Genomic DNA, 126,267 nt, shown 5'->3' on the forward strand with positions numbered 1-126,267 from the left:
TTTTTTTTTAAAAAAAGCAAAGTTTAAAAATAAATTTAATATAAAAATTAGAAAAATATTGTTTCTTGTAAAAATTTCATTTTGATTCATACAATTTTTTTTTTCAAATTTAATAAAATTTTCTCAATATTAATATTTTTTATAAAAAAAAATCATGAGTTTGACTTTAATTTTTAACTCTAATTGAATAAAGTATTGTAACAAAGCCTCTCCATTTTGGCATTGATAATTCCGGAAAGATTTTGACCTTTTTTTTTTCACATGCTCAAAGGATACAATATATCCATAATTCAATTTTATAAGAATTTCAAAAAAATATTTAAAATATTAGAGGGTAATTTGAAAAAAAATATATCAATAAAATGAAAATTCATGGAAAACTCATAAAAATGTTAAAAAAAAAAACTTCAAATAAAAAAAGAGAGAGAGAGAAAACAAGTGATAACACACAAATTAAAGTTATTTAATTTATTATAAAAAAAATATATGTATCTTATAATTGGTGACATTTAACCACAACTCCCAAATTTATGAATTTTTGAGATCCTTTCCATGAATTGTGGATTGAATGAGATGAAAATGAGGAATTCATAGAAAACATTTGACCCAAAATGGCAGTTGGAAGGTCAAAGAATGCTGTATAATATTTTCAACCGTTGGATTGCATCTAAATTCAAATCGAGCCATTGAATGATTAATTGAACATTGAAAAACATTTCTAACCCTTGGATTTGCATCAAGAGGATTTATTGTCATTGGATGAAGGGAGAGACCTATTGGAGAAGCGGCCAATTTTTCACGATGTACTTGTTTTCTCTGCAACCAAACAGAGGACGGTTTCAGATTTCTCTACAACCAAAATAGCCGAAGTTGACATGTTGCAGTTAGCCAAGGCGTGCCTTGTATTATTGACTTGATAGTAATGCTATTTTGTATTTATTTCTTGCTGTGTTTATGAGACAAATTCCAAATTTTCAACACAAATCTGTTCCTTCAAAGTTACAAAAAAGGTAGGCAAAACAATGATCAACCATATGCGGAAAAAAGAGAAATGTGAAGAAAGAAGATCATGACACTACACAACCTGATCAGGAGAAGGAAACCCAAGAGTTTTAAAGCATGTGAATCCTCCATCCACCACCAGGTTATGTCCTGTTACATATTTTGCTTCATCAGATGCCAAGTACAAGGCTGCATGAGCTATGTCACTTTCTTCACACTTCGTCCCCTTCAGCTCCCCCAATCCATTCACTATTTTCGCTATCTGTTCTTGCGTCGCACCCGGGTAGAACATCGATAATTGGCTCACCACCTGCGGTGTGGGAATAGGAGATGGTGATATACAATTGATCCTAACCCCATACTGGCATAACTCATATGATATGGCCTTCACAATTCCGGGAATAGCAAATTTGGATATGGAGTACGGATGCGGGCCAAGCCCACCCATTAGCCCACTAATGCTAGCTGTGCATAGAATGGAACCTGAGCCCACTGGGATCATAACCCGGGCGGCATGCTTAATCCCCGCAATGGCACCCCGAACGTTGACACCCATGACCCGATCAAACTCCGCTAGGTCTAGATCAGCAATGCCCGGTGGGATCGCCTTGCCTGCTATTCCAGCGTTATTGAACATTATGTCCAGTTTTCCATGGCTAGCCATGGCAGTGTCTACTGCTTCTGCTACTTGGGCCTCAACCGAAACATCGCAGCAGACAAACTGGGCCTGTGGGCCCAAAAACTTGGCGACTTGTGGGCCTTGTTGTGAATCAACGTCAGCAATAATGACTTGGGCTCCATGTTGGATGAACTCAGAGGCTGCAGCCCTTCCAAGCCCACTTGCTCCTCCTGTTATCATAGCTACTTTGCCTTGTAGCCTGGGTTGAGAGCAAACAGAGTTTCAATCAATCCCCTTCCATCCGAAAATATGGGATAAAAGACAAAACTGGTCGTCTTCTCTAGACAAAAGCTAGCTAAGGAACATGAAGAAGAAACGAATTTTCATGATTCATGATGAGAATAAGGATAATAATACTATCTGTCGACCCATCAAAACCATCAATCGGATGAATTATTTTTGGTGGATAATTGTGTGGACCATACCGAACTTTCTCCGGATCCACCCAAGACAATGTGACTGATAACCAAATGTCAAAGACAGAAGGGCAGGCATAATCAATAGTGACCGACGTTGATGACCTGTTTCATGCTAAGAAAGTTGGACACAGCCCTGAAATCTGGCGCATTTCAAGCAGCAGTGGAAAAGTAATCACGTCTCAAACTATATATTATAAATTAATTATTCATTATTTATAGAAGAAAAATGAAAATCTGGGGTCCAAAACCTGGAAGTGGATGGTGTATGTGGTTGACTTTTAATTTACAAGTTCTTGCACATTTGATTAATTACTTGTAAAAATGTTAACCGTTTGATTAATTACTTGTCACGTTTGATGATAGAAAAGGGACCACTCACAACGAATTAAGGGAACTTTCCTAGATATAGGCTATGACCATGTTACACATTCTGATTACTTGTCACACTTGGAGGTAGGAAAAGGACTACCCAATTAAGGGAACTTCAGAACATTTGTCTTTTCTTTTTTCTTTTTTTATTAAAAAAAATAAAATAAATAAACCTTCCTCTAAAAATTTGCTGAGGGGGGTGGTAACCAGCCTCACCAGACTGAGAAACGAGAAACATTTATATTACTATAACACCCCTACCTTTGCTGCTGCATCCAAGCGGTTGGTTTGTTTCAGAGCAAGAAACACCATTACGGGGTTAACAGCAGGTAAAATAATATGAATAAAAAGTCGATCATGAGCTCTCACCTTCCACCGCTGCTGGTCGTCGAAGCAAATCTCACGCTATTTCGGAGCAAATCACCGCAAATCCACTTGACTTCTCTGAAGAATCAGACAAATAATCGACTTCAAAACCTAGAGGGAGTGAAGGAAAGCGGACAAGTAGAAAGAGAGAAACTGTTGTGTGCAGACCTGGATAACGATCTGAGCACCATGTCGGCGGGCAGTGAGCGAGAGAGACACTCCGGCGGATCTCAGGCCGTTGGAAGAGCTTAACCCTTAAACAGAGAAACAAAAGGGAGGGAACTTAAAGACGGAGATGAATAACGTCTTCGCAGCTGTACTGGACACACATTTCCATGCAGAGAGAGCCGACTTGAAGAAGACTCGCACCACCAAGGACCTGTCCTATTTAATGATCACAACTCAACCCCTTTTTTCCCCCCTTTTTTTTCCTTTTCTTTTCCACGGAATTTGGTATATATCATCGCAGGATCTACTATCTAAGGTGACAATTTGTCTTTGACAGATTCATAGCCCATTATTATAATTGGGTCCCGTCCTCCCGATCTATAAAACTTTGATCTTAATCAACGAATCGTAACTTGTCTTTATTTTGCCTATCTTTAAAATATTTAAGAAAAACCGTCAACCGGCGGCGACCGGGGACACCATAGTGGGAGTGGATTTTACGCAAATAATATTGTGATATATGCAAGTCAAAAGAAGTACACATATCATCAGCGAGATTTGATTCTTTCCTCCCAATTAAATTCATTGGACCGACTATTTATTATTTTAACTTTATTCATGAATATATATTATGGTGAATCGGTGATGGATAAAATAAAGGTCAAAGTAAACCTACAAAACCTACAAAAGGGTAGCCTACAGGCTACAGGCCATTCCGTGTTGGGATCTCTTTTCTTCAATGGTGCACTACTTCTATTGATTGCTGTTGACAAGGGCTCTCAGCAAAAGGTAAAATTCGCCACACTTTCACAGTAACTGCCATCAGTATGGGTACCCGGCAGGCCGGCACCTACCACCCAGCAATTCCGAAGCTCTGAATCTCAAGGGTGGTTCGGTGATGAGATGATGGAGGGATGTGGGCCGTTCGATGGGCTCTGGATATGAGTTTAGAGATCAGGGATGTTGGATTCACTGCCCCCCATCTGCTGTACACATTCATAATCCATTTATGTTCTGTCAGATAATTTTCTGGTGACAGGTGGGTAACAACTAACTACTCCCGAAGAGTGTGAGGCCTTTTTCACTTTTTGTTATGAAAGGAGATTTGAGAGGGAACTCTTTTATTGCTTTTCGTAACGAAAAGCGCAGAGGATAGGATTATGAATAAAGGGCGAAGATTGTTGCGTGCAGCAAATCCCATCATTAAAGAGGAGTACATGGATTATATAGAACATTTTTTAAATGGATATATTATTATAATATTATATTAATATTTTAAATTAAAAAAAAAAAAATTATGAGATGAAAATGAACTTGTATAGAGTATATGTATAATTTGGATGATGATATGAAAGAAAATATAAGATGTGTTTTAAAACTTAATAATTATATATAATTTTATCATATTTCATTTATGAATGTAGGTAAGGTCAGTCGAACTATATTAAAACTTTTATTCGATTATTTTATTCTTGTATTCTTAAATTAATATTTTTAACATTAAAATTTTCACTTACATGACAAATTATTATCAAAACTTCTATTGGCACACCGATAAAAATAGCTCTCATGGTATATTATAAGATGAGGAGATAATTCATAATAGGGTGGTCGGTTGGAGAAAATAGCAAAACATATAAAATAAATAGAATCATGTAATTAAGAAAAATAGAAGGTTGTCCTTTTATTGAGGTTTTGGAGACAAGCCTTAGACACCCAAAATGATTCCACAAAGTGAGGGGTTGGTTGGGGATTAGATTAAGCACTCTCTATCATTAAAATTAAGTTCGAGCACTTTGGTGATTGTGCGTCCTTTGGATCATACATGTGGGGTTACGTATCATCATGGTGCTGGAATGGGCCTCATTTTTTTTCCGATTTAACGGAAGGGGTTGGGATTCCGTGTGTGTGAGCCCTTGCTATTTCATGGCTTTTCACGTGGATCCACGTGGTCCTGCATGGAACCTGCTTCGACATATCCAATCAGTAAGTCGTTGTCAACTTGACACGTGGTCACTAATTAATGGATCCCCTGACCAGGGGAGTAAACCATCCTGGGCTCTACGGCCCACAAATATCATCCAGAAACAAAGCCCAGCCCACTTGGCAAGATTCTGGAGATACAAAATATTGACTTCAATATTCCGTAATCAAACGTGGTTGATCGTTGCCTAATAAAATTTAAATGTAATAAATAATTGACAGTTGGGAAATTCTATAAAAAAATTATTTTATTTTTGGACAGGTCAGATCCAGCTCTCTTGTTCCAGACACGGTGTCATCTCCAGTTTAGGTACACCTAACAAGACATGAACGTCTGCTCACAACTACATAAATCATGGGATAATTAAATACTATGATAATAAAAAAAAAATGGATATTCTTTTTCCTCTCACTGATCATGTTCTTAGAGGGCAACTGGTGATTGGACGAAAATATTAATTTTTTTACCACATTAATAATAAGACAAAGATAGGAGAGAGAAGGGGTTGTTGTAAAGTCAGGTTGTTCCATGGCGAATTTAAGAAAAAGGAAAGGTGAGAAGGACCTCATAGGTAAGGTAAGGGGGTATAAGGAGGAATACCAACAGAAGGTTGTTAACGATGGGTGGCAGAGCTGGCATGTGACACGTTGTAGCCGGTGCATGTGGATCCCGTTGAAATTTACCACGAAGAAGGGAAAAGTTAATAAGAAGGTGCTTAATTAATTACATAAAAAGCTAGGAGATTGATTGCTTTTTACCCTCCTGCACTTCCCAATCCGTCCTTAATAATTGTTTCATGAGAGGAAACAAAGGAAACTATGTTTGAGATGGATGTCAAACCATTAAAATTAGGAAGAATAATGGGATGGGTGGGTCTAGATAGGTTATTCTTATCCCGATTCTATCTCATTTATATAAACGTATTCTTATTCATGTTGTGATGGAAAATTTAAATGGGATGAGTACGAGAATTTCTTGTTTAACTCTTTGTCTTTTCACGGATGACAGTAAGATTGGGTTGAAAGCCAAATGAAAAGATCATTAATCTATGATCAATTTAAAGAATGCCCTACTAGATTAGAAGTCAAACAATGAAATCACTCTCCGCTTGTTTTGAAGAACCGCTATTAGATACAATTCTTCTCCAATTAAAGCAATCTTTGCTTGTTTTTATCATGGTGGGAACAATGGTCACTTTGAAACTCTTAGAATTCTAAAACTATGTTTGGTTTGGGAAAATACGAGGGAAAATGAGAGGAAAAAAAAAAGAAGAAAGGAAAATAACAAAACAAGATTAAAATCAATAAATTATTTTATGTGTTATTTCAAACTCATATAACTTATTTTTCATTTTTTTACTTAAAGATTAAATAATTTAAAAATATATAAATTTTTAATAATTTTAATTGTATTTGATTTTCTTTTATATTTTTTATATTGAAACCAAATATAAAAAAACCATTTTTATTAACGTTTTATTTTTATTTCCTTAATACTTTCCAAAATCAAATATAACCTACAAGAATGAGTGTTTTAGTGCTAGATCTAAAAGCTCTCAAAACATTCGATTTCTTCATTAATTTTTATTTCACTAAAAAAGGTCTCAAGAGTAATACTGTTATCATTTTTAAATTAATTTTTTTCTGAAGTGAAAATTCTTTTAATAAAATCATTTAAACACTTATAAAGTTGATATCGTGTTCAAGTCAAACACATAAGAAAAAAGTTGATATTGAATTAAAAAAATAATTTTTACCTTTCTAAAAGTAGATCAAAATAATAATCATACAAAGTTACAAAGAGATGTTAAATATATTTACTAGTATATTTGATTTTTAAAAATTACAAAAAAAATATATATATAAAAAAATATAAAAAATAAAAATTAGATTTAAAATTAATAAATTATTTTTATATATTATTTCAAACTTTTTATATTTATTTTTCCTCTCCTAATATGAACATTAAATAATTTAAAATGTATAAATTTTTAATTAATCATATTTGATTTTCTTTTGATTTTTACATGATGAAGCCAAATGCTAGAAAAATCATTTTTCTTAATCAATATTTTTGGGAAGGTAAATATCTCTTTACATCTATCTTTTTTTTAATAAATAAATAAAAATTAAGTGCTAAATGACAAGAACCTCATCCCCACATCCCCACCCAAAACATGATACTTATTTATTTATTTATTTATTTTTAAATTTATAATTTTAAAAGTAAAAAACAAAAGTTAACAAATATACCCAACATTTTTCTTCCCCAATTACTGTGCATTTGTGTATGCAGGCGTGGAAATATGTAACTACAAATAAGTTGTTTGAAAAAGATCATAAAGTCCCAACTATGGAGCTAGGCCATTGAAGAGGAGCATTGTTAGTTTCTTGTAAGTTAACTTGGCCCAGATCATCCTGAGAGAGAATACAGACAGAGACAGTCATTATAGCCTGGCTTGAAGGCCAACATCCAAAAGTTTCAAATCTCTCAAGCTGTTATGAATATAAAAAGGCATTGGTTCTTCTGCAATTCACAGTTGCTAGCAAACAAGGATATTCTCTTGTCATAGACAGAACTTGTAAGGTACCCAAGCAACACAACTCATTTGAGTCCAGTAAAGAAGCAATTGTGATAAATGTAATGGAAGCCAAGGGGACAGCACGTACTTGTAGAAGAAAACTAGGAGACTGATCACTGTTTACCTTGTTTAGCTACACACTCTTCGGAATCCCAAGCAATTAATGGTGTTGGAAACTGGTGGTTCCTCTAATGCAGCATTGGATTTGATGACATTCGGTAGTACTTTTATGCTATAAAACAGAAGAAAGTAGCAACATTCTTTATACCCATACTTCTCTCAGAAAAAAATATTCAACACACAGAACAATGGAGAAGCTTGAGCAGAAGACTTTTAAGACCGATATGCTTAACAAATATGGCACAGACTTGACCAAACTGGCTGAACAGGTAATCTTCCCCAATACCCCCATAGGCATTCCCTACGCAATCTCTCTCCCAAATTTCAGTATGACTTAATGCAGTACTATACTTCCTAACATCTTTTGTTGTTTCTGTGGGTGTATGAACTATTTTGAAGAATAAATTAGACCCAGTAATGGGACGCCAAATGCAGATAGAGCGAGTTATGCAGATACTGTGCAAGAGAAGAAAAAATAACCCATGTCTCATTGGTGATCCTGGTGTTGGGAAAACAGTGATTGCAGAAGGGTTTGCACAGGACATTGCAAAGTCCAGAGCCCCATTCAAACTCTTGCAGAAGAAGGTTAATTACCATACTCCAGAGCTATATAAAGTAGATTATTAGATAATATTTGTAGCGTAGATTAATTCCCTAATAACTAGCTCTGTTTTACAGGTATTCTCTTTGGACATAAGCCGTCTCATTGCAGGATCATCAAATAGAGGAGAATTTGAAGCAAGATTGATGAATGTGGTTGATGAAGTGAAACTGTGAAAGGAAGTGAAGGAGAAATAATACTCTTCATAGATGAGGCACACACACTGGTTGGCGCAGGATCTGGAGGCCAGGCGTTAGATGCTGCTAACATATTGAAACCAGCACTTGCCAAGGGAGAGCTAAAGGTATTAGTTTCATATGGTTCCTCTCCAGTATCCATAAGCAATAGTAGAAACTAGAAACTAGCTCAACTCAATCTCTTTGTTTCAGTGCATTGCAGCTACAACCGTAGATGAATACGTGAAGTATATCGAAAAAGACCCGGCTTTGAAGAGGCGTTTTCAGCCAGTAGATGTCCCCGAGCCATCAGTTGAAGATGCCATTGAGATTCTGAAAGGTCTAAGCAAAAAGTATGAAGCTCACCACCATGTCCAGTATTCAGACAATGCATTAATCGCTGCTGCACGTTTGTCAAGCCAATACATCAGGTTGTTCTATTCAAATTATGATACTCAAATCTGTTCCATGACTATTTTCCTAATAAACCATATTTTATTTTCTATATTTTTCAGTGAATACTACCTTCCTGACAAAGCTATAGACTTGATTGACGAGGCTGGGGCTCGTGTCCAACTTCATCAACCACGAATGTCTACCAAGATTCCCACCATCACAGAGATGGACATACAGCATATCATCTCTTCCCGGACTGGAATCCCCCTAGAGAAACTTTCTGCTAAAGAATTGATGAAGCTCGTTGACATGGAAGAAACACCCAGAGAAAGTATTATCGGCCAGGATGATGCTGTCAAAGCAATATGTCGGGCCCTTCGCAGAGATGGTGCCGGCATAAGGGACCCCACACGCCCAATAGCAAGCTTCTTATTCACAGGCCCTACCGGTGTTGGGAAAACAGAACTTGCTAAATTAATTGCTCTAGAATACTTTGGGTCCAAAGAAGCAATGGTGAGGATAGATATGAGCGAATACATGGAAAAGCACACGGTGTCGAGACTATGTGGCTCGCCACCAGGCTACGTCGGCCACGATGAAGGAGGCCAGCTGACAGAGGCCGTCCGGCGTCGGCCCTACAATTTAGTTCTGTTTGATGAGATTGAAAAAGCTCATCGAGATGTGATGAATGTAATGCTTCAGATTCTGGACGATGGACGGCTAACAGACGGCAAAGGCCGAACAGTTGATTTCAAGAACACCCTTATCATAATGACATCAAATATTGGAGGCAGCCTGATTACCCAGACCAAAATTCAACTAGGATTTGAGCAGGTCAAAAACCTAGTAGCTGAAGAATTGAAGAAAAATTTCCTGCCGGAGTTCTTGAACAGGTTAGACGAAGTGATTGTGTTCAAGCAGTTGTCAAAGCCTCAGCTGAGGGAGATCGTAGATATAAGACTGGAAGAAGTGTATACAAGGTTTGAAGAGGCCAAGAATATAAATGTGGAAGTAACTGAGGAGCTGAAGGAGAAGCTGGTTGAAGAAGGATTCAGCCCGGGGTATGGAGCAAGGCCATTGAGAAGGGCCATTGTTAGTCTCTTGGAAGACAAGGTGGCTGATATGATCCTCGAAGGAACCATTGTCGAGGGAGATACAGTGTCAATAGGCATATAATAAACTCATAGAGCAAGGGGACGAAGTTGCGAATAAAAAGGATCTAACCGCTCTTGGTTATTGATATATTATGGAGATAAACATATTTATGATTTCTAGCATTTTATTTTTCTTATAATAAATTAATATAAATTTACAAAATAGTCCATCAAATAATATATTTTTTAGATTTAATTACAAAAAAAAAAAATTGACATTTGACAACAATTAGAAAGACAAGAAAAAGGGATAATGAAAAGTAAAATATTGGTGATAAGAGGAAAGTGAAATATTGTTTAAGTAGGGATGGCAATGGAGCGGGTTTTTTTTCGGGTACTCGCCGTGCCCCGCTCCTAATGGGACGAGATTCAATTTTAATAAACGGGTTTGAGACGGGTTTAAAATTTTTTTAAAAACCCGGAGCGGGTTCGGGTGTTGCTCCGTCCCGCCCCGATTATATATAAAATTAAATTAAATTTAAATTTTATTTTACTATTTTTAATATATAGATAGATAATAATAATATATTTTTAATAAAATAAGTTATAAATATATAATAATTTAATTATTTATAAAATATATTTATTTTAATGTGATTAAAATTTTTAAAAGTAATTTTTTTTTAAAAAAAATTAAAATTAAAAAAAAAGAAGTTAAATGGGACGGGACGGGGCGGGTATGAGAATTTATTATACCCCGTCCCGTTTAATTTTTTAAATGGGACGGGGGATTGGAATTGTTTTGAATAAATGGGGCGGGGTTGGGATGGGAGCGACCCGTCCCGAATCCGCTCCGTTGCCATTCCTATGTTCAAGCAAGTAGTCTATGTGTTCAATTTTTTGCCAGATGGACAAATAGGGGAAGTAGTGTGATAAAGAACTTTAGACTACTTTGTGCACCTGCATTTTTTTATGTGTGTTTCACTGGATGGTGAGACTTATTTTTTATTGTGAAAAATTGATTTTTTTTTTTAAATTTGGAGTTTACCATTTTTTTTTGTTTTTTTTTAAATAACAAATAAAACCTATGTAACTCCTTGAGAAGTAAACAAATCTCTACTAAACAAATGAAAAAAATTATGACAATTGACTAATTAATCACAAATACTGAGAAAAAAATACGACATATCTATTACAAGAATATAAAACATAAATAATGAAAGAATTGCACAAAATGACTTATTAGATTAATTAGAAAATTTTATTGTTCAAATATCATAATTCAATTTCAAGAAATTTCCAAAGAATTTATTTACATTAACAACAATTTCATATTAGTAATTTCAATTTATTTATGTACAAACTTTCAATTTACTTACAAAAGATTTGATTTTTATTCAAATTGGAATTTATTTCCAAAATGATTTTTCTAGTTTTTATTAAGGGGGATTATTGAATTTAATTTCACTAAAAAAAATGTTCAAGTTGATTTTTAATTTTTTATTTACAAGAAATGATTTTTATTTTCCTTTTCTAGAAAAAGAATGAATTTTTACCATTTTATTTTTAAGAAATTCTTCCAATTAAAATTTTATTTGAAAAAAAAAGAAGAAATTTTACAAATTATATAAAAAAAGTTGTTACGAATTTATTTATAAAAGAATTTTCTAATTTATTTATAAAGGAAATATTATCTTCTTATTATTTTGTTGAAAACAAGATTTGTATGATTTTTAAAAAGGTATCAATTGAATTAGGAAAAGTGATTTTATAAAGAAAAGGGTTTTCACTAGTTCATTAAAAAAAAAATCCAATTCAAATTTTTATTTAATTGAATATCACTTTTACAAATTGTTTTAAAAAAGGTTTTTACAAAACGAACAAAAATTCCATTCCAAATTATGCTTTTAGCCTTTTATTTATAAAGTCATTTTCAATCCAAATTTTATTTGAGAAAAATGATTTTATTTACAACTTCTATTTATAAAAATTATTTTTAAATCCAATTTTTATTTTAGAAAAGTGATTTTATTAGGAAAGACATATTACAAAAAACGACTTTAACTTTATTTAAAGAAAGTTCATCAATTTTATAAAATAAAATAAAAAAAAACTCTCCAACTTATCTCTTAAAAGTTATTTCAAGTTTATAAAAAAAGGTTATAAATTTATTATTTTTAAGAAAAAAGAGTTTCAAAATTATTTAAAGAAAATAATAAAATAAAAAGGTTTTATCCTTACTTTGTTAAAAAGAGTTTTCCAATTTCATTTTTTTTAAAAAAGACTTCTTAGTTTTATTAAAAAATATATATATTTTCAATTTTATTTTCTAAAGAAGATTTTATATTTTTATTTAAAAAATGATTTGATAGTTTTAAAAGAAGTGTCAAATTTTAAAAACAAATTATACAGTTTTATTTTTTAAAAAATTTGCAGTTTTATTTTAAAAAACACATTTTTTTTTTTGTTAAATTTCACTTAAGGAATTATCACGACTACAAATTTCATGATAACATGTGATCATCTAATGAGACATGTTGTTTTAATCTCATAAGATATCATGGTGCCTCTAATGAGAATACTTGTTACCATTAGCCTTCATCAATAGTGACTCAATTTGTACGTATATATGACCACATTAGGGTTGTACCCATAAGTTAAAATCTCATGTTGATTTCAGCATAGACTCAATATTATCTTAAGGTTGAAAGTTTATGCAATATAGTAGTTTGGTAAATCATGACACAATTCAATAATTTTACGTTATGATTCATCATAGGTCATATCCAATGTGTAATCACACACATTAGTGCACTTACCATAGTGTAGACCCCCCATTTGGGTGCTATTTCATGCAGCTCATTCTGGCCACGTGTCACTCCCGGATTAGTCAATATAGGATCAAAATAGTGGAGTTGATGGACCAATTAGGGGAAGACACCTGTAAAGGTGAAGAAGATTCTAGAAGGAGAATCTGCAGGCCGTTGTCTTGAGGAGCGGATGAGAGAGAGTGAGGCCGGCGGCAGAGTAGTGGTGCAGGGGGTGGTGTCGTCTGGCAGCTGCAGGTTTTTACTTTTGGAGAGGCGGTTAGAGATCTTTTTAGGAAGAGCTTTTGTTTGGGTTTTTTTGGAGGAAAGAGGAGGGAGAAGAACCAGAGAGTTAGAGTTTTCCGGAGAGAACAGAGAGAGAGGGAGAGTTACGGAGAGAAGGTGAGAAAAACAGAGAGAGATTGAGCTTGAGGGAAGAGCAAGCTAGAGAGCTTTGGGGAAAAACCAGAGGAAAGTGAAAGCCATTTTTGGGTTAACCGAGGTGTTTTTCAGGGAATGTATATCAAGAAAAGGAGGAGACATTAGAGCTTTAAGGGAGGAGAGTTTAGCTTGAGAGAAGAAGAAACTCAGGCATTTGGAAGACGAGTCTAGGGTAACAAGGAAGAAAAGGAAATCTGAGAGGGCAGTTCCAGGTACGTTTGATGTAGTTTTTTTTATCATTTCCACTCAGGACTCTGTTTTCTTTGATCTTCTATCTTTTTTTTTTCTATGGTTATCTCTGATTTTCTGAGCATTGGGTGATTGTTTGAGCATGTGATGACGTATTACTTTTCTCTTACATTGTTTATCTGAATATGGCTCACTCCTATGATGGAATTTTGTTGATGCTTTCATCTTGATATTTGTTATGACTTGTCTTGTTGCACCACTGGTTGGGGAACCCTTGATTTCAACATGAAAGGGGATCCCACTATGGCTCTGCTCACCTTATCTATTGGGTTTTAAGTAAGTTGTGTTTTGTCTTGCTCTCTCACCTCTATTTCCGGTGCCTCAACCCATATCTCTGCTCTCTGGTTCACATTTTTGGATCTGCTCTGGATGATCGTTTGTCTGTTCTGACCTGTGCTTGAGAATGAGAGGGTTGCGCGTTAGCTTACTACCTCAAATCTGTGACCTTAGTGGACAAGACGTATGCCTGGTTTACATCAGTTGCTACTCTAGCTGTTGGGTTTGCCATTGATACAGAAAGCTATATTCTCCTTTGGTGGCAGCGAGAGTAAAACGGGGTGGGGCTCCATTGGGACATGCCATGTGTGGATGTTCTCACATGTCTATATTATGCTCCTCACAATTTCCAGGTGTGGCTTGAAGCCTGTTTTATTCCTTGTCATAATAGCAAGTGAAAGAGATCATAATGAAGGAGATTTGACCATGGAATAATCCAGAGAACCAGAATTCAAGAGTTAGGGATGCCATGAGAGGTATTAATGGTTTACGGAACTCAAAAGCTCTTCGGTAACCTCTCATCCTCTCACTCAGAGTCTCTGTTCCTCGGGTCTAAGCCATGACCAGCGAGAGAGAGATACGCAGACAATAGAAGTGTGGCAATTCTTCTCTACTGCATCGACTAATGAAGGGTCCTCAGGCACTAGTGAGGCAGAGATTAAAGCCGCCATGGGACTATCTGGGCATGGTTTCAACTCTGTTTGTATTATAAGGATTTTCCTAACTCGATCACACATAGTTAAAGCTCAGGATGGTATGAAGGCTACATTGGGATGCATGACTGAAGATGACTGTGGATAGCGACACCTAGATGTCGACTGAACAGCTTGTATCCTCATCCTTCTTGTTTGCTCTAGACCTTGCAGGACCATTATAGCCTCTTCATGAACCCGAGGCAATAATAGTGAGAATACACTGAGGTGTCGTGAAAGGTGTGCTCATGGCATAAACTTATCATCTCTCTCAATGCAATCTGCTGGAAATCGGTCAGCCGATGTATCTACTTCAGGTTCTTCATTTGATGCTCGGCAAATCTGGAGAGTTATTGAGGAGAACAAAGACCTTGACAGTCCTACCCACAAGGCAAGGACGACTACTGTTCACCACGAAGCAATTGTTAGTGAAAAATGTTTGCATATTTTGCCTCAAATGAAGATTGGTGTCAAATTAGTGAAGATTGTGAGAACTGGTGCCATCCTTTGCTTTGGAAAGAAACTTTCTATGAAGGAAAGCTTGTGAAATAGGACCGGTTAAACCTCGTGTCATTCATGGGCCTTACCGTTGTGGAGTTTCTGATGTTTAGCCTTGATGTGGGCCCAATAACAAATCAAGTTGCAGGGTTTCATCATAATGCCATCAGTCTTGATTGCTGCATTTCAGTTATCATTTGAGGACCATTACAAGATAATATTGCAGCCATGGTTCGTCAGTATGACTGAAATATGACTTCCTCAATGTATGAGTTCATCATACCCATCACCCCCATGCATTACATCACCACCCATCAAGCCTGCCACCACCTAATCCATCAACTTGTTCCCATTATTCTCACATGCATGAATCTCTATGCCTAGCCCCTTCATCTCTCTTTCCCCCCATACTCATCAAACTCATATTCAACACCCATCAAACCCATTCCACATTACCACCTTTTCTCTCTCTTCAAACTCTTTCATACCCATTTCACCACTCCTTATTCATCATCCACCAGCCCACGCCACATGCATTCATGGCTATCAACCCATCCTTCATCCACCACACACACCTCCACTCACCAAGCCCTCATAAGCCAGTCATACATGCCCGCACCCTAATCCTCATGCATGCATGGGTCTGATACTCACTGCTAGAAAGAAAAATGAGAGGGTATTCATACAAGACCAGAAGGGAACAACTCGAACCTAGAAGTCACATGCAAGTATCAAGGAGCCGCTCACGACATTTGAAACTGCAAGTCAATTGTCATGGACTTTATCCTACTTCGCTCCAACTCAAGGCAGTGGTAATGAAAAGGCATTCACTAAATTGCAAGCTATGGAAAGTAGATTCTGCAGAGTGGAAAGAAACTGTCTTCGGGAAAGAAACTTTAGGCTCATAGCAACAGCAAATAAACTGCATGCCCTCAGGTACTTGCTCATCTAGTTGCTGCTGCAAGTACTCCTTCGACCTGAGGAATTCTCTGAAGCTGCCTCTGAACTTATTCTATGTTGTAAGAAAGCCTTCTCTTCCTTGGATCTCCTTGAATCCTCTGGTGAAGATGAGTTATATGGCGATGAAACACTTAAATTAATGGATGTCTTTGCTGTGACATCACTCTCATTGTTGCCAGAGTCATCAGCTCCAATGCGGTCTGCCATTGAGCAGGTTCTTTTTTTCTATATTTCTGTGATGAAGTCACGGATGATGGACTGCTTCGGATGTTGCGTGTCATTGAGAAAGACCTAAAGATTGTCGAACATCAGGATGCAGAAAGTGAAGATGATAGCGATGATGATGATGATTTTCTCGATATTGAAGAAGCTGAGTGAAGGGAACACTATTCTACCTCTACATGGCTGAATCCCATTAATTTATCTTCAGGAAGATATGACGTGTGGGATATCTGCCAAATGCCAATACAATTTCTGCTTCAGGTCCACGCCCCAAATTTCTGAAAATGGAGTCACATCTCGCCGTCTCTATTTGTGTTCAAATGTACCTCGATGGAATGTATTCTCTAATACTAATTGAGTAATCAAGAGAAGATTATTCCAGCTTGGTTTGATTGAAAACATTTTGTTAGTGGACTCGGCTCGCGACTAGCACGTGGAGAATGTAAGGGTTTGAATAAGAAGAGTGGTATCTAGAATGCAAAGCCATGCACTTGTCATGTCACTCAATTACACCGGCGTTGAAATCAAGGCAGCAAATTTCCGGGAATTTTAGAATGGAGATATTCTAGTGATGATTTCAGGTGCTGCCCAAATTAAGGATTTCAGCAGCATCCAGTAGCTTCACTAGCTCAGAGCAGCTTTGATTCCAGGTTCCATTTTAACTCACAAGACAGAGGAGGATGAGGTGGCATGTGTAGAGGTGATAGCAGGCAAAGAAGGTCATGTGGTCTATGATATGGACTCTGGGGTTATCTATACGCATCCTGAGGTAGTTTTTGTTAGGAAGCAAAGGAGCGGAGTCTCTCAATTTTAGACACCTGTCATATCTTCGGGATGCAGTAACTGCAGTGGGATGTCTGCATCCAGTCAAACCTCTGAGGTAGGTGTTTGCATGGTCACCTTTGATCTAAGTGCCATTTCCCATTTTTGTCATCTTTGACTTTTTAAAAATAATTTTTCCAAGTCCTTTTCTTCAAATAAATTTCTGGGTTTTAGTCTTTAAATAATTCCAACTCCATGTTTAACTTCATTCTCAGAGTTTCTAGGTCCCAAAATCCCATTCTCCATAAAACAGATTGCCATTTTCTCTTCGGCAATTCTTTTCCACATCTTTCTTATTTTCTTTTAATGTTTTAAAAATAAGCAAGAATCAAATTTCGTAATTCCAAATTATGGAATTTATGGATTTAATTCATGCAAAAATAAACGGGCTTTGGTGGGGGCCCGACATATGTGACTTCATGATTGATTGACTGATTGATTGATTTGATTGCCATGCATGATTGATTTATTCTGATCTGTGACATGCATGAGATTATTTCTTAACTGTGCTCTAACCCTATTTCTTGATAGCGCATGACGGCTCTTCACTTAGGTACGTGTCCACTCCCATTCTTGTAATTCTCTATGCATGTATTGATTCTCATATGTGCGATCATGCTGAGTACTCATTGATTTCCTCATCATTGTCACGTCAGCTTCATTTTATAAGTAGAGACCCAACTTTAGGGACTTAGAGGGGTGCTACGGTCCTTACCGTACCTTCCCAATAAGTAACCTGACCCCCGAACCCGATCCGGTTTTTCATAGACCGCCTTTTCCAAAATAAGGAGTCACACTTAGGGTTTTTCTTTCTTATTTTGTTTACCCTTTAAAAATAAAACAAAAATAAGTGGCGACTCCAAGTCATTTTCTAATAAATAAAATAAAAATCAATTTTTCAAATAAAAATCGAGCTCGCCATCGAGTGGGAAACGTATTGAGCCGAAATGCGGGGTCCACACATAGGAAATTCATCTCAACGCTCAATACAAGTTATTCCTCCAATAAAGAGGTAGTGCACTACAATCTATAAATTGAATTGTTCAAATTCATGAAACGATTGTGAACTACTTATGATTTTACAAGAAACTTATGTCTTGTATTTTTTATGTAACTCCTAATGCACCTAAATCATATACAATGTAAATAATATGAGTCTGAATGCTCAAATCAATCTCAATGCAAACGATTGATAGAAATGTGAAAACTCATGTTTACATCATATCTTGCTTTTAATGGTCTTATCCTAACATAATATTCAACAGAACATCATATTGTCATATACATTTTTTTTAATATGCATAAAATCAAGAATATGTCTCATACTCAATTTTGACCAACATCCCAATTCAAAAAATACACTTCTCTTAGTCCTATTTAATTCACAAAGTATTCAGTTCCTTTTATTATCTCTTTTGTTCAAGTTCTAACCTAAAATACACTTCATCAAAAAATACCAGATTCTTACCATCATGTAATCCATTCTCAATGATTGAGATGATGTATCAACATTGCAAAAAGAGTAAATCATATCAAATTTGGCACTTTAATCAGACAATGTGTCAAATGCGAGGAAATAATTTACTGTCCATAAAATTATTACATGCATTTGAAAATACTGACCAATAAAGACATTATAGGTCTTTATGTCATCATACCATAATTCTTTGGGTTTATCGATTAATGGGTACCTCGAGATTGTGGACTTGGAATCAAAAGGGACATCATTAAGAATTACTTTTTCACAAATTTTTAAGGAGACAAAATTATGACACCATTATAATATGCCATATAATGTATGAGTAACTCATGTTACCAATGGATTGAAACCTCTTCATGAAATACGTCCTAACCTCACATTTCATGATTCACCACTAAAAGAAGGATACATTCTATCAAATGACTTTTATGCTTCAACATTAACCATATGTCTAAGGACACCGTTATCTACTCTCTTGTCTTTATGTCACCTCATATTATTTGTTGTATGTCTTAACGTAAATAGTTTTTGTAATTTTGGTTTAAGATGAAAGAGTTGCAAAGTTTTATGCAGGATCTTCTTACCCTTACCAATATTAATCTTATATCAATCATCATTAGTCATTACATACAAGCATGGATGAAAATTTCAGAAAATTTCGTAGAAATTGTGTATCGGATTGATGACATGAAACAAGCAGACGAAAATGAAGCTATTTTTCAAAAAAATTTGGCTTGTTTTTTTACCGATTTTTTGGTCCAATCAACACACAGTCAAAGCCTCAAAATTGTGCAAGCGTTGGAACTCGAAGCCGCCCAAACCCAAAAACAAGTATGGACTTACCTTGGACAACCATTGAACTAACTACCTATTTGATAAATAATATGCACCAAAGATAGATATATAGTAAAACTATAAAAAATATTTTCATAAACAAATTAATTTTAATTATTTTATTTTAAAATTTCATTGAATTTATCACTAAAAATATAAAACCTATCATTATATTTTTTTATATCATTTATATATTAATTAAATATAAATATATAAATATTTAAAAAATTTACATATATCATTAGTTATTTTATATCATTCAATACAATTGAAATTAAATAAATTATAATTTTAAAGTGAGATATATTATAATCAAATATCATAATATTATTGTTAAATAATATTTGATGTAATTTAATAAATTTATAAAATTCATATTTTTTTTATGGACACATAATTACATCATATACATTTTTTTTTTTATAAAACAATTTTAAAATGTCTATTATTGTTTATTATATCATTTTTAGAGTTTTTCTTATTATTTTCATAAGTTTTGATCAACTTTAAACTACCTAAATCTTTTTTTTCAAAATATCCGTCGATATATCTCTGATATATCCATAAAATTGAAATATCAATATATCCATTATTACCAATATTTTCATTAATGCATACAAGATTTTTATATGCAAATTCATTTTCTCTCTATAATAAAGCATAATCATACTTGTGCCACATGAATTTTGTTTTGATACCCTAAACCCTAGTCTCGTGACATCTTCTTAGCATCATATATACATGATGGAAGATTTGTGCCTTCAAGAAATACCGCACTTAACAATTCAAATTATACATCAACTGAGTTATTACTTTGATAGTTAAAAACCTTTAGATGCATCAACTTAATAATGCAAGTCAAAGATGACCATTTAAATCATGTAAACAATTTTTTCTGCCTTCACCCAATACCTCGTTAAAATGTTTTATCTCTATATTAGTTGACTCACTTGTAGCATCTCTATTTAGTTTGAGGTCACAAGCATCACTTAAGAGTTCAATCATTTTACCATTCTTATCAACAACATCATTAACGATAAAAGTTTCATGACGATCTAGCTTATTAGTATCACTATTATCCATTGTTTCATTATAATCCATTAAAATATTTTTTTTCATGGAAAATCCACCATCGATGTGTTGTGGTTATTTTGTACTTATACAAGTGAGTCTCAATATCATTTATAAATTTTTTAAATGCATTCAGATCATGTTTACATGAACAACAACCCTTTCTATTTTGATCCACACTATTTTTTGCAACTCGAAGAAATATCTTAACATTGGTTACATATTCTTCTCACAATCATGGGGATTCATCTCACTTATATCCAACCATAAGAGAAGAAAATTTACGTGTGACAGATTCATACTTAATATTCCGAATTCGGGTGGAGGTGATCAATCTATATCAAACAATTTATATATTTCTGGTAGTCGCTACTCTCCATAAGACTTATATTTTTAGTACTTAACACTTTTTCTCACATATGTAATACATTAGTTCGGTGCTTGTTAGGATATTCCTTCATACTTTGAGGGGATGGATCCTTGTAACGAAAAAGATAAATCTTCCTAAAGTGAAGGATGATGACATAAAGTTTAAATGCATGTGTAAAGACACATTACTAGACATATATAAAAAGGGTAAACCCTAATGGACTCGGACTCTATTTAGAAAATATAGATTTTCAAATATGGATTAGGAAAATTGATCCAAATTCGAAGTCCACTAAAATTGGCGAATTTAGGCAAAACATGGTCTTGAGCGCCATTCAAGGGGTGTTCCATTAAAAATCTCTTTTTTAAATTCTTTTTTTTTTTTTTTTGCACCCAATTTTCTTTATATCCACGTATTATTCTGAATTAATTTTCACTCTCAAGCTTAGATATGAGCAATATGATTTTCAATTTCGCAAATTGAATCGAGAAAAGGAGGATTGAAATTTGATATCTTCTATGTTGCAGAAAATTAAGGCATCATCAAAATGAAGCAAATTTTCGAAAGAAGGAAAAAGAATTAATCAAATCAATAAAGTTGATGAATCGAGTTTGGACTACAAAATAAGGCAACCAACATCGTTTCACGTCTATTTTTCAGTCCAGCGATCAATTCCCAGTGAGATGAGATGATGGATGGAGACAAAAAGGGTTTGAGAATTTTATTTTCCAGTGAAGGCAAGTGACGTCGTTTTGAAGGAGGGGTGGGGGGTAATGGTTCTAAGGCTATTCTCCGCCCGTCAATTACGGGTGTCGACAACTGAGTAGTCGTGGAAAATCCGTGGCTTTTGACTGAGGGGTAACGTTAATATTTGTTCCAAACTCACCAGTCACCACCGCCCATACTCATGCGATGCAAGCAACTTGTACCGTTTTCTGAATCTCCTTTTCGGTTCTCTTGGAATGCAACGGGAATGCTTCGCAACCGAACCCAATAATCCCCCCAGATCTGCTTCCTCGTACTCCCTTTGATTTCTCATTTGTTTTCCCCCAATTAAGAAAGCCCTAATTGCTGCTATTGGCTATTGCAGTTGTGAATGATTTGCATTTCTATGTGAATCTCCTCCTTCTCTTTCTACAATTCAGCTGACGAAATGGTTTTCGCTGAAATCTTTGTTTCGTGTCTTATGCAATGAGGATTGTATTTTGAGGAGATCCGTGAGATCCCTGCGGTTGTTGCTCTGAATCTGGGCAGAAGATGGGTGTTTCTCAGTCCAGACAAGAGGTTGAAGAAGACAATGAACAAGAAGATGATGATGAGGAGGAAGATGATAATGATGCTTCCGGTATAAGAGAATTGGATAATCATTCGGTGAAGAAGGTTCTGGAACAAGAGCCGGAGATGTTACCCTGCTACGCATCAGCATCGCCGCTCTCCCCTCAGCTTTCTTCCTTTGGCACACCGCGGCTTGGGCCGTCAATCAAGGTCTGGGATCCGTACAATGTTCTGGCTCCTCCTCCGCCGCCGCCACCGGCAGCTGTATTCTCCCGGAGTTTCTCATCCAGCGGGCTGGAGGAAGATAGAATGGTTATTGAGGTTTTTTTTATCAGCCACGGGGAGTCCGATATGAATTTGAGGCCAGATTTGGTGGCTGGGCGGTGCCCGGGGGCGGGGCTGACGCCCAATGGGAAGCGGCAGGCGAGAGCTTTGGCAGTGTTCTTGAATTCGCAGGGCATTCGATTTAATGCTGTGTATTCATCGCCATTGGATCGGGCGCGGGCCACAGCTGCTTCTGTTTGTCAGGTAGGTTTTTTTTTTTTTTTCCTTTCTTGTTTGATTTGCATTGGACCATTTACTTTCTTGATGATTGAATTGGGGTTGATGGCATACGAAAAAAGAATTATGCTTTTCAATGGTTTATTACTCATGGACTTGAATTTAGTCAGGGACAGTTGATTAGATTGAGCAAATTTGAGGAAAACTGAAAATGTGAGGTTAAAAGGTGTCATGCATAAGAATGGATTCTGCTTCTATAATTCGTAGCAACTTTAACCTGAGTAATCTATTTTTCCATTTCTGGACCATTTCTGGGTACATTTTGAAGTGCCTTTCTTGCTTCTGTAAGAGAGAACCAGAGAAATTTTTTGTTTTGAAAAGAAGTGAAAGTACTTCTAAATCATAACCTGTAAGTTCCTAAATTTTCCTGGAAAATGTTTTGAGGTTGGTATGCTCAGAATTCTCTGCAAGGGGTAAGATAAGTCTCACCTGGCTCTTGAGTCTCTTTATTTTTGCGGCCTTCTCAGTCTGGCTAGTTTTAGATTATCTGTTTGTGCAATACATTTCTACCAATGTTAGTGAGAGCTTTGGACTTTAGAGATCCACCAAGTGGTTTTCCCCATTAGTCCCTTAGAATACGTTTGGCCTTTTAACCATTCTGTCAAAATCCAATCTTCCATTGCTTTATTGTTAGTATCAAGCTTATTGTTGTGTGTACTCCTGTATAAGGACTCTTAAGGATTGTAAATCAAGGTACTTGTTACTGGTGTAGATATAATTTAGGACTAGCGATAGATTCAGAAAAATTGTTACAGTGATTGTAATAACTTATTTCATGTTACACGCTAACAGCTCCTTGCAGCACATTTGTGTAGTCAAGGTCTTATTCCTCTCTTCCCTTTGTAATCCACAACATGTTTCAACCAGTATGATGTCTGTAAATTGTTTACAAAAAGCTAACTGAAATCTTTACATGGTTTTTAGGTTTTGGGCTTGTGGAATGGGCTAAATAATTAGCTTTTACATGCACAAAAGATGAGAATCATAGATGCCAATATTGATTCGTAATGAAAGTGACTTGTGATTGACACCCTTGATTCTGCTGCTAGTTTTATAACTCCTGTTCGACTATGATGTGTGAAAAAATAAAGTGCAATATTCTTCCCACAGATGTATCTGTTTCAACCTTCGATGGAAAGAAAAGAGTTTTACTGTATTAAACCCCTCGAACGATTTTGTTGAACCCACTTTATGGTGATTGATGCCCTAGAAATGTTGGCTCAATGCAGATGTGGAGTTCTTACTTGTTACAGCTGGACTAATCTTTATTAATGCTTCTAGGGTGGTCAGCTCATTAGTAAATAATGTAGATTATTGAGGCCAAAGGCTAATTCTTTTCCTTTCACAGCTACAGTCATTTTGATTTTTCCATATATGATGACCATCATCTAACCTTTCAGGGGAAAATTATTGAAAGAATATCTCTCTCCCTTATAATCCCAGCTCTTCCATTTGCACAATGGTCCTTGTTCCAAGCAGCTATCATTTTCTCATTTCCCTATGACTTTTGATAGACCAGAGCAAGCATCTGCTGGTTTTCAAATTGGCTGCTGCAATTTAGATGGTGCTTCTAGAGACTTCCCTTTGGATTGTTGAATGTCCTAGCTAAGTATACTCCCTATGAATATTTTTGCTCTATTGTTTGTGACTTCCATGTTGGCCATTGGTTGTTCCAGCTGAGTTTCCTCCTCATGAATATTTTGTTCTCCTACTTTGAATAATTGGCTGTCACAAATTGAAATATATAGTAGCAGTCAACTAGGCCCATACTATTGACTCAAGGCAAACATTTCATCTTAACTTTGATGGTTGATGTAAGATTTCATTCTATGACTAATTTCATTCAAAGAAATTGAAAATCCAAACAAGTGCAATGGTAAATGCTTGGGAAATTTATTACAGAAGAGTATTTGATGATGATTGTAAAGCACTCATTTTTTAACAGAAGTTCTAATTATATTACATCCATGAAATCTTACCAATAACTTCAGCCTCTTTAATCAATAACATCACTGCACATTTCTTATTTTTTATTTCACATCCTAAGATTAGCACAAAGCTTGTGGAAGCCATTATCCGTCAGGGATCTGTCTGACCACAACACTTGCAGTGACAGTCAAGTCCACCTCTATAATTTGCCCCTGTTCGTAGTTTAGCTTAACAAAATTGGTATTTCATTTTCATGATCTTTTATTTCTGGTCTGACTGTGCAAGATGAGGTTGTCAGTGCTGTACATGCTGTTACTGAATATCAATTGGAGGCTTACAATATGAACGATAAATGTTAATTCTATTAATTCAGTTATGAATTGCATCTGTTGGTTATTACTTCCTATAAAAGCAGCTTAATAATGATATATATAGTAACTTATCTGCTATTTGTGTGGCATATCCCAGATTTCTAGTATCTATAATAGTATTGATCTGCATCTTATCTTCAATTGAACAAATTATATATCCATCAAATAATGCAGGAGCTGAATTTTGCGGAGGAACAGATACAGCCATCAGATGCGCTTGTGGAGATGAGTCAAGGGCATTGGGAGGGCTGTCCGAGGTCAGAAATATACACACCTGAAATGTTGAGCTTAATGGAAAGATTCCAGCCTGATTTCTCAGCTCCTTCAGGAGAATCCCTTAGGCAGGTGGAATTCAGGATGGTTCAGTTCCTAAATGCAACAGTCCTGGGACTGCCTGAAAAGTTGAGATCAGATTTCTCCTCGCCCCGCCAGAATGAGAGCCAAGGATTTTCACTCAACTCACACACTTTTGCCAACTCAGTTCATGACCGAGATGGTCCTTCCCTTCCGCCACCTCATTGGGATTTGCTTAGCAGGCACCGGCAAGGGCTTACTAGGAAGAAGTCTGGTAAGAGCAGGTTACAGTTTGTGACTACAACTGGAGATCATGATGCCGAGGATGAAATCTCCCCTGGGGAAGCCAACCAAAGCTCCCTGCACGAAATTAACGTCAGGAGCTCCTCCTCTTGCATCTCCTCCTCTGTTGGAGTTTTCACTCATTCAGGGCCGATTAAGTGTCTCTTGACCGGCATTCTTGGTTGTAGTCCAGAAATGTCTCATAAGTTTTGCATTGAAGATTCTTCAGTGACCGTGTTACAGCATTCATGGAAAACAGGTTGGCAGATAAAGAGGTTGAATGATACTGCACATCTTAGGCTTCTCTAGTAAAAATACTGGAAGCCTTTCATGAAAATGAAATTTGTTGATGAAATTTGAGGTGGTAATTATTGGCTGGAAGTCAGCATTGCTATAACTTGTGGATTAAAATTGTATGTTGTAACTCAGGATTTGGCATGAATTGGCCATGGCTCTGCACCTTCTTGTAACCTTTGTTATAATTATTTCCTGAGTTACCAACTCCCAAACAAAAGAATTCATGCGGGAGTTGGAACTTTGTCTTGGGTGATTCTTTTGAATTGTAGCATTAACAAAAGCTGTTATCATAGAGTGAGATATCATGTATTTCTTGATTTGAAAAAAAAAAAAAAAAAAATTCATTTTGGAAACCAGTGACTTGAAAGAGAGTTTCCTGCAGAAGGGTTCTACCAAATGTTCAGTCAGAATGATTAGCAGCTACTTCAAATCTCAAACAGAGGAAATCCCAATGCTTTCCTCATTCTATTTGTTTATTTTATATCTGTACTTTTTTGCAGGGATCACACAACGATCTCTGTTGTCAGCAGGAGATAGAAAGATCTGTCAGCAGGGATCTACCAAATGTTCAGTCAGAAAAAGGGGCTTTGTTTTGGGATAAACTTCAGCAAAATTGATCAGTTTAGATAGAAAGAACTCTCTATATTCAGGATGTGATGTGCATGAAGTTAGTATTGATACAGGAAAAGTTCTTATTTAATTATTCTCTTCTTTGTATGATTGAATAGAGATTTATGAAAGTTAGATGACTAAAGTCCTACTTTTTCTCCCTTTAAGAGGGTGGCGGTGGGTCAAGGAATGGGCAATTATTGGCGCTGTACACATCCTCAAGCCTAGGCTATACCATTTGAAGAGCTCTATTTACCAAGAATGGGTAAACGTAAATCTTTAGTCCCCCCCGCCCCTCCCCAAAAAAACTCACCTACTTGTAATGAGGAATTTTTGATTGAGCGCCGACAGGGCATAGCAATCACATGGGGGAAAGCGAGGCCATGAAAGATGCGGACCCCTCAATCTAAAGCTTCAGACCTTTAGCATGTGACGATGCCACGCATAAATCAGAATTCCCTGGCGCACATAAACAACCCCTCTCAAATACATAGAATAGAATCTTTGTATAGTAATTACAACACAGGACAAATCAAGAGAAACAAAGGGGTTCCATAAATAAGGATAAACTCACTGACGCAAGTAAAAACTTTCCCTACCCATCCCGTGATTTGCAACCAACAGTCTCGCCCTCTTTATCTTTCACCCATCCCCTCCCTCCCCCCTCCCTCATCACTGTATTTATCCATCACTTGAGCTTCCCACTGCCTCCCCTCCATGGCTCCCATCACCAAGCTTTCTGCAGTTGCATCAATTTTGATCTTCTTTCTTAACTTGAATTCTCTTAATTCAACCGACATCCCCACAATCTCAGCTTCTCCAGCTGTTCTGCCATATGTAGGATCACCGCCCAACATTTCCTCATTTTTCCCGAGCACACGGCCTTCCAGTTCAGCGGCTTCTCCAAACGCAGGAGCATTTGCGCCGGTGCCGTACTCCGGTGAGTTTGTGGGGAAGAGCTGTTCCAGTTCAGTAGAGTTTAACACTGGGGTTGCTGTGTTTGGCTTGGGATTCTGTTTCTTGTTTGTAATGAGATTAGTCTATCCTGCTTGAGCCTTGAGCACACGAGCTATGTAGGCAATTTGTGTTGAAGCTCTTGTAATTGCGTCCAGTTGGGTGGTTTTCAGGCTGCTGCAATTTTTGTACTTCTTCTTTGAGTCTTTTGATGGAAGAAGTGATTATGCTTTAAATAATTGACTTTTAAGTTTGAAATTGATAGATCCCTGCATGTATGGTCAGGATTGAGGAAGCAAAATTTTCCAGCTCAAGTGATGATTAAATCAGCTTGGTAGTAGATGAATTTCGTTCATTTATTATTATTATTTTGCTAATAATTTGTCGTCCTTGCAGTATTCTAGTAAAATTAAATGTTAAAAAATAAAAATTAATATCATTTTTTAATTAGTAACTTTATAAGCCTAAATGAACACGCCGAATTTGTAGCTTTGTGCACCCCAATGGTGTTTAATTAAAGAATGATTCATTTAAAATGCAAAAAGTTAAAGGAAAGGACGGCAGGTTTGCTTTAAAAAGCAATTCTAAAAAAACAAGGGTTTAACTTGTTTTTAAATTAAAGAATAAAAACTAATTTTTAAAAAACAAGTTTAAAAAAATATGATCAAATGAGTACATATCTTCCTTCTATTTTAAAAAATCGATGAAAATATTCTTATTTACTTTTTAAAAATTATTTTTTATTTCACTTTATTTTTAAAACTCGTTTCCAAGAAAATAATGGATAAATAGTGTTATAAATTTTTAAAAACGGTTTTCTATTTTTAAAAATGGAAAATTGTTTTTAAATTACATGTCTATGACTTTTTGAAATCGTTTTATGATGTTTTTTAAAAGAGATTTAAATTTAAAATGTTATTAACATGTTTCTCTTTTGAAATAATTTTTATTTTTATCATTTAATATTAAATAATTTTCATACTCATATAATCATTAAAAAATAAATAAATAAATCAACATAATTAAACATATTCTTATACAATATTCTATTTTAGATTATGTTAGACCACAAAATTATTTTCTGATAACTAATTTCATTAAAAAAATTAAAAATAAATATAATTAAAATTAATAAAAAATTTATACACCTATTAAATCAAACTCTGATGTCACATTGAATTATAAAAATTTACGAGATTTAGGTTTAATACATACATCACGCTACTTAATAAAAATAAGTTTAAAATAGGGTATAAAAATAATTTATTTTATTTTATTTCCCTTTTGTTGTATTAAGCTTTACAAATGGTTATGTATATATATATAAAGACGTATTTTTTAAAGCGTCGAAAAGAGTTCTAATACCTCCCTTCGGCCTTCAACCTTAACCTTGCCACTGGCGTGGGCGATGCAGAAGAAACGAAAGAGCGGGAGGAAACTGAAACTCCAAGAGGAATAAAGAAAGCAGAAACGAATGGAATGAAGATTTCAAATTCAACTTCGGTAGTAATCACATTTTCTTGGAAAATCTACAGACGCCGCTACTCAAACAATCCAAACCTCACAACCCTTTTCAACAAGTACGTGGATAAAACCAATGTCTTCTCCTGGAACTCGGTCATTGCCGAGTTAGCTCGCAGCGGCGACTCGGTTGAAGCTCTTCGGGCCTTCTCCTCCATGCGCAAGCTCTCTCTCAAACCAAACCGCTCGACTTTTCCCTGCGCCATCAAATCGTGTTCGGCGTTGCTCGATCTCCACTCCGGCAGACAGGCCCACCAGCAAGCCTTGATTTTCGGGTTCGAACCTGATCTTTTTGTGTCCTCCGCTCTCGTGGATATGTATTCCAAGTGTGGTGAATTGAGGGATGCAAGAACACTGTTTGATGAAATTTCTCATAGAAATATAGTGTCGTGGACGTCGATGATCACGGGCTACGTGCAAAACGATGATGCCCACAGGGCGTTGTTGCTTTTTAAGGAGTTTTTGGTTGAGGAGAGTGGGAGTGAAGGAGATGGGGAAGTTTGTGTCGATCCAATTGCTATGGTTTCAGTCCTATCAGCTTGTTCTCGTGTTTCGGAGAAGAGTATTACAGAAGGGGTTCACGGGTTTTTGATAAAAAGAGGGTTTGAGGGGGATTTGGGTGTTGAGAATACTTTGATGGATGCATATGCAAAATGCGGCGAGCTGGGTGTATCAAGGAGGGTGTTTGATGGGATGGCTGAGAGGGATGTGATCTCTTGGAATTCAATCATTGCAGTTTATGCACAAAATGGAATGTCAACTGAGTCTATGGAGATCTTTCATAGGATGGTGAAGGATGGAGAAATCAACTACAATGCTGTCACTTTGTCAGCTGTGTTGTTGGCCTGTGCGCATTCAGGGTCTCAGCGACTAGGAAAGTGTATCCATGATCAGGTACTCAAGTTTCAACTCCCTCAAGATTATTTCATCCTTTTGTAGTTATAGTTATCATTGCAAGCTCTAACCAACACTGCCTTCAAAATTATTCTATAGTGGCCCTAAACAGTCTACACCTAGGATTAAATTTATAAAAGCATCTCTGGTTGTTTTCATACGTTAAATTTTTTTTTATTTTTTTTATTTACCAATCATTTTCAATAGGTTATAAAGATGGGTTTAGAATCGAATGTATTTGTGGGCACATCAATAATTGACATGTACTGCAAATGTGGGAAAGTAGAGATGGCAAGGAAAGCATTTGATCGCATGAGGGAGAAGAATGTCAAGTCATGGAGTGCAATGGTTGCAGGGTATGGAATGCATGGCCATGCTAAGGAAGCTTTGGAAGTTTTCTATGAGATGAACATGGCTGGGGTGAAACCAAATTACATTACATTTGTATCAGTTCTAGCAGCATGCAGTCATGCTGGTCTGTTGGAAGAAGGATGGCATTGGTTTAAAGCCATGAGCCATGAATTTGATGTAGAACCAGGGGTTGAGCACTATGGTTGCATGGTCGATCTTCTTGGACGTGCTGGATATCTCAAAGAAGCTTTTGATTTGATCAAGGGTATGAAGTTGAGACCTGATTTTGTGGTCTGGGGTGCTCTTCTAGGTGCCTGTAGGATGCACAAAAATGTGGACCTTGGGGAGATTTCTGCAAGGAAATTGTTTGAGTTGGACCCAAAAAATTGTGGGTACTATGTATTGCTCTCAAACATATACGCTGATGCTGGAAGGTGGGAAGATGTGGAGAGGATGAGAATCTTAATGAAGAATAGTGGACTGGTTAAACCACCTGGATTCAGTTTGGTTGACATAAAAGGTAGAGTTCATGTATTTTTGGTTGGAGATAGAGAGCATCCTCAACATGAGAAGATATATGAATATCTGGAGAAACTATCTATGAAGCTGCAAGAAGTCGGCTATGTACCTGATATGACATCAGTTCTTCATGATGTTGGTCATGAAGAAAAGGAAATGGTTCTTCGAGTTCACAGTGAGAAGTTGGCTGTTGCCTTTGGAATCATGAACACAGTTCCTGGAACAACAATCCATATCATTAAGAATCTTAGGGTTTGTGGTGATTGTCATACTGCAATTAAGTTTATTTCCAAGATTGTTGACCGGGAAATCGTGGTCAGAGATTCTAAGCGGTTTCATCATTTTAGAGATGGATTGTGTTCATGTGGGGATTATTGGTAATATTTGAACAAGCAAAAAATTTAATAGCATGTTAACTGCAAGCTAGTGCTTGTTTCGTACTTGATCAACAATGTGCCATTGGCAGGGTAGCTATACCAAAAGATGGCTCCATGGCCATTTTTGGGTACTGAAGTCTATTTATATCAGAAAAGCATTCAAACAGGAAACAATTCAGATGCTCAATTAAATAGGTGCAGTAGGAAGAGAACAACTCTGCTAGAAGCTTGATTTTGAAGGGAATTGGTTATACTATTTTGCTTGCAAGTTTGGGTTGAGGATGAAAATGCAATAATAAGGAAATTCATACTGAATGGGAAAGAGAAGAAATACTTCTAGGTAAAGATAGGACTTGGACCACAAGGCTAGACAATCTTAAAGCTATCTGAAATACAAAGTAGAGTGGCTTTACCAGTGGTCTTACAAACATATATGCTAAAAAAGGATATGAAGAAAAGAAACATTCCTGGTGCCAATGATGGAGAGTCAAATAATGAAAAACCCCCTTTGAAGATCTTGCAGAAAGAAGTCCTTTCAGTTTTGATATCTGAGATTGGATTTATTTCCCACCAATCAGTATGCTAGAAAGGAGGAATTTGCTACTTTTCCAATCCATGTTAAATCATGACGAACTTTCTCTGAAGAACTTACTGAGCACTAGTCCTTTCAGTTTTGATAGGCGAGATCGGTTGTGCTTCACATCAACTTTTGAGCATCTGAGACAACTCTGGAGGGCCCTGTTCTCACTCTTCAACCGTTCCAGCTCGAACCGAAGCTCTTTAATGGTTTCTCTATTTTCATCATTTCTTCTTATCAACTCTGCTTGCTGCTGCAGATTTTCTTCTATAAGCTTCATAACTTGAAACCTCAGTTCCAACCATGTATTCTCTTGCTCAGGACCACATGCTGGGAACTCTCCAACTGCAATCTTGCTTAATTCATAGCCATCCTTCTTCCTAGGAATATCTCCTTTATCAGATAAATCAGTGGCTGTACCATTCATTTTATCTGTGTTTCCAGACTTTTTATCAGAATCCAAGGGTTCAAAATCAAGGTTAAGGTTGTCACATTCAACAACAGATTCAGGATGCAAATGGAAGGCCTCCCATTTAGAATAATCAAAGCTTACAACATTTTTGTTACCATGGTGGACTTCTGTTGAGTTTGAAGAAGAAGATGAAAACTCTGAGGTCTGGACATGAGTTGATTCGGACCACAACTGGTCATATTTCTCAGCTAAATAGTGGTAAGCTCTGTTGAATTCTTCAACCATTTGTTTAAGTTTCGGTTTCCTCCTGTAATACATCTTCGCATTCTTGGCTAAAGAATCACCATCATCTTCTATCAGTGTCAGCATTGCCTTTGTTTTCTTGTCTAATTCTGCAAATAATCAATAACAAAATTCAGCAACATATAAAGTCTGCCCTCTGCACATAGATTCAAAGGCAATGACATTGTTTTTGAGTTTAATGTTTGTAATGTGTAAATTCTATGATCACCATACTAACCAGATAGATTGATCCGAAGCCATTGAGACTGTTGGAGACTTTGAGGGCTACTCCAACCCCATGAAGTAGAAGACCTTTTCTCCATTGAATGAGTGCTTTTCTGAGAAGCAGGAGCCTCTAGGCTTTGAAACAGAGCATACCAAACTTGGGAAAGCTCTAATTTTTTAGGGCAAGTTGGCCCTCATCTTATTAAGAGACTCTCTATTCAAATTCAAATGCACCCTTCCAATGAGGCTAAATCAGTGCTGATTTTCCCGTTGGGTAGCTTGATTTTCTCCTTTCCTTTTCCAGGTTCTGAGGGAGAAACTTTTCTTTCTATTTACTACACATTTAATGCAGGTGCTTTGATATCTGTAATGAGTCGTATCTTCTCAAATAGTTTGACTCTGTGTTCATTGCTGAACGCACCCTTTGGTTTTATTTTTCCTTTTTGGTTTTATTCTTGTATTTGGTTGAGAAAATTTAAGAGAAAGAAAAGAAAATAGGGTAAAAGTAGAATGAGAATAAATAAATAAAAGTAAAGAAAAATAAAAGATAAGTTTAAAGTCAATAAATTATTTTTATACGTTACTTTAAATTTATTTTACTTATTTTTAAAATTGTATAAATTTTTAATTAATTTTTGTTATATTTGATTTTGTTTAAATTAAATATGAGAAAATTTTACTTTTTCAAAATCCAAGTTATTTTCTGTCTCACTTTTTTTTTTCTAATTTCTGTCCATTAGTATTGATCACAAAAAAAAAAAAATCAAAAAGTCTGATGTTTTTAGTTATTAAAAAATATTTTAAAATTTTTATTTAAAAGAAAAAAAAAACTTTCTTGAAAGTTGATGGAAGTGGCAAGAGAATATAAGTTGGGATAACAATTTTTTATAATTATTATCTAATATTTTGTAAAACAAAAATTTCGCTAATTACTTTAAATGTTTTTAACCTATTTTTAAATATATTTTAAAAATAATTTAATATTTAATATTTTATTTCTAAAAATTAAAAAATCCCAAGGATATTTTCTAAAACATTCTATTTTTTTGTTCTATTCTTCTATTTTTAAGAATGAAAGAGTCAAACTTTTGTCCCGGAGTTTAAGTCCAAAATAATCCATTTGTTGAAAAAAATGGTAAGAATAGTACCTATCTTAAAATATTTGTTAAACTAATCTTTTGTATTCACATAAGTATCCACATAGATTTCCTTGAAACCATAGTCACATACCGTGGTTTTATAAGGAAAATTTCTTACAATTTTCCATTGTTAGTTTAAAATTATTTTATTTTTTTATACAAATTATCCTTAATAAATTTTTTCGATTGTTTTAAAATTATATATTTATCTTTATTTTTTCATATTTTTCTTGTAATTTTGAGAAAATAATTTGGCCTACATGCATTCTCATAAAAAATTATATATTTATGTTAAATAAAATATTTATTTAAGAAAATTTGGTACATTTTTAAAGAAATTTTGGTATTATACTAAAATTAAAAATAAAAAAACAAAGTTCTAAAATCTCATATTTTTTTAGTTATGGTTACACGAGTCCTCCACTAATTGTGGTTTTAAAGAACTTTAAAACCACAGTCTATGATAAAAAAAAATTTATAAATAATATTAAAATCACAATACTATTAAAATCGACGTATATTAAAAATAATTTTAAAACCATAGATATTAATTATGATTTTAAGAAAAATTATAAAACCACAGTTATAAATTGTGGTTTTAAGGATATTTCTAAAACTTTTAAAACTACAGTTATCAATAATGACTTTTTACACTTAAAAAAAAATTCTATGTGGATACAAAAGATTAATTTCACAAATATTTTAAGATGAGTAGTATTCTTACCATTTTTTCACCAAATGTATTATTTTGGACTCAAACTCCTCGTCCTGCTTCCTTACTTACGTGGCTGATCATCCTATTTTATTTTATTTATTTTTAATATACTGTAGAAGGGAAGGCTACAAAAACAAATTTTGAAAGCCGCCCATATGCAGAGTAGAAAGCGAAGTCGTGGAAAAATCAAACATGTCCTGCTCAACTCTCATGCTTCCTTTGTCTCTCGAGTAACTTTATCCTCACGCCACTCCATTCTGCTTCCAGAATATCAGGAAGAGTCTGTTTTGTTTGTGATTGAGCAGGATAGTCAAGCCTCGTAATTTGACGGACGCCTAAATATCTTTGACGGCTCGCCTATAATACGATCCATACTTTCTTAGCCCTAGCAGGAGCATCGTTTGTCGTGGGAAATTGAAAACCTCTGCTTTTGCATTTTCTCTCATTTTCTACCTATTTCTTCCATTTTCTCCCAATCTCTCAGATCCTGATGGCAATTTTTGAAAACGCTAGACATTGTATACCTAACTACCTTTACTCTGTATCCCCGAAGAAGAGCCTAATTCTGGAGGAAATGGCGTCTCCGCCCTCTGCAAATGGAGCAGAATCGAAGAGATTCGTTGTTCCAGCTCCGAGTGAACCCGCAAAGATAGAGATGTTCTCGCCAGCATTCTACGCTGCGTCTGCTTTCAGTGGAGGCCTAAGTACTGGCCTAACTCATACGGCCGTCACTCCATTTGATCTCGTCAAATGCAACATGCAGGTCTGATTTCCTTACATCCCTTTCTGTTTTCTTGCTATGCTGTCTTCTATTCGCCACTGTCACCAGAGCTATCGAAAGTTCCGCTGTTTTTTATCGGTAAAACGAGTGCTTTTCCACTTTGTCTTCGTAGAGTCGGTTTCAGTCCAATCGAAACTTGTGTTGAAGTAAGTACACCGGTGACGTATTAGAAGATCAATGGTCTTCTTCCTTCTTTCCTTAGCCTCCTTGTCCTCGTTTTTAGACTTTTAGTCCATGTCAAGCTCTCTATTTTCATTTTTCATATCTTCCCCAACAAATTGGATACATATAGGGCACGATTAGAATAATTAGCACTTAGGTTTTCCTTTGATTTGGTGTGTCATGTTGGGAATAGAGGCAATAATAGAATGCCTGGAGTTTTCTAACCATGATCCCGTCCAAACCTGTTAATCTTGCCAAACCTTTTAAAGGACAATTAGGAGTTATTTTCACCATGGTTGACATCAAAAAGAAAATACGGAGAAATAAAAATAAAAATCAACACAATAAGAAAATTATCTCAAATAGATGTATTTTTATGATTTTCTTTTAATTTTTTTAATTTTTTAATTTTCAATATAATTTAAAATTGAAAAATCAATCAAATTAGGAAAATTAGGAACTCATAAAATCTATATTTTTGTTTATATAATAAGTTTTTTCATATTTAATAAAATCTTCATCTTTTAACAAGTTCAAAAAATTAACAACAAATTAAATTTGAAACTGTTGTTTTTATTAATTTTAATTCTTTCATAATAATAATTTTTTATTTTTTGGAATGAAAAAATATTTAGATATTGCATGTACACCTGTAATATTTTTACATCTTAATATTAACATGTAAAATATAAACTCCAATTTCTTAAAAAATAAAATTAAGTTTAATAAAGTAGAAAATTAAGTTGAATAACTTATAATTTCTTAAAACAAAAAATAAAATTAAGTTAAGAAAGTAGAAAGTATTGAATAATGAGCTCCTATTGGAGTGATATTTGAATAAAGCTAAAATTGTAAAATAAGACTAATTTAATTAAGAAAAACACCAAGGGTTGGTGGTTGAATTTGGTGATTAAAATCTTTCGAAAAATAGTTTAAGTGAAATCACAAAATATTTAATTATAAGTGCAATAAAGTAAAGAGTGGAAGAAGAAAAATACTAACTTTTTTTATAGTGATTCAACGATCTATTCATTCTTTTTAATCTCCTAACTAGGTGAGGATTTATTAACCAAGGCTTCAACCTAAGCCTTTAACTATCATACTTAGATTCACCGACTCCAATGAGCATTATAGGTTAGATTTAGATGCACACGATTTTAATACAAATATAACTCAAAACACAGAAAAACTAAGATAGATTTTAAGGGTGAACTAAAGGATTTGTAAATTTAGATTCAATGTACTTAAATGAAAAGTTTTCAAGTAGAGAAACTAAGTGAAAACTATTCAATGCAAATGTTCATTTCTCAATATATGCAAGAAAGTTCTTCAATTTTTATTTTTATTTTAAAACTAGTTTTTACACTTGAATCAACATAAAAAGGCCTCAATTGAGTTTTGATTAATCGATCCACTAGTTGTTGATGCAATTAATGCTATGCTAGTGATCGTTGATGTAATTAATATTCTGCCAGTTCCCTAATCGATTTTAGGCACACTTTATAGATTAATCAAATTTTGTTAAAAAAAAAGCTTTCGTTATAGTTTTAATTTTTCAATAACAAGAGCATTTCATTTAAAAATCTTTTTAAGTTGTTTTTTAAAGAATTTAACCTAAGGTTTTAAGATAAAACACATATTTATCTATTTTAGTGAGAAAAGGTCACTTATAAGCTTAAGTAAGAATGATGAAAAAACATTTGGAAATGTATGAAAATATTTTATCTTAGATCTATCAATGAAACTCATCTTATAGAGATTATTAAGTCTTCAATAATCTAACTCTTCATGACTTTTGAATATCTTACAAAGATGCTTAAACTTTCTTTAAAATTTATCAATAAAACCCAAAAACTTCACTTGATTTAAACATGCCATTGTACTTAACTTTATTTTGTAATTATTAATTAGGAAAATCCTTGAGCTAATTTTTAATGGAAGTAGAAAAGCATTTTAAATAAAAGGGTTTTAACCAAAATTACTCTCAATTAGGTTTTAAATCTTGAAAATGACTCATAAAAATAAGATGAAGATAATAATCTCATGAAAAAAAAAATGTAGATACTATGAAGGAAGAAAATAAGTATAAATGAGCCAAACATGTTAAGTGAAGACTAAACCATTTTACATTTTAATTTTAATTGTGTTTTTAAATTCTAATTTTTTATTTAATTATTAATGATAGCTAACGGAGTTTATATTTGATTTTAATACCAACATATATGGAAATTAAGGGCATGTTTGGTAATTGTTTTTTAAATCAGTTTTGAAAGATAGTTTTTGAAAATAACTTTTAAAAACTATTATATGATGTCTTAAATAACAAAAGTCTATTTGAAAACTTAAAATGTTTTTAACATATTTTTAATATTTTTAATTGTGTTTAAAATTTTTTTTTATAATGTTTTATTTTTAATTATTTTAAATGTTAGTATAATTATTTTTTAAAACAGTCATTAAAAAAAAAAGTGAAAACAACGTAAAATAATTAAAATATATTTTTTGAAAACACTTACTTTCTAGTTTTAAGAATATACAGCAAAAAATAGTTTTTAATTGCTAAACAGGTTTTGCGGATTTTTTTTTGTTTTGAAGAACAAAAAACTGTTTTGAAAAACAGTTGTGAAACAAGTCCTCAAATTCTTAGCTATGAACATTGGATTGGATTGCTCTGATACCAGTTATATGATTGAACAATTGAGAATGATGAGAGTCCTTTTCACTTAAAAAGGGGAATTGCTACCTCTTATGATGATCAGCAAATGGACATTTTGAAACTCAGCTACTGTCATACAAAATAGTCCAAGACAAAAGGACAATAAAAGTAACTTTGGGGATCAAATTTCATATGAATTTTTTTATTAAAAGTAAGCCAATAAAGAAAAAATGAGTCTTTCTTCGGATGAGATTTCTATATCTTTTTTACCATGATTTAATTATTTAATAATTTAAGTGACTTTTTATAAGTCCATAAGATATAAAGTTGAATTTTTATATTTATATTATATTTTAAAAAATAATTTAATATTTATAAAAATAATTTAAGATTTATAATAATTAAAAAAATATTTCTAAATTTATGATAATATGTGAAATAATACTTGAAATTTTATTTCTTTAGAAATAATTTCAAAATTGTATTTTAAATTTATTTATTTTTAAAAAAACTTTAAATTTTAATATCTAAATTAAAATTATTTCTTTAAAATCTAATTTTTTATTTACTTTTGTGCTGTTTTTTAAAAGAATATTATTTATTTACTTTTGTTTTTTTTATTTTTTATTTTTAAATTATGGAAGATTTAGAAATAATTTTTATCAAAATCCCGACAACAGGTAGATAAAGGGGTTGAAATAGAATATTCCACTACCACGCCGGCCTCTTGTGCAAGTGAAATTACCCTTGCACTAAAATTACCAATCGTACCCGCACGAGAGATTCTGTCTGTGTCAGACGACGCCGTTTAGAGCGTTGGAGAGGAAAGTCCAGGGACAGAGCATCGTAATTTCAGTTGAAGTTTAGGGTTTTTATTTGTACGTCGTATAAGTAACGCGAACGAGGGCTAGCCGGTGGCCAATAAGTGGAACGACACTCCCCTCATTTCTTACAGGAGCATCGCTGTTGTTGAGTGCGAGATATTGGGAGAACATCTGCTTCCCTTTTTTTTTCCATTCATTTCTTCCGTTTTCTCTCAATCTCTTTCAGCTCTCATGGCGACTTCTGAAAACTCTCGACATTCTCTGATCCCTTGCTTCCTATACTCCTCCTCCTCGAAGAAGAGCCTTATTCTTGAGAAAATGGCGGCTTCTCCATCACCTGCAAATGGAGGAGTACCCAAGAGCTTCTTCGTTCCTGCTCCAAGCGAGCCGGGAAAGATCGAGATGTACTCTCCGGCGTTCTATGCTGCTTGTACCGCCGGTGGAATCCTAAGTTGCGGCCTGACTCACATGGCCGTCACTCCTCTTGACCTCGTCAAATGTAATATGCAGGTCTGATTTGTTTAGATCCATCTCTTTTTGTTGCTATGATTGTTTTCCTTTTTTGTTAGGATTTTCTTTGACAGTTCTATTTTCAGATCTGTGATAATCTTTGGCCGTTCTTCTTCTTCTTCTCCTTCTTCATTCCATATCTTTTTGTTTTGTTCCATTAGTTTTTCTAGAAGCGAAGTTAGGTTTTTCTTTGATTTTGTGGTCTCACGTTACAATCATCACTGGATGTGACTTGTAGTTATTTTTCCCGTTCTCGTCCTTGCTTTTCTATGTGGATTTAACCTTCTGTTCATATTAGACTCCATTTGGTTGCAGAGAATCATAGACAATAATATTAAGCTTGGAGTCTTACAACATTCCGAATATGTTAAAGAATTCCGAATTTTCATTTCTTTTGCTAAGCCTTCTTTGGCAAACAAACAGTCCTTTGGTGTTATTTTTTTTAATAGCTCAGTTTGCATGTTATTTTCTGTTTCTGATCCCACATTTTGCTGGATTGTTATTGGTTCCAATTTTTTCTATAGTGTTCTACTGAATCAGAGCTTTATCTATTTAATGTCTTCTTGTTGCAAAATTTATGAGAGGTACAGAATTTTTTTTTTTTTTTTGATAAGTATGAGAGGTACAGAATTTGAAATGCAATGGTGCTCCCTGAGGGCTTGGAAATTTTAGTTAGTCCTATATTTGATTTGATAGCTTAAATGTTAGACTTCCCACTGGATCAGATATTTGATTAGCTTTTTTTCTTGCTTGAGATCGTTATACATCCCTGTAATCCTATTTATACATAAACCTATGATACTGATTAAGTATACATGTTTAGTAAATAGGAGTTGGTTCTTTTAGGATTTAATTGTAGCTTGTGCCTTTTTAATATTGTATTGTGATTGATCATGTCAAATTCATTTTTATTGATCTGCTGATAACTCGTTGAATCCTTTTGATCCTTCACCCTCCTCATGTTTGAAGCTTATGTTTTATATGGTCTAGGTCTTAGAAAACAAAATACCTAGACAATTCAAGCCAATTGAGGGTTTGGTTCCTCTCCCATGCTTTTGACAAGTGATCTCCCATCATCAACTATAAAATTAATGTTATTCACATAACAACATACTGTGTCAATCCATCCTCCTCAATAGAACATAGGGTATTTGTTATCTGTAGATGAATGCCTCCTCTAATCCCCTCTATCACATTTTGTGTATGCTCCAACATTTCTTCTCTTTGCTTAGTTTTTTGCCTGAATTTTGATGATAATTTCCCTTGTATTTTTTTACAGTTTGATGCTAAAGCGTTTTTTGTTTGGACTGAGGCTCTTTGCTCAAATTCTTCCACTACTAAATCCTCCATTGAATTAATGAAAATTTTGATTTTGTTTGCATTTTTCTAGTTTTAGTCAAAAAATTATTTTAAACTTGGAATTTTAAATCTTCTCCTTAATGAAGAAGGGTTCGTCAGTCCTATACTTGATACTTGTTGCTATATCCTCTAGTAAACAGTTGAGGTGATAAGCTAATGTCCTGATAATCATAGATTTTGTAGTTAATGACTTGATAAAAGCATAAGAGATTACATATTCATCTATGGATGGGAGAGGAGTCAAACCTGCTAATTGATTGTAGTAGGCTTGGTTGGGTGAAGCCATTTGTTTTGTTGAGCACATGACAAGAAAGTTTTCAGATTTAAAAACTTTAGTTACTTTTCTTTTCATACATTTTCTCACTGAGAAAGCAACCAAATGGACTTTAAATGTTTCTATGCTTTTTTTTAAACATTGATTCTATACTTGCAATTTGAAATGTTCATATTTGATGTTAGCTTTTTTATTTTATTTTATTTTTTAATCTGAGGACTGTTTAATATTTTTTATCAGTGCATACCTATAAAAAAAATGTTTTGATCAGTGCACGGCTTTGAGGTTCTTTCCATAGCAGGGGTAATTCTTGTTAAGACCTTTTTTGGGTTCTTCCCATAGCAGGGGTCTCTCTTGTTAAGATCTTTTTGATCAGTTAAGATATTTGTTTTGTAGTGCACATGACAATGAAAATTTTCAGATTTAAAAACTTTAGTTACTTTTATTTTCATATATTTTCTCACTAACAAAGCAACCGAATGGAGTTTAAAGTTTCCATGCCCCTTTTTTTTTTGAATTATTTCTGTCTGTACATGCAATTTGATAGGTTTATCTTTGATTTTAGTTTTTTTTTTTTTTTCATCTTTTTTTATCTAGGGATTGTTTAATGTTCTTGTTAAGTTCATGACTTTTCCTTTTTGAGTTCTTTCCATGGCAGGGGTAGTTCTTGTTAAGATTTAAAGCGGCAGATTGCTAATCCATTGTATGAGTTATTCGTACCGAGGGTTTCAATCCCTCTCTTTACTATATATATATGTTTGTTTTTTTTATATGTTTATATTTGTTATTTGGTACATGTATGTGATTTTTATATTTTAAGACATTTATAGTTTGCATCTCAATGGATCGTTTATAGGAAACAAGAAAAGAAATGAAAAGTTGGAATACTATAACAGGTTGGCTTGGATCAGAGCGGTGGTTTTTCGATTTTAAGTTTTTTTATCCTTTTCCAACACCTTCTCAACAATCTAAAGAAGAGATTTTATTTGTGTGTTAAAAAATGTTAGGAAGGAGTGATCTAAAATTGAGATTATTTTTTGTTTAGATTGACCCTGCAAAGTACAAGAGCATTTCGTCTGGATTTGGAGTTTTGCTGAAGGAGCAGGGAGTTAGGGGATTTTTCAGGGGTTGGGTGCCTACCCTGCTTGGTTATAGTGCACAGGGTGCTTGCAAGTTTGGATTCTATGAATTCTTCAAGAAGTATTACTCTGACATTGCTGGGCCAGAGTATGCTGCCAAGTACAAGACCTTGATCTACCTTGCTGGTTCTGCATCTGCTGAGGTAATTGCAGATGTTGCTCTTTGCCCCATGGAGGCAGTGAAGGTCCGGGTTCAAACTCAGCCTGGTTTTGCTAGAGGTCTGTCAGATGGATTTCCCAAGTTTGTTAAATCCGAAGGTGCCTTGGGGTATGCCTATCAAACTTTGACTTCTTTCCTCCCCAATTCGCCACTTTATAGTACTAAGCTATAACTACTGATTATGTGAAAACTTTGCAGATTGTACAAGGGCATTGTTCCTCTCTGGGGACGTCAGATTCCATGTAAGTTGAGGCATCTTGTTAAGTTATTTATCTTTTATTTTTTTGGTCTATTGCATAAGAATATTCATTAACCAATGTAGTGTGCTTGCTCATGATGACTGAAACTTCTATGAGTTGTACTCCATCTGATAAATTGATGTTGGGGTAACTTTAAATGAATTGGTGTATTCTAGCTGTTTTGTTTACTGATCTAATGCTGTGACCAATTTTTAGTATCTTGGTGTCTCCATCTTCTGAAGTTGATCTAGTATATCTTTTGGAGTGTACTAATTTTTAGATGAGCATTAATGCTTTTGCAAACCATAATCTTGCAAATGGATGCATAAATGTGAATTTTTGTTGAATTTAGTTTGCTTTGTTTTTTATCTGTTACATGCTGCAACTCCGAGCCTCATTGGAAGAACAATTTCTGTGAAGCAACTAATCTTGATTTTCTGGATCAAAAGGATTGCGGCATGTTAATCATTTCCAAAATGTTAACCTTATTTTAAAGTATTTTTATGCTTTCTTAATCCAATTTCTGCTGTTTGAGCTTTGATATGGTTTCTCCTTGTCATGCTGATATAATTGGCTTTTTTGGGCTTTGCGTAAATGTTAATGTTCATTAGAAATCTTATAAAATCATAATGGTTTTTTGTGCAGATACAATGATGAAATTTGCTTCTTTTGAGACTATTGTTGAGATGCTTTACAAGTATGCCATTCCTACTCCGAAGGACCAGTGCAGTAAAACTCTGCAGCTTGGTGTGAGCTTTGCTGGTGGATATGTGGCTGGTGTTTTCTGTGCTATTGTTTCTCATCCAGCTGACAATCTTGTCTCCTTCCTCAACAATGCTAAGGGCGCAACAGTTGGTGATGTGAGTGCTCTACTTTAAGATGTTTCCTTGGCCTTCTGTATTCCTTCATGCCCACATGTTTATGTTGTTTTGAACTTTTGTTCTCTAGGCTGTGAAGAACCTTGGATTGTGGGGTCTCTTCACCCGGGGGCTTCCCCTGCGTATTGTCATGATTGGAACTCTCACCGGAGCACAGTGGGGGCTATATGATGCTTTCAAAGTTTTCGTAGGACTGTAAGTTCTTCCTATGCAAATGCTGATCTTCATTTGGTGTTTTAGTTTTTTTTCTTTAGTTGCTAATTCGGTATGATCTTATCTTCAGGCCAACCACTGGTGGTATTGCTCCTGCTCCTCCTGCTCCAACGACTTCTGAGCTTGCAAAGGCCTAGAATGTTGAATTATCGGTATACAGAGTTTAGATGAATGATAAAACTGGGAAAACGTCTTAATAGGGATCAATAAGGGTAGGATTCCTGAAGCTGCGAGTGGGAAATATTCTTTTGCATTTGAAACTTGCGTCAATTTTCCTTGTTCACTTTTTTTTGGGGTTGGGGGTTGTTTGATGGTGGGGGTTAAGATTGGTATCGGTCTTGTCCATCCAATTCTTGAAAACTTTAGTGTGTTAGACGAAAAATCTCACTTTGATATTAGGATTATGGATGTCATCCATCACAAATGGACAGCAAGGAATAATGAGCATCTGCTTACATCGAACAGTAGGCATGTGCAGAGATGGCAATGCAAAGGCGTGGAAAATTATGTCTCTTTTCATGGTTCATAATCACTATCATGTCAGATGCCTTCGCAAACCATTTTTTTTTTTCTGCTGGGTATGTTAATGCATTTTTTACCTATTTGAAAAGGGCTTGGCATGAATTTTATATGTTGTAATCTGTTTTACCTGAGTCCGGTTGTGCCCTAGCCCAGTAACGTATGTCACCAAATAATTTACTCTACCGTTCATTTCAAATTTCATACTTTATAGCATTTATAGATTTTAAATAAAAAGATTTTAGGTAAATATGTTTACTCTAAAAATAAATTTTCTTCTCCAAAAAGTAAGTTTTACACGAAATAAATCTGTAAAAATGTAGATGAAAATTAAAACCAAAGATTAAAATATATGAATGAAATTAAGTACAAAATATTAAAAGGAGATTATTTTTATTAACAAATTATAATTTTTTTATAAAGTAGGCATAAGCTTTTGTAAAATAAGGTCATATTTGATCCTCAATCAAATATCCATTTAAATCAATCAGATCAAAGTGCTGCCATTAAGGCAAAAGCCTCCGAAGATGCACTTCACGCTTCATACTCCCACCAACGTGGTAGGTGGACTTCGTCTTCTCACCTCTCCTCTCACCTTAATGCAGTCTATGTAGGATAAAGGGTCTTCCTTGCAGTTACCACTCACCACTCTGATGAGTGGAGGCAGAGGCAGAACCAAGAATATTTGGCGGGAATTCCAAACACTGGACCATGAGAGGCACCTAACTTTTGTGAAATCTTTATCTATGTTGTATAATGGAGTAAAAAGAGTCACATACCACATACATCAGATATTTATCTCCAATTGAACAAAATCTTGTTCCTTCAGGAAGGATAACCATGACTATATGAATCAATAATTAATTATCATTGTTGGTCAACCCAATTTAATCCTGGCCCAATCCAATCTATTAAAGCAAGTACCCTGGGGGCATCCTGAACAAAGGCATGCACTGGCCTGATCTCAGACCAGACCTCCCAAGCTTGAAGCTCTAGATGGAAAAGAGGCACGAACCACCAACAGTCAGAGACTTACATCTCCAGGTTTTCAAACTCATGAAACAACTCATAGAATCTTTAACCGTAAATTTATCTTCTCTCGGCTCGTAAATTACATAAACCCTAAATAAACATAACCACCTCCAGCCCCCAAGCTTCTGCCCTGCAAATACAAATAAACCACCAAAGAATGGGGTAGTTGATGGTAATATACAGCATTTTTAGTGCATGCCCATTGCAATAGTAATGGTGAGAGAATCCTACCCCATAGGATTTGAAATGAACAGGGAGCTGGAACCCAGTCTTGATCAAACAAGATTAATTGTGAAGCAGACATATGGGTGGGCATCAGCGTCACCTCCTAGACCAGCCATCCCTCCTGCGTCATCCTCAGATTTCCAAAATGCGCTGCATTAAAAACATTGAGGAAGGATCAAACTGGAGCTCTCAAAAAGTACTTTACATATAAATAAAAAAAATCAATATATGGCAAGTATAGAAATATTCTGTATGCAAATAATTTTAAAGGCAGAAGTTCAGGAGAAAACTTGAGAAAAAAATGGAATGAAATTTATAACAAAAAATTTAGCAAGAACTGAAACATGAGAAAAGAAGCATATTTAGTTAGGGAATGTGTTGAATATCTTAAGAAAGCAACGGATGCAGCCTGCATACGCTTCACCTCTGCTTGTTTGCCAAGAAGATGGATAAAAAGATTAAGTAAGAATACTATAACCACCACTGGTGGAGCTGCTAGGGCCTAGGGGGGCAGGTGCCCCCCTTGAAAATGTTAAAACAAAAAAACTCTTACTTCGTGCAATAGGAGAACTTGAACCCAGGACTCTTATTGCCCCCTTTAACAATGACAAGTTTGAACCATTGGGGGCTAAGGCCCATATAAGTGTTAAAAGTTGCCCCTCGTGTACTAAACTGCTGGCTCCGCTACTGATAACCACCCTTCAGACCCAAAGTAGTTCTAAGGCATCAAAATTCCATTTATTTTTTCTCTCCTATCCAAAAAGATTACCATTTTATTTTGGTGAAAAGTTTTCATTGAGCAATTACTCGAACAATAAATTTAATCCTATTTTGGACCTTTGGGTGTTTTATGACCATTCTGTATGACAATTGATCCCACCAACTCAAATAGATCTCATTAGAATCATGCCATTAACCAGCCCATTTTATAGATGCACCTGGTAGTTAAAAATCATATTATTTCGTCTCAAAATTTCTATCCATTTATGGTTGTTTAGCTTCATCCATCATATGTGCCATAAAGTGACCAAGATCATTGACTTGCCTGTTTGTGCTGTCACATAGCCCTTCAAGAATTGATCGCACTTTCTTCTCACTTTTAACGGATGGAGCTAACACACATGCCTGAAATCATCTCAACAACCAATCCTCAATCAATAAAAGAAAATTCGTGAGGGAGGGATTCCAAGAAGGAATGTTGGAGTTGAATGGTTTATTTACCAAGAAGGATGGTGGCAAGCCATATCTAAGGATACTCTCTGCAAAGACACGTACAGCACAAAAATGCATCCAGGAGCTGAAAACCTGAAGGAGAAACTCATGATATAAAAATAAAATTACCAAAATTTAACATTGGAAGGAAACAACAATAGCCACACTCTATCAACAACACAAGTCATTCACATCCTAAAGACAGACAACCACACAAGGTCAACCAAGTCCCAATCACAACTATACATGTAGGCACCAACTTGTAGCACCATCAGACCATTTACTTAACACCAAAATAATGATTAATGATCAGTACTACAACTTCACCATAATTTTTTTCAATTGTTCATTTTCCATCTGTAACTAATTTTACTTTAAAAACATGAAACATGGTCATGGGTAAGGCTAGAAGGAGACTATATCATCTTTTAAGATAGAAAAGACAAGGGTTGGAAACGGTCCTTTCGATAAAAGATGGCGGGAAGTTATAAAACACAAAATACTTATATAATTAATTAAACCAGTTAGATGACGGTAAAGTGCAATTCTAACAATTGTATAGGTCAAGGACTCAATAAAAAATCCATTATCAGAAGCTTTTATCATGCAAAATAATATACCAGTCCCCTTGAACCTGTATCATGTCATGGCCTTTATTGTCAATTACCATGATAGACAAATTATAAATGCAAAATCCAAGGGGGAAAATTATCTCCTGACTTGACCTTACATCAAACTATCAAACTATCAAACTTGCTATTTCCATTTTGCTTAGTTTCTATTTTCATGTAACAAATACATATCAAAGCCTCTTGAAACTTTCATGATATTTCAATTATTTCACAGGAAAAAAAAAAATTGGGAAAATTACCTCCCCATAACTGGTATAGCACCATTGCAAAAGAGTGCTCCTAAATGTTTCCTGGTCTCGCATCAATTTTTCCAACTCTTCCTTCCTACTTTCCTGTGCTTCTGAACTATATTCAAAATCACGAATCTGTATCACATTAAGAATCAAACATACACCCATTAAGTACAGATTTCCACTAAATCAAACATTAAACTAAAAGGCAATGCTATTTGGTCATGGAATTCATGAATTTGGCAATTTGCACTATGTCCACTAACAAAAAAAATCAAAATAGTATAAATTTGAGGTAAAGTTATTTCTGTAGCATAATCCTTGAGTGTGTTAAAGAACAAACTCACTTGAAATCCTCTTTCACGTGCATTTGTTCTAAAATTGTCAGCAACACGGTGAAACAGGGTTACAGTGTATAGAGCATACTCATTGTCTTCATGCAGCTTCTTGGATGACCTGGGGACCTGAAAGAGGTTAGCTCAATTAATCAGGAAGATTACAATGAACAAAAAGTCAAACAATGTATTCAAATACTCCAGAAATTTAAAAGGTATGACATCACACGAGCCAGTTACCAACCTACTGCAGATGATATCTTCAGGACCATAATTCGCTTAAGTTAGAATATATAGCCAGAAAAAATAGTTCTTACCACATAGCTAGTCAATGTTTCATAAGTTGACAACCAGTCCTTCTGAGAATACTTGGGAACAATTGCAAGAAGTGTCACTAAATGTTCTGAGGCAATAATGTCCTCTGGCTTTACTAGGTTGGAAAGATCACGAACAGCTAGGCTGAAGCAAGCAAAGAGGTCGATCAGAAAAGAAATCACAGTAAATAAAATCTTGTTTGTCCTACAAACAGATTTCAACCAAGGTATACCTTCCACTTTGCTTTCGATTAATAGCATTGAGCTGACTGCGCACATTATTATACTCAGCAATGCGAACCTAGCATAAGAAATAATGATTCAATACCCAAACATCCAAATACAGTCTACAAACTGTAAACCAAATAAGTAAAAATATGTATACAATTTTTTTTATCTCATTGTAAATTGGTTTAATTATTGAATCAAGAGTTGCAATATAATCAGACAACCTAAGTAAAAGAAAGGCTTTACCTACTGAAGGCAGTGTGGAACAACACAATGCCAAGGTCAGTATCCAGTAACTGATTCCATAAATAGATGAATATTTGCATATAAAAAGAGAACATTATATTACTAAAAAAAAAAAAAGGGATTACGGAACATTTTTATGATCACATGATCATGAAATTCCTAACTAAGAGGGTTTATTTAACTAGGTTGGACGTCCATTTTCCCTGAAATTCAAACTCTATTCACGTTTCATATGTTCTGTTTGAGCCCATCTATTATATCTTAGATTCCCTGTTTAATCTTGTCTTTCATTACTCGCTCAAAGATCTCAGTTTCTTTTTGCTCAGGCTAAATTCAACTCGGACTATTGTTTTGGAGAGCTACTTCTATTGTGGTATGTAATTTTAGTATCATAACATGAAGTGGTTCAGGAGAACAAAGTTACCACTGAATGATAAACTATAATGTGTTTAATCGTTTAAAATTTGAATAACGGATCTGCATATGGGACTTTTGTTCAATACCTTAAGATCATCCTCGATCTTTGATACTTGATGATGAATACTATCCACGATCTCCCTCAGAGGTGACATCGTGGGAAACTTGGCTTCGTCCCAAACAAATCTTCCATTAGAAAACGAAATTCAGTTCATCCATAAGATAAAAACCACCTAATTTCAAATCCAGACAATTTCCATAATCACCTGGTGAGGTAGGAATCAACTGGTACTCCATCCACCGTAAGTGCACTTGTCTCCACGCCCGATGCCTTCTCTAAATCCTCGATCTGGCGCCTGATCTTGTGCGTCACTCCTTCGACGAAGCTGTTTGACTGTAAATTTCACCAATCAAAATCTCTAAAGTTTCAATTCAATAAAAAAGATAGAAATATGAAATTTGGAGTTCAATTGGAGAAATTTTACCTTCTGAAGGTCATCGCTGAGGGATAATAGGGAATCTAGGGTTCCTACACGGAGATTAGGGATATTGAACTGCAAAAGACAAACAAAAAAAAGAGAGAGAAGCTAGTAACAAGAAAATGAAATATTTGAATTATGGAGAGAGATGAGAAAAATACGGGGATGGCGTACCCTGTAGAGAGGAGTGTCGAAGGAATGCTTAGAAATGGCGTCCTGTAAACGATTCCATAGTGAAGAAGCGGAGGTTCGAACTGGAAGAGACACCGACCAGTATCTGGTAGCCATTGGAAAATTGGGTTTGGAGCTCTGAATCGCAAGTGAAATAGCCGGAGGAGAGAGAGTTAGCAAGGATGTTTGGCAATGGCAGAGATCGGACTGCGTGGGAAAAAGGCAATGATGTCTGTCGTTTTATAATACGGTGAAACAGAATGTAATTTTCTGAGCCTGGGTCCACTCCTGGTGAGGGAAGCCAACGACGTCGTATTATTCAAAAAAGATGCCCACCATGGTACGACGTCGTATTGAAAAAAACTCAAATCGCCCACCGTGGGGCTCGAACCCACGACCACAAGGTTAAGAGCCTTGCGCTCTACCGACTGAGCTAGACGGGCTTTGTCGACAAGAGAACTTGACTTTATATTATATCTATATTTAAATTAATTCAAATCTACTCTAATTATCCCCCAAATTCCAAAAAATAAAGAAAGGACACCTAAAAAAAAGCTAAAAAGGTTATTTTAGTAATTGACATTGGATGGGAGTTTACGAACATATCTACAAATAGATAAAGTCTTTTGTAGACTAGTAGGCAACAAAGCTAAAGCTTCCTCCAAGGTATAGTTTATGTACTTATATCCCTTCTATTCCTCTACTCTTTAAATATTTTCTTCTTTCCCTAGCCTGACTTACCAATACTAAGGACGACCATTGAAGTTTCTAATATTTGCATGGGTACAATCTAAGTGCCACACGAGTGCTTAGAAGGCACCTAAGGTTGTGATAAGTGATAACATTCTAACTACACTAGATATTGCATTAACACCCAAAATTTCATTAGCAAATTATCATCTGAAATCGCTAGTTCTAGCATTTTTATCAGCTGTCAGTCTAGGAGAGAAGGAAAGACATATATGCAAAAGACATTTCAAAAGTTTTTTAGTTGTTATTTATTATTACATATCACCCATTGTTGTTGGTAGCTGCAGGCAGCAAGCTATTGTTTAGTACAACAATGATACACCACTGGGCACGCAGAAGCTCAACAGAAATCATCGAGTGACAAGCTCTCTACAGATCCAAAGCCTTCCAGTGCTCCAAATCTTGAATAGTTGCTCACTGATCCACCAGGATAGTTGGTCATCGAGCCACCCAAAAAGTCAAGCGGAGAATCATTCGAGAAGGTGGTCTCATACACAAACGATGTGCCTGTGTCCATTGCCAGAAAATAATTTGATCGATTGGCCTCCAGATCTTGAAGAAAGAGGTCACTGACAGCGATATTCTTACTTAGATCAGCGTGCAGATTTTTTTCAGAAGCCTTCCTAGCCTCAATGACCTAAGAAAATTTCAACATAATACATATTAACCATTTGCAATTAAACTGCTGAAACAGTCAAAGAGCAGCAGCACGCTTACTAAGCTCTGAGTTTGACCATCATGGTAAAGCATAATGTAGTCTCCAAGCTGTAGTCCATGAACATTAACAAATTCCCCTGAGAAAACTCGTTATGAGCATGACAACAAACCTATGGTTTGGTGGAAATTTAAAAGAGAAAAAATGTTAATGATCCACTCGCACTCACCGGTGTTCTCAAGCACATACATTCGGCTATTATTATTGGGCCAAAACCTGCATATAAATTGATCTTACCATTAAAAAAATGATTTGGTTGTACAATTGAGAATCAAATTAATTGATCATAGTAGAGAAGTAGGTATAAATTATTAATGACTCGAACCTGTACTTGAAGTTCCAAACATGCTGGCCATCCAAATCATACATGGTGATGAGAATCCCTTCCTTTGCCTCAAGGAGAGGGAGGTGAGTCTCAGCCGATTTCTGAAGCCAAATGTCCCGCATTTTAGTAAGGTTTCGTAAGCAAATAAAGTCCAACAATGGCAGTTGTTATGCGACCATAGCTCTTCACGGGAGTTCAAACAATATGAGTCAAACTACAAACCTTCGGGAGTACCATTCTCCTAAGGGAGCCTACATCGCTGTTCTTGAGTTCTTTCTCGAAAAGAAATCTTAGCCACTTTCGATCAATTGCCTAAACCATAACATCAATGTGTAAGGCATTACATGAAACACTTGGCCATCCAACAAAGGATGTAAAATAGGGCTACATTTACTCAACCTCTCACTAGCCAACAAATTAAGTTCCAACACCCCAAAAAGTAGAATCTAGTGAATTTTGATATTATAATAGTAGTTTTTTTTTTTTCTCTACATTTCTGGTTTGGGATGGAAATCTCACTAAGGATATACCAAATAACTATACATAGAGTTTTTTTTTTTTAATTAAAAATAAAAGAAAAATCCCAGAAGATAATGTGTACAGAAACACAGATCCAGTAAACTCACCGTACTCCGATCACCTGGAGAACTCAGATATGGAGTCAGAAAACGTGAAATCCCAAATAAGGATAATCATTACAATAAAAAAATGGAAAATCAAGTGGTTTTCTTTTTAAAGATAGGACTAAGAACTTAGAAGGAAGAGAGGAGAGAAAAAGAAAGCTCACACGTGCGGGGGGAGGGGGAGGCACGTGCGGGGAGGTGGAAGGAGCAAAAGTGAGAAGGTTGATGGCGGATGATCGCCTCTGTCTGGGCATCCTTTTCCTCCCTTGGACACCGAAACTGGAAGCGGCAACGAGGTCACGAGTGGGTGGACTCCGATCCGACCCCTCATGAGTCTTGTCCCCTCTCACTGTGACAAAGCTAAGCTCACCCCCAACACCTGCCATTAAAGCATACGCCTCGTTTTGCTCCATCATTAGGATTTAGGGTTAGGGGAGAAGGTGGATGGTCGAGCCCTTGTCACCCACTAGTTTTCTGTGAGACTGTCGTCTGCCCTCTCTCCACCGGTGATGGAAGCTTTGCAATCACGATATGGAGCTGATAAAGAGAAAGCTTCGGTACATAGTGGGCTTCTTTTTTCTATTTTTAGCAAGGGTTTGGCGCGTGCAGTCTCTGGTTCGGGTGACACTTGTGGAACCTGCATTCATACTTTGCTTTTTTGATATTTGTTTGTTTATATCTAATGGGGGGCTTTGGATTCTAAACAACAGATCACGAACCGGGGGTTAGGGTTAGGGTTCGGGTTCAGATTCCATTTCTTCTGTCTTTTTTTTTTGGGAGGTGAAAAGCTAGAGCGTTGCGTGGGTTAGAGTGCGTGAGAGGATAGGGTCTCTGGGTGGAGAGGAGTGGTTAGGGTTTGGCCAAGCGGTGGTTGACGGATGGGTGGTGGAGGTTGCTATGTTGCTCTTGTTTTGAGCTCCAGGTGTTGAAAAAGCTCTGAATTCTGAAACAGAAATCAATGGCGTTTGGGCATATTGGAAGTTCCGTCTTTCATGTTCATACTTCCACTCTCTCTCCCCCCCTCCTCTCTTTCTCTCTCTACCTATAGCAATAGAGAAGCGACGTGGTTTTGAATTTGAAACGGGCAATAGAAACGGCTCTTTTTTTTGTTGCGTTCTCCTGCGCGCTACTCCCAGGAACCTTCCCGTGGTTGCACTATACGGAAAGCATGATACCTGGACACGTGCATTCCTTACCCTACGATCTGTAGAATTTTCATCGGTTTCTGTGGGTTTAAATTATTCCGTTGGTGTCTCACATGTAGCGGAGCGGAACCCAGAGATATTAAATCGATTTGAGGCTGTTCCACTTAATTAGACCCACTGATTTATGTAATTGATAAGCCACGTGGCGATCATGCAGAGGTGGGTAAGAGATCAGAGAAACCAGCTACCATTTCCCGCTAGAAAATTTTCCGGAGGTGATACCCTAGTTTTCTCGCTCCCAGTCCCGGCCCGGATTCACAGGGCATGCCAAACGCCAATAAAAACTTGGGAGCAGACGCTAAATTCACGATGCCATTAATACAGGCATCCTGTATTTATTTATTTATTTATTTTTAATAAAGAAAATATCATCCAAATTGAAGTCTTCAAAATTTTCAGTACTATTTTTAGTGATATTTTCAATACATAGCTGCTTCTTTTATTAGGTTTAGTAAAATTCTTCTTAGGATGGATTAGAAGATAAATCTAATAGAGCATTTTGATTTTGAGAAATTAAATTTTTTATTTTTGGTATCACGTGCTTTCAGGATTTTCTCAATTACTTTTGTTGTGGCCTGATATATGACTCAGATGAAAAGTTTATTTTTAACACAAACCTTTGCTTCGAGCAAGCATGACAAAAGTCCTGCCTTAAATAAGAGGGGCATAATCTCCTACATAGAAATATGATGGCTATAAGCGCTTGTAGCCACCACATGCTATCCCTTTAGTGATTGTTTGGTACGTCGTGGAGTACATTCCCTCATAATTGTTGCATGACAAGTGCAAATGTGTGGAACATGCCACAATTGATGCACTATCATACAACACCTTTCTTATCTGTCGTTCCCATAAAAAAGTACTTATACACTAAGCTTTGCTTACTTAGCTTGTTGGCATTACGACCAATTGCTCTTCTATGCATGCCTTTATTTTATCGACTTAGGATTGGAACATTTATCATCCATCAACGCTTCAAACCGTAACTTGAGCTATCCAAATTCTTATTTATTGATCACCTCCTTAAGAAAGTAACATTATAATGTTGGATTAAGAGTTGTTGTTAGCACCTTAGTCATTAAAATGTAAGATGTGGGCATGTTTGGTGGCACCTTGTGCCCACACAGCCCAAAGCATGTTAGCGGTGCTATGCTTAAACTCAAACAAGGAGTTGTGACTTAGAAAACACACTTATGGTAGAGGTTGTTGCTTCCAAAGGCACAAATACGTAGGAACTTGACTGAGGCAACCCTGAAGGATTAGAGTAAGTTGAATGACATTGCACAACAAGGTTGTGTGTGATGGGTAGCATGCAATGCAATAAGTGCACACAACATAGCCAACACATGTTGAATGACTCAAGGGCAAGATGTGCGATAATGACAATGTGTGGTGTCATTCAAGTGTTGGATGTTGGTACTTTGATGGGTTCCCTAGGTTTCTAGAAGCCTAAGAATAATTTTTCAAGTGATTAGGTATTTTTCCTTACTTTCTATAATTTGAGAAAATCCATTATGCTTGTGGAAGCATCCTTGGTATTTCCTCTTAGCATATTTGAAACAACTCAAAATGATTTTTAGGGAAGGGGTGGTAGCCTCACTTGGGACAACCTAAGGGTATGAGCTATGATAGGACATAGGCAGACCCAAGGCACGCCAAGCCTCTAAATAGATAAGTGCAAGGCACCGTTAGGCCTTGAACACACTTAAGTGCACGATGGCTTAGGCAAGACATAGGAGCATGGACACAAAGCCTTGAATAGAGCATGATACATGTTGAATGTGGGCTATGTGGCCGAGATGACATGAGATGCAGGCAATTTGGTGCATGAGTTGCATGTGAGCAATGCTATGTGCATGTGCCTTGGGCATGACTAAGGTCATGAGACCTAACATGCGATGAAAGGCTTTGATACTAAGCAAGGGTTATCTTGGTGAGGCACACTTGTGCATGTGAGTGCATTACATGCAAGACATGTGGGGTTTGTTAGTTGAAACATGTAGACACAAGGGTTGGTTGGTTGAAAAGATTCTATTGGTACATTAGGGTATATAATTTAAGTTGGCAATTTTGTTCCATTTATTCTAGCATAAAAGTTTTCTACATAATGTGTTTTACTTTCCTTTGAAGATTCAAAGCTATGCATCATCAACTAGATAAACAAAAGTAAATATAGAAAGATTTGAGAAAGACTAATAGGATTTATATAAGGCTCATAGTATATTAAAGTTTGTTTAAAAAAAGAAATTGAAAAAAAAGGTTTTTTAAATGTTTTTTTTTTTAAATTACCAAATATAAATACCTTAGATTAATTTTCCATAATTAGATTAATTTAACCATTGTAATTGGATTTATTTTGAAAACTCTAATTTGAGTCCACTAGGTATTTGTATCCTATAAATATCTTGCCTAAAAAAAGTTTTTGGGTTGATGGCAACCTTGGAGAAAACCCAATTAGCTTTTGTGTTCCCTAAGTCATTTTTGTAGATTTACAAATTGGGAGTTATTTATCCATTTTAATCAAATAACCCAAAAAAGTATCTCACAAAAAACCAAATATTCAACTACACAAAAGTCTTTAAATTGAAAGGTCAACAAAAAATGAATTTTTTTTTTTTTTTTTAAAAAAAGGAGGTATCCAAACACCTAAATAACTCTATAGTGCCTTAATAATGCAAAATTACCTCATAATGCTTAGCAAGTTTCATGATACTAGAGGGGAAAAATATACCAATTTATTTTACACAGTCACAAGAATTGAACTTAAAAATTTCTAGTTTCTCATCAATAAGGGAAACACATTAAAAGTCTATCTGTAATATTAGCACATGACAATGGAGTAACTTACAGCTATACTGAACAAATGGTCAAGAGAAAAAGGCAAAAATAATATATATTTGAAAAAAGAAAGAATAAAAAGATATGCTAGCTCCAGACAGGACATGAGAACCAGTTGACCAGTGTTTGTAACTTTGTATGAACAGAGGCACTCTTACTTACATCCAGTCTTGCATGGCAGTCAGACAACATTTTACCAGAAGATTAGATCAAATGACAGAAATAAACCTTATCAAGGCAACAAAAAGAATTTGTTTCCCATTGAAAGTCACAATCCACTGTTGCAGCTGCTTACAGTTACCAACTTATCAAAGTGAAACTTGAGTTGTCCATCACTTTCAGTCCAGTTTTGATGTTTTTTCCTCTTGTTGCTGCTCCTTGGGCTGCGCAGGGAAGTATTTTATACCAACAAGATCGCCAACTCGGCTGATAACCTGACAAAAGAAACTGTTTAAGTGTGTAACCATGGATGGAGCACACCCATTAAAAGACTCATAACCATGGATCCGAAACAAGAGCAACACAATTTCTGAAAGATTGGATCAATCTTCATTGTTTTTGCATCCATAGTAGAACATACTGACCAAGGTAATTAGTCAATCATGTTTATCTCTGCATAGGAATGGATTATGCAAAAAGAACCAATATGCAACCATGGTGCTATCCATCCTTTTTCTGTGTGTGATGAAACTTCCTCAAAAGGAAATGACATACAGGGAATAAATGACAAGCAATGGTAAGAATATACTTTGAGGAGAACATAAGGGATGGCCCGAAAAAAGAATACATTTAAATCAAATTACCTCCAAGCCTTTAATCAGGTCTTCTTTGGTATGAGATGCAGATATGCAGATACGTGCCCTTGCTAACAGTAGTGGGGTGGCTGGAAAAGCAGACATTACAACGGCCACCTGTAACAGCACCATTGACTTTGATAAAAAGCCATGAAATGAGAATAAACTGTGCCATTTGAAGGACAGGTCATATAGACATGAGCTAAAAGTCCAGAATGGAATAATCATAGTTATAGGACACGTGCATGTCTTGATGGACTCACATTTTGCTTGAGGCACTCTCGCGAGAAGGCAGGAATTTTGCCAGGATTATAAAGCATTATTGGCATCACTGGAGAGTCATTATCCCCAAGAACCTCAAAACCCATGCTCTGCAGTTCTGACCTGAAAAAGTTGCTATTCTCACGTATTTGTGCAAGTTTTTGGGCTCCTACATGGACACAAGAGCACTAAAATCAAAAACAATTAAAGCAATGGAGAGTCTGAAACCTAAAGATTCAAGAATAGAAGTTAAAACCAAGCATGACAGAAGATTTATTTATCCTACCTCTACAAGAACCATCCTCTCCAAGAATAACCTTTATAGCAGAGATAATTTGTTGCACAGCTGGTGGTGACATTGAAGTTGCATAAAGATGAGCAGGGGAAGTGTGTTTCAAGTATTGAATGAGCTCCTGAAGATTCCAACAGAAGTTTCAACTATAATAAATGCAAATCAAAGTACATAATAAAGTTTACCTACTTGAATCCTGACATTTTCAGGAAAGGACAACTCATTAAAAAAATGGATGCAGCATTAGTGATAAAGTTCAGCGCTGTGATGCAGCCAATGCATGCATAACAAGATTCAGTACCAAGTGAAAAAATACATTCCATAAATATAGTAAAACGAGGTCTAGAAATGTTTAGCCAAATAATGTTCAGTTTCATTAGTTGCATACAAACATAGACTTGATGACTCATAACTGCATAATGAGGGAAAAATCAAACTATAAAGGTGTTTCAAGTCAACTTGGTATTTAGACAACACCCATAACCAACCAAATGGATCAATGTCCTTGTAGGCCAAATACACAGTAAGGGAAACACAGATCCTTCTCTTTAACATCAAAATACTTGATGTCCTGTGACTTAATGTGGCTTTTCCATAAAGTTGTCAACTAACTTTGTTCTTTCAGTTCAATTTATTTGAAAGGGAAAAAAATTAATAGCAGAATTAAAAGGTGTATATCAAGCCCATAGAATGTTCTCCTGATTTACATTCCATGTCATTGACACCCAATCCCTGGAGATGGAACCAAGTGAGCCATTCAGAATCCATATCTTATCTCCTTGTTGAAGGGCATTCTCAAGTGGTCATAAGCTATGTCCTAGGGAAGAATGAAGCCTCTTTCTATTTGTGGAAATTAATCCTGGAAATCAAAGGTCTTCAAAGGAATATATTAGTGTCATTTATGCAGGGAAGCAAATTAAGGGGCTGATAAATTAGCAGGGACAAACTATTCAATTAACAGGTTAAAATTTAGGATAAGTGTATTATTTCCAACAACCTTTTGTGGGAAGACTTGTGTGGAGCATCCTTATAAAGATGTATTCATTAGCATTCCTTAGAATATTGCCTTTTTCCACACACACCCACACACACATATATATATATATATATATATATATATCACAGTCAACTGAGGGCAGTTGCAAAAACAAACCTTTGATCCTGCAATATAGCCACCACATGATCCAAATGATTTAGTAAATGTTCCCATCAGGATATCCACATCAGCAGGATCCACTCCTAAGAGCTCACAAACACCTCTTCCTGTTTTCCCAACTGCACCTATGCTGTGGGCCTCATCCAAATAGGAATATGCCTACAACAGGGTTGAATGTAGTGAATGCTCAAAAGAGAGGGGGGGGGGGCGGAAAGGAAAGAGACAAAGAGAACTATTCACATAGAAAAAGCAACGAAAATATTTCTTTCTTACATATGCATGCATACATACATACATTATATATATAAACATGAAGCAAAAGAAAAAAGGGAAAAAGAGAGAAAAAGGAATGAATTTTTTTTTTTTTTTTTGTGTTATGCTCATTTCTATATATTCAGTGGCCAAAAGTTATATTTTATTTTCTCATTTGTCATTTTCAGAAAATAATCAACTTCAAGGAAAGGTCACTTCTAATAATGTTCATTATATTTTTAACAGTGTGAACTTCACAGAACAACATGATAGCATACTGAGTTACAGAGGCTACATCTCGGCACAACCTTATATTTTTTACATATTGCTATTATCTCAGGAAGTTTGCAAAGATCCCCTTCCATGCTGTATATTCCCTCCACAACAACTATGATCTTCTTCCAAGGTCTATGCGTCCTGGGCTGTCCTTCAGCAATTTGTTCTCTCAAAACTTCCTCCAAATGAGAGGGTGCTGGAAGCAAAATGGCAATAAAGAAACAAAGCATGGAAAATATTTCAATTAAATTCCAAAGAGTATGTGCATTCAGGAAAACCAAGCAGAAAATTAATGCAGTTTCCAAGTGGTCAGTCCATTATGTATCATTGCCATTATGCATCATTTTTGCCATTATGTATCATTTTTACTCGAGTTACTAACATGGTTCTGAAGGAAAACTTATTGCCATTATGTATCATTTTTGCTTGATTTGCATTTTTCCATTATATGGATAAGATATAAACATTGCTTGCAACTCCTATTACATACAAGTGGTTTGATCAACACGAAGTGTGAGACATTTCTGTAGCTCGTCACTTCAAGCTAAGCTTAGGCAAGCTAATACTTAGCTTGGTGGTAGGGATCATATATTCCTCAGAAATTTTAAAGTTTCCAATTATATAGAGTAGTATCACTAGAGCTTATGATATTTCTAGATATTAGATCTTCACCTACAAAATAAAAAGCATCAATGTACTCTTGTGTAGTGCAATACAGACTGGTAAATCTTTCCCTTTACAATGTCACCACTCTTTCAAACAAAATGCAAAACGGCATATCCACCAAAACTATGCAACTATTTTCATTAGCCCCAAACCATTCTTTTTCCCCCAATCAAAGCCAACATAACTGCTTGTCCTTGCTCCCCTTGCTTGTTTGACATTTGCAAGTTGAACAAACAGATGAAGCTGCTCAATAAGAGGTCAAGCAATTACCGAATCAAGCTTTAACTCAAGCCAGATTTAACTGCCCTCTAGCTAAGACACCTTATAGGCATCATATTTTTAAAAAGTAAAAACCATATATGCCACATCAAGACTTACTATTATGTTGGAAAACACGAATAGTAGCTCCAGATCCTCGAGCACCATTCACAATGGAGCTATGATTCAAGGAATCACTAATAATTAAGCCTCCCTGTAAACAGAAATAACAAGCCAAAACATTCACATTCAAGGATTAGTGACACAAAGCTTCTAAGCCACGTGAACCCTTGTTATGAAGTGCTCTTATTAGTTAACTGTACAAACCTTACTAATCAGAACTGGAAGGATGGCAGAGTTTGTCACGTAGCCCATTCCAAACACTATAGCAGCTGGTTTTCCAACAAAATTTGCGACATACTTTTCCAATTCATTATGCATCATTATTGTGCCTGATAGATGAAATGTGTCAGTAGAAATTTAAATAGACGAATAACTAAGCATATGTATTTTAAAAATAATACACATACCACCATCAGCCCGGCTACTACAGGTGCTTGGTGAAAATTTCTTCAATGATTCAATTACACGTGGCGTGCAGTATTCATCCGATGCAGCAAAGCCAAGGTAGTTGTATGATCCCAAGTTAAGGCATCGACTGATATTGCTAGTTCGTCTGCATGAAATCGATTAGTTGATAGATACTAAAAATTTATGAGTTTTAGCTTACACTGGAGAATGTAAATCAGGGCAACCATAAATCATTGTGCACCATATTCAGACCCTTAAAGTTTGCTAGTTTTTCCATCCTATGATAATGTTATGGCTGCAAATCCTAAAAATTTTATTGTGTGGCAAAAAATGAAGTCAAGCAAATAAATAAACAGATAAGAAACTAACTTCAACCAAAAATAAGAGAAAACTAAATACTCCTTATAAGACAAGGCTAAGTATCTGATGCAAAAAGGGAACCTTACTTCAATGTCTTGTTATTGTCATTGGAGTTACGTTCGATCACATCTAACCAAGCATCAGGAGCACTTGATATTGGTCTTCCAAAGCAGTCCTGTCAATGGAAAGATCAATATGAAAAATCACATTTATGTGGATAATTCAATGGGAACAAATGCACATAAACATGAAATTTTATAAATATCCAAGCAATAGAGAAATGTAAGGCATGTGCTTCTAGGAGGATGCAGCTCAATAGGATTGCAATTGCTTAACTAGATGGGTGGCAGGCATTAATTGATGATGATAAATGGCAAAAATAACTTCTATATGATCATTTCATATCAAAATTGCAGAAGGAGGGGTAACTTTTTTCTGAAATATCCTAAAAACTAGCATGTAACCATTGCACAAAAATTAACAAATTTAAAGAATTACTATGTTGCCAAGAATAAGCCATTGCACAAAATCCTTCTCTTTATGATGCAATAACTTTTGCTCTAGCTTTTCCCACTTAAAAATGATGATGCATCATGAAAACATTGCCCAAGTCATGTCCCAACCGGGCACATGAATCAGCAAAGTTTGACCTAGATGCCTTTACTAGATTGGTTATATATACAGGAAGTTGAAAGAAAATAAATTTCCAAAACTTTTTCCTTGCTCTAAACAATGAATGATAAGTAGGGAGGTTTTGAATGGGGGACATACAACAAAACAATCTTTCATAATCCCTATGAGGTTACAACACCAAAAAATTGGAAGATTTTTAAATCAATACCACCCCATGGGGATAATTTTTGCATTATTCATGCATTCATATCCCATTTTCACTTCAAAAAAATAACATTACTTATGCATCAATCCTCAACAACTGTGGGGGTAAAAAATAAGTTCCTCAGTGGATGGATTGATGCAGGATAGTGAAGGATACTTGAGTACGACAATCTTTATGGTAATTTCCCATTCATTTAGAATGAAAGGTAACTAGTGCAATCTTTATGGTAACATTTCTCCATGATATCTAAGAATCCTCCTTTGACCCCATCATCCTACACACCCAAACCAAAGCTTGACCCTCATTTTTTCTCTTGCTTTTAATTGCAGCTTATAGGGCTCTCAACTTCATCACAACCATCATTTGGAAAACTTTGCAACAATTGTCATATTCTTTTCCTAGGTTTTTGTGTTCCAGTGGATTAAATTTTGAAATTCTTCCGGTGAAAGATCATAAGAATTGCCAATTGGTAAAATACACGTGGCTTGATACTAATATTTCCTAAATTTGAAAAAGATAAAATATGACAATTTATCTCATTAAGAGGGGAAAAAGAACAGTGAAAATGAAAAGAATACAGATCAATTAGAATTATAGTAGATTTTCTGTAACCCTATCTCCCCCCTTCACTCGAATTCAACCCTCCGTGAAATCTTGAATGTCAAAAGCTCTACCATATAGTGGTTTAAAAGGGTGTGACTATAATTGTGAGCTGCAGGCTACTGACAAAGGTATTATGAAGTATCAGTTTTCATGGTTCTATATAGAATAATGAAAATGATGAACAGAACCATTGGTGGGGGTAAATTCCCATCCATTTCTAGCAATAATCGAACTGAACTGTTCCATTGAGTAACCCTTTATTGCACTAGCAATGATGAACACGTTGAAATTCTTATATTGCTTAAAGTTTCAGGTCATCCCATATTAGAAACCGTTTTTCAGGATCAAATGTCAGAATCAACTCTAATCGAAAATCATCAACCTCAAAAATTCCATTGCAATTACCATAACGAGAATGATTAAACAGTGACAACAACAATAAGTACCTGAATACGAAGATATAGGCGTCGCTTATAGAAATCTTCAAATCCCAAGCAAATTGGTGCGTACCCCTGCTTTAGCATGGAAAAAGCAACAATTAAGTGTGAAGAATTAACTACGCACGCAGACGCAGACACAAGAAAAGCCATAACAAAATACAAGTAGAAGAAACAAGAGACCTGAAGATTGTTGGAGCGAAACCAGTCCAAAATTTTGCGGAAGAGGTCCCTGATTTGGCCGAAGACGAAGAGTAAGCCATAGCTGAAGTAGGTGGTTAAAGCAGTTACATATGGAACTGCGATCATTTGGATTTTTGTGCTGTGCTTGATGTTAGAGTCGACGGTTTTGCAGTAGAGAAGGTGGAATTAGAGAAGACTTGAGGCGGCTGCCTGGTGGATACATGGAAGAGGTTAGTTATCCAAACGCGTCATTGTCGAAGTTTGTCATTTGGCTGAAGACTTGGGAGTAACGGTGAGACCCGGAATCCAATTCGAATCTTCTGTTTTCCACTAAATTGCCGGATTCGCTGGAGGGAAACTTCCCACCGGCTGCTGGGCCCAACAAACTTCACGTTGGGCCTCTTGGGAGGCCTTTTTCCGTTGACGCATGGACGACACAAAATTATACCACCTCTTCCTTTTTTCTCTCTCTCACGAGGAATGGAATAAAATAAAAATAATAATAAAAAGGGTGTGTTTGATAATTGTTTTGGATAATAATTTTCTATTCTTAAAAATTAAAAAAAAATATAAACATGTTTAATAATAAAAAATAAACCGTCTTCAAATAATATTTTTTAGTTATTTTTTTTGTTTTCCTATAATTATTTTAAAAAATAATTATATAAACATGTAAAATAATTAAAAATAAAATCATAGGTATAAAAATTATTTTTAAAACACATTTTAAAATATTAAAAATAGATTAAAGACATTTTAAGCTTCCAAACAAACTTTTATTCAACAAAACATCAAAAAATAATTTTCAAAAACCGTTTTTCATAAACAAGCCCTTAACTATTAAATTCATATCCATCACATTTGAAAGTAATGACCAAAATAAATGTTTGAAACGTGGCTAAGTTGCTAAATATCACCAACTTACTTTCTAATGTGATCAAATTATAATAACTAAATCAAGTTACATTTCAAATGTGATAAATAACTTTTTGAGCATGAATTTCTTATTTTTCATGTGACCATAAGGAAATTGATAAACTTTTCAAATTATTTTTCCAAAATATAGGCTAAAGGGCCTTGATATTACATAACACTAAAATTAGTTCTTTCAAATTGTAGGATAAAGAGCTTTAATTTAGCATGAAATTAAAAAATTATATTGAAGCTATGTTGCATGGAAGGAGTATTAAAAATCATAGTCAATATAGTCTAAGGTGATGTTTGTTTTTTTTACTTAATTTTAAATAGAACTTTAATGCTTAATAGTGTTAAGTATTAGACAATTTGTTTTTGTAATGTTTTATTTTTATTAAGCATTAAAAGGTAAAGAAAAATCAGTATGTCATTTTTTCTATTTATAAAAAAGTAAAATATTTTGACTTTTTCTATTCAGTAAAAAATTCATAATAAGTTATGAAAAAATAGAAAAATAAATGACATAAAGTCTAAAAATAAATTACTTTCAGCAAAAAGCTAAAAAAAATAAATACATTTTAATAGTGAAATCAATTCTCGCAATGAAATGAAAAAAAAAAAAATTGTATACATGTCCTTGAGTTATTATTATGAATTTTTAGGTCAAATAAAATGGTTTGTATTCTACACTACACATAGGAAGTGATTAGGGTTATAACTAATATGGTCTTCTCCCATTGTGTCAATCTCAAATTTATGATATTGAAGGGTCTAGAGCTTATTCCTATTACAAAATTGAGAATATTTGAACATATTTTCTTTTAAATATTATTTAAAAAAATAGTTGTTTAAGATGAAAATTCAAAATTATAATACTTTTTAGTTTTTACCACTTGTTTTTATTTTTGTATAGAATTTTTATTCTTAAAAAAATAATTTATTTTTAATATTAAAATTTTTTATATTGAATTCCCCTGAAAAAACGAGTTCATTTTTGCACTAAGTACATATTTTCAAAAGCTAAATTACAGTGGATGTTTGGTAGACTAACTTAATAATTTAAAGTGACTTAATAATTTAATTTAAATTATTAAATAATTTAAATATGTTTGGCAAAATAACTTAATAGTGTGATTTAAAAGTAAAAAACAAATTTAAGTAATAAATAAAAACAATTAATTTATTTTTAAATCCACATATTACCTTTACCTTTATTTGTAATAATTATTTTCGCCATCTTTTTTACTATTTTATAACTTCTATTATTATTTGATTTTCTTTGTTTTAATTATAATTTATGAATAATATATTAATTTGTTGATTTAAAATAAATTTTATTAAATAATTTTAATATTTTTTTAAAATTAAATAATAAGTTTTAAGGTAATAATTTAAATGTAATTTAACTTAAAATTAATTTAAGTTATTAAGTTTTATTAATTATAATCTAAAAGTACGTAGATCGTGGAATTATTTTTAATGGTATAGTTTTTTAAAATTTAAATTGGGGCAAAAAAAGCCCCTTTGGGCCTTGACATCTCTTGACAAAGAAGAAGGGTCAAGAAAGAAATACCGCAAAATAGGAGGGTATCGCGACAAAAAGCAATAAGCAAATGGAGAGAGGCTGACACGAAGACAAAGCCCTAACTCTCAACTGGTTCGGTAGTGCCTCTTCTGTCTTTCGTACCAAGTGGTATCGGAGGACGCTCAACAACTTTCATCTTGAAGCGAAGCTTTGGAGAACAATCGATGGTGGAGGTGAAGGACCACGAAGAACCTGCATTGCATGCGAAGCGGAAACCTGATCTCAGTTGTGTAGAAGACAAGGAGGACGATTCTAAGAAGCAAAAACTTGAAATTTCTGACAATAATTCCTCGGTTGTTGAAGACGAATTTGATGCAGACGAAGGGGAGTCAGATTCGGACGAAGAAGAGGAGGAAGAGGACTCTGGAAGCGAGGAAGGCGATGATTCTGAGCAGTCCAATGACAAGGCCAAGGCCAAGGCCAAGGTTATTGATCGTAAGGGAAAGGGGATCTTGGTGGAAGACAAGGGAAAAGGGAAATTGATAGAAGAAGAAGAAGAAGAAGATGATTCGAGTGATGGTGCGGCTCAATCTGATGACGATAGCGATCTTTCGGAAGATCCTCTTGCAGAGGTTGATTTGGATAATATTCTTCCGACCAGGACCCGTAGGCGAGTGGTTCAGCCTGGAGTTTATTTGGCTAATGATCTTCCGGAAGGGGAAGATAGTGATGATAGTGATGCATAAGTTGAGGAAGGTTAGCAAAGTCTGTAATTCTGATTCAGTTTATACTTTGTTGAAATTCTGCTAATTTATTGTTCCGGTAAACACTGGTAATGTTGAGAACATTTTGTGACTCAGTTCAGATATTAGTGGTTTTCTCATTTTTGGTTCATCTGGGATTGTATTTTATTGTCAATATTTTGGTTCCATCATTTTCTGCTCTCATAATGTGTAGTTAGATAATACTAGTTAAAAATATGAACAAAATGCAATTGTGAACGATTTAGCTGCTAATTGCATTGTTGCTTGAAATCCATGGAAAGCTTGAAAAAATCCAAATGAATGTGAGCAAACAAATGAAACAACAGGCAAGATTTGATTTGGTCGGGTTGCTTGGTTTATATTGCTTGGTTTATATGGGAAATAACTTCCATTGCATTTATTAATACTTTCATCGTATTGTCAATTACTCACGCAGACCTAAAAATCGAGTTTACAAAATAATTAATTTACATACAGAAGTTATCTTTTGCTTAGGATTTTTAGAAGGGATGGCCCACTTTGAGGCTCATATTTTGCCCCCTTTGAGGCTCATATTTTGCCCCCATATATTGGATTAATTGATGTTGACATAAACATATCATTACTATAAATGCCAAACATGATTGGTAATTTCTCTTAATAATTTTGAATTACTTTTAGGGAAACACATAAATAGAGTCATATCAGATAAAGATGTAGAAAATGATAACATATGAATAGTTTGGGTCAGTTGTTTTTTTGTTTTTTTTTTTTTTTTTTTGATAGGTAAGTTTAGGTCAGTTGTAGTTTGGGAAATCCTTAACCTAGACTTCACTCAATCTTAGTGTTAGAGATAAAAAAAAAATGCTCTTTTCTTCTCCCCATTCCTCTTTATATAGATTTTAATACAACCTGTTGCTAGAATGTGGGAAACTCTTTCCTAAACAATCTCTAAAAAGGGCACGTGTTATCCTTACCAGTAACTCTACATTTAGCATGTCCTATTTACACTTGATGTGCAGGTCCCGCTTGTCAAAATTCTCGTGTGGACATTAGCTCCCTTCTTGTGACAAGTTGAAGAATGGCATAGGTCACACATTGGGAAAATTCTTGGTCTAGACATTAGCTCCTTTGTTATGCCAAGTTGAAGGATGTTTCACTAGTAAACCATGAGACATAGCTGATGGATTTATTTCACAATTGTTAGGTTCATCCTTTATGCCTATGAGGGGTTACCACACTGCTCCCCTCTCACTAGCATGACATCTGTCACACATCTAGCGGTGACTCAAGTCACATTCATACTCTCAAGGCATGTAAGAGGCTTGCCTCAAAGCGCAGCTACCCGATATTACACAGTTGTCACTATTGAGAAAGTGCACCCTTCTCAAAAAAATTTCATGACATACCATAACATTGTCACCACCACCACCCCTCCCCTTACTCTCCCCCTGGAGCCAATGTGCCATCATTGGGGGCCCTATAATCAACCCATTGGCACCCAATTGTCACTTGAAGGTCATAAAAGGAAGCTCCGATGGTGGGTTGGGCCTTTTCTTCTTCCTCTACCTCATTTCTATTGCAAACACCGTTAGCGCCCTTAGTTGAACTAGTGCCACCTTTTTCTTGGTATATATATATATATTTAATAGGCAAATGGGAAAAAAATGTATTAGTAGCGCCTAAAGGGAGGCATAGCAAAGTACACACAAAGTATACAAAATGCCCATTGGCAACAAAGGAAAGAAACAAAAAGACCCCTCCCCTTACTCTAGGCTCAATCAATCTACAAAATCTAAAATAGACATTGTATGATCCTCTATATGCTACCTAGCCCAATTCCCAAAGGTATACAAAAAGGCAGATTTGATTGCTTGGTCAGACTGCTCAACATCATTAAAAGTCCTTCCATTCCTCTCCTTCCAAAGAGTCCAAAACAAACATAAGGGAGCCATCATCCACGTTTTTTTTCCATTTTTTCCTCATGAAAGAGCCATGCCAACTCAACAAGTTCCCTCTCATTGAAGAATGCATAACCCACTGTACTCCAAAAATAGAAAGAATCAAGTACCATACCATTTTGCTTGGTAGTGTTCATTCTTGTTTGCACACAAAAGTCTCTTTCATCTTTTGATTTGCTCACATCCTTTGATTTTCCTCACTGTTTTTCCCTTTCATCCTTTAATTTTATTTGGCCTTTAGATTCCCTTCATTTTTGTGATAATATCTTTTTATTTCTTAGCTATTCTTTTGTCTATCCATCTACTTTTTCCTTCTTCTTTATCATGGCGACTCCTCGCAACTTAGATACCCTATAGGCTATGTTCCATTTCCATTTTAATGTTGATAAGAGGGTACATGTCCAACTACTTCTCCTCTCTGAAGATCCAGCCTTTGACACAAACAACCACAGTAAGATAACCCTCCAACATTCCAATTTCCTGGTAGGATTGAGGTTACCTTTTCCATCCTCAATTATACCCCTTTAAATCTGCGCTAATGTCATCGGGTTACTCACTGAATGCCTAGTACTCAACTATCAACACAACCTAGATGTTGGCTTAGAAGAGATCTTATTTCTGTATATCTTGAAGAAGATAGAGAAGGAAAACACCTACTTCCTCTGTCCTCAGAAAAGGTCTCATTCTGTGTTCTTAATCTTCCCGACTGCAATAAAGGTCAGGAGAATGGATTTGTTGAAGTAACAGGGGATTGGGAGTTTGACTCTAGAGATGAGGAGAAGTTGTGGGAGGAGCCAAGAACTTTTGGCTGGCTAGGTAGGTCTTACCTATCTATCAAGTGCCTAATCTTCTCACTTTATTATTTTCATGATGGTATGCTTACATAGCTGATGGATATGTAGAGGAATGCGAATGTTTTTTCAGCCAAATTGAGAATGGGTATGTCAAAGTACTGATTGCAGCTCTTGAAAAGCCTGGAAGAGAGGAGGGTTTACCCTTGCAAAGGACCTTGATTAACAAAGCTTTGGGACATTGTCCGCCCACCAACTCTGCAAACTTTGAGTCCCAATAGATCCCATGTCATCAAAAGCAACTTCAGGAAACCTCTGTTGTCAACTACTAGAAGATTAAAGTAGAGTCCTAGTAGTTAGCATACTAGTTGTAACTGATATGATTATTTCAATTGGCACAAATAAAATCGAAAAGAGGATCATACTTTTGTGAATTGAGTTAGGGTGTATTTAGAGGATCATACTTTGTCTATGATTGCTTTTATAGAGTGACTGTTTGTCTAGTTAGGGAAAAGGTTTTTTGTCTTCTTTTTGCCTAGTTTTGGGAGTGATTTGTTTGTATACTTTATGTGTACTGTTTTCATCATTTCTAGGTGTTTCTAATACAAGGTCTTATTTACCTATCTAAAAAATAAAATAAAATGGAAAAGTGAAGAATAGGGGAAGAGAACCTCATTTTATCCACTTCTTTTTTGAAAAGAGTTTTTTGTATATTGTAACTCTAGTTATAAAGGATGCTTTTCCACTTCCACCATTTTTCTTTTATCTTATTATTAGGAGAATTTTTTGTCTCCTACCATTTGGCATCATCTATGGGAATGATATAAAAGGTCATCACCATCAAAGCATCAGATCAAGGATGCATCAACTGTTGAGCTTTTCTTCCATGATGGAATCTATTTCGCATGGGTATACATTCCTCAATTGTAACAAACACAATCTCACTACATCTTATCGGATAAGGACTTCAAAGTTTGACAAGAAAGCATCTTCCATTTTATTTTTAATTTCTTTGGATACATGATTTTCATTGAAAAGATAGATTTATAAAGATTAGTTTGAAATTTGACTAATAAAACTTTTGGTAAGAGCTCAATGTAAAACCTGACTAATCCTTTAATCAATTTTTTGATTGGTTGGGCTATAGATGAGGGTGGGTGGTGGGTTTTGTTACCCTTTTTTTTGTAGATTCTTCTGTTTGGTGATTGCTGTATACCTTCTGTATGCTTTGGATCACCCTTTGGGTGCACTTTCCTTGTTATTCAATATAATCTTTTTTACCTATCAAAAAAAGAAAAAATGTAAAACTAACTGAGAGATAGCTTAAATATACTTGCAAAAAATATATAAAAAGTATACTAAATATATTTTAACATAGAATCATAAAAAGAAATTATGGGCTGATGTGAAGGTATAATACAAATGGATTCAAAGTTCATTCAACTTAAATATACCAAGAGCAAAGGTGATCTAAGAAGATGGTCAACCATAGGGAGTGTATGAGAAGTTGTGAACCAGAAGTAATCCTTGTCACTTGTCTTATACTTGAGTTGTCTACTCAACTCAAGCAAAGCTCAACCAGTGTGATGGCACCGTGCAACTCGTGTTCTTTGCAGCTCCAGCAAAATGCCCAGCAGTCCACCCTAACAACCTTGGGAAGTTTGGAATTTTCAAGATAGGTGGAAACACTAGAGAGCAAAAAGATGGTGAAGTTGAGGCGGGAGTGAAAATGACTCAACAAAAGTGAAACATTTGAAGCGAGTAGCTTGTCTTAAGACAGTTTTACTTATAAAATTATCCCATTTTGTGACTGCTCATTTCCTGCTGAAAAGTGTGATCTTGGTTGTAACTGGTGGTGGGTTGACTATGTTTTGTGCCCTTTAGAGACAGTTACAGTCTTTATTAATTGGTAGTTCAAGTTGGATTTCTATTTGTAAGGGCTTTATAGGTTTCCAAGGAAAGGAAGGCAATACAAAGTGCACAAGTAGTCTTTCATTTTTCCAAGTTCACAAGCAGTTATTAATCCCTTTAGACAGGCAAGTGGTGGCTGACTGTCTGTTAGAAAAGCAGGCATTAGGCAATTTTCTTGGAGATAAATATTACAGAGAAGGCATACTGTAGCCTCAAGTTTAGTCAGGAATGCCACTGGTTCTCACAATTGGATTAAGTTTGCAGCATCTGTATTACTTTGGCCAATACAGAACATTGTTTATCCCACTCTGGAGTCAAACATCTACCAGCCTAAAAAAAACCTTTGGTGGTCTTGAGTAAGATTTGCGTCCTTTGGATGGTGCAGAGTGATGATTCTTCTGGCTAACTTTGAGGCTCAAACATTTAACTGTCTTCTACAACTGTTGCTATTGCTAGTGGTATTTTCTAGCATTTCAATGAATATCCCCATGTGCACATGCATAAGCAACACCCCTTAACCACCAGTTTGGCTAGATATAATCTAGCTTTCTTTGGTGGCAAGAGGCCAGGATGGGGAAACAGGTGTTTCCAAGTTCAATTCCACATAAAAGGAGAAACAAAGAAGGCAAAAAAGAAGTAAATATTACATATCAACCCCACCCCAAAAAAAATCTAGTTTTGAGTCTCCCATGATTGTTTGATCACCTCTGCTGCGCGAGTTTTTTCCCTTTCTGGTTCATGTCTCTGGAATGCACCCTGAGTTTGTCACTTGAACAAGCTATTCTTCTGTGTTGTGGTCAGGTACATGAGTCCTAGAACATGTGAACATGGTTGAATTGTGAAAAGAATCCAATTTTCTTTGTTGCCACCAAGTAAAGTTAACCTTGTATGTAGCGTCTTTCTAAATGATATTTGACTCATCTTGGAATATCGATGACATGCCAACAAATCCGAGAAAATGTTCCTGGGAACTTCTGGTGAACTTGGAATTATATTTCTCTTCAATTGTTAAATAGGTCTGATGCATGTTTTTGACCACTAGGTTGCCCAATGCATCCCATACTCTGGGATTGTTGTACCATATGCTGGAATATGTTGTTTATCTTGGCCGGTTAGTCATGATGGGAATTTCAATTCAGTTCATTTCTCTATGCAGATACTTCTTTAGATTGGGAAGAGATGATCAATTGTTTCAATATGGTTCAAGCACCTGTATCAGGTTGATCAGCAATCTTAGTGCTTTAACTTCTAACAAAGATGAGATAACCTGAATTGTATTAGATACCAGGCTTGAGATGAAGAGTTTGTTGTTTCTGGGATTGTGTAGGGTTTTCTGAGAACCTAGTTGTGAAGGATGGTGTACTGATTTCAGCATATTGTTTGTGGATTTTGTTGGACTTGGAAGAATAGTTCACTATTTTTTTTTGTCTCCACATGGTCTCATCAGAAAACCAGCTTTTGAATTTCAGTTTGCACATCTGTTGATCAGTGGGCTCGATGAGTATCCATCCTCAATTTTACTTGTGATTACTTCTTCCCTCAAAGCTTCCATGATTAGGATACCAAAAATCTTCAATATTTTGTTTGATGGTCAATCCTTCATACTACACTAACAGAGACCATTATGAATCTTTGATTATCAGCATGCGTCTCCAGGCAGAGAATATCAAATGTCTTGAATTTGAAGTCGTGGTTTCAGGCAATGGTCCCTCACTAGGGCTGATTCAATTGAATAATGGAATGCAACCCCTAGGCCTGCTTCTACTTATTGATGAATGTGTAATATTCCCATTTCATGTTCCTCTTCTCTTCATTCTGCTCATGAGTAGCCCCCCCAAGACTGTCCATAGGTAAAACATTCTAAGTTCTGTAACCCCAGCACCCACTAGGGAGGTAATGCCTAAAAACCAAGTGAGCCACATTTTGTCAGTTAAGCCCACTTCACTCATTCTCCTAGAGAAGAAGAAAACATCAATTCTCAAACCAGGGCCAGCAGCCACGACTCATGGGCATACTCCATTTATCTGCAAAAAAAAAGACCCCATTTCTCTAACCAGGACCAGCTGACGTCAACCCACCATCTGTGTGGTCCTTCAGTCATCATCACCATCCTCGTCTCTAACCAACACCTCAATACTCTTCCAGTCTTTCCGTCATTCCATCGCGGTTACCATGTCAGTCTGCGCATTTCAGACAGACCGACAAGTTCTGGGAATGAAAAAAAAGGTCTTCCAGCGACCCCAAAATCCCAATTCGGCAATTTCATACCTTGGTATTACTCAGTGGTCCAAATCAGTCTGAGAATTTACACACACAGTGCAGAGACCGTTTCAACTTGAAGATTGGTAAAGTTAAGAGATGGACCACATGAAGCAACAAAGGGACATTTTTACATTACAGTTCGGTGGGGGGTGAAGATGAATCCAATTTCCATGGTCGGATGAGTAGAACCATAGAGAAGGCAGGACCACGGTTCGAGGCCATGCGCTATGATAGACCGCATGCGGTACCAAAATTTCAAAAATTTCACGGGACAACGTGTAACATTAGCCATGAAATAATGCCCCCAATTCTTTAATAATTAAGGCAATAATTCTCCACAAACTCGTATCATAGAAATAGGGAGATGCGTGTAGTTTAATGAGTATTGGGAGTAGCTTGGAGCTCCAAAATGAAAGTATCAATAATGCTGGGGTGGGTTGGATAATCTTTAGTGTAGTTTGAAATACCTAATGTACTTCACATGGTTGCAATTTTAGCAAATGATGGAAGAGACATATGAAGATGGAAATGATGATGACCCCTTTTTAAAGAATATTTTTTTTGTGCCTTTCACTATCAATTATGTTCTTTATCCTTGTAATTATATGCAAGTGGAGGTATAATTAAATATGATTAACCACCCTTTTGGTCTAACCACTCCCCTTTTCATATGCAAATTACATTTCTCTCATTGGATGACTTCTTGTGTGCTTCAATTAAACGTCATTCCCCCATATTACGTGTGTGTTTAAACTGTTGATTTCTGCTGATTTTAGTCTAATGCCAGACAAATTTTGCCAGCCTACAAACCCTACCACTCCTTTTATTTTAATCCATAGATTTCTCATCCCACATGCCCTCTCTCTCATTCTTTAAACTTGTGTCAAGCTTCTTCACGCAAAACTCCAGGGATTCTAGAACCCTGCCCAGCTTCCTCTAACACCCCATCTCCTCTTTGAAGATCTATTTGGGGTCAATTTATTGTCTTGTGGGCAAAATTTTTAAGAGTTTCCCATTTCATATGTGTAAAAAATAAAATAATAATAATAATAATAATTTAAAAAAATTTAGAATATCTTCATTTAGCCTGACCTAAAAGGCTATGCCAAATGGGATCTTGAATTTCCACTTAAGTATAAAGTCTTAAGTAATTTTAGTGTTTTAAAAAATAGTTTCAGTATTTAATTGAAGGCTCCCTTTTAAAAGAGCCATATAAGGAGAAAAAATGAAGTAAAATTGAATACCGAAAAGAAGTTATATTGGCACAGGGCTCATGGTCAGGCTCATTACAGTAGCCATGAGTTGTGACTTATGACCCACGTTAGGAGTTAGGACCTTGAATGATCTCTGTGTTCTGTGCCAGCAATGTACGAAAAACAAAGAGTCACAAGAGGCAGCCCCACCATCACATGGCGGCCGATTCTCCTTTGACAATGGCCTCCCATGTTAAGCCAAGGGAAAATTCAACTCTAGTAGATAAAATCTGGGCTATTTCGTGATGGGGATTGATGATCTGATCTCAACATTGAAATTGCAGTAATGTTTGACTGAAGCCACCCTGCATTTTCAGCTCAAATCTGCGGGCATCATCTCTTCCACCTACCTTTTCATGAGTCGTGCCTTAACAAAACAAGATTTCAGTCTTCGCTACTGGACTTTTGTAGCACCCAATAGGCACCTCTACGAATCTCTGCGGCTGGCTGGCAGGCTGGCCCCCGACTCTATATTCATATCCATGAACATTTTCATGAATTCTCACAAATGACAAATTTCTTTTTATTGAGATTCCTCAGTGCCTGACCCCCACACGCCAAAGAAATCAAAAAGGAGAGACGGAGAGGGCTCAAAAAATGTAAAGAGTTCGGTATGGACCCAATTAAACATTGAGCATTAGAAACAAAATTTACAGCAAAAAGCATGCTGTTATGGATTCTTTCCTTTCTCTCTCTCTCTCTCTCTCTCAAGAAAGTTTCAATAATTTTGCGAAAAAAAAAAAAAAGTTAAAAGACATTTTTCAAGCATGCCAGCATGCCAAACATATGTTCAATGGGGGATTCATTGATGGGTCAACAACTTAATTTCGGTCACATCTATTTTTTCAAATTCACTATTAACTTCAACCAGAACTTAAGCTTTTTAGCTAAAAATCAAGTTTAGAGATAATGCTCAAATCAAACCAACAAAAATTTTGAGAAATACTCATCAAATGGGTGGCTAAAATCTAATGAATTTGATAAAGAAAGAGAAGGAAAAGTGATTAAACAGTGGGGAGGGATGGGATTTGAGTGACAAAATTGACCAGTGATTAAACACACTGCTGCACTTTAATGGAGCAAGTATCAGGAAATAATACGAGAGGGGGAATGGAGGAGGGCGATATAAAATGATTGATGTATAATGGCAAGAGATATGACAAAACTCATTTATTAACACTTTGTCAGCAAAGCAAGAGAATCCCAGAAAACCCGCTGGAGAAAGATGTTTGGTGATGATAAATGATAATATTTCTTTATATGTATGTATATATATATATATATTGGCAGATGAGAGCGTGGCTCTCACGACCACTGCTCAGAATCTGTCCTCTTAGGCTATAAGCGGAAGTGTCCAAGCCACTACCCTCTCTCGTCTCTTCTCCTACTGTCTACACCCTGTGACTTTTACCGTCAAACCTTGCCCTCTGCTTTGTTCTTCTCCTTGTTCTTTCTCTTGGGTCTTAATTCCACCCCTGATTTTGTGCTTGATGCTCTTCCATGACTGCGACCTATCCATACCTTGACAATGGTTTAGAATGATGCTCACATTGAAATTGTTTTGGTGCAAAAGAAAGGAAATAAAATTTTATCAATTTGGAAATTCTTAAAATATTATGAAATGTTTGTTTTTCTAGTTGAATATAAAAAGTCAAAAATTAATATTAAGTGGTATTTATTTTTTAATTGATATTTGATTTTTTTTTATTGAATTAAAAAATAAATATCACGTAAGTTTTTTTTTTTAAATGCTTATGTTAGGTTTGGTTTTAGAAAAATAATAAAAAAAAATATTTTTCTCAGGATTTAATTATGAAAATATAAAATAAAATTAAAATAAGTCAAAACTAACTTATTTTAAAATTTTTCGAAATGGGTTGAAGTTGGATATAAAAAATAATTTATTTATTCATATTTTTCTTTAAAATTTTGGAAAAATCCATATGGTTAAATTCACCCACACATGAAATGGAGCAACGGAAATCAAAAGTGCTTTTAAATGGAATAAGTAGAAAAGCCGATAACCCTTAACTTGAAGGAACCATATCTCCATGAATGATGGGAGGGTTGGAGGAGATGATAGAATGATGATAAAGGTATTTCCGGTAGGAGTTTTTGGGATTCTTTTTTATCCTTTTCATTATTATATGTAGAAAGGGGTGACGTACAAGATAAAAATAATTTAAACTTTTCACTTAGTAGTTGGTTGAGTATTAATTTGAAACGTCTAAGTTAGGTGCATAGTTGAAAGCACTTTTTTTGTTGCTTTCCCAAGTCAAAATATCAATGTGTTTTTTAAACATAAATTTCAAAAGCACAAAAAAGAAGTGTCCAGAAGCATAATTGCTAGTGGCATAACTGTAAGGTTGTTTTAAGAAATAACTTTGTCAGACTATACGCCACTTCTTGAAGGATCATGTAGTGTAGCTTAAAACCGTTCCACACATGACTTAGAAATCACATTGAAAAGGGTAAATAATTATGATTAGCTGTAACAAAATTGATTACAAAAAGAGGGAAAATCAATCATTTATTATTATTATTATTATTATTTAAATATTTTTATCATTTTTATATTAAAAATAATTTTCCAACTTGGAAAAAAAAAATTCAAAATGACCATAGGTTATAATCCACGAGACCATATTATTAGCGTGTACCACGATACACCGGATCAAAAATTAATTGAGCAACGCATTTACATTACCACTACGCATTTAAAGCGGTCTTAGATTTTGTCAAAATCATTTTCTTTCTTACAGAATTTCCTAATCATTAAAAGGCCATGATTCAGTCATCCGGAAAGTAGAGGAAAAAAAATAAAATTTGCTGACACGAAAAGGAACATACTCTCTAGAGTACAGAAAATGTGTACTCGCTTCTCGTGATGCTGAAATCTCGGACTACGCTATTAAGATGCCCCACATGAGAGAGTGTCGTCACGGCAGGCCGCGAGTAGATTTGACTACATCGAGTAGGGAATAATGATCTTATCTATAAAATGGCAGTTCGGTAATTAGAAGTAAAACAAGTGTCATTTGTGGGTCTGTTGATGACTGATCTCTTTAGTAAGACTTTGGCAGGGTCTCTTGGAAAGCAGAGATAAGGACACATGCATGTTACCACCACAGGTCAGCACTCAACGGTCAAGATTCCCTTAAACCTTCCATCTACGCGACAGTGACCGTGAGATCTAAGGATGCAACTAACCCTGGTTATGCTTTAGGGGTTGAAATATTAACCATGGTTGTTGGCTCAGTGTTGGGCAGGGGCTTCTCTCTGAGCTTTAACAGGAGTGAGAGAGGGAGAGTGGTGAGGAGAGAGACAGCTCCCTCTGATTGCCAAGAGCTCCTTCTCTTTCGCAGTATCATTATACGATTTCGATTTAGTTCAGTTTTTTTTTTTTTATCATTTATGGAAATTTTAGATTCTCAGATCTATAAATTTGATATTTTCTTGATGTTTTTCATTGCGGTAATCATCACTTTTTGATCAGGAGATGATCACTGAGAAAATATTTTCCTGTAGTTTCTCGTCCTAGAAGTTTTTTTTTTTTCCTCGAGAAAGTTTGTGGTTTTTTCTTCTTCTTCTCTTCTTCTCTTGTTTCAGATCTAAGCTGAGAGGGAAGAGATGTAAGATATTCGTTTCTAGGGTTACCATTTTCTTTGAGTCCGAGGTAGTTATGGATCTGTAGATCTGAATGAGTGGTTTCAAAGGATCTTTTCGGAGATCGAGTGAGATATCCAGAATTTTGCCCGAGATCTTGGTTTTATAAGGAAAAAAAGCTTTGTTTAATCGAGTGTGAGAATTCAAAACCAGATCTTGGCTGTTTGTCTGGAAGGTTGTGGACTTTTGGATTGGCTTAGAGCTAGATTTACTGTATCTGTAGTTTTATTGCGTGCTTTTGAAGAATGAATTATTTTCCTGATGAGGTTTTGGAGCACGTGTTCGACTTCCTGACGTCCCACCGAGACCGCAATACGGTGTCTCTGGTGTGCAAGTCATGGTTTAAGGTGGAGAAATGGAGCAGGCGTAGGGTCTTCGTAGGGAATTGTTATGCGATTAGTCCTGAAAGATTAATCGCTAGGTTTCCTAGGGTTAGAGCTCTTACTTTGAAAGGAAAGCCTCACTTTGCTGATTTTAATTTGGTTCCTCCTGATTGGGGAGGTTTTGTTTATCCCTGGATTGAAGCCATGGCCAAGAGTAATATTGGGTTAGAGGAGCTCAGGTTGAAGAGAATGGTGGTTTCGAATGAAGGCCTGGAGCTGCTTGCTCGATCGTTCGTGAATTTCAAGTCTCTGGTTTTAGTCAGCTGTGAAGGGTTTACCACCGATGGACTTGCAGCCGTTGCTGCAAATTGCAGGTAGGAGCTGGCTGTTCATTTTTTAGTTTACTTTAGCTAGTATTTTTGCATATTTTTATAAGTTGTTGCCTCTTCTGTCCCTTTCATTTATTTGTTTTTATGGATTTAAGTAGTTGATGAACAACTCTCCGAGAGTCTCATGTGTCTTTCGCTTAGATTTCTGTATATGCGCCTTTTCAACCAAGTTATACTGCTATAATGATACTGATAGCTGAATAAAATTTATTTCGATATCAAAGTTTGTTTGGTTACTAGTAATTGTCCTCGGACGGGAAATTGATCGAGCTGAACCATCAGGATTATTGGTATGATTTAGGTTTTATTTCTCTCATTTATTTAGTTCAATCTTTGGGATGTTCTCAAGTGAAGCTAAAATATCCAGTAATTTGTTGTACAATCTATCAAAATGTTGAAACTCTTTATTATTGTATTCACGATTTCTTGTTGTAATTTGTCCATCAATATTTCCTGCCTTGTCTTGGTGTTTGTGCGGCTCTTTGGTTAGTTTCCTTATTCTTTCCAATCGGGAAATTGAGCGAGCTGAACCATCAGGATTATTGGTATGATTTAGGTTTTATTTCTCTCATTTATTTAGTTCAATCTTTGGGATGTTCTCAAGTGAAGCTAAAATATCCAGCAATTTGTTGTACAATCTATCAAAATGTTGAAACTCTTTATTATTGTGTTCACAATTTCTTGTTGTAATTTGTCCATCAATATTTCCTGCCTTGTCTTGGTGTTTGTGCGGCTCTGTGGTTAGTTTCCTTATTCTTTCCAATCGATGGCTTACTAATTATAGCTGCATATATCCTTTTAAGTCTCCTATTTATATGGACAACTGTCTACTGCCCTCGGTTTCGTAATTATTACTGTATTCGTGCTTGTGAAATTCTCGTTTTAAACTTTTTTCACAGAAACATGATCTAGGATTCTGATGACTAAGAGAAAGTTAATGAATGATTAACAAGAAATCACCACAGACAAAACAAAGAACAGATATGAGCATAGGGATGATGGCTCTGATAGTCTCAGACTCTAAACCTGGTCCAGGCAACAGATTTTCTTTCTTGTTCCCAGACCTGAAAGATCCTTATGGATCTGGAGAACAAAGAGTAAAAGACTTTTGTCTAACTCTCCATATGGTGGTAGGTGCAAACATAGTTCAAATGGACTGAATTCAAGACAATATCACACCATAAACTGTGTTTACAAAACACCCACTAATTGATCTTCAATCCGCTTGGATTGACATCCGACCCTAGTTTTTGTTTTTTCAATTTAAATTTTTAAAGCCTTTTTTTTTTTTGTCTCCTGGGTTATGAAATTTAATCAAGCTCACCAGAAAAGGGGTCTTTCCCCAATCAGGATATGTTTTTGTTCTGGATGTTACAACTTTATTCCGAAAAGATCAATACCCTTTGTTGTGGAATTTCTATGAAATAACTATTTTTGTTACTCATCTGCTGACAAAAAAATGACATGTCCTTGGAACTTCTATGGAATAACTGTTTTTGTTATTCATATGTTGGCTAAAAAGACATTTCCTTCTACTGAAAAGAGGGGTGCTTGGACAGTGGGAATATTATGGGCTAGAAATGTTGGGCTTTGGCATAGATATTAATGTATGCTTCATTTTGTTTCTCTAATCTAGGTTTCTTAGAGAGCTTGACTTGCAAGAAAATGAAGTTGAGGATCGCAAAGGCCAATGGCTTAGCTGCTTCCCTGACAGCTGCACATCACTAGTCTCCTTGAATTTTGCATGCCTCAAGGGAGAAGTTAATTTGACTGCCCTTGAAAGACTGGTGGCAAGATGTCCTAATCTCAAGAGTTTGAGGTTGAACCGTGCGGTGCCCCTTGATGCACTCCAAAGAATTCTTATGCATGCACCTCAACTTGTGGACTTAGGCACTGGTTCTTATGTTCATGATCCAGATGCTGAGACCGTCAACAAACTTATAAGTACCTTCCAGAAGTGTAAATCAATTAGGAGCATGTCAGGGTTTCTGGAAGTTGCTCCTCTATGCCTGCCAGCTATTTACCCCATTTGCTCAAATCTGACCTCCTTGAACCTGAGTTATGCTCCAGGGATTCATGGAGATGAGCTGATAAAGCTAATCCGCTACTGCAGGAAACTTCAGCGACTGTGGGTATGAACTTTTAACCCAACTCTAGCCTCTGAAAGCAATACTCTTTTTATTGAAATGTATGACAAGTTCCCATGATTTATGCAGATATTGGATTGCATTGGAGACAAGGGACTAGGAGTTGTCGCTTGTACTTGTAAAGAATTGCAGGAATTGAGGGTTTTTCCTTCTGATCCGTTTGGGGTTGGGAATGCTGCTGTAACCGAAGAAGGTCTTGTTGCTATATCCTTTGGCTGCCCCAAGCTTCATTCATTGCTATACTTCTGCCAGCAGATGACCAATGCAGCACTCATAACTATAGCCAAGAATTGCCCCAATTTTACACGCTTCAGGTTGTGCATTCTGGACGCTACAAAAGCTGACCCTGTGACCATGCAGCCACTAGATGAAGGTTTTGGGGCAATTGTTCAGTCATGCAAGGGTCTCAGACGGTTGTCCCTCTCTGGCCTTCTAACTGACCAGGTTTTCCTTTATATTGGAATGTATGCTGAGCAGCTTGAAATGCTTTCAATTGCATTTGCCGGTGATAGTGACAAGGGAATGCTATATGTACTGAATGGCTGCAAGAAGCTTCGCAAGCTAGAGATTAGGGATTGCCCCTTTGGGAACGTGGCACTTCTGACGGACGTGGGAAAGTATGAGACAATGCGATCCCTTTGGATGTCGTCCTGTGAAGTTACCCTTGGAGGCTGCAAGGTACTTGCGGAGAAGATGCCAAGGATTAATGTGGAAATTATAAACGAATACGATCAGATGGAGTTTGGCTTTGATGATAGGCAAAAAGTAGATAAGATGTTCCTTTATCGGACATTGGTTGGGCCAAGGAAAGATGCACCACATTTTGTGTGGACTTTGTAGATGCAGCCTGGCTCTTCCAGATATTTTTTATTATCTAGTAGTTGTACTTTGTTTAGGTGAACTGATTACTGGATTTTTAGTTAATGCAGAATTAGGGGTATGTTCTTGTTTAATTTACTAGAGATCTCTTGTTTGTAATTCTCATTATCATATATAGATCTTTGTTAGTATTTTTGGCAAGTACCTCAGGAGGGGCAATATCGGTTATCAGTGGAATGAATCTTCTTGTGTAGCCTGTAGCATCATTTTTGGTTTTGAATTAGCTGCTCTGGTTGGAAGGATGAATTAGATATATGAGCTTGATTGCTAATTGTTGAGTTCGTGTAGGTCTCGGGTAGGGTGTATTTGATTTTCTGGGAGGACATAGATTTTGGGTACAAAGGGCTGAGGTCTGCCGCCATTTATGGTGAAAGAAACAGCTTCAGGGCTAAGATCTTCAAACGGAAGAACCACCATACCAGCAGCTAAAAGGCCAAGATTTGGATTTATCCTGCTGGGAGAACAACCCTTAACCAGTTCCTACAACTAACTCGCGGCAGAAAATTGATGTCCTTTTCTCAGCACCGTGATGAAAATACTACAACATTTTTATGTTAGGCTCTCGGTCAATCCCATCCCATGTCTACTACCTGCAACAACAGTGATCCTTTGCCAAATATAACTGTTGCACATAATTTCCCATTGTTTATAGTGGCTAAGCTTCCATCCAAAAAAATGGGGTTTATACCATGATATTCCCATCCCCTTATTCTACTTTTAGTAGTTGGTCTATTCCTGAGGAAATAAAGTTGTCCAATTGAAAGTTTTAGGTTATGCCGGTTCAGAAATGTGTTTAGGAAAGAAAAAAAAAATTATTAAGAAATATAATTTTTTCCGCTAAAATATAAAAATATGAAAGAAAATTATCCATATTACAAAAAAACTAAATATCATTAAAATTCATTATAAATTTATATGTTTTCAAATTATTTAATTTTTATATCAAAAAGTTAAAACAAATAAAAATAATTTATTAACTTCAATTTTTTTTCTTCACTTTTTTTTTCCTCAAAATTTATAGCCCTGGTAAAATTTTAGCACAGGGTTCAAAAAAATTCTATAAATTCAAAATATGAGTCAGTGATTAATTATAGCCAATGTTAGACAGCCCAGAAAACTTAAACTGAATCAGTTCATTGTCAAATAAAGGATCTAACATAAATCACAGATCATTTTTCTTTGTTAGTAGATGGTGCAATGAATTCTTTTATTTGACAGTTCTTGCAATTACAAAGAATCACAACGAAGTTGCATAAACTCACTGAAGAGAGGGAGGAGGGGAATTAAAGGAATAAGGAGGGTGGGTGGTGAGGTGGGGTGCTACAACAAACGTACCGTGCTTGAGAAATGTAACTTCAAAAATAACACCACTCATAGAGAAATGGCCTTCTTTAGGAATCATTTCAATGGCAGAATTGCTTTCAATTCCACATGAGCGTATCCTTTGGAAATTCATATTGTAAGAAAAACATTCAATCGGTTAAATTTCAAAATCATATTGAGGGCAAAAACATCCTTGGAAACAAAGCTTAAATGGAGTTAAAAGGGAAAAGCTCACACAAAGAAATGAGAAACTGAAACCACATTAAGGACATTGAAGTACTGCTAATTTCAAACCACCAAAGTGCACAGTAGATATAATCCATACCATGTCATAGAACCCCTTTACAACCAGACAAAAGGCATACACAGCACGAACTAGCAAACCCTCGAGCTTTATTTTTGGATTTTGCAATTTTTAAAAGTTAACCCCCATATTTCGTGCAAGACAACCCATTGAAGCTGCTTTTTCATAAGAAGCAGCATTCCTCCAACAAGCAGCAGCAACAAAGGGCAGCCAAACTGCACATGCAAAAGAAAATACTCATTCCTTGCAGCATCAACATAGAAAAGATATAGGTTGTAAAATAGAGAGAACTTATTTCTAAAATATTAATACATACTTTTAAGGACAACAAGCAAAATTAAAATTATTTGTGATGGAACCCGTTGTATCAACAGAAACTTTTAAAGAGGGATCTCAGAAGGAACAAGCCGACCAACAAATCTGAAGATATTAGAGGCACAGCTATATGAATGACATTATGGGTTCGAGTCTTTCAAGATATGTTTGTCATACAACCCAACATTCAGTTGAAAAAACCAAAATCCAACAAAGATCTAATGTCCAAGGAAATTATGCGAGCCCTATCACAAACCTAATATCACTACTGGGAAGATTCCACAATCCACAATGCCGAAAGGCATAGTTACACAAAGCGTCCATGACCTGTTTTGATTCTTGCTTCTTTTGGGTTACAGTAGAATAAATATCTGATATTCATTATGTCAATACAAGGAAGCATGCACACACAAGTCCATCTATGACAAATAGGAAACGTTATGGTTAAGTATGAAAATAAGAGGAACAAATCCTTCACACAATTGCTATATATGAAGTCATAGAAAACCCAAGAATAAGAACCAAAAAAAAGGCATATGAAACCCAAAAATAAAAAATGAAATCTTTCAAGAAAGAAAACCTTAACAACAAAAGCCTTAGCATAATTTACTTCAGCAGGAGTGGGGGGAAAGCTCTGAAAGAGACTTCCTGTTATGCGATTTTGAAATTCAGCAAAAAAGTACAAGAGCTACCTATGCAGGGAGACTTCAGGTAAGCACTTCTCACATCAATGATTTAACTCCTTTTAGATATATGGTTCAATCACAAAAAGTTTCTTTAGTTCAATGCTTCTTTTCTAGTGGGGGAAAGATCTCAGTGTCATAATGTATATGAGCCCTTCTTGAATACTCTCCTAAGTCCTAATTACGGAATTGTTTCTTCCTACTTATAATTGCTAGGTTTTGAATACTCTCCTAATTATGGAATTGTTTCTTCGTAGTTATAATAGCTCAGTTTCAAAACACTCACCTTAAGGCACTTCCCAGCAAGCAATCTTAAAATCATCATCTACATACTTCAAAGACTTTACAATTTGCTTGCATAATTGGAACAAAGAAAGTGAGGAGAAATGGAGTTGAATCAAATGGACAGGTATGAATATCACAAAATTATAAGAGAAACTGTTCATGATTATGAAAGTCAAACAAAATAATCATCAAGCCAAAGGAAGCCTCCCATAAACAATGGCATATAGGATTTTAAACTCAAACAAATCCCTAGATTATTATCTTGGACTTTAGTGATTGATGGTAATAGATAAACAAACAAACATCCCAATGGACAATGGAGTTCAGTACCACGAAACTGCACAAGTCCTTATCTAAGAACTTTGATAGTACTAAGATAGTTCACTGGCATCCAACTCATGCCATATACTAACAATCTCCGAGTACGAGCAAAGAAAACTTGAAACTTTGATTTCTAGAAAAAAGTAAAAAGAGAGAGAAACGATTCATGATCTGTGTCTAATTCAAATTAGACCTCATTGAGACGGGACTATATCGCCCGCAAAAATGATCCATAGCCACACATGATCCCCAAATGAAACAAACATTACAGAAACCCGAGATAGAGATAGAGAACACATACCATCCTGGTAGAAAGGAGGAAGGACCAGATTGATCTTGGTACTGGTATTGCTGGTATTGCTGGTATTGCTGTGGTGGTGGGGGTGGTGGAGGGTACCCTTCATTGAAATACCCCTGGTACCCTTGATACGGTGGCCCTGGTGGTGGTGGTGGAGGAGGGTATCCTGGATATCCCGGTGGTGGAGGGCACCCTGGTGGTGGCGGCGGCGGTGCTGAGGGGTATCCTGATGGCGGAGGATAAGGGACTGAGTACCCTGTCAGATTCAAATTCAGCGCACACAGATTTAAACTAAAATGAAACCCAATTTAAAAAAAAAAATGGAAATGAAATCATTGATCATAGTCCTGATCAGATAGTCAATGGAGGGGTTTTACCTGGTGGGGGATAGGGTTCTTGGGGAACTTTCTGGTAACTCATTTGCCTGCTCCGGGTGGCTCCAAAACTGGCGTGTGTGAAGAGAATCAGAGATAGACCACACAATATATACGGCAAGAAATTAGGTAGAGCCGATGTCTATCGACTATATATTAAGTTATTAACGGCGGAGAAAAAAAGGGGCTTTCTGGTAATTTAATTCTACAAGATCTCCGTTACAGTAACGTGGCGTTATATGAGAGGACAGGCTGTTCAAACAATATAGATATAGATTGGAAAATGGCACGAAGCCTTCCGGCAGTTGGACTTACAGGTCTTAGCGAGAAAGTTTGGCAAGAATCAAAACGGTGCCGTTTCATTAATATTAATACGAGGTATCCTATTTAATATTTATAGTTTTGGGAGTTTTTTTTTTTTGGTTTAAAATTTAAATTGATTGATTTTTTTTTTTTTAAAGTTGAATCTCATTAAGACCATGTTTGGAACCACCCAAGTATCAATTTAAAAAAAAAGTAATTATATAATTAATTATTATAAAAAATTTAATATTAAAAAATATCTTAAATTAATTTTTTAAAATTATTAATTTTCGAATATCTTGTATTAAATTTTAATATTTTAGCATATTTCAAACATGCTTTTTTTTTATAAATAGTTTTTTATTTTTTTCAAATACCTTATCTTAAAATAAAAATGAGGAAATTTTGATATTTATGTTAAATTATTATTTTTTTAATTATTAGTTTTTAAATGTCTTTTTTTTAATTATGGAAAATAAAAAAATATATTGTAAGTAATTATATTACTAATTTTGAGATGTTTTCAACGTGCAAAAACAAATTGTAACAATACTATATATCAATAAAACCAAAATATTGAATATTTAACATTATTCAAATGTCAATAAAAAATGATTAAATACCTAATAGTTTTATCGTGCCCAAAATGATATTTTTGAGCTTGATTCACAGGTTGGGAAATTATTTTTAAAAATTTTCACTCTCATATTCTTTTGGTTAGGGGAAAAAAGACACATGGAAAACTAATTTGAGCACGATAGGCATGATGATGCCCAATCCTCTTACACAATGGGCTGAATTGGCATGGCATTCGGCTGGATTGGGCCAGTTGAAATGGGCTGGGCTGAAATTTTTAGGCTAAAGAATTTTGGAGTTAGATATTGCAAAAGGCATGTTACCGGCTTAACAAACTTTTGTGACAACTTGCTTCTTTCTGTCTAGATATTAATCACTTTGGATCCAATAAGCTCTCGTGTCTTTAAAATTCATTTATACAATTGAAAGGAAGATTTGATGTTAATTATGACAATTACCCTTTATACGTCCAGCAGTCATGGTTTTATCTTATGAGATTGCAAAACCAAATAAACAATCGTTACTATGGGACTAGACAAACAAAGTCTCATGTTGAGTTGAAGATCAATTCTAACACCATTTGTAACTATTTGCTCTCTCTCTCTCTCTCTTATTTACTCTATGTCCAATGGAGTTTCACAACTTTAAAACTCGTTTATATGTTTTAAGAAGAATTGATTACATCATGACAAATTCTGCAATGTATTGGAATATATAACACAAGCTTGGGTGGAAAATGCACCCACTACGTATATAACATCAAAATCCTTTTTCCCTATTTGATATGAGATATCACAATAGATGCATTTTAAAGTCTAAAGTCTATTAGGTCAAAACAAACAATATTTATATAGAAATGAACATGTCACTACAAATGTTATTAGGACCAATATTTGGGCCAAGTGTAGGACTCTATTTGTTATGTCCCAAGAAATGTTTGTTTATCTGGTCTAGTAATCTTGTAGGACATGACAAAGACATCGTGTCAACATGGGAGGATGATTGTGATATCTTACTTTAATTGATGACATGGTATATAATGGAATTTTCTTAGGCTATGTTTGATTCTCGGAATAAGAAAAAAAAATAGAAAGGAAAAATGAAAAAAAAAGTGAAGAAAAATTAAAAATAAATTTAAAGTTGATAAATTATTTTTATTTATTACTTTAGACTCATTTCATTTATTTTAACTCATTAATGTAAAGATTAAATAATTTAAAAATATATAAATTTTTAACTAGTTTAAATTATATTTGATTTTTTAAATATTTTTTATAAGACAATTAAATATAAAAAATTATTTTATTTTTGTGATATTTCGAATAGGTAAAAGGTAATATATCCATATGAGTTTAGCAACAACGGAGAAGGGTTTGCAACCTGCCATTTGAGCTCATTCCTATAAGGGATTCACATACTTAGATTGATATAGAAATAGTACTTCTCCATCAATCTTCTAAACAACACAGCCTAAGAAATAATGAAGGGACTCAATATATCTTCTATGGCGAATCCTCTTTAATGACACTTCGTAATGCGTTGAAGGGAGATTGCTTTGCTGCATGTTAAAATAATATTATGATCAAGGTACGTAAAGTAAAAGAATGATAATGCCTTCATCATGGTAATGAACAAACAAGATCAAACCAAGTTCATCGGTCTTCAATTTGCAAACATAGTAGAGATGAGTAAAATTCTTAAAACCCGGAGGTTTTTCCATTCAAGTAGGTTTTGGAGAAGAACCTTGAATCATATAGATTGTCTGATAAAAATAAGTTTTGTCGTGCCCATGTAAAAGGGTGTTTTCAGTATCATGTTGATATAAAGCCTAATCGCGGGCGACGGAAAGGAGATTGTATATGTGGGGTTCAAGTTGGTGGCCGATTAATGAGCCGACCTGCAATCATAAAAGCCTCCCACCTAAAATCGTCTTGGGAACCTGCCATGATTCATCAAAGAGTCTAAGACCAAGCTCTAATATGTGGGCGATCGATGCTTTCTTGCTAATTCTAGCCCATTCTTCTTTGGTGTATGCACACATGACATATAATGGATAATTTTATTTTTGGTTAAATATTAATTAGTAAATGATTTCCCAACAAATTAGCCACCTCCATCCAGTTGAAAATACAAATCCCTCCGTTAAATTGTATGTGGATCCTCATGTGAAAGTTAATAAGCTAGTGAGTGAAGTAAAATTTCAATTTTAGAAGAAAAATCCATCGAAATTGAGAGTATTCATCAATAAATATCTCCTAATATTGGAACCATTAAAAGATGATATAAGAGCAAATCCTTATATCATTTAAGCTTTAAAATGGAACCTAAGAGTTTTGCCCGTTGACAACTTTGACAAAAGCTTCAATTCATAATAATACTAGAAATTACTTTAGGTTTGTTTGGTAATTGTTTTTTTTTTTAAAACATTTTTTAGAATAGTTTTTTTAAATTACTTTTTTTTTTATATTTTATGGAACAAAAGTCCATTTAAGAACTTAAAATATTTGTAACTTATTTTTAAAAATAATTCTTATGTCCGATGATTTATTTTTTATCATTTTATATGTTTGAATAATTATTATTTTTTAAATAATTATAAAAAAATAAGTAAAAATAACTGAAAATAATTAAAAAAATGTTATCTTAAAAAATAATATTTTTTTATTTTTAAAAACAAAAAATATAAAACAATTTGATTATTTTCTTTTAAATAATTATCAAAAAAATAAGTAAAAATAACTAAAAAATGTTATCTTAAAAAATAATATTTTTTATTTTAAAAAACAAAAAATATAAAACAATTTGAAATCTAAACATATTTTCCTATTTTTTTATTTTAAAAAATAGAAAACTATTTTAAAAATTATTTTTGAAAATAGTTGTGTGAACCCCGCATTTCTACTCAATGCGCTTCCACTCGATGACGAACTCGATTTTTGTTTGAAAAAAATGATTTACTGTTATTAAGAAAATGACTTAGAGTCGTCACTTATTTTTGTTAATATTTTTTTAAAGAGTAAAACAAAATAAGAAAGAAAACCCTAAGTATGACTCTTTATTTGGAAAAGGTGGTCTGTGAAAACCGGATCACACTCGAGGGTTAAGTTACTTATTGGGAAGGTACGATAAAGACCGTAGCACCCCTCTAAGTCCCTAAAGTTGGGTTTCTACTAATAAAATGAAACTGACGTGGTCATCGATAAGAGAATCAATGAATATTGACATGATCACGTATTGAAAGTCAAAGCATATATGAATGATGGTCAGAGTGAGAAAAGATGCGTACCTGATCAGCAAAAGGTAACACGCTATCATAAAATGGGGTTAGTGCATAGTAATAAACATAAAATATGTCACTCATATCACCAAACAAGAGAAAGAACCACTAATAGCACACATGGTTTTTCATTCGAATTCATTTTTATTTTAAAGAAAATTTATTTGATGTTGGGCACCACCAAAACCCAATTTTATTTTTGCATGAATTAATTTCGTAATTTTTATTAATTAGAATCACAAAATTAAATTCATACTTATTTTTAAAATATTTTAAAAATCATGGAAGTTATTGAAAATTGCATGCCGAAGAAAATAACAGAAAAACTTTATTAAAAATGTGATTTTTGGGGACCTAAAGACTCAAAGGATGAAAAATGGGAGAGTTGGGATCATTTAAGAAACTAAAGTCCTGAAAATTATATGAGGAAAAGAGATTTGGAAAATTATTTTCGAGAGCAAAGGCAGTGAGATAGAGGATGGTATATGGCCCAAAGATGGCCATGCAAACTAAAGTCATGAAAGTGGGTCCGGAATGTAAGTGCTAAGGATGGAATAGATTTATGCACTCCTCCCGCTTTAGATCCAGGTAGACAACACACGGCTGTCGAGGAAATTCAAACTCCACAACCTTGACTGAACGATACTTGTAGGCCCGCTCCACGAAGCAACGGTAGATGAGGGCAGTGTCCTCTGCAGCCAGGCTTCGCTGCCGATGAGGGGCCTCGGCCTTGAAAAATGGAGCCTCCAGCACAGCCTTGGATGTAAGGCGTGATCAAAGTCATTGCAGGTTAGAACCTTCTTAAGCTTCCTGCATGTCACATAGGAGAACTGGATGAAGCGGCCTAGGCGCGTACCAAGGATTTCATGTCGCTCCTCCAATTTTGGGTACCGAGCCCTGGCCCACTTCAACACAAAATCATACACTGCATCCTCTGACGCAACCTGGAGATCATCACTGGACAAAACTGCTTCAATCCCGACAAGGGGTAAGGCCATCGCTTCTTCTTGAAACTTGGTTGTGTCTTTGTAACGACTAGCAAGGTATTGCTTGGCTACATCTGTCAAAGGCTGAACTGCCTCAGCCATTAGGGCACTAGAAGGAAGCTCTAGACCGAGCAATGCAGATTCAGGTATCATGGGTAAGTTCCTTAAGAGCCTGCTGCAGTGCCTCATACGTGACACAACCTCAAATTTATCAGCAGCCATCGGCACATCCAGCGAACCAGGAGCTGTACTTGTGGACAGGGTATTGCTATACATGAAATTCAAGAGCTCCATGAGAGCAGCTTCCTCAGACGCATTAATTCGTAATGTTACACGCCTCTGCTCTGACTCCCTCATCTCATTTGAGAAGAGCTTGTAGAAAAATGGACTTTTTGCAGCTAAAATAAGGGGGCTAATGTGTAGAGTTTTAATTCTCACGACCGTAGAACAATCCATGTTCCAGGCTGAATTATTGCCAACTTCAGCTTCATTACCTGATGCAGATTCTTCAATCATCGCGACTGCTTCTTTGTCGTCATTTTCAGAGGCCACAACATCATCCACGTCAGGCTGGTTACAATTTAAAATCTGTTCTTCAGGACAAGTAACAATATCTGCACCGTTCTCCTTCTTGATATCCTCTCTCCTCCTCTTACGGTGCCTAGCCCAATCAGCGATGCTTGTGCATCCCTCACCTTCAGACCTCGAATCCTGCGCTCCCGCCATGATCTCGATCCGCAGAATCCGATGGGAGAAGTTAATGTCATTGAAGGCGCATCCGAAATCGCAAGACGAAACCGTGGGTGTGGATCCCGGTGAGGAATCAGAATCCATGGCTGTTCTTGGGTCGAACAGATCCGTGTTGGAATCTCTCATCTGGGGTGTATTCCCTTTCTTCTCTTCTATCTTCTTCCCTCTCCTCCAAACATACAACTCTCTCCCTCCCACTCTCAGCTGGTATTGAAACTCTCAGAAAAAAAAAACTTGCTTCCCCCCAAGCTTAAACTCTCTTCCCCTCAGTCTTTTCCTTATCTCAAGCTATCTCTCCTGAAGAAATGCTCTGTTACTCCCCCACTTCCCCTAGGCTGTTCATTCTGGTTCTCTCTCTAAAAACAATGCTGTAACAAAACCAGTCATCATTGTAGGGACCCCTCCCTCTGGGAAACACGTGGCACGCACCTCACAGTGACACGCAGCACGTGTTATCAGCCGGACCATCATCATCCGGATTCCCTTAAGGATACGCATGATGATGGTTCTCCTATCCGGACCGCCTCAAGGAAAAGCACATGACGTTTCAGCTTCTTCTGTCCAAGGAAGAGCAAACGACGCTGACAGAGCATAGACATCCGGACAACCTTCATAATGTATCCGCTCCACTATACAATCCGGATAGTCAGCATGTGACCATCCGGATTTAATCGTCCGGATCATCAATTAAAGTAAAGCAAGCCTTACACGCTATCACGACAACCAGCCATGGTCCACGTCCCATCATCTGCAGAGTGAAAGGACGGGTCGAGGTGACAACAAGTCACTTCCTGCGATCATTCTACATGATCATTTCCCACGATATCTAGACAGCAGCATTACCTACCACGGTTTCTGACAGCCGCCAGTAGGGTGGCGATGACCATGCTGCCTCCGAATGTCATCATGACAAACATAAAATATCTCCTCGCCATTAATGAGAGGAACAGTACCCCTGAAGCTGTATATATATACCTTCGCACGAAGAAGAAAGGGATCCCCCTGATAACTTCTTAATACCTGGTAAAAGGCCAACTGATTTATACCTCTCTCTCTGACCATGGCTAACAAAACCATCGGAGGGTGCGTCCGGACATCCTGTCCGGATGCCTTCTTGCAGGTATAACGACTGGATCAAGAACCTGTATAAGTTGAAATCACGCGTCCATCCATCTGGCAACTACGTGGATCCTCAAAGACGCGAGGTAACAACAATCATCCCATGTCCTGCTCTTTTGTTGGCATCTCTATGAGCTTCCTTTAACACGAACTTACTCGTCTTTGCCCTTCCATAAATCTCAACCCATACAAGGCATTGATGAAGCAGTTACTAAGGAACTGGAGCATCTCTTTGAGCAACAACAAACAGTGAAAGAGAAGAAAGAAAAAGAAAAAAAAGAAAATAATAATCACGAAAGATAGAGATCCCATGTAGTCTCATCTCAAGATCAATCTATGGGCTCAAAACAGGTGGGATGAAAAAGGAAATTAAATCAATTCATATGAATCCATGTACGTGATAACTTCAAATGAAACCCAAGAGAATGATATATTAGCAAGGCAAGCATATCTAAACAGCGAATGAGAGTTAAACAAACAGAAAAAAGCATTAAAAACAATGTGATGGGAAAATATGAACTGAAAATCAACCATGCCCGCACCTGGAAGAACTCCTCTCTAGCAGAAATGAACAAGAAAACTCACAAGCTCCTCTTCTTCCTGGCTTCTTTGCTCTCCTTTCCTTTTTCCCCTACTTTTTCTCTCTAGCTAGTTACTCTCTTCTCTTTGCTCTGTTACCTTGCTTCCTCCTTTCTTTGGCCTCCTTCCCCAGCTCAAAGAATACCCTCCAAAAATATCCCCAAAAACACCAACGAAAAACAACCCCCAACCCCCTGCAGCTTGCTGCCCCTAGCTAAACAAATACTCCCTCAGAAGCTCCCGGACCTTTCCTCCTCCGTCTGGCTCCTTTTTTTTTCAAGAAAGAATCCCCCTCCAAAATATCTCCAGCCAGCACGTCTCAGTAGGTAGCAGGATACCTCTCCCTCTCAAGCAACTCAGAAAATCTCCGGTCTCCTCTCCCTCAAGCCAAAACTTGCCCCTCTAACTTGCTGCCTCAAGCTCCAGTAAAACCCCCCAAAAATATCTCACCCAAAACGGCAGCCAAAAGCACCACCCTCCCTGGCAGCTGGCTACGCTCCCCTCTAACAGAAGAACACTTCTCGGATTTCTCCTTTACAGGTGTCTCACTCTCATTGCAGCCTGGAACCACTAATGTGATTCTCTAGCCCATTAGGATGCAGCATCTGGCTCTTTGAGAGCCCTCCACCTGGCAAAAGTGAGCTGCATGAAAAATGAAAAAAACCAAGCCCCAAGATGGGGGTCTACAAGTTGTCAAAACCCCTTGTTATTCGTCGACCAATAAACTACATTAGAAACTTAGAATGCACAACTTTGATGTCATATATCACCACTTTCTGCTCTTAGCCAGTTTGAAAAGAATGCTACTTTCTTTGTGCTGAGCCAACTTTCTACGCTTCCGTATTCTTTATAAGAAAACCATTTGAAAGAGAATTGAGACACGTATGGATGGGCAGTTGACAATTTGGCTAATTGAGATCAGATTTTTCTTGATTTAATAATCTAACCGTCCTAAACCAAAGCAAATCAGAGATGAAATTTCAAATCTTTAACAAAAACTCCCAAAATGAAATTGTCCAACCAAAAATTGTTTAGCCACTCATAAATTTCAAGATGGAACTCCTTCCTCATAATTGGTTTTATAGGCATGAAAATGTAATTTTTAACTGATTTTCATACTCAGGTATGAAAATGACTGTAAGCCCACTGCCATCGCACATCCCAGAAGCCATGACAACTATCAATAATTTACGTTGGGAGACATTGAAATAAAGAAACAAGATTAAAGAAAAGGGCAGCTGTTCAATTTAAGAAGACGCGGCTAAGCAACCGACTGGCTGATTTAGTCAAGGCATTGGGCTTCACAGTCACCCTTCTCTGCCCTTGATTGCTTTTTTCTGCTTCTAGAAACGCTAAAGGAAAACTATCTCTATGCCTAATACCAACCCCTTGTGACCGCTGGTAGTCTTCGACCTCCTATAAATAATGGCCTCAGATCTCCTCAAAATTCCAAATTAATCTAGCTTCCAGAACCAGCAACGATCTCGTCCTCACAATTTTCATCTGCTCCAACCAAAGATGGACAGCACCACCCAAGGATCGCAGCCTCTTTACCCCTCCTTGTCCCCAACCACGCCTGAGGAAACTGCCCAAGGATCGCAGCCTCTTTACCCCTCCTTGTCCCCAACCACGCTTGAGGAAACTGCCCATCAACCATTAACATCCCTGCCTTCATCTTCTCCACAGCAGGTCAACCCTGAAGAAGCTCAGCCTCATCATCAAGCCGGTCCATCGTCATCAGCGCCGCCTGTTCCACCGTGTAAAGAGAACGCTGAGAAGTGGGGGACACAAATCATGGGGCCTCCCGCAGTCCCAACATGCCACCCAGACAACAAGAAGGCAGCGTTGTGGGGTGCTGCTCATGATCAGCAAAACAACCACCATCATCACCCTTATCTCCAGTACAACCCCATTGAAAAGCCGAGCAGCAGCCCTATGGAATCTGTTCTCCATATGTTCAACTCCTGGAGCAACAAGGCTGAGAGCACCGCCAACAATATCTGGCATAACTGTATGTTTCTTTTTTCTTCTGCTTTCGATTTCCATGAAAAACGCCTTGGTTTATTTACCATTTGTTGCCAAGTCATTGACATTTTTGCTTTCGATTACCAGTGAAAACGGGGCCATCTGTATCCAAAGCGGCTTGGGGGAAGGTGAATTTGACCGCCAAAGCAATAACAGGAGGTGGGTTTGAGTCCTTGTACAAGCAGACTTTCGCAACTCATCCCAGCGAGAAGCTGAAGAAGTCTTTTGCCTGTTATCTTTCCACATCAACTGGACCAGTAGCTGGAACTCTTTATCTCTCAAATATTCATGTAGCTTTCTGCAGCGACCGCCCCTTGTCCTTCACTGCACCATCTGGCCAGGAAACTTGGAGCTACTACAAGGTGAGATAAACTGTTACAACACTAGTATTAAAATGATCAGCCACACACGGACACTACAAACAAATTCTTAGTTTTACGAATTGACATATTTACTTGGAACAGGTCATGGTACCTTTGAGCAAAATCGGTACAATCAACCCTGTAATCATGAGGGAAAATCCATCTGAAAATGAAAATCCATCTGAAAGATATATCCAGACTGTCACAGTGGATGGGCATGATTTCTGGTTCATGGGTTTTGTTAATTATGACAAAGCATCTCAGCATCTCACCGAAAGCATGACAAATTTTATAGCAACTGGCATAGCAGTACAGCCGCCCGTTGCATAACATAAGAGTGGATTATTGTCTTCCTTTTTAAGTTTTCTTGGGCTCCAGCCTTTTTCTGATATGAGAGATCGTCTTCTCTTCCATATTTTCCCCTTTCTTTTCAAATTTTTGTTATATATACGTGTGTAATAATGACATAGCTATGTTTCACGGTTTTTTTTTTTTTAATATATATAACATTTTATTCTCATTGAATATGTTTTGATGCTGATACATTTAAATTATACTTTCGGTGAGAAAAATCAGAGGTGGATCTCCAATATCACTAATCTCATCACAAGTAGGTTGCAAATGCCCACAAAATAAAATATGCATCCTTTCTTCGGGTACATCATTCAGACCATGATAAAGAACAAGACTCAATCGGTTACTCTTAAACTGTCTCTGTACATCCACGTTCAACTTATGTGCAACTTACAGCATCATTACCTTCCAATAATTCCTGGCTCTACAGAGTACAACAAACAATTCCTTGATTAATTTCCAGTTCCTGCTGTATTCCAAATGCTCTACTTGTCAATGGATACCGTTATTTTTTACCACATACAGTGTTGGTTTCCTATTTTACCGTGGGATTTCTCTTTATTATTCCTGATATATATTTTAAAAAAAGAAGGCAATCCGAATTGTTCAGCATGCCAAATAATTCTTAATCTCCAAAACTAGTGTCCCCAACCACTATAAACCCTCCATCAAATGGAAGGCAAACCAGAGGAGTCCTCACTATATCAATCAGGGACCATATCAGAGTCCTAGTCAGGGCATTAGATAATAACGAAGGGCAAAGGTATCCAATGCAAAATTTGTAGTCACCAGATATGAAAAATATACAAAGTCAAATAAAACATAAAGATTAAATCCCTTCTGGCGGGCGCTGACCAACCAATCTGCTCATCTTGAACTTTCTAATTAGAAGCTACCTATTCTGAAGTTCTCAAAAACAGTCATGAATTCAGGGCAAGAAAACTGTGACAGGTCATAATAGGGGATGCTCTTTGCCCAACCCAATCACATATATGCTACCCAATTGTTTTGTTTTTCAGCTTGAATGGTTAACGCTTCTTCTTGCTTCCTTTCCCAGCACCGGATTTTGATGGACTGGCGACCAGATACACAAAGACAGACACAATGGAGATCACAGAGATCTGGGACCCATATTTTGCCAACAACCTCTGCAAATAGAAAAAGTTGAAAGCAATGAAAAAGAAGGATTTTATGTCACATTGTCCTAATTTCATAAAAGAAATACTTGAGGCATGATAATATACCATTAAAGAATGGTGCCAATTTTCAAAAGAACTTATTTGAAGGGAAAAAGAATTAAGGCACTAGCTTCTACATCACCAACATACATGTGGTCATTTTGCTATCATTTAACAGTACCACTTTCAGATGTCGTCAGGCCAAGATTAACCTTTAAAGATGATTGTAATGCTACAAGTGAAACACATTTATCCTTGCCTTTGTTGAGGGACAAGATGACCCAGGAAATTGAGAGCATGCAACTATTTTTGTGGTCATTTTTACTATCATTAATGGCACCTAGTACCAATGCCTAACCATTCCCATGCAAGTTTTAACAACCTCTTACATACTCTAGGTATTTAACCATTGGGAGAATAACAGGAATGAGTCATACCTTAGCCTGCAATTTGACCACCATCGAAGATAATTCCATGGAAAAACAAAGAAAAGGCTTAAGTCAACACAGAAAAAGGTGCATAAAAAGATAATGATTAATATAACTGCTACTTTTATGGGAAACTTACCCACTCAAACTTCTTCTCTGGAGGTCTCACTGCAAGGATATCTAAAGGTAATATTGGAGTTGAATATGCCTCCTAAAAACAGGCAAAAGTCAAGAGATTAGAAATTCTTCACATGAAACGAGAAACAAATCATAAATAAAAAATGTCAAACCTGCAGAGCAGCCGTGGTAGGGATGCGGAATGTAATGACTGCTGGTGCACCATAAAACATTCCTTCCACTTTGGACTCCAATTCAAAAGCATGTGATAGAAGACCACCACTGCATGTTATACATGTTTATACTTACAAAAAAATAAACAACTAAAAAATTGGAACACATGGTTATGTTAAGTGATTGCTATTACAAAGAGGAACTCACGCATCAAGCCTTTCCCATGATGTTGAAGTGTTGCCACTGACAATATTAAATACATCTTGAGACCAGCTATCATCAGTGAGACTTACATCATACGCAGTCCTACAAATTTTAACAAGAGAAAACCAAGAATGCATGAAAATTCTATATAAGCAAACATGAGAAAATTTTAAAATTACCCAAGTAGATGAAATTGATTGTATATAAATTGAATTATTGAACATGAAAAATTAAATAAAAATCTACCTAAAGATGAAAATAGAGATATACAAAGAGATGGTAGTTTTTCGATTCCTTTACATACATACACACAGTAGGTGGGAGGCAAAAATAAGTAAGAGCATTCATCAGAAACAAGCATTTATTGCAAAACATCAGTAAAGGCAAAATGTTCCTTCCAAGTTCCACAAAGTAAAAGGGCTAAAAGGAGCAAATACCATTCATTGTTAAACACCTCATCCATAGAATCAATATAAACAAAATGATGCAATGAAGATCATGGTCCCAATATTTTATTTTATTTTTTTGATAGGTAAGAACAAAAAGCGTATATAAATAAAGGGGAGACCCCAAAACAGCGCCCCCAAGTATATAGGATGTATATAGCAGAAGCCTAAAGGCTCACCCAAGAGGGAAAGGAGAAGAAACAAAAAACATCACCTGCCCTTACTTAGAGCTTAACCAATCAATGAAACTAACAAGAGAATTTGGGCACATATCTACAACACCATCCCTATATTAAAATGCAGGTTGGTAGAAGATACAACTAGATTCCTTGGGTTCACTCAATGTCTTGCCATATGTTACTTCAATAGATACTAGCTAAAATAATTTCAAGATTCCTAGGGAAGTGTCTGCAAGATATATGCATGACGAGATCAAGGTGACCGCAAGAAAAGGGAAGTTGCCGAGAATAAATTAGCATAGCCTCAACCCTCAAACTGAAGAGTTTGATGACAAAACCTAACCAGTATTATGTTGCATACCTCAATTCAAACACCTGCTAATATGAATATTCACTGAACAAATCTAACAGGTTTCTCTTTTCACTCATCTAATTCTACCCATTACAAAGTTCCCCCACATAAATCCTTACATATTTAAGATGTAGTTTTCAGTCAATCCAATATTCAAATCTTAGATTCCATTTTTTCAAAAACTAAATTCTATATCAGAACCAGAAAATCTCTACAATTTCAGCTGTTCCTAAACACCCTTTTCAGGCTATTCCCTCAAGATTACTCTCCAAAAACCAAATCCATCCTTATACAAAATCACAGACATTAAGAAAACCTCTTCTTTTCTCACCATCAAACTCTTCCTTCAGGAATTCCTACTTCTTCATGAAAAGACAATACCAAAAGGGTTATCAATTGCATCACACAAAAGAGGACAAAGAAGAATCTTCTAAAGCATACCTAAGAAGTGCTTCCCCCGTATTAGAGCCAGACTTAGATGACTCCACACCATAAAAGATCTTTCTTCAAACAAAATACAAATCAATTATGAAATTAGAGAATCCCATCAATAACTTGGCAATTCTTTTTCTCTCAACTATGTCAGATAAAACCCAATACACTGAAGGGCATTTTCTAAACAAGTGAAGGATCCATACAAAGCAATTTAAGTAACCGAATAAATGAACATTTACATTCCGTATCAACTCCAAAATCAGGAAAAATAAATTGATCCCAACAATTAAATAAAGCAAAATCATAGATATATACACAACAAGTGTTTCACATCACATTACATATTCGATAGCACAATTGACCTAAATCAAGGCAATAATCATGAAAATAAGTGTCAAAAAATTGCATCTATATTTACTTATATGACCAGGAACAGTATAACATGAAAATAATCCCATTATCTTTTATTCTTTCCTCACATGTCTTTAAATAGGGAAAGAAAGGTTTAAAAATGCTTAAATTTTTAGATAATCTTTACTATATGAAGTTTTCCTTCGCAGTTTCCATCCCAAGCAAACGTGGGAAATGAAGATTCCTTCAAGAAAAAAAAGAATACACATCTTAGTAATTTCCAAGATCCAATCGAAGCTTACAATCAAACACCAAAATCTGATCTCAGATCACAAGCATCCATTCGCAGATCCATCCGATAACTTTACGAAGTAGAATCACGAACAGAAATTTTAAAGAAAGCTAATTCAAATATAAAATATTTGGATCAGAGAGGGCAGATCCACATAGTTAACATATCAGATCTAACAGAATGAAAACGTACGTGGATCCTTGATTGTAGATGTCGATGGACACGGAGACTCGCTCGGCGCCGGACTTAAGCCTGGTGAGAGAGGCCTTCTTGTGGGCCACAATGAACGGAACATCTGAGCTCCCGAGCGTCGACGAAACGAGTATCAGAGCCACGACTACAGAGATCAGAGTCTTCGCCATCGCTTATTGCTTCGGCTCAGCGCACTAGATGGCTCGAACAAGGTGAACGACTAGGGTTCGTCCCTTACCAAACCCAGAATACATATAGGGTTTGGTTGAATTTTCTTTGTCAACGACGACGAGGGCCCCAATGTGAGAAAGTAAAACGCTGTCGTTTTAACTTCACCCTTACGTAGAATCAAAACGACAGCGTTTTATTCGCTCTTTCCCACTCTCTCAATTCTTTTTTTCTTTTTTTTTTTAACGTTAACATTATTTTATAAAATGTTATTACCGCGACTTTAACAATAAATTTAATAATTTAAAATAACTTAATAACTTAATTTAAGTTATTAAATATATTTGATAAAATAATTTAATGATATAATTTAAAGTAAAAAATAATTTTTAAATAATAAATAAAAATAATTAATTTATTTTTAAATTCACATTTTTATTTAATCTTTTTATTTTTGTTTATCTTAATTATCTCTAAAATCTCTTTTATTACTCTACAACCTCCATTGTTACTCAACATTATTTATTATAATTTTAATTTATAAGAATAAATATACTATTTAATGATTTATAATAAATTTTAAGTTAATTTTACCAAATAACCCTGTTACTTAAAATAAGAATTAAATACTAAGTTTAAAATTATAATTTAAATTAAATCATTAATTAATAAGTATTAAATTTTACCAAACGCTATCAGACTTATATATTGGTTATAAGATAAACATGTAAAATCAAAACCAAATTCGAGTTTGATAAACTTTAATAATATTAAAACAAATAATTCATTTTGATAAAATTTAACAATGTCAAAATAATATTTTTTTTATAGTGTTTTCAGTAATATATTATATAATAAATGTTTTTTTTTTTATAAAAAGAATCTACTATGAGTTATTGTACAATAATCACTTTAAATTATTTTTTCTATTTTAAAAAATTTATCACATATTTAATTTTTTATAAAATAGCTTCCAAGCATTAGTCATTTTTATCTCAAAGATAGATCGAATTAGCTCAATTTTATGTATGTTTAGATGAGAAATAAATTTATTATAAATTAATAAAATTAACATAAAAAATAATAGAAGATAACTAAAATATATTATATTTATTTTTATCTTTTCTCTCTTTTTTTTTAAATTACATTTAAATTTTTCTCATGAATTATTACATAAGAACAATACCAATAATATAAAAATTATTTGTAGAAAGTTTCAAAATGGGAGCCAAAATTTAGCATCTAAAACCATAATGTTGCATCATAACTCATCTATTCTCAACAAAATTAAATCATGGAGTGTTCGTGGGAATAAAAAGTGATAATAGACATCTCATTTCTTCCTTTTACTATTCCCATGTTTGGATAAATTTTATTAAAATAGGAATAAAATAAAAAATAATTTTGGTAAAAATCAAATCTCACTTATATAAATAAGATTTCAATTCATTGCAAGTAGGTAATATTATGATTCATTTATTTTATAAGAAAATATAAAATAATCTAAAATTACTATTTTATCATTTGATTTCATTCATCAAAATGCCTCTTTATCTGATAATAAGACTTTTTTTTTTAGTCTTATTATTTAGTAAAAAAAAAACACTCTCAAATTTTATTTTTTTAAATGAAAAAAAATATTTTAAATTATGTGTAAGGGTATTATTGTAAGTTTAAATTATTACTAAATATTAGGACGAAAATAAATAATTATTCCAATATTAAATTCCTAGATTTATCCAAACATTAAAAATAAAATTATCAAATTCATTTCCATTTACCAAAAAATAGGAATGAAAAAAATATTTATTTCTATTCCTTACCAAACACCCCCTAAAATTCTATAGTTTCCTCATTAAAAATGACAATAATATCACTAAAATCATAATTTTTGGATTAGAAATAAATTTATAGAAAATTCTCAAAATTGAACCTCTTACCATACAATAAAACAAAAATAAATTACCATCTTTTCGGACAAAATACTTTTAATCAAACTCCAAAATATAATTTATACTTGTCTAAATATCCAAATAATCAATAATTTTCAATTAACTAAAAAAATAAAAAATTAGGATTTGATGTCTTTTACTAATTAAAAATTTAAAAATTAATGGATTAATCTCAATAATGTAATTTCAATAACAAATTCATAAATCCAAAAAATATACTAATCAATAAAACTTAGAAAATCTCTAACATTTTCTTATCAACAAGCATAACTAGAAAACAATAATTACCATCTAATTATCATTTTATTACATAAGTACATAATTTTTTTTTATTATAAAATTTTTATTATTGAAATAAATTTTGGTATTTTGGGATATTTGGAAATATATTAATTTATTATTTTTTAATTATTAATTTTTTATAACTCAATTTAAAAAACATTTTTTAGTTTTTATTTCCTATTTGAAAAAGAAAACATTTTATTTCTTATTTTGTTTCTGTTTTTTAAAATGCATTCCGATTATGAAAAGTGAAAACTATTTTGAAAAAATAAAATTTGTAAAATCTTGTTTGGGGTTGAATTTTCCACTAACAAAAAAAAAGTGAAAAAAAATATGATTAAAAATTTATATAATATACATATCATGATATAAGATATATCATTAAAAAGGATAATATATTTGCTATATATATATATGGCTTTATTATTATATTGTATCTGTTCATTATTTTTTATAATTTTTATTTTAGAATAATTTGATAAATATTTTAATATAAAAATATATTAGTTTATGATAATACATAGTCTAATAAATAAATAAAATATTTATATCATAATTCTAAGATAATATTTGATTTCAAATATATATATATAAAAGGTCTTTTATTTTATTATTATTTTTTTTTTGTTTTTAATAGTTTAAAAAACATTTGTTACTTCTTGTTAAAGAAAAACATTGAAAACATCAAATTGGTATTTTCATTTTTTTCAGCTCAATTTTCTAGAAAATAGAAAAATACCATCCAAATATGTTTTCCATCTTAATTTATAATTTTTTTTTTAAATGAAAATAGAAAACAACCTAAATAAATAGAATCTAAATATTCCTAAAACATGAAATGTGAATCAAATTCATATTTGAATTGAAATTGAGATTCTGAAGTTATTTTCTTCCTTTGTGATGTAATATTCTTTCCCTTTTCGATAAAAGGATTCATATTTTAAAAAGGTTGAAAACAAGGTCTTTCAAAATCGACTATTTATCCTTCAAATAGATCTATACATGGAAAAGCATGGATGCATTCGTTATCAGCATATTTTGAGTACCAAACTTAGAATTCAGATAGTCTTTTTCAAGTTAATCTTTGTTTTTTCCACCTTTGTAGCATAGAATACAAATAATTTCAAGACGTAGTTAGGATTTTTAGATAGGATGCAGAGAATTTGGATGCAATCTATGTGTATTTCAATGTCTTGTGGAAAAAATATGAAGGAGAAAAGAAGTTTGTAGTGGTGCACATTCCTGATGTGAGCAGTAGATCGATGGTTTACCAATATTGGTGAGATAGTGCAGAGCAGTGTTATAAGGAAGACATGGAATGAAGGAACAATGGAATATTGGTGAAGAAGAGAAGGCCTAGCATGAAAGAGAAGTGCCTGTCAAGTTAGCCAAGGTGACTGCCTGAGGACCACACAGGGGTCTATAATCTATATCCCCACGAACCACTCGGGAGGAGCAGGCAAGTCATCCTTGGCTACCACACAAGGCGCTTATCTTCATGTTATACCTCTCTTCCTCTCAAATTCACTCTGCAATGTCCTGCTAATGAGGGGCTCGGGCCGAAGAAGAGAAGGCCTACCATGAGAGAGAAGAGCCTGTAAAATTAGCCAAGGTGACTGCCTGGAACCCAAACAACCGGATTCATGATATATCAAATATCAAACACTACTTGGAAAAAAGAAAGAAATTGACCCACTTGGGATAGGGCAGGCAAGTCATCCTTGGCTATCAGACAAGACTCTTATCTTCATGTAAGACCTCTCTTCCTCTCATTACTCATGCTCCAACACGACGCTCCGAATGTCTCCATATATAGGCCAATGAGAGAATAGAGACCAGATTCGTATCGCCACATGAATTTTCGGCACCCTCTTCTCTCGTCTTTTTGCCTTGTCCATAACCTTTTTTTTTTCCTTTTTTTTCTTCCACCTCTCATCTGCGTTATAGCTAGGTGCCCATAAAGGAATATATTCTTCTACAGTTGCAGGGACCCCATTGTATTTAAGTTCATGACCTACCAGCTCTACGGTGGGGATGCAATTTCCAGGACAAAGATGAAAAAACCCCTCATTAAGAATTCAATTGTGGCACTGCTCTCCCTGCCACATTGCCCAAGCAACTTGCGCTGAGCCCATTTTTTGGCCCCACCTTTTCCTCCATCAAGAGTTGCTCGATTTAATATGAGCTACCAAAGTTTTGTCCACTCCCCCATCGATTCATTAAATATTGAGATGCCAATTTTGGGGGCTCGGTTACGGCCCTGTGAGCTCAAGCTCAGCTTGGCTCACCTAAAGTGGATTTTTCCACTGAAAGATTCCGATAACTCCGGGTCCAAATTGCTGGATTTTGAGGCTAATTCGACACTGTTTTTTGAGTAAATAGTGATTTAACAAGATTAAATAGGATCGTGGAGCTAAAATTTAGCTAAATAAATATGAATGACAACTTGCAGACGGCTAAAAAGCAGCAACACCGAACCATGGCTAGCTACTCTTATCTGTTTATGTGGAACCAAGCTCTGAGTTTCTTGATCCTATCCTCATGTATGGTCCTGTCTGACGACCTGCGTGCTCTTTCCAGTATTTTCTGACCTTCTCAGTGGCTTGATATCAGATATGGCTTTGACCTCATCCCAAAGGCCGGCAAGAAAAAAGGGAAAGAAAAAGGGAAAAAAAGGAAGAAAAAAGCACAAAATCTATATAAAGAATAAAGACGTGTAATTGATTGTTGATGAGGCCCTGACAAGAAGAGATTGCGGGGTCATGCAATCCCTTCATGTCCTCTACTTTATAAGCTCAGGATTCCATTGGCGACATCAGCCCATTTGACACGCCCCACCCATAAAGTAAAGTCAATCCCTTTATTTGTTCTCATTGGATCTAATTTCTGACTCTCGTCATGCATGATGCATCCTATTGAACCCTTTTCTTTTCTTTCCTGCATAGTCTCTGCAAGCAGGCTAAGAATATAAGTATATAATGGAGTTTCATGCTCCCAAGACACCCAAGTTTTTAGGTAATTTTTCCATTAGCATCGTTAAAAAAATCAGCCTCTTAATGGGCAATTAGAAAAAGTAATTCTGCTGTATGGGAATCTTTAATGATCGTAAAACTTTATGGATCGGTCAAACAATAAGGGAATTTCTAAAATCATGCCCCACGATAAAGGAGAAAGTATGGGAACCTTCCCTATTTATATCAGCATACAACCACCTATTTATATTCGGTCATTTAATTAAAAAATAATTATTTTCTAATTTCATTTATTTTTAAATTTGATTTTCATAATAATAAATTTTTTATTTCAATTTTTAATTTAAAAACATTTCGAATATGGAAATGGAAATGGAAATGAAATTGATTTCGCGGGCATATTTTAAGCATATTCCAAAGGAAATCACAAATAATGACCCAGAGCCCATCACCTGATCCAGGGAGATAAATCTTAGCCTACACCCATGTATGCAAAGTCCAACCCATGGCCCAATTTCTTCCTTGTTCATCGAGTCCAATAATTTGGGCCTTGAAACGGCCCAAGGGAGGGTGTCAGCGCCAGCTTGGCCAAAAAGCGAGGATATTTTCACACGTGGGCCCCACCTATCATTATTCCCTGGCCCATTACGTGTACGGACTTTTTCAAGCTTATCATGAGCTCATATACATCTTCTCTCGCTTTCGGGTATTAGGATTCTGATTTAAATTTCTGTATCAACTTCTCTGATATTTTTAGTAAGGTTTGATGTGATTTTTTTATCAGGTTCCACAAAAAGTGAAGAAAAAAAAACGTATCTTCTTCTAAAAATGGAAACCACGTCTAAATCCAGACCCTCTGCGGCGGTTCCCTGCGATTTCTGCGACTCAAAAACGGCGGTTGTACACTGCAGAGCCGACTCTGCAAAGCTCTGTCTGTTGTGCGATCGACATGTGCACTCGGCCAATGCCCTGTCTCGCAAGCACCTCCGCTCACAGATCTGTGACAACTGCAGGACCGAACCGGTGTCCTTTCGATGCTTCACCGACAATCTTGCTCTCTGCCAGAGCTGCGACTGGGACTCTCATGGTAATTGCTCAGTCCCGTCTCTCCACGAGAGGACTCCCGTGGAAAGCTTCTCAGGGTGTCCCTCTCCACTCGAGCTCGCTTCTGTGTTTCGAGTGGATTTGAAGGATGGGAATTGGAGTAGTTGGAATTTCGGGTCGGTGAATGTTCAGGATTTTGTGGTTCCGGGCGAGAATTGCTATGCTGGGTGTGGTACGAAAGTAGAGAAGAACGGGATAAGCGTGGTGTATGAGCAATTGGTGGACTTAATACGGAGCGATGTGGATGTGGTGCGGGGGGATGTGGACGGAGATGGAGATGAGGGTGAGGATGGTGCTGAACTGGGTCCAGGGACGCCGGGTAGGTGTGCTAATATGGGGAATTTTCAAGGTGTTGATTTAGATAATGGTGATGATGAAGAGTTGTTGCGGCAGCAAACGCCGTTTACGTCTTTGCTTATGTTGCCGACGCCTGTTGATGCCAGAGACACTGGCTGTGGTTATGGTTGCGCAGTGGAAGGAGACGCTATGTGGGATCGTGGCCACCTTTCATATCAGGCACCCCAGGTTTTGTATTCGACATTGTGATGAATTGCTTCTTGTCTCTTCGGTTTCTCTAATTGTAGTGCTATGAGATTATACTTAAAAGTTAAACCCCACAATCAAACAAAAATCATAATTCAAGTGTGTGCACAGTTGCAGTAGCCTTGGAATGAACTTCCAAGCCCTTTATTGCTTCTCTATAAATTTTCCAGTCATGTGGCATTTAAGGAGAATGCTAGTTTTGGGGATTTTTTTTTTTTTACTTTCGAGCAAGATATCCTCTAATCAATTCCAATTTTTCATCTAGCTGTCTAGTTTCATGTTTGTTGTGCTGATAACATACTGTGATATGGGTATTCGGTATGTGGAGGCCTCTTTTCCATATTTATAGTGTATGTTCTGTGAAATGTCATTTCCTAGTGGCATAAAGGTGGATGGATGATCTTCCCTCTCTTCCTTTGGCATCTGCTAGTAATAGAGCAAGCATGAACCAACATGGGAACACACCATGAACTTGTGGAATTGTAGGTTGTTGCATAGAGTTGTGAAAATCATGGTTGGGTTTTGGGTGATTGGAAGAGTTGGTGTAAGTTTAGTTTTCAGTAGATTTGTTGGGCTCTGCAAAAAAATTTCAGCCAGCAAAGGTTTTTTTTTCATTACCCACTCCCAACTCTATTGCCAGCAAATCTGGCAGTTTGGGATAATGCCTGTACAAACTCAGTTGTTTGCTATCGTGGTACCTATCTTAAGTGTATGCGTAAATATACTAAAGTAGTATTTGCAATGTATGTTTCTGTATTTGGTTGAAAATTTAGCAGTTGCATTTCTGTTTGTGTAATCTTGTCCAATGTAAGGGCACCTTATATGCTTTATATTGGACTCAAATTAGAAACATGTGCTGCTGGTAATCTTCATTTGTACCCTCACAGATATGGGATTTTCATTTGGGAAGATCAAGGATTTGCAAAGAAACTAGTCCAGAAGCAGGATACGATGTGGACAATTCTGGTTTTGTGATCAAGAATTACAGTGAAATTACCAAGGGATCTTCCTTGACAAGAACAAAAGCGTTACAAGGCATGTATGAGATGAATTGCACAACAACCCATGAGGATATCCTGTCAAAAAATGTAAGCCATTCTGACTTCTGTGAGATATATGATTAGAAATATCATCATTCAAATCATTGCCAAAGAACATTCATACACTAATGAGTTTAGTATGTGACAATTAACAATGGTCAACTTGCTACTTGATCTGTCATGCAGGCTGTTCTGGTTGTGACTCATGATTGGAGAAATAGGATGAAGTTACTCTTATGTACTTGTTCCATTCAATTAGAGTACATGGACACATAATGGTTAAGTTCAAATTATCAACTTATGCAAGATATGTTTTAAATTTAGTTGCAATGTTTATGGTGAAAATCAGAAATTTTATTCAGTCAAGAGTTATCCCTGTTAGGCTTCTCTTTAAAGTATGCCAATGTTTCTCTAGCTCACCATTTATGTGACAACACTTGGTTTGTAAACCTACATTTCTTAGTATCCTTTAGGTGATATGTAGCAGTATTTGGTTACTCTGTAATTTGGTTTCTCCAGGGTTCTTTAAATTAAGGAAGAAAAAAAAAGAAGAATCGTTTATTTTGTTTGACTATTTCTTGAAATTTAAGTGCCCTCTGGGACATGGCTCTATGATTTACTCCAAGACTGGTGGTTTAGGCACTCCTTTGAACCATGTGGCAATCTGTAAGGGGTTAGAATTTTGTTCATGCTGCCCTTTTGAGAAGCACACATCGCACTATTGCTGTGAGTTCAGTGAAGATACAGGAACTCCTGATGGAGGAAATGGGATTGGGGTTATAGTGGCCCCATTTCTCAAAAATGTGAACAAACAAAGGCTCTATGTATAATATCAGCCTAAGGAACTCCTGATGGAGGAAATGGTATTGGGGTCATGGTGATGGTGAGCCTACTTCTCAAAAATGCAAGCAACAGAGGCTGTAAACGGGTTTGCAGATCTCAGTCTCTTATCTATAATATTAGTCTTACTATTGACATAACATCATAGTTTATGAATTTATTTGTTCTTTCATGGATTGTTTTTATCACAGCTGGTATTTATAAGCCTGATTAAAAAAAATGCAGAGTCATTCAAATAAAGCATTGTCAAGCCAGGGACCAACGACAGCAGAGAGCAACAACATACCTATAGTAGGGCCATCATCAGAGTCCTGGACAGCTGAACCCAATACAAACAGCATTAAAAGTATGCAGTTCAAGGATCTCCTTATTGGGAGTGGAACTGCAAGAACAGAGACAACCAATGTTGATATGGAGCTGCTGGCACAGAACAGAGGCCATGCCATGTTACGCTACAAGGAGAAGAAGAAAACTCGAAGGCACGTTTCCCATGTCATTTTCTTTTATTGCTATATGTTTATCCTTCTTTTTTGCATTTTAAGAAGTACAATAAGTTAAATGTATTCTTGTGACTGGTGTGATAAAATGATGAACATTGAACAGATACGAGAAGCACATCCGCTATGAGTCAAGGAAGGCCAGAGCCGACACTAGAAAGCGAGTGAAAGGTAGGTTTGTGAAGGCAAGTGACTCCTGATGTCAAAATTTAGTAGCTGAGTGGTTGTATCAGTTCCCTGCATTAGGCCTTGTGTTACATCAGAAGAACCTCTCTTTTTCTTCCTTTCTTTTTTGTAATAAAATAGGTTTAGTTTCAGCATTATATGTGTCTATGTTTGTATGCAAAGCTATGGAATCCCATCTCAATTATCTACAAGAGTTTTCTCAGGGGGCTTCTACATGGGTTTTGTTTTATTTTATTTTATTTTTTAAAATAAGGTGCAACATTATCATCTTGATTCTGCTTCATACATTTACAAATTACTACTCCATTAATATAGTGTCAATTGGTACAACCACTACTCTGATGTGATGTTTGTTAATCAAACAATCCTTACACATGAAAGGAAAAAAAAAATTTTAAGGTAGTTTGACAATTAATATAATTTATATGTTCATTGAGTGCACCGACATTCAAAAATCCATTAATCAAATGAAAGCAAAAGAGTACAATGGTAAAAACTTTTACTATTCTTTCAATTCCAACCACAAACTTTAAAAATAAATACCTTAAGTCATAAAAGGTTTAAATTTATAACGGGTTAAACTTGTTATTTATCAAATAAATTTTAAAACTTTTCGAAAAGGTGTTGTCCCTTCTTTAACCCTGCAAGTTGATTGGATAGCTCAATCCCCGCTAACTCAATGGGGCACTCGATTCTTGATATCCCTACAAATTGTAATAAAATTGATTTATTTTTTACAATTTAACAATATCATAAAAAATTTAAGTTTGAGCAAATAAAAAACAATCCAACAATATTAGAATAAACTTAAGTTTGAATTCCCTTTAACCTTGCGTGCTGATTAGATAGCTCAATCCCCAGTAGCTCAATGGGGTGATCGTAACAAAATTGATTTAAGTTTCACAATCCAGAACAAACTTAAATTTGAGCAAATAAAAAAAAAAGCCAATAATATTATAACAAACTTAAGTTTGAGCAAGTAAAAAGAAAAAGATAATTTCTTTGTAGATATTTATTCTAAAATTCACATTGTATTACTAATATCACTTTAAAAACATTGGTTTGCTTTATACTTAAATAGCAAATGATTCTCTATAAAAGTATTTTAGATAAAAAAAAAAAAAAAGGTTATTAACAAAAGCATTATACACTTAACATATGTAGTTTTACGAGAATAACTCTCAAACGGATTCTAAGTTTGAGGGAATTGGAATGGAGTTATTCCTAAGGTTGGACAAGAACTTCGAGCAAGTCAAACCAAGGGAGACACTGTGATTGAATGTTGAAAGCGACAAAGGCAAGCAAGCATTTTGTGATCTAAAATTCAGGCAAGGGGTTGAGGGTGTTTAGTGGGAATTACAAGCATATAAACAGAGCGAAACCCATGAAATTGAAAGCCCGAGGGGTTTAGCCTCAGATCAAAAGATATTCAAAAACCTGAAAACAGCTGTTCTCTTGGTAAACATAAGGCATCTTTGAGACTAGGAAACTGGAAGATCTGTTTCAAAGATACGTGGGTCGGTCGACAGAGGATCCATCAACAACCGTGAATTTTTTCTGTCTGTGTTTCCTAGATATTTTTATTGGATTTCGCTTTACCCGAAGGGCTCCTTGTGACATGGCAGAGCCTGTTCTTTGGAATGAAAGGGAGCATGCATACTACTTACCTTCGACAATTGCACAGAAAATTATTATGTATTTGGTAACCAGTTTGAAAATATATACATGTCATGTCACTTTTACTTGTCATAATATATCAAGACTTTTTGGTGGAAGAAGATACGGCCTACCCATTTAGTGCCGGATCGCAAGGCCACATGTCCACATCGAATAGGGACAAGAATGGATCAGATGTAGGGCTGGGATTTTATAGGATTTACCCTTGGTGGGCCCAACCTAAGACACTGAACCATCTCACGACCAGCTGGGATTAAATAAATAATTAAATTGATGGCAACGTCAATGCCAACTCCTTCATCGACGCTGAGATGCAGCTTCTCTTCCTACTCCTCCGCCATGTGAGTGATTTCTCGGTCCCAGAGCTCCTTTTCCCCAGATTCCTCTTTCTCTCTCTTTCCCATGAATCCTCCATTCACTACAAACCTCCTCCTCTCTCCCTCTGGAGACCAGTAAGCCTCTTTTATTTTCCTCCTTTCGCCTCATGCTCTGAATTTTTGTTTTGATTTTTTGTTCTTCCAAATTTTGTTGGATTCTGTAGGATGTTATGTTTGGTAGTGATCGGAGGAGGCCAGAAGAATGGGGTGCACAACTTCAATCTCGAAGATATACACAGTTGGGAGGAGGAAGAAGACGATAAGTATTCCCGAAACTGTGGTTTTCGTCCCCTCAATGCGTGTTCCGGTTCGGTCTGACCTTCAGAGAACTCTTAGAGGCCTGATTCCGCGGGATGTTGCTGATAAGTTATCTTCACTTCGGAATCAGATTGTTTTAGTGGCGGAGGAGACTGGTCTGGTCTTACAACGCCTGTTATTTCTTTATATTTTCTGTTTGGTTGCTGAGAAAATGTAGGAAAAATTGGAATTCAGAAGTTTAGCCTAGATAGTGGTGAACGTCGACTCAAGCGATCCTACTAGAAAAATTGCTTGATTTCTAACTTATGCCTCTTTCCTCAGTTTCCCGAGCAACCAAATGGATCTTTGTTGAATTTTCCCTTCTAAAGAGAAGTTAATAGTTTTTGCAGGTGGATCTGCTGTTACAGAACTAATGCGGATTCTAGAGGAGTACTTGTCTGTTCTTCTTGGATTGACTAAAAATGGTTTTAGAACTAATCCTCTCTGTAATTCTGTCTTTCTATCTTGAAAAGTGAATGATGTGCATATATCTATATCAAACAGAATATGGGCTTGAAGAGTTGGTGGAATTCAAGTGGAAAAATCTTGAAGGTGGACTGCAAGTGAGAAAATAGTAAAGTTATAAGTTGCCTTTCTTTAGTAGCATTTGTGATCGTATACAGTCTGCTAATTGGATCTGAAATTTGATGACTAGGAAACAAATGTAGCAAACTCCTGGTTTGAATTACTGTCCATTGTCCACATGATGGCTGTTCTGACACTTTCTGAGGCTAACTCTTTGCTGATTCCTAAGGATCACTCTGGTTCTGGTGAAAGAACGGTGTCTGCAGGTGTATCTCTTTGTCTATACGGCCTTTTATATATTTGTAGCCTGAAATTTTTCTTGGGTGATATCCCAATTTGGTGCTCTAAACCTTAACTAATTGCTAATCGTAAGAAATGTGGGCCACCAGATTTCAAGAGGGATGCTGTGGAATTATTGCTCAAGGCTTCAGGTTACTTGGAATTCTGTGTTCGGGATGTACTGGCTCACTTACGACCAGATATTAAGTATATAAATACACTCATGTAGAATAATACTATTCTTAGACTATTCCCTATCAAACTTTGTCATTGATAATCGATATACATATATCCAGAAGGAGGTTTCCAAAAGATCTGCAGGAGGGTGTATTGGAGGCTATGTCAATTCAAGCACTAGGCCAGGTATTTGTTGATCATGGTCTGTCTAATTTTGTGAAACTAATTTGGGTTTATGGTTCAATACATTAACACCGGTTTGCGAGTATCGGTAAGGTACTAGAGACTGATCCTGGTGAGAATTTCAGGGAACCGAATTGCAGCTCAGTTTAGCTGTTGAAAGCCAAAAGGCCACTTTATCTGTGAAGAGGAGGCTGGCATGTGAACAAATGAGCTATTTCAGTCAGGTCTGTAGTTGTTGTCTAAACTTTCACAAGTGAATATTTTACTTTCATGTATTGCTCTAACTAGTGGAGTTCCTTCTGCTTATTTTTTTATTGATGACTCTGATTAACATGGTATTCCCTTATTAAGGTGATGCAACTGATGGATTTTAAGTAACTTTCAAGTGAATTTGATTGAAAAAATTGTATGTTTACCTGAACCTCAGAAACTGTTTTACTCTCAAGATTTAATCCCCTTGCTTTTTTGTTTGATCAGGCTCATTACTGTTTGTCAGGATGTGACATGAGTCATGGATATGGAAAGAAGCATCTCCTGTTCATAAAATGGAAGTACCTTGAAGCAAAGGTACCTCTGAATTTTTATAACATTCCTCTTCCTAGATTTGACTGATTAGATTCTACTTTTCTAATTGACCATCCTCTGATAATATTAGGCTGCAGCATACTACTACCACGGCCTGATCCTTGACAAGGGTAATGAGCCATCCTGTCATGTTAGTGCTGTATGTTGTTTTCTTGCTGCGGAAGAACTTCTCGCAGATAGCAAGAAGGTCTTTTTGAGCTTTTGCCTTGCAGTTCCTGTGACCAGGTTGGCACTGAAGCTGTTGTTTCGTGTAGTGCAGGAGAACCTGTTCCCTTATAGTATTCTTATTCTTTGGAAAATTAATTGTTTGGTTCTTTTTCCTTCTTTCCTTGATTTCTTTTGTTAAGGGCTCCTCCTTTGTGTGACGCCATGAAGCATTTACATCAGAAAATTCCCGATATTGCATTGAAAAAGTCTCAGATGTATGGCTATCTCTTAGAACAAGAGAAGTATGTGCAGGGTTTCCTTTCCTACCTTTCTATGTGATTGGATTCATTTCACCTTTCTATATATGTGATTGTATTAATTTGATTTTAGGTCATTGATACATTATTGCCTGCCAGATTAATACAGAGGTTTTTGTAGCTTTATTTAATTGGTGATTGTTTATGCAGGTCTCTCCAAGTACTGCCTGATCTTCCAGAGTTTCAGCTGTCCTTAAGACCCGATGACTACCAGTTGCCTGAAATCCATCCAGCATGGAACAATGAAAAATGGGAAAACCAGGGCCAGACCCTCAAAGAGCACCTCAGAGATGGAGAAGATGAGACTGAAACTGAATGATAGGGCATTGTCTTCTCTCCTTGCCTAAAGATGTACCATTTTTCCCTTCTGAACTTTATCCCCAGTTGTGAGGACTTGACATTCTCAAACAAGCTTAAATATTTACTACAAGATTACAGTTACGATGGTTTCATGTTTCATTCTTCGTTAGGTTGGGAAGTATTGGAAGTTCTGTTGATCATCTTTGCATCTCCCTGTCAATTGTAAAACCTTGTCATGACTCATGATTTACTAAAAACCAGGTGGGGAAAGTAGGAATGGATTCATGCTATCAGTACATGTACCTTGATTTTGTCTTGCAGCTACCCTTTGTCTAGCTCTTCACTTCAGATAAAAACTACATTGATGATGGATCTCCAGATATGGGGCTCCAAATTAACATTCTTGGGGAGAGGGTAGACTTGCAAGATTTGATGGTTGCCATAAACACTTGGTTTTGCAGGAAATCACATCTTAGCTAGCTTGGGAACTTCTGAGTCTGTCTGTAATTACAGTTTGAAGTTCTTATTGTAGGCCATCTTAGTGTGCTGGTGCATGGTTGGAATGAATGATGAGACTTTTTTAGCATATTTAGAGGAAGATCGAATCGTAAATTTATTCAAATCTAAGCTCAGGCCAGTGCGAAAATTTTTTTCAAACAAAAATTCATTTATATCTTGGTGGCTTACGAATATAAATTCATATAGGTTGATCGAGCAAGTCCAGCAACTCGTCCGAATGCTGCTTGATGACCACACTAAACTCCTGCAAGTAAAGATAGTTGGGCGTCCCCAACTATGCCTCTCGGACGTTCAAGTTAGTGAGAGAACTACAGGAAAGAGGAAATCAATACGAATTGTTTGGCTTAAGATGGGGGCTTGAACCGGTGTGGGACGAACAGGCCAAAGAGTTGACATTAGAGGATACAGCAAGCACCAAGCACCAAGCACCAAGAAAGTTCAACAACATAGGATATGAAATTCAAGATGGTGTGATGGACAAAAAGTAAAAACCAAGGGCTTGTTTGGTCTTTGTTTTTTAAAACTGTTCTGGAAAACAGTTTTTTAGAATAGTTTTTTATGTTTTTAGAAAAAAAAAATAGTGTTTGGGAATTGAATTTTGAAAAAACAGCTTTTGTTCTCAAAAAAAAAAAAAAAAAACATGTTTGTTTGAGTTAATAAAAAAGTTTTTTAGAATAAGTAAAACAAAAAACATGTTTAAAAATTATTATTTTTTAATTAATAAAGTGTTTTCTTCTATTAACTTGATATTAAAAATATATAAATAATTTTCATATGCACAATTTATTTAAATTAAAAAAAGTTATTCAATTTTGAAAATTTTGCACTAATTATAATTTTTTTAAACAAATGATGACTTTATCATCATATGTAAGTAAGTATATTAATTTCAATAATTTAAGGAAGAAGAAAGGGTTTGTGGGTGGGGATGTGGTGGTTGGATGAAACTGACATTTGTGGAAACACAAAAAATAGTTAAGAAAACACAAAAAGAGGGAAAAGAAAACACAAAAAAATAATTTATTCTTTGAACATCAAAAAACAATGAAAACATCTTTTTATTGTTCTAAAAAAAATGGTTTTTGAGAACACAGAAAATACAAAAAACAAAAACACGCCCTCTTCCCCAAACAAGCTTTATGTGTTTTTTGTTTTCAAGAACAGAAAACAGTTCTTGAAAATAGGAACCAAATAAGCCCCAACATTTTCATAGTCGGAAAGATTATTGAACCAAAAAAGTTATCGATTAAAGGTTGATGGTTCATTTGTTGAATTGGTGGTCGTACCACCGTCATAAATATATAATTTAATAAATTATATAAAATTAAAATTAATTATAATAATTTAGGGATATAAATATAATTCAAACTTTTAAGAATATTTTATCTTTTATACTTGATATTATCAAATTAAATAATGATAAGTTTAAATATAAATATATTAATATTTTTAATTTTATTTAATAAAATATATATAATATTTAAATGTGAAGGTATATTTAAAAATTGAAGGAAAAATATAATATTTAATTCTATTATGAAAATATTATTTATATATAAAAAAATTACAGATTTTATTGTTTTAATACTTATCATTATAAAAATAAATATTCACATAAATATTTATTTTTATTTAAGGATTTAAATTAATGAAACTTTAAAAGAAAACAAAAACAAAAGCCCTTACATTATTGTTTTTTGTAAAAATTTAAATAACGCTTACAAATAACCTAGTGATAGCTATTTCCTTATTTGTGTGCTACAACTGAGGGTCTCCAAAAAGCCCGCGGCCCGCTTTAGGCCCGGCCCGGCCCGACGGGCTAAAGCCCGACCCAAGCCCGAGCCCGAGCCGGCCCGTAGGCCCGCCTTTAGGCCCATCCCTTTAAAAAAAAAACTACAAAAATAAAAAGTATTAAAAAAAATATTCATTTCAAAATTTTATTCATTTAATGTATAATTACATTTGAAAATGTGGGAAAAGTTTACATCACTACAAAATAAATACATCCCAACTAGGTTGGCACCTATTTATTTTTCAACCACAAAAAATAAAAATAAAAATATAATATACATTTAGTCATTATTTTCTGGCGGTGATGGCGAACTATCATGCATCCATGAAGATCTTAATAATTTTAAAGATTCCATATCGGCAAGCATCTTTGTTTCTCGAATGGAATCGTACATCATTTTATTTGCTATTTCCCAATCTTTCACACATATCCCTGCTTCAATAACATCTGGCGCTAAGTTGCATCGTTTTTTACTAACTACTCTTCCACTTGCACTAAAAGCAGCTTCTAATGCAATTGTACTCACAGGAACTGTTAGTACATCACGAGCAATTATAGAAAGTACAAGATATTTGTGTTGATGTGATTTTCACCATATTAAAATATCAAAATCTTCTTGATCTTCAAATGAAATTATATCAGTATTAAGATATTTATCTAAATCAGATGTATTATTTGGAGAATTATTTGTTGTCTTTTTTCGACTTTTCAACATTTCTAGAGCTCCTTTATAAAAAGATGAGGAGTTTGTAGATGTAGGTGGTAATTTAATAGTATTAATATCATTACCATATTTTTCTTTATAATAGTTATATAAATTATATAATAATGAATTTATTTCATTTTTAATTTCTTCAATTTTTATTTGGTCATTAAAATAAATAATTGTTAACCATTCATTCAAAGCTTCAAATTTCAATCTAGGGTCCACAATTAAAGCAATATAAAAAATTAAAGGTATTTCTCCCCAATATTTTCTAAATTTTTCTATCATTGCAAATATTGTATCATTAAATATTTCAAAACTTAAATATTTTTGAAGTACAATAAAAATATTAGTTATTTGCATAATAATTCGATTTGAAGTTGGATAATATACACCACAAAAAATGTTTGTTGAAGTATCAAAAATTTCAAAAAGATCTCTTAAAAGATCCGCAATATGCCAATCATAATCATTTAATGCATAAATATCTGCTTCATAATCATTGTTAATTAATTGTATTTCATATAATTCGACTACTTTTCTATATTTTGTAATATTTTGTAAAAGTTTATATGTGGAATTCCATCTAATGGTCATGTCCAAATTTATATTTTTTCTTTTCATATTTAACATTTTGCAACAATAAAAAAATAATTCATGTTTTTCTTGAGAACTATTAATACTATATGCAATGCCTCTAATTTTTTCCAATGTACTATCAATATTTTTTAATTCATCCTTTACAATTAAATTTAAAATATGTGCACAACAACGCACATGAAATATTTTAGCATGATCTTCTTTTACTTGTCAATATCGTTTTAGTCTATGTATTGTTGCATCATTATTAGCAGCATTATCTAATGTTATTGTCAATATTTTATCACGAATGTCTAAATCTATAATTTCATCATTTATTAAAGATGCTATATTTTTACCACTATGTGGAGCATTTATTAATTTAAATGAAATTATTTTTTTATTTAATTTCCATTCATTATCAATGTATTGAGCAGTTATACATAAAAAACCAGTGTGAGTTAAAGATGTCCAAATATCAGATGTTAAACAAATATTTCCTTCAAAATTTGCAAAAAAAAATTTTAAATTTCTTTTTGTGTATAAATTTTTTTCATAATATCTCTTTTAACTATATTTCCAAACCAACCTTTAAATTGAGGATTAATACCTCGTTAAATTGTTCCTGCAAAATCATGAGTTTCCATCATGTTGAAAGGTTGTTCTGCTCTTATTATATAATCAATCATTTCTTCACGACAGTTAGATTCATCATAAGAAAATGTTTTTAAATTTCCACTTTCATTTTTACCTAATTGCATATAATTTCTAATATCTACATTATTTTTAGTTTTACAATTTTCATGATGTCTTTTTAAATGACTTATGTCTGCATTTGAGCCACCAGTAAGAAATTTATTACAAATTTTACATTTTGCTTTTATTTCTTTTTTATTATTTTCTAAAATTATTTCTATTCTATCAAAAAAATTTCATATATTTGAAGTAAATTTTTTGTTTGATAATATTTCATCATATGGACTATATGAAAAAGCACTTGTCATATTATAATTATTGATAAAATATTATGCCAAAAATAATAAAATAATAAATATAAAAAAAATGTAAGAAAAAAATAAAGTAGTAGGGGTGAAGTATATTACTCAATTAGAAAACCGATGTAGAAATTCCTAGCAAATTTGAACTCTTGGAGCTACCAATGCTTGTTTTGCACCACCAACAATATTGTATAATTTGAGCGAAAAATAAAAGAATTTGAAATATTGTAGAATGTGAGAGAAATAGAGAGAATTTGATGAAAAAATGAAAAGGAAGAAAATGTATTTATAGGAAGGTTAAAAAAACAATTCAAAATTCAAAATTCAAAATTCAAAATTCAAAATAATTGGTCATGTGACCGTTGAAGGCTTAGCTCCAACGGTCACATGGGCTGGAGCTAGGCTCCAACGGTCACATGATCGTTGGAGCTTTTAATTTTTTTTTTTTAAATAATATATTTTATATATATATATATAACTAACTCAATTAATAAACATAAAAAGAATGTAGTTTAGTTGGTTAGAAACTTAGAGTTTAAACATGAGAGGAGGGGTTCGAATCCTCTCCTTCCCTTCGCTTTTTTGAAAGCATTTTGGCTTAATTCAAAAAGCCCGCCGGCCCGACCCGTCCGCCAGCCCGCGAGCCTAGCATTTTAGCATGGTCCGAGCTGGGCCGTGGGCCTCCTATTTACAGCCCGGCCTGGCCCACCCGTTGGAGACCCCTGGCTACAACCCAAGTTTGATTCCCCACCTTACCCACCTGCCGCTTTTATTTTCTACCCATCCAGATACAAAAATTTCCTCCCATAAATTTTGATGAGCTTCAATGCAAATTAGCAAATTGGCCCATTAGGCCTGTGCATGGTATGGCCCATAGTTTCTGGCCCGCTCGGTTCACATTGACCCGCCCGGTTCAATTCGGTTCATGGTTGGACCGCTGGTTTAGGCAGTTCACATCCGATTGGACCTGCAACAGGGTTGATAATGTGAACCAAACCGGAAACTGGACCGTTCGATTTTAGAAAAACTGGTAAAACGTCAATCCACATGTCAGTAAGAACCCATAAGACGAAATTGCCTAAATAGTTGTAAACTTTCCCTTTTGCTAGGGCATAAATGCCTTTTATAGATGACCCTAACCCTAGTTGTCTAACCTTGATTTGGCTAGTGCGAACTTTTCATGGAGAGTGCGCACATGAACACGTTTAGGTCTTGTACCCAAAATGGACGGGCTAGGCCATGTTCTCAGTGATTCTATTCAACTGAACAACCCCATCCAGATTCATCATCATGTACCCAACTTGGATCAGGGCCTTCAACCCGACCAATCAAGGTATGGCACCACCATATCTCATGTTTGAAACCCTATCATTTAAAAATAAAAAAAAAGTTCATTTGTATCGGATTTTGGAAACACTTCGTCTTCTCCAACATCGTTTGTTTCATTAAATAGAGACTAAGGTCGTTCATCCCGACGGGCAGTATGCTTATGCGTTGACCTTCTCCAAGAGCACCATCTATATATGCATATGATTTCCAGAAGCCATAGCATCAAGAAAACTTGGAAAAGTTACTTGATTCTGCCTCTGATTGTGCTAGCTTTGGACTCCACACATTCCAAAACTTTTTTTTTTCTTTTTTCTTTTGATTACTCTAGACTTTGCAACCACATCGTTTTTAGATAAAAGAAAATTTTATTCCCGAAAATAAAAAGTAAAAAATAAATTGATGCCTTAGTTTATGAAACTATCTTTTATTCACAAAAGTAATAAATAAATATTAATGATAACATAATAAATTTGCATATTTAACTAGACAACTAGTGTTGAAAGTAGTCGCTATCCGTTATGGTCACATTGAGCAATCTCTAATAACGGCCAAAAAAATGAACTAAATATTATTTTTGAGTAAACGAATCAATTGCCATGTTCTCAAGAACATGGACTAGACATCATGTTCTCGAGAACACAGACTAGACGTCGTGTTCTCAAGAACACGAATTAGATGTCACGTTCTTAAGAACATGACTATATAAAATTAAAAAAGGATCATTTCTGTTATAAAAAGTTATTATTCACTTTAATGGAAAATGACTCGTGGACTCCTAACAAATATAAATATGGAAGAACATTTAAGGAAAATACAATAAAAAATTAGTGTGCTTATAAGTGGAAGTGATAATCTCTTATTACATTTTAAAGCACATTTTAGCTGTTGACTTAATTAACATGACCCAGAAAATCCTAAAATGAAACTGAAAAAATTTAATTACCGTGGAAAAAGGATTAAACCATTTGGCTAGTCATTGATTACCCACATCCATAAATTATTTGATTTTTATTATGTTTTACTAAAAGAGGATAAATGACATAATGGAACTTACTGTTATTTCCAATCAACCAAACAGCTTTTCATTTCTCATCCTCTTTTTCCCTAGAAAAAAAAAGCTTCTCTATTCCACTCTCAGATCAAATGACCAGAGACTCTAAGATTTCTGGCAGCCATGATTGTAAGAAGGAAGAGACAGATGAAACCAATAAGAGACAATAATATAGAGGCTAAGGCCTTGTCGCAAAACATCTTCACATTTCCGCAAACAGCCATCCAAGCCGCCTTGTCTTGTCCATAGCGACCCACATACCCAACCGCGGTTGCGGCAGCGCAAGCCGACATGGACAGCACCATCAGTATCTGAAGACAGATCGATATAAGAAAGAAGCATTAATTCATAAATAATTTCCTTTTTCAATTAAAAAAAAAAGGCACAAGACTGGCTTACCAGATCATGGAAATACAAGAAGAAATAATGATTTGATTTTCCTTTGTTGAAAATCGAAACGAAGATCAATGACAGCATAGAGAAGCCGCATACAACTGCGTCTGCACCCACTAGAAACCTGCAAAATAATAATAATAATAATAATAATAATAATAATAATAAAATAAAGTAAAAATATAGCACTGTTTCTCTTTTTGGGATAGGATCATTTACTTGAACGCTGACAAGTAGCTATAACGGACAGTGAAGGAGATGGAGAAGACCTCGACAGTTTCCTTGGCGGTAACCATAACAGCAATGGCCGCCCCTGTAAACGCAAGAGTAAAAAACCTAAGCACCACTTGGGCTATGAAGAAACCCATCTGGGGCGGGCTTGAGGCTTCTCGGCTTACGCCCAGGGCGGAACTCTTCCCATTTGCCACCTCCAGTGACTCCATTGAAAGACCTTGGCAACAAGAGACGAAGCAAACAATTTCAGAGGTGGCTGGTGGCCTCACGGGTTTTGCCACTATACGTATATATATATAAAAAAAAAGCAAGTACGGTGGAGACTGATAAAATGTCCAACTCAAAATCTTAGTAGGCAAAATCTGTAGGGCTAGTAACCTACACATAAATGGAAAATGTGTACTAAAGATGGAAAAGGATTTCGTTTCTCACAGCCTTTTGGCCACCTGACATGGACGTGGTGCCGTGGAGTAATCAACGTGGTTTTCCATTTTGTTTGGTACTATCTGATGGGCCCGGTAATGGACCATGTGGGCCCATCATTAAGCCCACCTAACTCAGTTGACCAGGATCCACTGGATCGGCCCACGAAACTTCCTTTCCACTATGATGGTGGGTAGAACATATTTTTGTTTCGTTCCAAAAATTTCCATGTGTTTGCCAAATCCTTTACGGAGAGAGTACACGGTTTTTGAAAAAAAAAAAAAAAAAAAGAAGAAAAAGACTAGCAAGGGAATTGTGTTTTTACTTTTTATCTCCCTTCAACTAGGACCCACACATTTGAGTTTTAATTTTTTTATTCCAAAAAATAAAAATAAAATAAAACTATTTACTAAAAACGATTTACTTTTACATTTTAGGTTATTTATTTATTTTACTTTTTCATGATTTATTATAATTTTTTTTAAATAAAAAAATCAAAATATTTAACTTTTTCTAAATAGAAAAAGTAATAAATTGATTTTTATTACCTTTAGGAGTTGTTTGGCATGTAAGAATGATGAGTAAGAATAGACACCTCATTTGTACTCTCTCTTATTCCCATGTTTGAATAAATTCTACGAAGATAGGAATGAAATAAAAAATGATACTTATAAGTGAAATTTTAATTTATCACAAGCAGATGGTATTCTAATTCATTCATCGCATAAAAAAAATGTAAAATAGTATAAAATTATTATTTTACCCTCGAATTTCATTCATCAAACCCTAATGCTTCTTTATCCAATAATAAGACTTTTTTTTAGTCTTATTATTTAGTAACAAAAAAACTCTCAAATTTTATTTTTTAAAAATTAAAATTAAAAAAATTTATTTTAAACTATGTAAGGGTATTATTATCAATTTTTTTTTCATTCCCATTCATATTATTACCAAATAGTATAATGAAAACAAATAGTCATTCTAATCTTGAATTCTTGAATTCATCCAAATACTATAAATGGAATCACGAAATTTATTTTCATTTACCAAACACCTCCTTGATATTTAATAAAAATAAAATATTACAAAAACAAAATCAATACTTAATATTATTATACACTATTTAATTTTAGGTAATATTTAAAATTAAAGAAAAAACAAACAAACAAACATCACCTAATTCGGTGACTAATGTTGGTCTTAAATTCAAAGGGAGGAAAATAGAATACCATGAGCGGCGCCGACATTGAATTTAATCAGGGCATCACAAGTAATAAAGATAGCAATATAAAGTAGTAAACCAAATTAAATGACTGAAATTGATTAAGTAAAATTATTTGTTTCCCATTTTGACACTATTTATGGAATACAGCCTCATCTCCTTCTGCTCATCAGCTTGGTCTTTGGTGATAATAATGAGGATTTATCGGAGGGGCATATTTGTAATAAATTTTAATGGCTAACCATTTTGGTTATAGTAAAGAGGATTTGTTGCTGGTGCGCATTGCGCATTGCGCATTTATGATGAGAGCTGAATAAATATTTGGTTGCTTGATGAGGTTCGTATGGTCTTTTGAACGCCTTAAATATCTTGTATATAGCCGGGAAAAGAAATGTTATTAAGGTTATGTTTGGTTCTCCAAAACAAAGAAAAAAAAATACTTAAAAAATGAGTTTCTTTTTGTTCGGTTTTATTATAAAAATATATATAAAAAATTAAATATAATTAAAATTAATTAAAAATTTATGTATTTTAAAATCATTTAATTTTTACATAATCAAGAAAAATAAGTAATACGGGTTTGAAGAAACATATAAAAATAATTTATTAGTTTTGAATCTAATTTTTATTTTATTTTATTTTATTTTTACTTTTCATTCTTATTTTCTTTTCAATCCATTTTCTCTCAAATTTTTTGAAACCAAATATAGTTTAAGTATTTAAGTAGTTAATTTGTTTTTATTAATTTTAATGTCTACAAAATTAATTATTATTATTTTTTCTTATTTTAATTTAAAAGAATGTAATTAAAAATATTTTCAAATATTACAAAGTATCAAAATTTATTATTATAATAAGATTTTTATAATGATTAATTATGTAATTAGTTGGACAATCATATTGGGATAATTAGAATTTCTATAGAAAAAATTTAAATCAAACTTTTAATTTAATTATTTCCTTTTTGACTATTAAGAAAGGAATTGATTTTATTATTAATCGAATAAACATATACTTTCTATAAGAAACAACATAAACATAGTGGTTGTTTAGTGAATTGTATAATGTTTATTCTAAGGATTTTTTATAAGAGTACAATAATTTTAAAAAATAATTCTTAAATTTGATAGAGATTATAGGGAAAGTTTCTAACCGTAGTTTGTATATTACATTTCTAGCTATAGAAAATGTTCATTTTATAGTAATTTTAAAAAGCATTTCTATTAAGTGAGTTAGTGTGTTTGATAGTGATTTTAGAAAGTGTTTCTAATCTTTTTTATACTTGAAAGATAAAAAATTTTAAGTGTTAAAAAGACTAAAAATACTTCTTAAAATCATTATCAAACACACTAGAAAATGTGTTTGAGAATGATTATAAAAAATATTTCTAATATTTTTAATACTTAAATAATAAAAAAATTTAAGTATTAGTGTAAACCCCAAAATTTGTCCAAAATTAATTTTTACATTAATTTTGAGTCCAATTTTGTCCTTAAATTTTAAATCCCAAATACATATGATTTTTTTTAGCCCACTCCCCATTTAATTATTAGTTTTTATTATTTTATATATTATTTATTACTATTACTTTTATTTTATTATTATTATATTATATTATATCATATTTTTATTTCTTTTTCTTTTTCTTTTCTCTCTTCTCTCTCATTTCTCTTCTTACATTCTCCACCCATTTTCTCTCTACCCTCACCAACCCCTCATTCCCCCCACGTGAGTTCTTTTTTTTTTTTTTATTATTATTATTATTATTATTATTATTATTATTTATTATTATTATTTTGTCCAACTCACTCTCCTTTCTTCCATTTGGCCGTCCTCCTCGCCCCCTTTTTTTTCCTTCCCATTATCTCATTTCCCAAGAACAGTCGACCCCTATTTTTTTTTTTTTGTTTTCCCCTCTTCTCTCTCCATTCTTCCTCTAGATCCTCCCACACATAGCCACCTATTCCAAAAAAAACCGCCCGGGCCCCTCATTCTTCACTTCATTTTTTTTATTTTTCTGCTTGATTAAAGCATATTGACATTTCTGTAATAAAGGCTGGTGGTACCCCTGATTATTACCCTTTGGTTGTTATTACCCTTTGTTTGTTTTTTTTTTTTTTTTTTTATCTGAGCTGAGAGTCGGTTACGGTTTGTTACTTTAGCTCCCATATAAAAACTAGCCTCTTTGGCTTTATTCTAAAGTAATGCAGAGAATAAAAAGAATCAGAGCATTCACTCTGTTTTCTCTCTCTTTCCTTTCTTTTTGTTTAAACTAGTAATATGGTATCAGAGCAATTCCTTCTGTTCATTCTCTGATATTTTTTTTGATGACTTGGGGTAATCAACCAAATCAACGCGCTGTGATTG

The 126,267-nt window shown here is 35.1% G+C and overlaps 17 protein-coding genes, 2 non-coding genes and 1 pseudogene across 28 annotated transcripts; 9 read left to right on the forward strand and 11 right to left on the reverse strand.

Moving 5' to 3' along the window:
* Positions 1-913: 913 nt before the first annotated feature.
* Positions 914-3,390, reverse strand: LOC100242999 (secoisolariciresinol dehydrogenase). The gene is made up of 3 exons (XM_002275611.4): positions 3,004-3,390; positions 2,839-2,913; positions 914-1,880 (listed from the first exon to the last, which is right to left on the reverse strand). The coding sequence occupies exons 1-3, from the start codon at positions 3,024-3,026 to the stop codon at positions 1,076-1,078; spliced, it is 903 nt and encodes a 300-aa protein (XP_002275647.1). The 5' UTR covers positions 3,027-3,390; the 3' UTR covers positions 914-1,075.
* Positions 3,391-7,876: 4,486 nt separating this feature from the next.
* LOC100241141 (chaperone protein ClpC3, chloroplastic-like) lies at positions 7,877-10,037 on the forward strand. Its single transcript, XM_019224861.1, is given in 6 exon segments — positions 7,877-7,957; positions 8,088-8,273; positions 8,367-8,459; positions 8,462-8,593; positions 8,679-8,896; positions 8,981-10,037. Coding segments are annotated over 6 exon segments (1,767 nt in total).
* Positions 10,038-21,307: 11,270 nt separating this feature from the next.
* LOC100248121 (uncharacterized) lies at positions 21,308-25,978 on the forward strand. The gene is made up of 2 exons (XM_002275518.4): positions 21,308-22,480; positions 24,988-25,978. Exons 1-2 carry the CDS (start codon positions 21,935-21,937, stop codon positions 25,696-25,698), a joined length of 1,257 nt encoding a protein of 418 aa, XP_002275554.1. The 5' UTR covers positions 21,308-21,934; the 3' UTR covers positions 25,699-25,978.
* Positions 25,979-28,594: 2,616 nt separating this feature from the next.
* Positions 28,595-32,282, forward strand: LOC100251597 (pentatricopeptide repeat-containing protein At3g26782, mitochondrial). Its single transcript, XM_010662390.3, has 2 exons — positions 28,595-29,664; positions 29,872-32,282. Exons 1-2 carry the CDS (start codon positions 28,729-28,731, stop codon positions 30,913-30,915), a joined length of 1,980 nt encoding a protein of 659 aa, XP_010660692.1. The 5' UTR covers positions 28,595-28,728; the 3' UTR covers positions 30,916-32,282.
* LOC104881644 (protein NETWORKED 3A-like) lies at positions 31,228-32,548 on the reverse strand. Its single transcript, XM_010662389.3, has 2 exons — positions 32,421-32,548; positions 31,228-32,292 (listed from the first exon to the last, which is right to left on the reverse strand). Exons 1-2 carry the CDS (start codon positions 32,503-32,505, stop codon positions 31,535-31,537), a joined length of 843 nt encoding a protein of 280 aa, XP_010660691.1. The 5' UTR covers positions 32,506-32,548; the 3' UTR covers positions 31,228-31,534.
* Positions 32,549-34,569: 2,021 nt separating this feature from the next.
* On the forward strand, positions 34,570-44,066 carry LOC100253246 (mitochondrial phosphate carrier protein 3, mitochondrial). Of its 2 annotated transcripts, none has more exons than XM_010662391.3 (6): positions 34,570-35,024; positions 41,873-42,234; positions 42,325-42,368; positions 43,011-43,225; positions 43,314-43,438; positions 43,527-44,066. In XM_010662391.3, exons 1-6 carry the CDS (start codon positions 34,752-34,754, stop codon positions 43,591-43,593), a joined length of 1,086 nt encoding a protein of 361 aa, XP_010660693.1. In that variant the 5' UTR covers positions 34,570-34,751; the 3' UTR covers positions 43,594-44,066. The 2 variants fall into 2 exon arrangements, with proteins under 2 accessions (XP_010660693.1, XP_002275325.1); XM_002275289.4 differs by lacking the exon at positions 34,570-35,024 and adding an exon at positions 38,595-39,194.
* A 636-nt stretch (positions 44,067-44,702) lies between these two features.
* LOC100267004 (V-type proton ATPase subunit C) lies at positions 44,703-49,869 on the reverse strand. 2 transcript variants are annotated; one of them, XM_002275474.5, is made up of 12 exons: positions 49,500-49,869; positions 49,332-49,400; positions 49,113-49,240; positions 48,933-49,032; positions 48,189-48,256; positions 47,959-48,100; positions 47,654-47,770; positions 47,316-47,441; positions 46,454-46,537; positions 46,278-46,357; positions 45,239-45,382; positions 44,703-45,137 (listed from the first exon to the last, which is right to left on the reverse strand). In XM_002275474.5, exons 1-11 carry the CDS (start codon positions 49,611-49,613, stop codon positions 45,283-45,285), a joined length of 1,128 nt encoding a protein of 375 aa, XP_002275510.1. In that variant the 5' UTR covers positions 49,614-49,869; the 3' UTR covers positions 44,703-45,137; positions 45,239-45,282. The 2 variants fall into 2 exon arrangements, with proteins under 2 accessions (XP_002275510.1, XP_059598772.1); XM_059742789.1 differs by having other exon boundaries at positions 44,703-45,382; positions 49,500-49,777.
* On the reverse strand, positions 49,867-49,939 carry TRNAK-CUU (transfer RNA lysine (anticodon CUU)). The gene has a single exon. It is a non-coding gene; the product is annotated as a tRNA-Lys (tRNA).
* A 516-nt stretch (positions 49,940-50,455) lies between these two features.
* Positions 50,456-52,929, reverse strand: LOC100244687 (B3 domain-containing transcription factor FUS3). The gene is made up of 6 exons (XM_002275453.4): positions 52,074-52,929; positions 51,509-51,598; positions 51,287-51,387; positions 51,131-51,177; positions 50,964-51,040; positions 50,456-50,883 (listed from the first exon to the last, which is right to left on the reverse strand). The coding sequence occupies exons 1-6, from the start codon at positions 52,323-52,325 to the stop codon at positions 50,587-50,589; spliced, it is 864 nt and encodes a 287-aa protein (XP_002275489.2). The 5' UTR covers positions 52,326-52,929; the 3' UTR covers positions 50,456-50,586.
* A 3,049-nt stretch (positions 52,930-55,978) lies between these two features.
* On the reverse strand, positions 55,979-63,172 carry LOC100249818 (long chain base biosynthesis protein 2a). Of its 2 annotated transcripts, none has more exons than XM_002275432.4 (12): positions 62,860-63,172; positions 62,686-62,751; positions 60,885-60,973; positions 60,438-60,583; positions 60,235-60,359; positions 60,028-60,121; positions 59,016-59,179; positions 58,453-58,614; positions 57,294-57,420; positions 57,010-57,176; positions 56,756-56,863; positions 55,979-56,386 (listed from the first exon to the last, which is right to left on the reverse strand). In XM_002275432.4, the coding sequence occupies exons 1-12, from the start codon at positions 62,983-62,985 to the stop codon at positions 56,291-56,293; spliced, it is 1,470 nt and encodes a 489-aa protein (XP_002275468.1). In that variant the 5' UTR covers positions 62,986-63,172; the 3' UTR covers positions 55,979-56,290. The 2 variants fall into 2 exon arrangements, with proteins under 2 accessions (XP_002275468.1, XP_010660694.1); XM_010662392.3 differs by having other exon boundaries at positions 62,686-62,754; positions 62,860-63,119.
* A 2,158-nt stretch (positions 63,173-65,330) lies between these two features.
* On the forward strand, positions 65,331-72,136 carry LOC100258381 (uncharacterized). The gene is made up of 2 exons (XM_002275074.5): positions 65,331-66,055; positions 71,862-72,136. Exon 1 carries the CDS (start codon positions 65,524-65,526, stop codon positions 66,043-66,045), a length of 522 nt encoding a protein of 173 aa, XP_002275110.1. The 5' UTR covers positions 65,331-65,523; the 3' UTR covers positions 66,046-66,055; positions 71,862-72,136.
* A 5,313-nt stretch (positions 72,137-77,449) lies between these two features.
* On the forward strand, positions 77,450-81,765 carry LOC100263524 (protein AUXIN SIGNALING F-BOX 2). The gene is made up of 3 exons (XM_019225111.2): positions 77,450-78,583; positions 80,235-80,730; positions 80,815-81,765. The coding sequence occupies exons 1-3, from the start codon at positions 78,132-78,134 to the stop codon at positions 81,583-81,585; spliced, it is 1,719 nt and encodes a 572-aa protein (XP_019080656.1). The 5' UTR covers positions 77,450-78,131; the 3' UTR covers positions 81,586-81,765.
* A 1,426-nt stretch (positions 81,766-83,191) lies between these two features.
* Positions 83,192-85,694, reverse strand: LOC100254964 (protein CYSTEINE-RICH TRANSMEMBRANE MODULE 11). Of its 2 annotated transcripts, XM_002274522.4 has the most exons (3): positions 85,531-85,694; positions 85,157-85,409; positions 83,192-83,466 (listed from the first exon to the last, which is right to left on the reverse strand). In XM_002274522.4, exons 1-3 carry the CDS (start codon positions 85,571-85,573, stop codon positions 83,415-83,417), a joined length of 348 nt encoding a protein of 115 aa, XP_002274558.1. In that variant the 5' UTR covers positions 85,574-85,694; the 3' UTR covers positions 83,192-83,414. The 2 variants fall into 2 exon arrangements, with proteins under 2 accessions (XP_002274558.1, XP_059598346.1); XM_059742363.1 differs by having other exon boundaries at positions 83,192-85,409; positions 85,531-85,666.
* A 4,526-nt stretch (positions 85,695-90,220) lies between these two features.
* LOC100260059 (BTB/POZ domain-containing protein POB1-like) lies at positions 90,221-94,265 on the reverse strand (annotated as a pseudogene).
* Positions 94,266-94,346: 81 nt separating this feature from the next.
* LOC100265266 (GEM-like protein 5) lies at positions 94,347-96,029 on the forward strand. The gene is made up of 3 exons (XM_002274886.3): positions 94,347-95,128; positions 95,230-95,504; positions 95,607-96,029. Exons 1-3 carry the CDS (start codon positions 94,636-94,638, stop codon positions 95,832-95,834), a joined length of 996 nt encoding a protein of 331 aa, XP_002274922.1. The 5' UTR covers positions 94,347-94,635; the 3' UTR covers positions 95,835-96,029.
* A 595-nt stretch (positions 96,030-96,624) lies between these two features.
* On the reverse strand, positions 96,625-100,539 carry LOC100241257 (uncharacterized). Its single transcript, XM_059742364.1, has 4 exons — positions 100,207-100,539; positions 97,963-98,061; positions 97,755-97,863; positions 96,625-97,675 (listed from the first exon to the last, which is right to left on the reverse strand). Exons 1-4 carry the CDS (start codon positions 100,374-100,376, stop codon positions 97,589-97,591), a joined length of 465 nt encoding a protein of 154 aa, XP_059598347.1. The 5' UTR covers positions 100,377-100,539; the 3' UTR covers positions 96,625-97,588.
* Positions 100,540-104,198: 3,659 nt separating this feature from the next.
* MIR169E (microRNA MIR169e) lies at positions 104,199-104,347 on the reverse strand. The gene has a single exon (NR_127771.1). It is a non-coding gene; the product is annotated as a microRNA MIR169e (primary transcript).
* A 1,930-nt stretch (positions 104,348-106,277) lies between these two features.
* Positions 106,278-109,992, forward strand: LOC100242976 (zinc finger protein CONSTANS-LIKE 14). Of its 3 annotated transcripts, none has more exons than XM_019225375.1 (4): positions 106,278-107,209; positions 108,115-108,315; positions 108,454-108,545; positions 109,333-109,437. In XM_019225375.1, exons 1-3 carry the CDS (start codon positions 106,409-106,411, stop codon positions 108,541-108,543), a joined length of 1,092 nt encoding a protein of 363 aa, XP_019080920.1. In that variant the 5' UTR covers positions 106,278-106,408; the 3' UTR covers positions 108,544-108,545; positions 109,333-109,437. The 3 variants fall into 3 exon arrangements, with proteins under 3 accessions (XP_019080920.1, XP_010660699.1, XP_010660698.1); XM_010662396.3 differs by lacking the exon at positions 108,454-108,545 and adding an exon at positions 109,711-109,992 and having other exon boundaries at positions 106,279-107,209; positions 109,333-109,586; XM_010662397.3 differs by having other exon boundaries at positions 108,454-109,591.
* A 1,756-nt stretch (positions 109,993-111,748) lies between these two features.
* Positions 111,749-114,795, forward strand: LOC100246380 (uncharacterized). 4 transcript variants are annotated; one of them, XM_010662399.3, is made up of 12 exons: positions 111,749-111,808; positions 112,009-112,257; positions 112,483-112,566; positions 112,646-112,704; positions 112,797-112,932; positions 113,056-113,152; positions 113,242-113,308; positions 113,431-113,529; positions 113,783-113,872; positions 113,961-114,115; positions 114,238-114,339; positions 114,505-114,795. In XM_010662399.3, exons 2-12 carry the CDS (start codon positions 112,047-112,049, stop codon positions 114,671-114,673), a joined length of 1,269 nt encoding a protein of 422 aa, XP_010660701.1. In that variant the 5' UTR covers positions 111,749-111,808; positions 112,009-112,046; the 3' UTR covers positions 114,674-114,795. The 4 variants fall into 4 exon arrangements, with proteins under 4 accessions (XP_010660701.1, XP_010660700.1, XP_059598784.1 ...); XM_010662398.3 differs by having other exon boundaries at positions 111,755-111,919; XM_059742801.1 differs by having other exon boundaries at positions 111,760-111,808; positions 112,492-112,566.
* Positions 114,796-121,557: 6,762 nt separating this feature from the next.
* Positions 121,558-122,549, reverse strand: LOC100248101 (UPF0497 membrane protein 7). Its single transcript, NM_001397738.1, has 3 exons — positions 122,241-122,549; positions 122,028-122,145; positions 121,558-121,939 (listed from the first exon to the last, which is right to left on the reverse strand). Exons 1-3 carry the CDS (start codon positions 122,462-122,464, stop codon positions 121,712-121,714), a joined length of 570 nt encoding a protein of 189 aa, NP_001384667.1. The 5' UTR covers positions 122,465-122,549; the 3' UTR covers positions 121,558-121,711.
* Positions 122,550-126,267: the final 3,718 nt, after the last annotated feature.

Source organism: Vitis vinifera, chromosome 14, assembly GCF_030704535.1.
Source record: "Vitis vinifera cultivar Pinot Noir 40024 chromosome 14, ASM3070453v1".
In the NCBI taxonomy this organism is placed as follows: Eukaryota; Viridiplantae; Streptophyta; class Magnoliopsida; order Vitales; family Vitaceae; genus Vitis; species Vitis vinifera.

Bases quoted from the DNA above. Each gene is read 5' to 3' on its own strand.
- LOC100242999 (XM_002275611.4), bottom strand. From the start codon at position 3,026: ATGGTGCTCAGATCGTTATCCAG. The intron at 2,914-3,003 runs GTCTGCACACAA...CTGATTCTTCAG, and splicing joins GTGCTCAGATCGTTATCCAG to AGAAGTCAAGTGGATTTGCG. The intron at 1,881-2,838 runs GTGAGAGCTCAT...CTCTCAACCCAG, and splicing joins ACGACCAGCAGCGGTGGAAG to GCTACAAGGCAAAGTAGCTA.
- LOC100248121 (XM_002275518.4), top strand. From the start codon at position 21,935: ATGGGTGTTTCTCAGTCCAGACAAGAGGTTGAAGAAGACAATGAACAA. The intron at 22,481-24,987 runs GTAGGTTTTTTT...CAAATAATGCAG, and splicing joins CAGCTGCTTCTGTTTGTCAG to GAGCTGAATTTTGCGGAGGA.
- LOC100251597 (XM_010662390.3), top strand. From the start codon at position 28,729: ATGAAGATTTCAAATTCAACTTCGGTAGTAATCACATTTTCTTGGAAA. The intron at 29,665-29,871 runs GTACTCAAGTTT...CATTTTCAATAG, and splicing joins GAAAGTGTATCCATGATCAG to GTTATAAAGATGGGTTTAGA.
- LOC104881644 (XM_010662389.3), bottom strand. From the start codon at position 32,505: ATGGAGAAAAGGTCTTCTACTTCATGGGGTTGGAGTAGCCCTCAAAGT. The intron at 32,293-32,420 runs GTTAGTATGGTG...GATTATTTGCAG, and splicing joins GCTTCGGATCAATCTATCTG to AATTAGACAAGAAAACAAAG.
- LOC100253246 (XM_002275289.4), top strand. From the start codon at position 38,916: ATGGCGACTTCTGAAAACTCTCGACATTCTCTGATCCCTTGCTTCCTA. The intron at 42,369-43,010 runs GTAAGTTGAGGC...TTTTTTGTGCAG, and splicing joins CTGGGGACGTCAGATTCCAT to ATACAATGATGAAATTTGCT. The intron at 43,439-43,526 runs GTAAGTTCTTCC...TCTTATCTTCAG, and splicing joins TTCAAAGTTTTCGTAGGACT to GCCAACCACTGGTGGTATTG.
- LOC100267004 (XM_002275474.5), bottom strand. From the start codon at position 49,613: ATGGCTACCAGATACTGGTCGGTGTCTCTTCCAGTTCGAACCTCCGCT. The intron at 49,241-49,331 runs GTAAAATTTCTC...TGAAATTTACAG, and splicing joins TCAGCGATGACCTTCAGAAG to TCAAACAGCTTCGTCGAAGG. The intron at 48,257-48,932 runs GTATTGAACAAA...TTCTTATGCTAG, and splicing joins AGATCGAGGATGATCTTAAG to GTTCGCATTGCTGAGTATAA.
- LOC100244687 (XM_002275453.4), bottom strand. From the start codon at position 52,325: ATGATGGAGCAAAACGAGGCGTATGCTTTAATGGCAGGTGTTGGGGGT. The intron at 51,178-51,286 runs GTTCGAGTCATT...ATTTATATGCAG, and splicing joins GTTTGGAACTTCAAGTACAG to GTTTTGGCCCAATAATAATA. The intron at 51,041-51,130 runs GTGAGTGCGAGT...GAGTTTTCTCAG, and splicing joins GTATGTGCTTGAGAACACCG to GGGAATTTGTTAATGTTCAT.
- LOC100249818 (XM_010662392.3), bottom strand. From the start codon at position 62,985: ATGATCGCAGTTCCATATGTAACTGCTTTAACCACCTACTTCAGCTAT. The intron at 60,360-60,437 runs GTATGTGTATTA...TTCATCTATCAG, and splicing joins TAGTAGCCGGGCTGATGGTG to GCACAATAATGATGCATAAT. The intron at 58,615-59,015 runs GTTGTGCCGAGA...ACCCTGTTGTAG, and splicing joins CAATATGTAAAAAATATAAG to GCATATTCCTATTTGGATGA.
- LOC100258381 (XM_002275074.5), top strand. From the start codon at position 65,524: ATGGTGGAGGTGAAGGACCACGAAGAACCTGCATTGCATGCGAAGCGG.
- LOC100263524 (XM_019225111.2), top strand. From the start codon at position 78,132: ATGAATTATTTTCCTGATGAGGTTTTGGAGCACGTGTTCGACTTCCTG. The intron at 78,584-80,234 runs GTAGGAGCTGGC...TCTCTAATCTAG, and splicing joins GCCGTTGCTGCAAATTGCAG to GTTTCTTAGAGAGCTTGACT. The intron at 80,731-80,814 runs GTATGAACTTTT...TGATTTATGCAG, and splicing joins GGAAACTTCAGCGACTGTGG to ATATTGGATTGCATTGGAGA.
- LOC100254964 (XM_059742363.1), bottom strand. From the start codon at position 85,573: ATGAGTTACCAGAAAGTTCCCCAAGAACCCTATCCCCCACCAG. The intron at 85,410-85,530 runs GTAAAACCCCTC...TGAATCTGACAG, and splicing joins AGAACCCTATCCCCCACCAG to GGTACTCAGTCCCTTATCCT.
- LOC100265266 (XM_002274886.3), top strand. From the start codon at position 94,636: ATGGACAGCACCACCCAAGGATCGCAGCCTCTTTACCCCTCCTTGTCC. The intron at 95,129-95,229 runs GTATGTTTCTTT...TTCGATTACCAG, and splicing joins CAACAATATCTGGCATAACT to TGAAAACGGGGCCATCTGTA. The intron at 95,505-95,606 runs GTGAGATAAACT...TACTTGGAACAG, and splicing joins AAACTTGGAGCTACTACAAG to GTCATGGTACCTTTGAGCAA.
- LOC100241257 (XM_059742364.1), bottom strand. From the start codon at position 100,376: ATGGCGAAGACTCTGATCTCTGTAGTCGTGGCTCTGATACTCGTTTCG. The intron at 98,062-100,206 runs GTACGTTTTCAT...TAAAATTTGTAG, and splicing joins ATCTACAATCAAGGATCCAC to GACTGCGTATGATGTAAGTC. The intron at 97,864-97,962 runs GTGAGTTCCTCT...TATAACATGCAG, and splicing joins TCATGGGAAAGGCTTGATGC to TGGTGGTCTTCTATCACATG.
- LOC100242976 (XM_010662396.3), top strand. From the start codon at position 106,409: ATGGAAACCACGTCTAAATCCAGACCCTCTGCGGCGGTTCCCTGCGAT. The intron at 108,316-109,332 runs GTAAGCCATTCT...AAAAAAATGCAG, and splicing joins AGGATATCCTGTCAAAAAAT to AGTCATTCAAATAAAGCATT. The intron at 109,587-109,710 runs GCACGTTTCCCA...AACATTGAACAG, and splicing joins GAGAAGAAGAAAACTCGAAG to ATACGAGAAGCACATCCGCT.
- LOC100246380 (XM_010662399.3), top strand. From the start codon at position 112,047: ATGGGGTGCACAACTTCAATCTCGAAGATATACACAGTTGGGAGGAGG. The intron at 112,705-112,796 runs GTGAGAAAATAG...TTTGATGACTAG, and splicing joins ATCTTGAAGGTGGACTGCAA to GAAACAAATGTAGCAAACTC. The intron at 112,933-113,055 runs GTGTATCTCTTT...GTGGGCCACCAG, and splicing joins TGAAAGAACGGTGTCTGCAG to ATTTCAAGAGGGATGCTGTG.
- LOC100248101 (NM_001397738.1), bottom strand. From the start codon at position 122,464: ATGGAGTCACTGGAGGTGGCAAATGGGAAGAGTTCCGCCCTGGGCGTA. The intron at 122,146-122,240 runs GTAAATGATCCT...ATTATTTTGCAG, and splicing joins AGCTACTTGTCAGCGTTCAA to GTTTCTAGTGGGTGCAGACG. The intron at 121,940-122,027 runs GTAAGCCAGTCT...ATCTGTCTTCAG, and splicing joins TCTTGTATTTCCATGATCTG to ATACTGATGGTGCTGTCCAT.